Source organism: Cervus canadensis, chromosome 2 (genome assembly GCF_019320065.1).
Source record: "Cervus canadensis isolate Bull #8, Minnesota chromosome 2, ASM1932006v1, whole genome shotgun sequence".
Classification (NCBI taxonomy): Eukaryota; Metazoa; Chordata; class Mammalia; order Artiodactyla; family Cervidae; genus Cervus; species Cervus canadensis.
The window spans coordinates 17,610,007-17,728,210 of NC_057387.1; the positions used below are offsets into that span (position 1 = coordinate 17,610,007).

Sequence of the window (118,204 nt, forward strand, 5' to 3'; positions counted from 1 at the left end):
AAAATAAAAGATATGATGAATAATGTCACTTACAGACATACAAATGCTGAAAGACTTCATCACCAGAAGATCCACAACATAAGAAATGTTAAAGGAGTCCTTCAGGAAAAAGGAGACCCGCACCAGATAGAATTCTGGATGTATATAAAGGAATCAAAGACAAAATATGGTATCTGCATGGAAAATATATAAGAATTTTTCTTATCAAGAAAATCTCTTTAAAAATATGGGATAGTTTAAAGAAAAGTAATAACTTTGGATTTGGGGTTTATAATACCTGTGGAGTAAAATGCATGACAATGATAGCATAAAGGCAGGTAATGGAGAAATGTGAAGAGGTGTGATCACTTGAGGGCAAACTGTGGTAAGTTACAGATGTCTGCTCTAAAGCCTAAAGCAGTCACTGAAACAACAGAAGAGTTATGGCTAATAAGCCAAGGAAGGTTAGAGAATGGAACCATAGGTAAAACCATGTAAACTCTCTTATAGAAGAATTGTCCTTCTGGCACTCTACCCATATGCCTGTGTACAAGAATTACGACTGCAGTACTCTTTGTAATAATAAAAGCACAGAAGCAAATTAATTTCAAAGACTTGCTCCTGCTAAATTACTTCAGCCGTGCTCGACTCTTTTCACACCTATGGACCGTAGTCCGCTAAACTCCTCGGTCAATGGGATTCTGCAGGCAAGAGTACCGGAATGAGTTGTCTGCCATTCCCCAAGCCAGGGATCGAACCCGTGTCTCTTAATGTCTCTTGCAGTAGGCAGGCGGGTTCTTTACCACAAGCACCATCTGGGAAGCCCTCAAAAAAACCATACCTTCCCTGACTGGGAATCAAACCTGGGCCACAGCGGTGAAAGTGACAAATCCTAGTCCCCAGACCACCAGGGGACCCTACTGTAAACGGGGGTCAATAAATACTAGTACAAACAATAGATGAAACCTCACTGTTAAAAGGAACTCAGAGGGTAACGATGAGATGTTGACTCTCCTCTCTTTTCGCGAAATTCTGGATTCCAAATGACCTGTTTGCTCATGGGTTCTCTTGTGAGGATAAGATCAGCAGTGAACTTGACTTAGGTTCTCCTGTTGTGGACAAGACGTCGGCGACAAGAAGGGTAAAGAAGGCGAGGCCTTCCTCCATGTTTACGTAGAAAGGATGAATGAATAACCAGAAATAAGAGCGAACCCTTAAACTATATCCAAAAACATCATAGAGGTAGTCGTCCCTGGGTGGGCTCGAACCACCAACCTTTCGGTTAACAGCCGAACGCGCTAACCGATTGCGCCACAGAGACTTGAAGGGTGCTAGAGAGTAACTGGTCCTTCCATTCCGGGAGCAGCCACTCCCTTTCGCAGGACATCGGCTCCGGTTCCTAGCCTCAGACAACCGGAGAGGTGGAGTCGATGCAGCGTGTTCGTTCCCGCGGGGAAGCCTGGCGTCAGGCCAACTCGAAAGTAGAAGGGCAGCCGAGCTTCGCCGCCGCGCCTTGCTCCCCACCCGCAGCAGATGCAGCACCCCGGAGACGCCCCGAGCCTGAGCCGAGGGGGTGCCGAGGGGGTGCCGAGGGAAGCTGACCCCCGCCCCCACCCCCTCGGTGGGCTCTGTGACGGCTCCGCGTTTGCTCCGCGTTCGCTCGACCATAGGAGAAGGCAATGGCACCCCACTCCAGTACTCTTGCCTGGCAAATCCCATGGACGCGGGAGCCTCGTAGGCTGCAGTCCATGGGGTCGCTAAGAGTCAGACACGACTGAGCGACTTCACTTTCAGTTTTCAGTTTCATGCATTGGAGAAGGAAATGGCAACCCACTCCAGTGTTCTTGCCTGGAGACCCCTGGGGGAACCTGGTGGGCTGCCGTCTATGGGGTCGCCCAGAGTCGGACACGACTGAAGCGACTTAGCAGCAGCAGCAGCACTCGACCATCTTCGCCTCTGGGCAGCTCTTTAGTAGATGTGATCGGTTTGGCTGCAGCAAGAAAGAGATCAGGTCTAAAGAGGAAACGTGAAAAGGTGCGAGAGCAGCTGGCAAAAGCATGGATGAGACAACCCAGGAAGCCTGTGAGGCACAGGCCATATCCTGAGAGATGAAAATTGTTTTTATTAAGTAGCTGAATAGGGAGGCAGAACCAGAGAAGGGCATAAAGGAGAGAAAAGCATGAGCATGTGCGTCTAAGAATTAAACAGCAACAATAATGTGGATATGTTTATGTCAAAGAAATTACCTGCGGGCCTCTGGCGCATCGTGACTGTATAGTGGTTAGTGCTGTGTTGTGGCTTCATTACTGAGAGGGTAACAGGCAGGAAGGTCAGGGTCTCCACACGGAGGAAATAGGCTGCAAGTGTCAGACATTTTTTCTCTCTGCCTTAAGGGGCAGGAGGAAACAAATTAATGTTACATTTTTTCCCCCTTCTCCATACAAATTTAAAAAGAGGTTTCTCTTAAAATTCTGTGTTGCCATAATGACACCTGGTTCCACCTGAACTTAACCTTTCTCAAACCTTGAACTAACCAATGCATTTTTCTTATGGAAATGTTTGTCTTAAGCTATGTTAATGTACTATGTATTTACCCTAGACTCAGAACCGACTTGACAAACCAGTATGTCATACATTGTTCTCCTAATCTGTGTTAATGAAACTATATATTTGTATGGAAATCTATCTGTCTTCAAGATTCATGCCCATCGTTTTACGGCTCAGGATGACTCACCTGGTGCCATTCTCTGAGTTTTGAGACATTTCCTTTCTTAGCAGACTGCTAGTAGATATATACCATCCATCTAAAGACTGGCAGGGGGGGTACTCTTTCTGCCCACTTCTGATGTCTATGTCAGAAGCTTTCTCTATCTCTTTTATACTTTAATCAAACTTTATTACCCCAAAGCTCTGAGTGATCAAGCCTCGTCTCTGGGCCTGGATTGAGTTCTCCTCCTTCGGAGGCCAAGAATTCCGGTGTCTTTCGTGGTTCAGCAACAACCTTTCAATTACACTTGGTACAAATCCAAGTTACAGCAACTTGGTCAGAAGCGGTCAGAGAGCAGAGTTTACTCCTGGCCACACAGCGCAATGCCAGGAGAAGAGGAGTAAGTCCCATAGCGCACAAACCTGCCAGTGGCTGGTCAAAGCGAAACCAAGGATGATTGCTTGTCTCACTATTGAGCATGAAATGCCCTAAGGGTGAAATACCGCCTCTTAGGGAGACTTGTCTGAGCTTAGCCATTTTGCTGTTAAAGATGATTCAAATACTGGTGAGGGTTTTTACACTAAATGAGAACAAGTTTGTATAAAATGCAAAATAGTTGTCATGGTCTACACCAGCTTGTCTTCATTCTCCAGCCACTAATTTTGAACTATATAGTTCATGTAGAGTTAAAAGCACAAATCTTTAAAACACAGTTTGTGGAATTTTAGCAAACATAATTGTTAGGGGAAGCACACTGATTGAAACCTTCCACCCTGGCCAGGCACCACAGTAACCATTTGCATAAGTTGTTTTAGGACTGGAGGTCCTGGTAAGGAACATGGTACTAATAAGCCTCCCCCAACCAGAAGAGTCTGGGAAAGGTCAAAAGGAGACACCACAGGTCCGACCACCTCCCAGAATCCTTCTCTCTAGCATCCATCTTGGCTGAACAAGGCATGCACCACCAGGAAGGACTCTGAATCATTATGATTGGCTAAAGACAACCTGGAAAATAATCCCATCACCATAAAACCGAGACTGCGAGCTCCTGCTTCCCTTACTCTACTGCTCTCCACCCGGGTGCCCTTCCCAATAAAATCTTTTGCTTTGTCAGCACATGTGTCTTCTTGGACAATTCATTTCCGAGTGTTAGACAAGAGCCCAGTTTCGGGCCCTGGAAGGGGTCCTCCTTCCTGCAACATAATCATCACCCAGATCAAGTTATAGAAAATAGCCATCATCCCAGAAATGTCCTCTGAGCCCCTTTCCAGGCACTTGTTAACCAATCTCAGTTAGTTAATTGCTATTGTGAAGTCTATTGCAGAGGTTACTATTGCTACTGAAATTTAATTGAATGAATGTACATTTTTTTGTATCTGGCTTTTAAAATATTATTTTCATTAAGCATATCTGTATTATTGTGTACATGTGCGTGTGTGCTAAGTCAGTTCAGTCATGTCCAACTCTGTGACCCTATAGATTGTAGCCCAGGCTCCTCTGTCCATGGATTCTCCAGGCAAGAATACTGGAGTGGGTTGCCACGCCCTCCTCCAAATATTACTGTGTATACCACTTCTTACTTTTGGTACTATTGCATTGATTTTGGTGTTATTGTTATTGATGAATATTGTTGGTGTTTTGGTGAATATTCTGTACCAGTCTTTTTTGTGTACTTTTGCATTCACAGAAGTACTGCTACTGCTGGGTCATGGAGTAGCTGCAAATTTAACTTTATTAGAAACTGACAAACAGGGCCTTAGAATGGTTTCAAACCAGCAACTATGGTTGCAGTTGCTCCACATTCTTGTCAGCATTTGGTGTACTGATTCTTTTAAACATAACCATGCTGGAGGCTGTGTGATGATACCTTCTTATAGTATTAATGTGAAATTCCCTAATAAATAAAAATATCAAGAATACTGTCTTATAACTTTTTGTTATTAAGATGTCTTCCTTTATGATCCAGTAAGACATCAGCTTAGCCTTACCAGAAAGAAACCGGGTGGGAAAGTCCATCGCCACAGTGCAGGTAGATCCTCCCCAGACGTCTCTTGAGACAAGAGACCCAGACTCCGGGTGTTTGGAGCAGCAACAGGTGCAGATCAATGACTAGCACAGCACCAGCCTACCCACCTGGCCTCCCAGGTCTTTGCCATCTCCATGCACTTGTCAATTGAGCGAGAGCAGAATATATATTTTAAATATTCTCTTTCATTCAATTTATATTCATTTCCCTGAGTAACATGACTTTTCAATTCATCTCACTACCACAAATGCAAAATTATTATTAGGACCATAATCAGAAGTTAGGTATAAAAATCGATCCCAGAATACCAAAAGGATGATGATCTAGGCAACTTCTCCAGCTGCTCTTAATTCAACTTCCCATGGTCTCTGCCCTGCAGAGGGGATGTTTTCCTCTCTCCCATGGACACTCCAGCTGAAGACCTGTTGGAGCAAATGTTGCTTCCACTGTAGGGCAAGAGGAGAGCCAGGGAGAGGGGAGGGGGGGATGATGCAGACCAAGGATGCAGAGGCAACAGGTGGAGTACATGAGACAGCGCTGAGGCTGTGGGTCCATCCTTCTGGTGGGTGGGCTATGGGTTCTCCTGTGTGTGGGAGAGGGTATGGGGGTGCGTGGGAGAGATTTGGAGGGTATTCTCTTGAATTCCTTTGGGGAAAGCAGTTTAGAAGAATATCGAAGGGCAGGTGGAGGGGAGGGTTGTGACCCCCAAGTGAACCTAGAAGGGTCGGGGGCTGCACTGTGCCTACTACAGGTTTTGTGCCCCCTAGTTACCTTGCAAGAGAAATGCCATGATCTTGAAGGTGTTTTCCCAGAGGGTAAGCCTAGTCTGTTGTACTTGTGAAAGCTGATGGCTGTGATTTCCCCACCTGTGGGAAGGACATGGTGCTGTTGCAGGAAAGGGGACCCCTTCCAGGGCCCGAAACTGAGCTCTTGTCTAACACTCGGAAATGAATTGTCTGAGGAGACACATGTACTGACAAAGCAAGAGATTTTATTGGGTAAGGGAACCCAGGAGAACAGCTCTGTCACATGGCTTGCAGTCTTGGGTTTTATGGTGATGGGATTATTTTCCGGGTTGTCCTTAGTCAATCATTCTGACTCAGAGTCCTTCCTGGTGGTGCACGCCTTGTTCAGCCAAGATGGATGCCAGAGAGAAGGATTCTGGGAGGTGGTCAGGCAGGTGGTGTCTCCTTTTGACCTTTCTTGAACTCTTCTGTTTGGTGGAGGCTTATTAGCTCCCTGTTCCTTACCAGGACCTCCTGTCGTAAAACAACTCATGCAAATGGTTACTATGGTGCCTGGCCAGGGTAGGCGGTTTCAATCAGTGTGCTTCCCCTAACAGTGCTAGTGAGGGGTTTGAGTTGCTGCTCTCTCCTGATATCCCTTGGTTCATGGCAGATGACACCTCTTCCATAATGCCTCATTGTGCTTTGCTGACCCAGGGCAAGAGCCACACCACTCCGTGTACTCAACTGCCTGGGAATTAGGGTAAGCACCTGCATTTTCATGGCCCTCCTGTTTCATGACCAACGTGTATAGATGGGTCCTACTTCTTTTGCTAAGCCTCCTGACTGTGATGTCTGTGGGCACGCAGGTTCCCCACCCATTGGGCTTGGCACTTTCCTGGGGAGCCTCTGAGGGCTGGCTGGCAGGCACCAGCAAGAGAGAAGCCACACCTCAGGGGTTGTGGAAAAACATGGGAAATGTGGCCCAGAGTCCTCATACCTCTGGGGCCAAGTGCAGGTCAGGTGGGGGTGGTGGAGGCACCACTTCCAGGAACAAGGAGGCCAGAGGCTCTCCGGACCAAGGGGCGTTTTCCCTTCCAGGCCTAGCCAATTCTAAGGCCTCTCATATGACTTTCCCTTCTCCCTTTCCCTTCTCCACACCAGCTGTGTTCTTGGGGAGTGTAAGCCACGTCTCCCAACAAGCAGAAATCTCCCAACAAGTGAAATGTCCCAACACACCTCTAGAGCTTGGGGAAGGAGTTGGATCAATGTTTTCTAACAACAGGACAGAGAACTTGTGGCGGCTGTGTTAGGGGAAGCACACTGACTGAAACCGCCCACCCTGGCCAGGCACCATAGTAACCATTTGCATGAGTTGTTTTATGACAGGAGATCCTGATGAGGAATCCGGAACTAATAAGCCACCACCAATGGAAGAATTCGGGAAAGGTCAAAAGGAGACACTGCGTGTCCGTCCACTTCCCAGAATCCCTCTCGCCAGCATCCATCTTGGCTGAGTGATGCGAGTGCCACCAGGAAAGACTCTGAATTAGAATGATTGGCCAAAGACCACCCGGAAACTAATCCCATCACCATAAAACCCGAGACTGTGAGCCAGGTGGCAAAGCAGTTCTCCTGGGTTCCCTTACCTCCTGCTCTCCACCTGGGTGCCCTTCCCAATAAAATCTCTTGCTTTGTCAGCACATGAGTCTCCTTGGACAATTCATTTCCAAGTGTTAGACAAGAGCCCAGTTTTGGGCCCTGGAAGGGGTCCCCCTTCCTGCAACAGCTGGAGGCAACCTCTTGCTTTGTTGGTTCTCTTGGCTGATACGACGGCCCAGAATGATGCTCCTCCTTGAGGGGTTGGGCGGCACAGCCCAGGGGCTTGACCAGGCTGGTGTCTTTCCCACTGCTTCTTAGGGAACAGCAAGAAATCCTACAGGTCCATTCTTACAGAAGAGATGCCCTGTGGAGCCCAGACTGTGCACTAAACCGCTTTGGAATGATGATTCCATGGGTCATTCTTCCTTTAGTGAACCTTGGAGAGTGGAGAAATAATTGACGATGCTACGCCCTTCACTGGCAGTAAAAATTTCACTTTGTTCTGACTTGCCTCACTGTTCCCCTCCACTCCCTCACTCCAGCATAGAAGGTCACTGATGTTGCTTTCCTGGACAATTTTTTGTCCTTGGCTCCCTTATAATAGATATTTATTCTCAAATAACTTGTGAAGTTACACAAGAAAGTTATAGTAGAAAGGTATTCATATTAGCCTTTCCCAATACTGTAGCTTGAAATCACCCCAATGTTCATCATATGTGAAGTAGCTTTACGTTAGTGTAATGCTTATCATTAACACCAAAGTAAGAGAGAAATGCAAATACACACATATGTATACATATATGTATATGTGTATATATATATATATATATATATATATAAAACATAATGTTGGTTGATAATAGCTAGATAGAAAACTATACACGCATTCACTTGAACTTGAAGAAAGAACAAAGCCAAATTAGGTGATAGTTGACATTAGAATTGTTTAAAGTAGTAGGGGATGGGTGGGCATTATCTGGTAAGTGTATCAAAGGGCCACGCTTGAATGACAAAAAAAATTTGTCTGTTGTGATTCTGGTAATGATTACACATTGAAATATTCTAATAGCCGCCCTTTACTGTTTTGTGTATTTTGTTCTGTGAACACATTTTAATAATTTCCTTTTCGGATAAAAACTGTGTGTAGGACGTCAGAGAATCCAGCGAAGACAATGACTGAATTGGAGTATATTATAAATTCTTTATTTAAATTCTATTCCGTTTTGTGTAAAAAAGCCTTGCTGCTATTTGAAATATTTTTGCTGCTGCTGCTGCTGCTAAGTCGCTTCAGTCGTGTCCGACTCTGTGCGACCCCATAGACGGCAGCCCACCAGGCTCCCCAGTCCCTGGGATTCTCCAGGCAAGAACACTGGAGTGGGTTGACATTGCCTTCTCTGTGAAACAGTTCTACACACACACACACAAAGATTCTTGTCTGAGTACACAATTTCTTTCGTGGAAGCTACACACAAGACTCATTTAGAGTTTGAAACTGATCTTTAGATATTTTCTCGTAAATGGTGAGACCTGGATCAAGTCCAGAGTGCTTCAGCCTGAGCACCATTGGGTTGACTTCCGCTCTCCTGACCTTACTCCGTTTGGTGACTAAAGAGTCGTTGCAGGTACAAAGCAAAAGAAATACTGCCGTGACTCGGATTCGAACCGAGGTTGCTGCGGCCACAACGCAGAGTACTAACCACTATACGATCACGGCACGCCACTGTGCTGACAGCAAACTGCGTCTTTGCGCTCCTACATTTAAGTATAGCTGTTTCGTTGAACCACCGTCAAGTACTCCTGCGTTTCCGTCATGTCTTCCTTCCGTTATTCTCTTCCTCTTCTGATGTATTTTTCATCTCTTCCAGCCCGCGCCTCAAAACAGGTCTCCTGAGAAGTATCTTTGCTTTGACCTTGCCTCTCCTCCTCCCTACATTTCCGCATTTGACCGATTTTCCCCAACGCCTCCGTCCGGCTCACGCCCACCGACCGCAACCTAGCGGAGGGAGGGCAGTGCCAACGGCTCAGGAGGTCAGATGAAGGCGGAGAAAAGAACCGAAAGAACGACTACTGAGCCCACCGGGCGCTCAGCTTCCCTCGGGCCCTCCTCGGCTCAGGCCCGGGGCGTCTCCGGGGCGCTGCATGTGCAGCGGGTGGGGGGCCAGGCGCGGCAGGGACGTTCGGCGGGACATCTGCCTTCGGAATGCCCAACTTCCGGCTTCCCCACGGGTTCCTCCCGTTTTCATAGGCTTTGGATCGGGTACTGCGGTCCTGCTAAAGGCAGGGAGCTCCCCCTAGAGTGGAAAGCGCGCTTGCTTTCTGCCGGATGAAGTTGTGGGGGAGGTAGAAAACAGACTTAATGGTGCTGGAGTCTCTGTGGCGCAGTCGGCTAGCGCGTTCGGCTGTTAACCGAAAGGTTGGTGGTTGGAACCCACCTAAGGACGCTTTCGTCTCCTATTTTAGGACGTAATCTAAGGATTTGCGGTTATTTCTGTGTTGTACATTCTTTCTTGAAATCTTGGAACTAGGACTCCATTACCCTCCTTTTCATCTATGTCTTCTCAACAGGCTAACCTAAGGCATGATTATCGGTGATCCTCACATAAGAAGGTTGGCTCTGGAGAAAAACAGGTAGGTCACTTGAAAACCAGGATCGAAAGAATAGAGTTATTTCATCGTTGTCCTCCGGGTTCCTTTCAACGGTGAGGTTCCGTTCATTGTACCAGGTATTTATTAACCCCTTTACATATACCATTAAAATTAATTCCTCTCCATTGTGTAGTTCCCTGGTGGTCTAGTGGCTAGGATTCGGCGCTTTCGCCGCCGCGGCTCGGGTTCGATTCCCCGTCAGGGAAGGTGTGCTTTTTTGGTCTTGTTTTGTTTTTTGCGGCTTTGCAGGTGGCACTAGTAGTCAAGAACCCGCCTGCCTAAGCAGGAAACATAAGAGACGCGAGTTCCATCCTTGGGTCGGGAAGATCCTCCGGAGAAGGGCATGGCAACCCACTCTAGAATTCTTGCCTGAAGAATTCCATGGACAGAAGAACCTGGTGGGCCACAGTCCACAGAGGTGCAAAGAGTCGGACATTACTGAAGCGACTTAGCAGCACGAGTTTAAGTTTAAATTAAATATAAAGACGTTCCTTTTTCATAGCTTGGAATGTTGCCATTTTACTCATTTGGAGCTGTTATATAAAGGCATATTCTTTGTGCCACCTTTACCCACACATTTGATGTTTTTATATCAATTCCTGCAAAGGTGGAGAAAGCAGTGTAGCTCTGCTCTTGTTCAGTCACTAAGTCATGTCTGACTCTTTGCGACTCCATGGACTGCAGCACGCCAGGTTCCCTGTCCTTCACTATCTTCAGGAGTTTGCTCAAATTTATGTCCATTGAATCAGTCATACTATCTAGCCATCTCATCCTCTATTGCCCCCTTCTCCTGTCTTCAATCTTTCCCAGCATCAGGATCTTTGCCAATGAGTTGACTCTTCACATTAGGTAACCAAAGGATTGGACCTTCAGCTTTAGCATCTGTCCTTCAAATGAATATTCAGGATTGATTTGGTCTCCTTGCAGTCCAAGGCACTCTCAAGAGTCTTCTCCAATACCACAGTTCAAAAGCATCAATTTTTTGGTGCTTGGTCTTCTTTATGGTCCAACTCTCACATCAGTACTTGACTATTGGAAAAACCATAGCTTTGACTATATGGACCTTTATTATCTTTTAGGCTTTTAAATAGTTCAGCTGGAATTCCATCACCTCCACTAGCTTTGTTCTTGGTGATGCTTCCTAAGGCCCACTTGACTTCACACTCCAAGAAGTCTGGCTCTAGGTGAGTGACCACACCACTGTGGTTTTCCTGATCATTAAAACCTTTTTTGTATAGTTCTTCTGTGTTTTCTTGCCACCTCTTCTTATTTTCTTTTGCTTCTTCTGTTAGATCCTTACTGTTTCTGTCGTTTATCATGCCCATCCTTGCAAGAAATTTTCCCCTGATCTCTCCATTTTTCTTGAAGAGATCTCCAGTCTTTCCCATTCTATTTTTTTCTCCTATTTCTTTGCTTTGTTCACTTAAAAAGGCTTTCTTATCTCTCCTTGCTATTATCTGGAACTCTGCATTCAGATGGGTATATCTTTCCCTTTCTCCTTTGCCTTTTACTTCTCCTCAGCTATTTGTAAAGCCTCCTCAGACAACCATTTTGCCTTCTTGCACTTCTTTTTCTTTGGGATTCTCCTTTCTATAGGAGGCAGTTTTGGTCACTGCCTCCTATACAATGTGACAAACTCCTATCCATAGTTTTTCGGGCACTCTGTCTATCAGATCTAACCCCTTGAATCTATTCGTCACCTCTACTGTGTAATCATAAGGGATTTGATTTAGGTCATACCTGAATGGCCTAGTGATTTTCCCTATTTTCATCAAGTTAAGCCTGAATTTTGCAGTAAGGAGCTGATGATCTAAGCCACAGTCAGCTCTGTGCCTTGTTTATGCTGATTGTATAGAGCTTCTCCATCTTCAGCTGCAAAGAGTACAATCAGTCTAATTGCAGAATTGACCATTTGGTCATGTCCTTGAGTAGAGTCATCTCTTGTGTGGTTGGAAAAGGATCTTTGCTATGACCAGTATGTTCTCTTGATATAACGGTTAGCCTTTGCTCTGCTTTTTTAGTTTATTAAGGAACCTCCATTCTGTTCTCCTAAGTGGCTATACCAATTTACATTCCTACCAAGAATGTAGGAGGGGGCCCACTCCACTTATTATCACTCAATTCTAACCAAGGGTATCACTACAACAATACTAAACACAGTAGAACAATGGAACCATACAAAGATGACCAGGAACTTCAGCATACTGAAATTATGGATTTCTGGTACCATACCACTTTCTTGTGCCCACATATACAAATTAAAAAACACTTCTTACTTCCTCCTTCCCACATATTAATCAGGCATTTATTTTTTTCAGTGAAACAAAGCAAGCCTTAAACTACCTTGGAGGCCTCAGTTTAATGTCCCACTTGCCTCATCATTCCTCTACTTCCTCTCATTAGATTTTCATTTATTTGTGCCCTCCTGCAGCATTTCCTTTTTCAAACCCCTAGCCCCCTCTCTCAGGAACAGAGAATGGAGAACTGTATTATTGTTGACATTACAGACTTGTTCCCTGGATAGAAATCAACTCAAAGAAGAGCATTTTTTGGTCCATCCCAGGATTTTGTTTTTGTTTAAAAAAAGCTTAGAAAAGTAACACTTAAATATTTGCTTTTCTGACAAAGAGAAATTTGAAGTAACACTGCTGGCCTCTGGGTATTAAGCTGAATGGAAGCTTTTACATTCTCCATGGTGCTGAGGAGAAATAACAGTCAAAACTGGTTGGAAGGAGGCTTTTGAGTCCATAGACATGTCACTTCCACTAAAGGGAAGTAATGTTTCCACCACTCCATTTGTAGTTGGAATATGCAGAAGCTTTTATTCTGAAGGAGGTAAGGAGCAAGTTATGGGAGGGCGGTTGACTCAGTCTGGCCTTGAAGTCATTTAACTAACAGGTGTTCTCGTGAGCCCCCAAATTGTTCTGTGACATGGCTTCCTCAGTCATGTCTCCAATGTCTGAAACCTCCTGAGACCTCCAGAGCTAGAGTGGTTTGAAAGAGCAGAGGATGAAAGAAACACTAACCTAGGTTCTCATAAGCACATTCCAGAGTGTGGTGTGAAGACTTCCAGTCCCTTGGGCTATCAACTAAGTGGGTTTGGAGCATGAACCTACTTGGAATCAAAGCTTCCTATTGAGTCTTTTCAGGTAGATTCCCTACATGGTTGACTTTTGCTGTCATTTCAACAGTGATCTCATCCTCTTTGCCCTTATGATTGAAATCAAATAGCAAAAAGCCCTAATTAGTAGAGTATTGGTGGACATAAAAGAAATATTTTCATCCAAAGCTCTGGGAATTAAAGGTAAAATTTGCCTTCGAAGTAGTTTTCTTATGTTGGCAGAATTTAGTTCTTTGTAACTGTGTATCCTTGGAAGGCAGATTGGTGTGCTCTAAACCTGTTTCCACCTCTTGCTTAGTTCAGTGAGCTTAGGTCTAACTCCAGGGTTCCTTTGGGATCCAAGATGTCTTTATATTTCTTGTATTTTCAAACAGAACCTTTCTGAAAAGAGTACATCAGTGTCTTTCCAAAAAAGAGATGATTCTACCCAGTTTTTTTTCACATTGAGGCAACCGGTCCACTGTAGTGCCCCACCCTCTCCTGAATTCAGTGCTCCAAATTTAGACTATGTGATGTCCAAAATTCAACTGCATCATATACCAGGAGCAATATATCCAGAGAGAATTAAGACAGTGCTTCAGCGGAAGGAGAGCATAGGCTTCTGCTTGGGGCCTGTATTGCCTTTCCCTGGAAGCAAGGACCCAGGATTTTCACATCTGGATTAGCATCCCACATCTCAGTCAGGAGTCAGAATCTCAAATCTCCTGATTTGAAAACAGAATACCAGTTGAAAGTTTTCACCCCTTGAATCTGGGAGCTCCTGGATGCTTCCTGCAGGAGTTAGGGCACATGCACAGATCAGAGACGTGAGAGAGCTCTGTGCAAGCCAAGATCAGTGGGACTCCTCCCCTCCGGCACCCTTTATTCCCCTTCATTTCATTGCTCTGCCAGCTCGTTTCTCTTAAGCTTCAGTGTTTCTTTCTCACTTTCCCTCGGAAATGGGAGATCCCTCTGGATCTTGTTATTTTCCTTTGTTCGGTTTCATCAGATTTCAAGTCTAATAGTCTAACCAGGTCTTCATGTTTTAAACAGTTCCATAGCCAAGCCTGGAGGTCTCAGGGCATTTGGCTGTTTTAAAATGATAAATCTCTTATCCAAGTCAGCTCTTGATTACATGCTTGAATTGAACAAAAGACCAGCCATGAGGCCAGTGTGAACTATTCTCATCACTGGGCTACCACCTAGTGGAGGATCAAGGTCCAGAAAACACAGACTGCCATAGTGACTATACTTCTTTTGATTTTAGGTTCTTTATCCCCTTAGTTGGTTCTTGTTGCCCTAATGGCCCAGGAGCAAGTGACAAGAATGAAGACAGAAAACGAAATCTGGTGCAATGGGTCAGGGGACCTGCAGCCTCTACTGGACTGAGGTGCAGAGTCCACTCTGAGTCCAGCTCTTAGTCCTAATTGAAGACTACAAGACTTTCTCAGATCTTACCTTTCTCAAGACACATGCTGTGTTAATCATGTACCCCTAAATGTCATGGACTACACTGACATAGTCCAGATCTCCTTGTGTTTACCCCAGGCCGTTCCCTTCTGGGCTAGTCTTTGGAACAATTAGCAAGTGCATAGGCAGCGTTCTGGAGAAGGAAATGGCAACCCACTCCAGTATTCTTGCCTAGAGAATCCTGTGGACAGAGGAGCCTGGTAGGTTGCTGTCCATGGGGTCGCACTGAGTCAGACATGACTGAAGCAACTTAGCAGCAGCAGCAGGCAGCACTCAGGCCTGATGTCGACCCAGTGTTCCAGGGTCCATGCTTTCATGATCCCAGTCATACTCCCTTCTGGGTCTGGCCTTGGGGTTTGTAACAAGGAGATTATTCTTAAGAAAAACATGAAAGATAATCATTAACATAATTTCTTAATATATGCTGTTTTTCCAGATGCTATTTCTGTGGAATTTCTCAAGGCTGTGAAAGTACATTATTAGGAATTCCCACTACAGGTTCTTATAGGAAAGTATCTCAGATGGAAAGTAGGTAGAAACTGCTTTTGTGAAAGACTTTCACGTATCCTTTTATTTCAACATCTATGGAAGGGGAAGAAAAAACCCCATCAAGTGTGTCCCTGGATTCCTCTGGAATCCTGGCTGTAGAAGCTTGGTCACTAACCCAGGTTGGAGAGAAGTACAGTTGAATATGAACCACAAATCAAGATACCTCAGACTGGAGCCAGGACTGTTCAAGACCAGGACCTGACAGGGCCAAGCGCCATTGTTTCTTGGGCTGTTAAAGCATAGGTTCAGTAAGTGTTAAGTAAACTAAATATGTGAAAATCCTTTAGCAGTTCCAGGGTGGTTTTAGAGTAGAACAATGTTGCATACTGCCAGATTCTTAAAAAAGACATTCCCAAAATAGTTTTTAAAAATTTAACAAGATTATCTTAAAAAAAAAAAAAAGACTAAGCACCATTATTACAAGGCAGCCATCTACCTAACAACAGTGATTCAGACAACTCTGGAAAGCTCTTGACAATTATGCCCTACTTTTGAGGAGATAATTTACCACTTGCTCCCTTCACCCTCCCACCACAGGAAAGATTCTTCACTTTTTTGTGGAGTCAGAAGCATTTACAATGCTGGTAGGAATTTAAATTAGTGCATCCACTATGGAAAAAGTGTAGAGATTCCTTTAAAAATTAATAATAAAACAGCCATATGATCCAGCTATTCCATTAATGGGTCTTTACCTAGAAAATACAAAACCACTAATTGGAATAGATATATACACCCATATGTACATCACAGCATGATTTACAATAGTCAAAATATAGAAACAACCCAAGTGTCTATCAGATGAATGGATAAAGAAGATGTGGCATATATACACAACACAGTACGCCTCGGCCTTAAACAAAATCTGCCATTTGCTACAACATGGATGGACTTGAGGGTATTATGCTAAGTGAAATAAGCAAATAAATACAAATACTATGTGATTTCACTCATATATGGAATTTTTAAAATGTTTTAATGAATGAACAAACCAAATCATACAAAAACAAGCACATAGGTACAGAAAACAGAGTAATGGTTACCAGAGGGGAAGGAGGAGGAGGGAGAGGGAAGTGAGTAAAGTAATTTGTTATAAAATGTTCTAGCAGGACACAGAGAGCCAGGCTAGAACCAAGGAAACAGCTTCACTTTCTTGAAGGGTCTCTCCCAAGGTGAGTGGTTCCAGCACTCAGTTTAACCCAAGACCCCACAGCCCACTAAAGCAACTAAGCTGAGTCCACAGGGCAGCAGGTCTGAGCGGATACTAGCCTAGTCCTGTTCCTTCTAAAAACTCTAGGCCTGCCTGGCCTGGCCTATCAGAAGAGCAGAATAAATTTTCACCTGAAGCTTCTTATAGCCTACGGAGAACAGGGCAAAAGGACAAAATCTTCCCCTGGCCTTGGCGAACAGGTCCTGCAAAAGCTGGTTTTGAGGGACATGCCAAAGGAAGGGAGCAACAGTGGCCCAAAGAGTGATCCTGGGATGTCTGCAAGTTACTTTCAAATGGTGGAGTAAATCATGTATATGAAGAGAGAGTGAGAAAGCAAATGTGGGAAAATGTTAACTGTACACTTAGGTGAAGAATGAAAGTGAGAGGGTTAGCAGTGTCTGACTCTCTGCCACCCCATGAACTGTAGCCTGCCAGTCTCTTTTGTCCATAGAATTCTCCAGGCAAGAATTACTAGAGTGGGTAGCCATTCCCTTCTCCAGGGGAACTTCCCCACCCAGGGATCAAATCTAGGTCTCCCACATTGCAGGCAGATTCTTTACTGTCTGAGGCACCGGGGAAGTGAAGAATATATACTATTAATATACTTGTAAAATTGTATAGGTTTCAAACTTTTTTTTTTTCTTTTTCTTTTTAAAGGAGTAATTGGTGCTCAGTATTTCTTTTTAAAGGAGTAATTGGTGCTCGGGTCCCAAGTTCTCTTTAGATGGACACTCAAAGTGAGATTTCGGGTTTCTGAGATCAAGGGAGGAGTGGAGGTGAAGGGCTGGGCAGGCTGCTCCTCACATGCCCTCCCACCACTCTGGGAGGTGCCCTGGCCCTGCGGCCCAATCTCACTGACTTAAGGATTCAATGCAGAGATTTTACTGCATGGGGACACTGGGGTGCATCACACTTGTGGAAAATGAAAGTGTTAGTCGTGGACTGTAGCAGGCCAGGCCCTTCTGTCCTTGAAATTTTCCAGGTCAGAATACTGGAGTGGGTTGACCACTCCCGGCTCGAAGGTATCTTCCCGACCTAGGAATACGAACTGAGGTCTCCCGCATTGCCGGCAGATTCTTTACGGTCTGAGCCACAAGGAGCAAGGGAAAAGTCTGTACGCGGAGATGAAAGCAAAAGAGACACTTCGATTCCCTGACCGGGAATCGAACCCGGGCCGCGGCGGTGAAAGCGCCGAATCCTAGCCACTAGACCACCAGGGAACCACGTGCTGTATGCATCATAAATTTCAATAGGAAATCTGAAAAGAGTGTGCGGTGTCTCTCGCCCTCCTATTCTGAGTCCTGCACCCCGCTCCAAGGAATTGTACCCGAAGAACGTTCCTTCCCTGCTTTCTCCAAATGAGGAGCTCCACACCAAAAGCCGGACGCTCTGCGTGACAGTGGACGCGCCCGCGAGGTCCGCCTGACCCTCACGTCCCCACGACTTGCCCGGTTCGGGCGCACCTCACGACTGCCCTGGAGACGCGCCTTTTCCCGGCGAGCGCGCGTGGAGAGCAGGTCCCCGGGGCGGGGGCAGGAGAGGCGGGAGGGGAGCCGCGCGGGTGAGACCTCGGGATCCCCAAGGTCACAAAAGACTCCTGGCGGGTGCAGGAACCCGGAGGGCTGGATAAACGCTTGCAAACAAGGCTCCGCGCCCAGACCTGGATTCCGTGCGGTTTTCCCCCACGACCTGCTGCCCGGCAGTTCTCCCGCCTTGGATGACGCCATCTCCAGCTCCCTGGGCTCAGGCCTCTAGTTGTCCCAGACGCAGCGCTTTCCTCAGACCCACATCCAATTAGTCAGGACTTCGCGTTTGCTTCTCCGTCCATGTTTACTTCTGCCCACACAGTCCCAGTCCCTCCTTTTCGCGACTCTGGACTTGGGCAAACGACTCTCCCGAGAAAGGCGGTCCCTCTTTCCCCCTCCTCTGTCGGGGAAAGAACCACCGCTCCCTCGTCCAGTCTACGTGGAAGGGCAGCGCGCTGGACGGGACCGAAAGACCGCGAATCCGCTCCTCTGGCTGGACGTGAGAGGTGAAAACTAGGACCCGGATGGGAGGAAAGCAGGCGCATCTCATGTAACGTCCTGATCTAAAGCAGTTTTCAAGTCCGCCTCTTTGGGGACTCAGGCTCCAGCGCTGGTGAGGATGCTGCCGCGCGGTCGCACCCTCGACCGCATTCGGAGTCCCCGCGGAACCAGGCGGAGCCCCGCGGCCAGGGGGCCGGTGCGCACGCCGCCCGCGCCTCCCTCGGGGTCGGAGCCCTGAACCTCAGACCTGAAGGAAACGCGGTGACCGCCGCACTAAGAAAAGAAGAAACACCACTGCAGGAGAAAACGCACGTGCATCCCCAAGCGTGTTACCCTTTGCTTCTAAAGGAAACGAGAGGCAGACAGACACACAGACAACACTGCATTAAGTGTCTCAGCAAAAAGCAACTGCCTGCTGTGAGGCACGGAAACCCCTCCAGACGCCAGCTTTCTGGGAAAATTGCCTTGACCTCTGTCGTCCTAGGTTAAAATTCTTACTTCATGATCTGTTGAACTGCAAAATTATAAAAGGCGTTTCAGGCATTGTAAAAGGTAAAACAAAACTGTTTCTCAAGAAGAATCTCAAGTACAATGAGGGCAGAATGAACGACCTTGAGATCTGTCTGGGCCGAGCCTGGCTCCCCCGCGGCTTTATGCCGGGCCTGGTCTGCAAGCGAATTCAATACAGGCAGGAAAGAAAGTCTCGGCCTGCGTTGATGCTCGCTATTTTCAAACAGACAAAAGACCTGAGCCTTCAGCCTTTGCTGCTCTTCATGCTAAACGTGAAAGCGTGGTGAAAGTCTTGGACTTGAACTATATTGGACAACTAGAATAAGCCACAGCGGCAGGAACCTGAGAAACCCCGTTTGCCGCGGACGTCGGGGGAGAAGGACTGCAAGATCAGGAGCTCGGGAGCAGAGGGGAGGGCCGGGCCTCGGGTTCCCCGGTGAATTAGAAACACCGCTCATTTCCAAGAGCCAAGAGCACTGACTGACCGCCTGTCCGCAGCCGGGGAGGGGCGGCGTCTACACTGAAGGGCGTCCAGGTTGCTTGCGGCTCAGACGCGCCCATCACTCCCAGCTCCTGCGGCTTCTGGGAGATGGGGATTCAGTGGAGTGATCTCTGGTCTCTGGCGCTAGGCTGAGGAACTGGAGACTCAGTTGGACTTGGGAGCCCCAGGGACCTCACTTCGGGGGAGGTGAGGAACCCTAACCGGAAGGAAGGTCTCTCGGGAGCTGCAATCTACGTGCTTGAGAGATCGAAGGTGCTCCCAGGGTCCTTTTTCTTTAAAAATTTTTGGTGGGCCAGTCTTGGCGACAAGTTCATTCCTTGTAGCTGTCGTTAGGCGTTAGTACTCACGTGGTTTCCCTAGTGTGGTTGTTATCATGTTCACCTAACACGGGAAAGGTCCCCCGGGCAGAAACAGGTTCCTTTTTTTTTTTTTCTCCCTGAAACTTTCACCCCTGAACTCCCGTTCTTTTTTTAAAACGGGGCAAGTGGGGTGGGTTATGGCAGAACGTGTAGCTGCGTTTTTCTTTCCCCAAACCCAGGAGAAGTTCTCTTACTACCGTAAGCCAACTCAGCACTAGGAACCAGGCCTCCTTTCTTTGCTCTGAATAAGGTCTTTAGAGGCCAGGCCACAGACATTCCAAGGAGGACACAGGAGAAGGCTCGCCTTCAGGTTATCTTTCCATCTGAAAATCCCCACACCTTCTCTTCAGGGGCCTAAATCTCCTCTACACATTGACAGGGATCATGTCTCAGAAAACCAAGAAATGCATCCCTGTGAGGCAAACTTGGCTTTCTCTCACCCCAGCACACTTGTGAAACAATTTGATTTTCATGACAGAAAAATAGAGAACGAATTCAACTCTGCATGGGGCTCAAACCAAAGACACAAAGATGAAGAATTTCATGCTCCACAAATTGAGCTGGTTGGGGAGGAAAGGGAGTTGGTACGTGTGCTTTTAACCAGGAGAGGTTCCCTGGAGTCAGGTCAGGAAACAGGAAATAAATGGATATGCTCATCACCCACTGAGAACCAAGTCTGCCTCTGATTCATAAGGCAACTGAGGTTTGAAAGAGACCATCACATTGGCTCCCCCAGCACACAGCGCTACAGCTAGAGTAGGATGGAACCCACCTTGTGGCCTGGCCTCTGAGCAAAGCCGCATTCAGGCAGGGAGGGAGTGGTGAGGGGTGATGAGCAGTGAGGCAACGACTGGGAGCCTTGCACAGCTGCATTCAGCCCTGGGCTCTGAGAATCACCTGTTTTTCTGCTCTCTGCATCTCTGAAATCTAATCTTTCCTGGGGTAGATTGCCTGTTGTTGCTGTTCAGTTGCCCAGTTGTGTCTGACTTTTTGAGGTCCCATGGACTGCAGCACGCCAGGCCTCCCAATCCCTCACCATCTTCCGGAGTTTGCCCAAGTTCACGTTCATTGCATCGGTGATGCCATCCTGTGATCTTATCCTCTGACGCCCTCTTCTCCTTCTACCCTCAATCTTTCCCAGCATCAAGGACTTTTCCAATGAGTCTGTTGTTCGCATCAGAGGACCAAAATACCGGAGCTTCAGCTTCAGCATCAGTCCTTCCAACGAGTATTCAGGGTTGATTTACCTTCAGATTGGCTGGTTTGATCTCCTTGTTGTCCAGGGGATGCTCAGGATTCTTCTCTAGCACCACAGTTTGAAGGCATCAATTGTTTGGGATTCTGCCTTCTTTACGGTCCAGCTCTCACAATCGTACATGACCACTGGGAAGACCATAGCCTTGACTATATGGACCTTTGTCTGCAGTAATGTCTGTGCTTTTCAACACACTGTCTAGGTTTGTCACAACTTTCCTGCCAAGAAGCAACCGTTTTCTGATTCCATGATTTCAGGGTGTTTTTGTAGCACAATTGGTTAACTTGTTTGGCTGTTAACTGAATGGTTCGTGGTTTGAGTCCACCCAGGGATGCATCTTTCCTGCTATAGATTGCAGCTCTACTTTTCCCCTTCATGAATCACTGCCTTGTGGGGGTGAAGGGGCTTGCCATAAGTCAATGAAGCTATGTAGAGCCACCCAAGACAGACTGGTTATAGCGGAAAGTTCTGACAAAACATGATCCACTGGAGGAGGGAATGGCAAACCATCCCTTGTGAGAACCTCATGAACTATGTAAAAGACTGCCTATCTCCACTTTACTTAAGTCTGGAGTTTTATATTGTTCCTTCATTTGGAGCATGACCTCATTCTGCTAACACACTGTTTTTATTTCTCTACATCTGGTAGGGTGGTTATGTTCCTGGCCTTAGAGAAGTGGCCATTTGTAGGGGACTTCCATGGATCCCAGCAGCCTGCTACCCTCTCATCAGATTGATATGCTCTAGGGGTGCCCTGTATGTGGGCTGCATGGGTCCTTTTGTTGTGGCTGGCTGACCACAGTGCATGGTCTGGTAGGATTAGCTGGCTCCAGTCTCTTTGATTGCTAGGCCCTGCCTTGTTTGGGATCTGCAGCCACTGGTTAGCACGGCAGGGTCAAGAGGCAGCTGGCTGTGGAACCCCCAGGTGCTAGGGCTAGTACTGGCACACAGGTGGGCAAAGCCAGGTCCTGAGGTCTGGTCTGGCTGGAGGGCCCAGGAGTCCCAAAGTCAGACTGCTGGTAGGTGGGGCTAGATCCTGACAAAGGTGACTCTGAGGGGTCCAGACACTTAAATTGGCTGGCTAGTGGGTGGGGCTCGAGTCTAGTCAGTTCCAGGGCTGGTGAAAAAATAGGACAGTTTGAGAAAAGTAATAACCTTGGATTGTTGTTACTTGGATAGTTATAAACTTTGGTTTTTAACATATGCAAAGTTAAATGCAACAAAATAAATAAAGGCAGGAAGGGGAGAAATGTGAACTGGTATGACTTCACTTGAAGGTGGACTGTGGTAAGTTACAGATGGATGGCATAAAGCCTAAAGCAATTGCTGAAATAACAGGTTATAGCTAACAAGTCAACAGAGGCAAGAAAATTATATACATTGACTTATATACAAAACCACATATAATCTACGATAGAGCATTTGCTCTTCTGGCATTCTGTCCTATGGATGTGTATAAGAAAGATGACTGCAGCATTATTTGTAACAATACAAGCATGCATATGTGCTAAGTGGCTTTAGTCAAGTCTGACTCTTTGCGAGCCTAGGCTCCTTTGTCCATGGGATTTTCTGGCAAGAATACTGGAGTGGGTGACCTTGCCCTCCTCCAGGGGATATAGCCAACCCAGGGATCAAACTTGGGTTTCTTAGGCCTACCTGCTTTGGCAGGTGGATTCTTTACCCCTAGGGCCACCCAGGAAACCCATAATAAAATAGAACTAAGCTAATTCCAAAAGTATATGCAAAGGAGTAAATAAATATTATTACAAACAATGGAAGAAACTTCACGATTTATAGGAATTCACAGTTCAATGATGAGTCTAGTCTTTGAGAATTTCTCAATTGTGAGTAGCCTGTTTTCCTCCTGAACTCCTCTCGGAGGATCAGCGATGATCTGGGCTTAGGTTCTCCTGTGGTGCACAAAATACAAGGGACAGGAGAAATATAGTAGTGGAGGTTCCTGTCTTGGCCATTAAGGGAGGAGAGCTTCTGTAGAGAAGGCATGGCTACCAATCCTTTACATTCTATAGCGAGAAAGACTCATCCCTGGGAGGGACTTAGAACCACCAACCTTTTGGTTAAAAGCTGAATGCGCTAACTGATTGTGCCACAGAGACAATCAGAGGTCATATGTTCTCCTACCTCCCTGCTACCTCGTTCAGGTGGAGAGCAAGCACACCCTCTCCGCCTCACACTGAGCCACCCACCTTTCAGTTCAGTTCAGTTCAGTCACTCAGTCATGTCTGACTCTTTGCAACCCCATGAAATGCAGCACGCCAGGCCTCCCTGTCCATCACAAACTCCCGGAGTTTACTCAAACTCATGCCCATCGAGTCGGTGATGCCATCCAGCCATCTCATCCTCTGTCATCCCCTTCTCCTCCTGCCCCCAATCCCTCCCAGCATCAGGGTCTTTTCCAATGAGTCAACTCTTCACATGAGGTGGCCAAAGTATTAGAGTTTCAGCTTCAGCATCAGTCCTTCCAATGAACACCCAGGACTGATCTCCTTCAGGATAGACTGGTTGGATCTCCTTGCAGTCCAAGGGACTCTCAAGAGTCTTCTCCAACACCATAGTTCAAAAGCATCAATTTTTCAGTGCTCAGCTTTCTTCACAGTCCAACTCTCACATCCATACATGACCACTGGAAAAAACCATAGCCTTGACCAGACGGACCTTTGTTGGCAAAGTAATGTGTCTGCTTTTTAATATGCTGTCTAGGTTGGTCATAACTTTCCTTCCAAGGAATAAGCGTCTTTTAATTTCATGGCTGCAGTCACCATCTACAGTGATTTTGGAGCCCCCAAAAATAAAGTCAGCCACTGTTTCCACTGTCTCCCCATCTCTTTCCCATGAGGCGATGGGACCAGATGCCATGATCTTAGTTTTCTGAATGTTAACCTTTAAGCCAACTTTTTCATTCTCCTCTTTCACTTTCATCAAGAGGCTTTTTAGTTCCTCTTCACTTTCTGCCATAAGGGTGGTGTCATCTGCATATCTGAGGTGATTGATATTTCTCCTGGCAATCTTGATTCCAGCTTGTGCTTCTTCCAGCCCAGCGTTTCTCATGATGTACTCTGCATATAAGTTAACTAAGCAGGGTGACAATATACAGCCTTGACATACTCCTTTTCCTATTTGGAACCAGTCTGTTGTTCCATGTCCAGTTCTAACTGTTGCTTCCTGACCTGCATACAGGTTTCTCAAGAGGCAGGTCAGGTGGTCTGGTATTCCCATCTCTTGAAGAATTTTCCACAGTTTATTGTAATCCACACAGTTGAAGCCTTTGGCATAGTCAACATAGCAGAAATAGATGTTTTTCTGGAACTCTCTTGCTTTTTTGATGATCCAGCGGATATTGGCAATTTGACCTCTGGTTCCTCTGCCTTTTCTAAAACCAGCTTGAACGTCTGGAAGTTCTTGGTTCATGTATTGCTGAAGCCTGGCTTGGAGAATTTTGAGCATTATCTTACTAGCGTGTGAGATGAGTGCAATTGTGCTGTAGTTTGAGCATTCTTTGGGATTGCCTTTCTTAGGGATTGGAATGAAAACTGACCTTTTCCAGTCCTGTGGCCACTGCTGAGTTTTCCAAATTTGCTGGCGTATTGAGTGCAACACTTTCACAGCATCATCTTTCAGGATTTGAAATAGCTCAACTGGAATTCCATCACATCCACTAGCTTTGTTTGTAGTGATGCTTTCTAAGGCCCACTTGACTTCACATTCCAGGATGTCTGGCTCTAGGTGAGTGATCACACCAATATGATTATCTGGGTCGTGAAGATCACCCGCCTTTAGAAGGACGTTATATTGGCTTTAAAGCCTCGGAAAAACACGTGGGGAAGCCGTGAGTCATGTGATTCCAAAGCCCCACGCCTTGCTTCCCCTGCCGCACAGTTGCAGCACCCCAGAGACGCCCCGGGCCTGAGCTGAACTGCCAGTGGGCTCAGAGGTGGCTCTGGGTTTGCTCCGCCTTCACTCAACCAAGTTCGCCCCTGGGCAGCAATTTAGTAGATGTGGCCCTTCTGGGTGCAGAAGAATCTCTCTGGAAAGAGACCAGATCCAAAGAGGAAACATGAAAAGGAGTTAGAGCAGGTGAATGCAAGAATAAGACGACGAGACCTCCCAGGAAGCCTGTGAGGAGGCTTGCGCCAGATCCTGAGAGATAAAAATTGATTTTATTAAGTAGCAGAGTGCGGATGGAGAATCGGAGAAGAGCATGAAAGTGAGAAAAGTAAGAATTTCTGTAAGTGTGCACAAATAAAACAGCCAAGACAGTGTGAATATACTAGCCTTCAAAAACTTACAAAAAAATGCTGTGGCTGCCAGCTGGCCTGTGGCTCATCGTGACCATACGATGTTGTTAATACTACTGATGATTACAGCAGTCTTGGCTTAAATTCGATCTACAGCGAGGGGAGCAAGGCGTGGCGGAGACGCTGCCCTTCTGCCTTCGGAATTGCAGGACTCATGGCTTCCCCATGGGTTTTCCCCGTTTTCGGAGGCTTTAGAGCCGATATAACTGTCCTCCTAAAGGCCGGTGGCTCAGTATAAGCAGAGCTGTAGAGCTATCCAAAAATGACATTTCAGGAGAATCCACTAGTCACTAGAATTCAGTTATAAAATATAAGAACAAAATCTCTTGTATTTGAAATTTTAGAAACACTTCTACCACTCCTGTATCAAAGCATATTTGAAAATAAAAATTAGGAAATATTCTGAATCAAAACTGAAATACTACATATATACCGAAGATGAAGCTAAACCCGTCTTTAGATGATGATGGTCAACACCGAAATCAGATTGATTATATTCTTTGCAGCCAAAGATGGAGAAGCTCTATACAGTCAGCAAAAACAAGACTGGGAGCTGACTATGACTCAGATCATGAACTCCTTACTGCCAAATTCAGACTTAAATTGAAGAAAGTGGGGAAGACCTCTAGACCATTCAGGTATGACCTAAATCAAATCCCTTATGACTATACAGTGGAAGTGAGAAATAGATTTAAGGGTCTAGATCTGATAGACAGAATGCCTGATGAACTATGGATGGAGGTTCGTGACATTGTACAAAAGAAAGGAATCAAGACCATCCCTAAGAAAACGAAATGCAAAAAAGCAAAATGGCTGTCTGAGGAGGCCTTACAAATAGCTGTGAAAAGAAGGGAAGCAAAAAGCAAAGGAGAAAAGCAAAGACATACCCATTTGAATGCAGAGCAAGGAGAGAAAAGAAAGCCTTCCTCAGCCATCAATGCAAAGAAATAGAGGAAAACAATAGAATGGGAAAGACTAGAGCTCCCTTCAAGAAAATGAGAGATACCAAGGGAACATTTCATGCAAAGATGGGCTCAATAAAGGACAGAAATAGTATTGACCTAACAGAAGCAGAAGATAATAAAAAGAGGTGGCAAGAATACACAGAAGAACTGTACTAAAAAGATCTTCATGACCCAGATAATCACAATGGTGTGATCACTCACACTCACCTAGAGCCAGACATCCTGGAATGTGAAGTCAAGTGGGCCTTAGGAAGCATCACTACGAACAAAGCTAGTGGAGGTGATGGAATTCCAGTTGAGTTATTTCAAATCCTGAACATCCTGGAATGTGAAGTCAAGTGGGCCTTAGGAAGCATCACTACAAACAAAGCTAGTGGAGGTGATGGAATTCCAGTTGAGTTATTTCAAATCCTGAACATCCTGGAATGTGAAGTCAAGTGGGCCTTAGGAAGCATCACTACAAACAAAGCTAGTGGAGGTGATGGAATTCCAGTTGAGTTATTTCAAATCCTGAAAGATGATGCTGTGAAAGTGATGCACTCAATATGTCAGCAAATTTGGAAAATTCAGCAGTGGCCACAGGACTGGAAAAGGTCAGCTTTCATTCCAATCCCAAAGGAAGGCAATGCCAAAGAAAGTTCAAACTACTGCACAATTGCACTCATCTCACAAGCTAGCAAAGTAATGCTCAAAATTCTCCAAGCCAGGCTTCAGCTGTGAACTGTGAACTGTGAACTTCCAGATGTTCAAGCTGGTTTTAAAAAAGGCAGAGGAACCAGAGATCAAATTGCCAACATCTGCTGGATCATCAAAAAAGCAAGAGAGTTCCAGAAAAACATCTGCTTATGCTTTATTGACTATGCCAAAGCCTTTGACTGTGTGGATTACAATAAACTGTGGAAAATTCTTCAAGAGATGGGAATACCAGACCACCTGACCTGCCTCTTGAGGAACCTGTATGCAGGTCAGGAAGCAACAGTTAGAACTGGACATGGACCAACAGACTGGTTCCAAATAGGAAAAGGAGTATGTCAAGGCTGTATATTGTCACCCTGCTTAGTTAACTTATATGCAGAGTACATCATGAGAAACGCTGGGCTGGAGAAAGCACAAGCTGGAACCAAGATTGCTGGGAGAAATATGAATAACCTCAGACACCCAGATGACACCACTCTTATGGCAGAAAGTGAAGAAGAACTAAAGAACCTCTTGATGAAAGTGAAAGAGGAGAGTGAAAAAGTTGGCTTAAAGGTTAACATTCAGAAAACTAAGATCATGGCATTTGGTCCCACCACTTCATGGTGGATAGATGGGGAAACATTAGAAACAGTGGCTGACTTTATTTTGGGGGGCTCCAAAATCACTGCAGATTGTGATTGCAACCATGAAATTAAAAGACACTTACTCCTTGGAAGGGAAGTTATGACCAACCTAGACAGCATATTAAAAAGCAGAGACATTACTTTGCCAACAAAGGTCCATCTAGTCAAGCCTATGGTTTTTCCAGTAGTCATGTATGGATGTGAGAGTTGGACTATAAGGAAAGCTGAGCGTGGAAGAATTGATGCTTTTGAACTGTGGTGTTGGAGAAGACTCTTGAGAGTCCCTTGGACTGCAAGGAGATCCAACCAGTCTATCCTGAAGGAGATCAGTCCTGGGTGTTCATTGGAAGGACTGATGCTGAAGCTGAAACTCCAATACTTTGGCCACCTGATTCGAAGAGCTGACTCATTTGAAAAGACCCTGAAGCTGGGAAAGATTGAGGGCAGGAGGAGAAGGAGATGATAGAGGATGAGATGGTTGGATGGCATCACTGACTCGATGGACAAGGGTTTGGGTGGACTCCAGGAGTTGGTGATGGACAGGGAGGCCTGGCATGCTGCGATTCATGGGGTCGCAAAGAGTCGGACATGACTGAGCAACTGAACTGAACTGAACACAAACATAAATGCAAATTATGAAAATTAAGGCTGATTGCCGAAGAGATAAATCCTCATCTTACAGTTACTAAAAGAATAACAATAACAAAAGCAGATAGAAGTAGAAATTATCTAGAAAAGCAGGAATTTCAAAGTTAGAAATAAATACACAGAAGAGAAAATATAAATGGTTGACTTTGAAGAGACTATTAAAGCTGATAAAACTGTTAAGAGAGAAAAAGGAAGTCATTGCTACTAAACTTGTAGACATAAGGGAACAATAAGTGAATCTCTTAAACACAAATATTTTAGAGGAACTGAATAATTTGTCCCAATAATGATTTTGGGGGTGGAGGGGGTGAAATGAACTAGTCTACAAGCACTAAATTGTTTCAAGTAAGAATTTTAAAATCTCCCTGCAAAGAAAGCTCCAGACTAAAAAATGTTCATTAGAAGAAATGGCTCCTGAGCAAAGAAATTCCAAAAGAATTAAAAGATGCCACATTTTCTCCAATTTATTGTATGAGTTTAGACTAAAGCCAAACTCTCCAAAAAAGACAATGTAACAAACAGAAGTTATAGGACTGTCATTGCTGAATATAGCTGTAATTTGAAAATACTGAATCAAGTAATATGTTACAAAAGTATGTGAAAATAAAGAAAAATTTTAAAAGTACGTGGAAAGTGTTAAATACTGAATCAAAATAATATAGTAATAATGTATGTAAGAAGTAATCACTTAGTCGTGTCCATCTCTTTGGGATCCAATGGGACATATAGCCTCTCTGTTCATCGAACTCCCTAGGAAAGAACACTGGGACAGGAAGAAGGGAATAAGGAGTGCCTCCTGACCAGTAGATTGAACAGGCAAATTTTTTACCATTTGAATCACCAAGAAAGCTCATTGAATGCTATGACAAAATTGGTCTTATCTTGGAAAATAGTTGATGATCTTTAGAAAATAAATTAATTTAATTAGCCACATTAACTGTGTAGACGAGGAAAATAATAATTACTACACAGAATATGGGGTTCCAAAGTCACTGTGGACAGTGATAGCAAGCCACACAATTAAAAGACGCTTGCTCCTTGGAAGGAAAGCTATGACAAACCTAGACAGCATATTAAAAAGCAGACACATCAATTTAGTGACAAAGGTATAGTCAAAGCTTATGGTTTTTCCAGTAGTCATGCAGGGATGTGAGAGTTGGACCATAATGAAGGCTGAGCGCGAAGAAATGATACCTTCGAATTGTGGTGTTCGAGAAGACTCTTGAGAGCCCCTTGGACAGCAAGGAGGTCAAACCAGTCAATCCTACAGGAAATCAATCCTGAATATTCATTGGAAGGACTGATGCTGAAGTTGAAGGTCCAATACTTTGGGCACCTGATGCAAATAGCCAACTGGTTGGAAAAGACTCTGATGCTGGGAAAAATTGAAGGCAGGAGGAGAATTAGACAACATAGGATGAGATGGTTGAATGGCATCGCCGAATTCAATGGACATGAACTTAGGCAAACTCAGAGAGACAATGAACACGGAAGCCTGGCGTGCTGCAGTCCATGGGGTCGCAAAGAGTCGGACACGAATTAGCGACTGAACAACTATATATATAGTACTGTTGACACATATTTCCAGGTACAGGATATCCTTCCTGGAACACCGATGGGCTCACAGGACACTCAGAGGCCGAGGTGGCTGACGATGTTAAATTTATCACAGCGTCCGGCGCACAGACTCAGAGACCTCTCGCCACTACTGCGCAAGACCCCGTCATCGCATCCCCGGTCCTGTCCTCGCGGATTCCTCCCCTCAAGCTTTCCTCTACCTTGGGCCGCTGGCGCCTCCCGGGACACTGGCGGGGCGCGGGCGAGGCGGGGGCGGTGGTCGGCCGGGCCCGCAGCTGCTGTCTTAATTCTCGCTCCCTGGTGGGTTGTGGCCCATCCGTCAGCCCAAACTCCAGAGTGCGAATCAGCGACCTGATGGCTCTGGGTTGCTACGACCTTCTGGGAGAAAAACTGAAAACTAACAAGTCCAAATATTCTAAATCAAAGGCCCACAGAAATACTTACACATTGAAAGGTACGAACCCACCAGCGAGGTAGTTACTGCGCTGCCAGCCGCCAAATGCTGCTCCATATACCCAAACACCTCAGAGCTTTGCAAAGCCCCAGTTGAGTCGTCACCTTACAGTCTTCTGTTCAGAACCACCTCGAGGTTTTCAGTTCTCCTTTTCCTGCTCCTGGTGGCCGAAACCGCGTAGTATTCGGACCTGACTGTGCAGTAGGCAAAACAAGGAGGAAGTGTGAAAAGTATTTGGCCAGTATGCATTGGCCGGGAATTGAACCCGGGTCTCCCGCGTGGGAGGCGAGAATTCTACCACTGAACCACCAATGCTTGCCACAAGCAGTCATTTGACAGCTCTCCGGAAAGAATCTCCAGTGACCAAGGGCCTGGTGGTGGGGCAACAAAAGACTTCCCAAATAGGTGTTGTCTTTGGAAGACAGAACTCACAGACTGAAAGGCACTCAAAGCAAAGGCTTGCAAAAGAGAAAAACAATCAGGCAATAGCACGCAGTGGGGACCCCCAAATGAAAATATAGAAATATTGGTTTTGTTAGCTCACATTACAGCTCTGAGAAAGGCTCTTTCCAATCACAGAATAGACCCCTGAAGAAAAACATTGGAGATTCATCCAGATCCCTTGTTTATAACCCTAGACCTTCAACCTTAAATTTTAGCTTAAAGAGTCTATGCAATGGTCTTAAAGAGTCAGAGAAAATGGTCTAACTTGCCAGAATAGGCAAGTAAAAAAATATTTTTAATTAAAAATTTTATTTTTAAGACTTCAAAATATACAAGTTCAAAGGTTACTTTCCATTTACAGTTATTACTAAATATTGGCTATATTCATTATGTCATACAATACCTCCTTGAGCCTATCTTATACGTAATAGTCTGAACCTTCCACACTCCCAACCTTATGTTGCCCCCCCACTCACTGATAACCATTAGTTTGGTCTTTTTATCTTTTTGTTGTTGTTGTTATATTTACTAGTTTGTTGTGTTTTTTAGGTTCTGCCTATAAGTGATACCATACGGTATTTGTCTTTCTCTGAATGACTAATTTCACTCAGCTTAATGCCCTCCAAGTCCATCCATGGACTGCAAATGGCAAAATTTTGTTCTTTCTTATGGCTAAGTAGTATTCATTTGCCTCATTGTATCCTGAGTGACCTTGCACAGCCCAAATCTGAACATGCCTGGTGCCTAAAGCCACCCAGTATCCCCATATTCCTTCACTAAAATGTCTTATTACCTCTACAACATGTACTCTCCTTCTCCCCCTCCTTATCATCGAGATACCTCTTGCAATCTCCAAGTCCAGCGACAGTGAAGTAACTTGATGTTCCAGGAACTCTCCCCCTTTCAGGGACTTGCTTCTCTCCACAGGGAGGCCTTTCACAACTCCCTCTTCATTCTTCAAACTCATCCTCATTCTTCAGGTCTCAGTTCTGATTGCCGGAATTGAATATGTGATGTGTCCACTTTGTTTTTGACATTGTGTTCTAACATAATCACATTTTACCTGACTCTGTCTTCCAAAGACATATTTTCATAAGAAAAAGATTTATATTTCCCCCCAAAACCAAGACTAGGTATGTAAATAAAATATTTTCAAGAGATAGCACAGTGCCTAGTATAGTTTACAGTCTAGAGTTGTTAAACAAGGAAAGAGAGAGAGGGGAGCAAATAAAGGAAAGTTTCTCTCTTTCTGTCTCTCACACACACTAACAGATAAAGAAAAAATAAATTTAGCAAGACAGGCAGAATGATTAGTCTGCAAAGCACTGGAACTGCAGCATAACAACTGAAAAAGGTGGAGAATAAAATGATCAAAAATAGTTTTGCTTGAGTGTAATGTGGTAAAAAGATCTTGAGTGGATCTTCAGAGTTGAAAACAACTCAAGAGCTGGGAAGGAGAGGAGAAAGGTATGGTGTGGTGTGATGAAGAGAATAAACTTTGGTGTAAAAACTTCACTTATACTTTTGTGTAGGTCTCTGTAAGACACAAGAGTTTGAAAACTGGCCATTTTGATCCTTGGGCTTTTCTAAGGACTTAAAAGAGATGCTCAGGAGGAGAGAAACTCTGGGGCTCTGCAGTGATTGTGCATGGATTAGTGCTTGGCCTATACCAGGCTAATTGTTTAAAAAAAAAAGAAGAAGAAAAAAGGGATAATTTGAATATCAGACAAGGCAAAGGGCAAAAGAAATTTATGTTAGAAGAGTAGCAATCCAGCATCTACCCAGAATCAAATGCAATCATTCTTCTCTGCATGCCCTCCTTGAGTGACCAAAGAGGATGGGGCTAAAGGGAAATCTTGGAGCGAAATTTTCATTTATTCACCCTTTTGTAGGTCTCTCTCAAACACAAGAGCTTAAAAGCAAGGCCATTTGATTCTTGGCCTTTTTCAACAACTCAAGAGAGTATCTTATCTGGTTAATCATTAATTCTGAAGAGAATAGATTAAATTCACTTAGCTGTCCACTTGAATAAATTTTTGTTATAATTTATGTTACTGTTATTGAATCAGGAGAGGAGGATATTAAATTGCTTTAAAATTTTTTTTAAAAAAAGAAAGAAAGAAAAAGAGCCGTAGGAGAAGAGAGGCTTAATTGTCATTCAGATCTTCTGGAGTAACTCAGGCGCATCTCCAAATTTTGAGCCTCCCAAACTGTCTCTGGGTCCAGAATGCCTGTTTGGGGAAGAATTGGTGTTTGTCTCAAGAGTGAGGGGAAAGGGTTTGGAAGGCACAAAGCCATGGGAGGGCAAAGAAAATGCATCTTAAGTGAGGAAATGAAGTCCAGTATTTTGATTTGAATTTCACATCTTGATGGTGTTTCCTGACCTAAACCTCCTGTACAAACTTCTGTTCTGGGTGTGCTTTTGGGGCTTTGTTCTGCATTTCCAGTAAAGAGGCTTGTATAAACTGATTTTTTGAACTGGCTTTGCAACATTGTTCCTGTGACTCTTTCTAGTGATGCCGAGAACATGGGCTCAGAGGAAAGCACTGGTGGTTTAGTAGTAGAATTCTTGCTTCCCATCTAGGGGACTGGGGTTTGATTCCCGACTAATTCACAGCTTAAGATGCTGTGTTCCTTACCCTTTAAGGAACTGTCTTAGTTGGAAAAATTAGTTTTTGCAGCCCTCTGAAGCCATGAAGTGCTTCCAAACCGCTAATGCTGCAGACCCCTCCTGTTGGGAGTATGTCTTTGAAGCACCAAGTTTATCCACTGAAACCTCTGAGGTTTGGAATTTTTGAAACTGAAACTTCATATCCTTTTTCCTATCCCATTCTCGGACTACATCACACTATGGAGTTTCCTACCCAAGAAACTTAGTGTCGAGCCTAAGGTAACATAGATTTTTCTCCTATGCTATCTTCTGGAACTTTTATAATTTAGTATGTTCCTTTTCAGTCTATAACTATTTTGAGTTACATTTTGTGAAAAATGTAAGGTCTATGGAGATGCACTCAGAAATTGCAGAAGTGAGAGGAGGCAATTTTCTGCAGCTGTTGCTAGTGGCAAATAAGGTTATGGAACCGTGAGTGTTTAGACGTGGTAACTGGCAGCCATAATCTACTTTCTAGTCACCTTTTCAGTGCTCTTCAGTGGCAGTAAATATTCCACTTTTCTATGACCTGCCTCACTGCTCCTCTCCACTCTGGCATACTAAAATTTCTAGGATAGAAAGCCATTGGTCTTGCCTTCCTTGACAATTTCCTGTCCATTACTCCTTTTCTTTCAATGGACTTTTATGCTCATATCCACAAATAACTAGTAGAATGGCATTTATATGAGCCTTTCCCAAAAGCTGTAGTTTGAAATTATCCAAATGTCCATTATTTGTGACATAGTTTTATATTGGCATAATGCCAAAATTAAGGTGTGAGAAATTCAATAACATACATATATATCAAAAACATCACATTGCTTGTTAATAGCTAGATAGAAAAATTATATATTCATTCACATGAACTTGAAGAAAGAAGCCTCACCTGAATGAGCAGACATCAGAGTTGAGTATCAGAGGATGGATATGCATTACCTGGAAAGTATCAAGGGCCATGCTTGAATGATAAAAATTTTCTGTCTATCCTGGTGACAACTACACATTACAATATTAAAACAGCTGTCCATTAATGATACAAACATTTTGTTCTGTAAACACAATAATTTCCTTTCAGGATAAAAATGGGAGGTGGGATGTCAGAAAATCCTGAGTAGACCATGACCAGTTTGCAGTATACTGTAAACTCTAAAATCTGTTTTATTTTGTATTAAAAAAAAAAGCATGACTGATACTTGAAATATTTCCACCAAAAAACAAACAAAATCCCCATACAACTAGACAGTTTCTTTCGTGGAATATACATACAAGACTCATTTAGAGCTTGAACCTGGTCTATAGATATTTTCTCTTAAATGGCGAGACCTGGAGCACGTCCAGAGTTCTGTCACCTGGTGACCTCCGTTCTCCTGACCCTCCTCGTTTTGGCGGTCGGCGACCAGGCCAAGAGTTGTTTTGGTAGATACAATGCAAAACATAAACACTGCCGTGACTCGGATTCGAACCGAGGTTGCTGCGGCCACAACGCAGAGTACTAACCACTATACGATCACGGCGCGCCACTGTACGGCAGGCGAAGTGCGATATTGCTCTTTTAACTTTGACAAATCCGTTCCAATTACTGTGCTGCTTTGTTGTTGGATAATTGCAGGCACTCCTGATTCTCTCTCACATCTTCCCTCCGTTACGCCCTCTCAAGTCTGCTGCATTTTTCATTTCCCCTGCGTCCAGTCCTTGTCTCTGCACGGGCTTGCAGAAGTTATCTTTGCTTTGTCCTTGCCTCCCCGGCTTCATTCCCGCCTCTTTATATTTCTGTTTTGATCAACCGTTCTCAAGCCCTCTTTCTGGCTCCCTTGGCCGGCTGAACGCAGGGAGAAAGGGGGCAACGCCAGGGGCGCAGACGGTCGAATGAAGGCAGAGCAAATGGGGAGGCAGCCCTGAGCCCACCCGGGGTTCAGCTTCCCTGGGGCCCGCTCGGATCAGGCCCGGAGCGTCTCCGGGGCTCTGCCTCTGCGGCGAGTGTGGCGCCAGGCGCGGCGGGGACGCTCGGCTGCACTTCTGCTTTCGGAATCTCCCGACCCCAGGCTTCCCACAGGTTTCTCTGGTTTTCGGAGGCTTTGGAGCGGGTATGGCTCTTCGGAGAAGGGCGAGTGGCTCCTCCTAGAGAGGGAGGCTTGCTTGCTCTCTAAGGGAATGAGGTGGGGGAGGGGGAATGGGGCGGTAACGTCAGGTGTCTCTGTGGCGCAATCGGTTAGCGCGTTCGGCTGTTAACCGAAAGGTTGGTGGTTCGAGCCCACCCAGGGACGTTCCCTAACCTTTTTAGAACGAAAAGGGGTTGCGGTTATTTCTACCCTGTACATTCCCCTAAAGGTGCAGAAGCCCTCCATTACCCTTTTGTTCCCCGAATCTTATGCACAACAGGAGGAAATAAGCGAGGACATCACTGATCCCCACGGAAGAGCTCTGGAAGAAAACAGGTCACTTGGAACCCAGGATTCTTCATCTCATCGTTATCCTCTGGGTTCCTTTTAGCAATGAAGTTTCTCCCATTGTTTGTACTAGTATTTATTGAACCCTTCCCATCTAACTTTGAAATTCATTTGGCTTTATGCATTTTCTGTTACAATTAATAGGCATTCATCAATCTTGTGCACATGTCTATAGGACAGAGTTCTGGAAGAGTAACTGCTCTATCATAGTTTTGTATATGGTTTTGTATATGGTTCCATTCTCTCACCTTCGTCGGCCTATTAGCTATAACTGCGTTTTGTTATTTTAGCGATTGCTTGGAAATGGCAACCCACTTCAGTACCCTTGCCTGGAAAATCCCATGGATGGAGGAGCCTGGTAGGCTACAGTTCATGGGGTCGCAAAGAGTCAGAAACAACTGAGCGACTTCATTTTCATTTAGGTTTTACAACATACATCTGTAACTCACCACAGTCTGCCTTCAAGCCATGTCACACCTTTTTAAATTTCTCCCCTGCTGGCCTTATGCTATTGTCATGCATGTTTACTTTGCCTATGTTATAAACTCCACAATCTATCATTGTTACTTTTCTTTAAACTGCCACATGTTTTTAAAAAGGTTTAAACAGTAATGATAATACCAATAACAATAATAAATGTTGCATATTTCTCCCACAGATGCCATTTTTGTTGTTCATCAATTTGTGTACATCCTTATTTCCATCTAGTGTGAGTTTCCTTTTTCCTGGAGAACTCCTTTAACATTTCTTGTAGTGTGGTTCTGCTGGTGATGAAGTCTTTCAACATTTGTATGTCTGTAAAATTTTCATTTTTATCTCTCCAAGACTTTGGGGGGGTGGGGTGGGCGGGGAGAAGAAGTGTAGAATTCTACATAAACAGTTTCCCCCACCTCAATCCTTTAAAGATGTTATACCACCATCATCTTCTCTTTTTTTTTTTTCTAACTGTATATAGCAGAGTTTATTTTCCCATTTCTTGATTCCTTTCAAAAAGTTTTTATTTTTAAATTGGGGTATAGTTGCTTTACCACTATCTTCTTATATCCTCTGCTTCTGAGGAGAAATCTGATATAACCTTTTTGTTTTCTGGATGCATCTTCTCAGTATCCATGCTTCTTTTGAGATTCCTTCTTTTTCAGTGGATTTGAGCAGTTTAATTACAATGTATTAGGGTCCGTTTGGTTCCTTGGTTCAGTGGGCTTGTAATTTTAATTATGATTGGAATGTTTTCTGTCATTATTTCTTCAAAAATATTTCCTTTCATGAAATTTCCCCCCAGTGTTTTCAGGGACTCCAATTATATTAGACTTTCTAAAATTGCCCTACCCTTCACTTGTGCGTGCTATTAAAATTTTTTTTTGACTGTGGGAATTTCACTCTGGATATTTAAAAATTGATTGTGGCTTTGTGTTCCATAATCCTTTTTTTTTTCCCCCTGCAATGTCTCATCTGTTGTTAATTCTAGCTGGTGAATGTATCATCCCAGATATTTTATTTTTCATCTCTGAAATTTGGGTCTCATCTTTTGTCTATGTTCTACATCTCTCCTCAACTGGACTTATGTAACAGAGTCATAATAACTATTTTAATATCCTCTCTATAATTTAAAATCTGGTTCAGTTTGGATTGATTGATTATTTTCCTCCTTATGGGATATATTTTCCTGCTTCTTTGCATGCTTGGTATTCTTTGGATGCCAGACATTGTCAAAGTTTTGTTTTGGGGAAACTGGCTATTTTGGCATTCCTATGAATCTTGAGATTTATTCTGGTGGATAGTTAAGTGACTTGTAATTACTTTCATGTTTTTGGACCTTGCTTTTATGAATTTTAGGTAAGTCAGTCTAGAACTGAGTGTTCCCATGAGTGAGGCAAAATTCCTGAGGTCTCTAGCCAATGGTCGATGAATGTTGAGTAGCCCAATATGGCTGGTGAGAGTGAGTAAGATTTTCTGTCCTATGTGAGTACCAGACACAGTTCTATGATCTTTTCAGAATTTCTTTCCTTGGCATCATGCAATTTCTCTGGAAGTAGGCTCTGATCAGAACTCTGTTTACTATTTGAGGGAGATCTTTTTCATATGTCTGGATTCTCTCTTCCATCTCTCTCATCGCTGGATCTTTGTCCTATGAATTCCAGCTACTTTGCTTTCCACAGGCTCTTAGCTTTATCTTCACTATCAAGGACTTGGCCTCAGATCTTATTCCCCATGCCCAACTTGCAAGCTCTGAAATCAGTGAGCTGAACCAATGGTAGGGCTCACCTTGTTTGTTTCTCATCTCTCTGAAATTTCTCTTTTTATTGCCTATTTCCAGTGTCTGGAAAGCTAGTGTTTCATGTCTTTCTTTCTTTTTTTTTTCCCCCTTGGAAGCAGGGAAGAAGGGGAGGGTATTTCAAGCAAGAAGATAAATAAAATTTCTGTCACTCTACACTTGCCAGAAGGTGAAGGCATCTTTTTATGTTCCTAGTTGAGCTTCAGTAGGAGTTGTGTTTATTGATATTCCCGTGTATTGTTCCAATCTGATGAAAGATCTTTTTCTTGTCAGTATGACAAGATTTCTATGCATCTATCTGTTCCTCCAAAATGGGGAATGGTGCCCTCCTAAGCAAGAAATACAACAGAAGGATAGTTTGGCCATTACCCACAGACACCCTACTGCATATGTTCAGCAACTAAACCTCCAAGATGGTTAGAAAGTCTTCCAACAACTTCCAATTGTTTTTGTTGTAGTGATGCGCCCTGGGAAGCAAACTCACTCAGAAGGACAGCACGGATAGTGGAGTACAGTTTATTACACCGGTGGGTCTGAGGCAGAGATTCCTCTTTAGTGAGCTGTTGCTGCTGCTAAGTCGCTTCAGTCGTGTCTGACTCTGTGCGACCCCATTGACGGCAGCCCACCAGGCTCCCCCGTCCCTGGGATTCTCCAGGCAAGAACACTGGAGTGGGTTGCCATTTCCTTCTCCAATGCATGAAAGTGAAAAGTGAAAGTGAAGTTGCTCAGTTGTGTCCGACTCTTCGTGACCCCATGAACTGCAGCCCACCAGGCTCCCCCATCCCTGGGATTCTCCAGGCAAGAATACTGGAGTGGGTTGCCAGTTCCTACTCCTATGCATGAAAGTGAAAGTGAAGTCGCTCAGTCATGTCCGACTCGTAGCAGCCCCGTGGACTGCAGCCTATCAGGCTCCTCCGTCCATGGGATGACCCCTACCAATTTTTGTGACAACCTTTTATACCCAAAGCGTACATGCCTAAGCTCACAACCCCCAAATTCTCCAAAGCCCACTCTGGACAATGTTAGTAAGAGATACAATCAGGTTACAGCCATAAATTTACATTCTAAAGTCATCTGAAGATGCCGTTTAGCCTACATCAACAATGGGTATTATTAGGACTACAGATAGTGATTGATTACATAGTGGACATTGCATTCTTTTTGGCTCCGGGAAGTCTAGGTACAGGGTCAGCCTGGTCTGGTTTCCATGCACCAGAGAGGCCTGCTCTGTACTTTATCTCCATGGTCTCCCAAATATACAGTCCAAAGTTCCCCGAGTGTAAGATGGAGTTCCCTTTCTTTTTAAAATGGAGTCAGTCCAGTCAGGGCAACCTATTCCTTTCCTTCTTCATTTTCAGTAGTGACCTACATAATTGGGTCCAGAGAAGACTGACTAGAGTGACTTGAGATTGCTTCCTGCCACGTAGCTTACCGACTGGAGTTAGGGAAACCACTGGTCTCAGACACTTGCTCCTCTCGCCTTTCCTTTGTGAATTGCCTTTTTGCCCTCATTGTATGCACACTTTAATGACGGGGCTGCCTCCTATACCACGGTGAATTAGCAAACTGATAACTGTCTCCTTGTGATTCCTTGACAGTGTTTGACTATCTTTGAAAAACAAATTAGCCTACTTGAGACAAATCGTTAGAACCAAGAATCCTGCTGCTGATAATGCATCATGTGCAGACCTGAATACCAAGAATTATTGGTGCACCTTCCCTTGGTTCTTCTGTTGAATCTCATGAGCATAATTGGGCCCTTTGCCTTTATACACTAAATATGGTTCTTGGACAATCTGTGTGTGTGTGTGCGCGCGTACACGTGTGTATGCACATACATGGGTATTTTTCTTTGTCTGTCCCCCTCTGTCCCTCGTACTCTAGGCTGCCCCCAATTTCACCCATTTTTCTCTCCTTCTCTTCTGTTTTCTGGGAACTCTCATTAGAATGCCTTTCATCACTGAACACATATTAGAGGTTTACTAACTGCCAGGCCCTCCTCTGGGAGAGATGCTGCATGTTGAGCAAACCCAGGGCAAACCCCTACCCTGCTGAGCCCACATCTGGAGCGTAGCAGAAGCACAACAGCTTGGCCCTGTGTCCTTTCCAGTGTGGCCTCCCATTTCCCTCCTACGGCACTAACAGTGCAAAAGACAAGGAAAACCTAACAAAGAATAGGAAAGAGTGACTCACAGTCTAGAAGGCAGGTAGCAAGGAATACACCTGCCCCACACATAAATTTTTTTTTATTTTATAATAATTTTATTATTTGTTAATTAATTTATTTATTTTACTTTACAATGTTGTAGTGGTTTTGCCATACATTGACTTGAATCTACCATGCGTGTACATGTGTTCCCCATCCTGAACCCCCCCTCCCTCCTCCCTCCCCATCCCATCCCTCTGGGTCATCCCAGTGCACCAGCCCTGAGCACCCTATATCATGCATCGAACCTGGACTGGCGATTCGTTTCACATATGATAATTTACATGTTTCAATGCCATTCTCTCATATAAATTTTTTTAAAATAAATAACATTTGAGGGAAAGAAGTCTCCAGTGACAGCTCCTTAATTCCTGGAGCAGACACTGCATGCGTTTTACACTTCTTAAAAGTGACAGTGATGGCCATGCTCACCAACATCCCTTAAAGTACTGACACTTCCTCTTAATCTGTGACCATATGGACACTTTATAATCTATAAAAATAATGAGGTAGTTACCCCCAAAAAGGTAGGTGGAATAATGAACACAGTGGCTTCTAGAATTATGACTTAGTCTCCATTTATCATATGGTATATTATTCAGGCTTAGTCACTCAGCTGACTCTCTGTGGCCCCATGGACAGAGAAGCTATGAACTGGAGCCCACTAGGCCTCTCTTTCCATGAAATTTCCCAGGTAATAATACTGGAGCAGGTTGCCATTTCCTGCCGCAGGGGATCTTTCCGACCCAGGGATTGAACACTTATCACTTGTGTCTCCTGCTCTGGTAGGTGGTATTCTTTACTGCTAGTACCATGGGAAGCCCATGGTACATTTAATTTACTACGACACATATTTTAAAATTTTACAAAAAATATTTATAGGATTTAAGTTTGCTTATTGGACCAGTAAAACCAGTGTAGGAAAATCAGACAGTTCAGTGTCATTAGAATTTTGAAGAGAAAATAAATCCAAGACTTCTACAAACATTGAATAATACCTCTTTGCCACCAATATTTTCTTCATTATTAGAAAATCTGGAAGACAACATAAAACAGCTTTTAGACTGAAATTACTAAACAAGGGCTGCCCAGGTGGTGCTTAGTGGTAAAGAACCCACCTGCCAATGCAGGAGACATAAGAGATGCTGGTTCCATTCCTAGCTTGGACCCCCTTCTGGGCATGGCAACCCACTCCACTATTCTTACCTATAGAATCCCCATAGGATTGCAAACAGTCGGTTGCCAGCATGCACACACGTGATGCGTAAAAGGAGTCATCTTTAGAAGCATGACATGACAAGAACATTGTCTATGTCATTATATGTCAATTATTTAGAATTCTTAAAAGTCTTTAAAAGTAATTTTTCTTTTACCTAACACTGACGATCACAAATTTATCCAGAGCTAAACTTTTTTTTCTGAGCTAATTTTTTTTTTCCCCCTGAGTTCTGAGATCACCAAGAAAGGAAGTTCAAGGAAAAAGGAAAAAACCCAACCCATGAATTCCATCCACTGGGATCCTGGAACTAGAAGTTCAGTGACTACCCCACTTTGGAGAGAGACACAATGGATTATGTACTGCAAACCAGGTTGCTTCTCTTTGCTTGGACTCAGATTGGACCCGGGGCCAGGCCAAGGCCAGGATGAGACAATACTACATACTGTGATCCCAGGGCAGCCAGCCCTCTGACAGCACCAATGCAGACAATTGTGGGAAGCTCTTGAGAACTCTCCCTCTCCCTTTAATGCATTCCCCACCTGATCCCTTCATCCTCCCACCACAGGAAAGATCCCTCATCTTTCTGTCCAGTTGAAACACTTTATGCTCCCCACAGGACAAAAAGAGCCAGGCAAGAGACAAGGGGGCAGCTGCACTTCCCTGAAGGGTTTTTCAGCAGGTAGGTGGTTCTAGCGCTCATGCTGACCCAAGACCCCACTGCCCAGCAAGGCGACCAGGAGGAGTCCCAAGAGCAGGTGATTCTGGGGGGATGACAGCCTAGGAAAGTTCCTACAAGCACAGGGCAAGTCTGGCCTACACTTTGGGGAGAGCAGCATAAAACACCTCCTGAAGCTTCTCTGCAGCCTAAAAAGAACAGATTTCAGGTTCCTGAAGGGGCAAGCAGGAACTCTGTGCAAGGACAAAGCCTTCCCCTGACCTTGGAGGACAGGTCCTACAGAAGCTGGTTTTGAGGGAAAGGCCAAAGGAAAGGAGCAACAGAGGGCCAACCAGTGGTCTTGAGTTGAGATGTCTGCAAGTTACTCTCAAATGGTGGAGCAAATCGTGTAGATGGAGAGAGTGAGAAAGCAAACGCGGGAAAATGTTAACTGTGCTGTTGGGACAGAATATACGATATGAGGATTTCAAATTTTTTTGTATTTTAAAAGGTTTTATGTTTTTGTTTTCTTAACGAGTTTTTAGAACTCAAGTCCCAGGTTCTCTTTGAATGAAAACTCCATATGTGACACACTAGGTTTCTGAAATAAAGGAAGAAAAGACTGGAGGGTAGAAGTCCTGGTGGTCCATCACATTTCTCTTCCCCCACCTGAAGGGGTTCCTGGCCACAGGAATCCTGCACAGGGTCTTGCCTGTGCCTTGCAGCAAACCACCTCTCATCAGGAAGAGGAAGATTAAATGCAATTTAGAGCTTTCCTGACCTGGAATTGAAGCCAGACCACAGAGTAACAATGCCAAATTGTAGCTACCAGGCAACCAGACATTACCTTACTACCTCCTCCCTCTAATTTGGCTTTTCTAGTTGAAAACTGACAGTAAAGGTTAAATTTCTGAGAGTGGCAGAGCAGAAAAGGAGGTGAATCCCAGTGGCTCAGGGCTGCATGCAGCTGGGCAAGGCTCCAGCGCTTGTCTGCTCATCTCCCTTCACTCTCCCTCCTGGGCGATGCTCTGGGCTCTGAGGCCAGGCCAAAAGGTGACAGGCTGGGTCCCTCCTGATCTGGTTTTAGTGCTGTGTGCAGCAGAGCCAGGGTCATGCTCTCTTTCTGAATCTCAGTTTCCTTATGTTAGGCGTTCTCAGCAGGTGATGAGGGGATAGGTCTGCTTCCTGACCTCTCACCTGACTCCAGGGCTCTCCTGATAATGGCATGCGTAAGGACTCCTTTCTGGGCAATTCTAGAGCCTAAAATCCTTCATCTATGTGTCTTTGGGTTGAGCACTGGGTCGTTGACAGTCTCTTAAGTTCTGTCAGGCAAACCAAATTGTTCCACAGGTGTGCTGAGGTGGGGGAAAGCGAGTGAACATCACAGGGAAAAGCTTGGTTTTCAGAGACGAAATGCCTGTCAGCGTGTAGAAGAAATTTAGGCACCAGATGAGAAGGTGAGGGCATTTCCAAAGGAAAGCTAACCTGAAGTTGGCTTTGTGACCTCCTTGGACTTTCTATGGCCTGGTCTTCAAAGTGACTCAGAGCAGACAAAGGAGGTCTGGTTCCTAGTGCTGACTAGGCTTTTAGGTTATTAGGGAACTCCTCCTGTGTTTGCGGGTGGTGCATAAAACTGCAGCTGCACACGCTGCTATAATCCATCTCTCTAGCCCAGTTTTTCTTTTCTCTCTTGGTATGTGTATGTTGGGGGTGGTGGTGGTTTAGTCATCAAGTCGTGTCCTACTCTTGTGACCCCGTGGACTGTAGCCCGCCAGGCTCCTCTGTTCATGGGATTTTCCAGGGAAGAATACTAGAGTAGGTAGCCATTCCCTTCTCCAGGGGATCTTCCCCACCCAGGGATCGAACCCTGGTCTCCTGCATTGGAGGCAGATTCTTTATCGACTGGGGCGGGGCGGGTGGCGCCGGGGGGTGGGGTGGGGGCGGGGAGCGGTGGGAGGGTTTAAATGTGAATGTAAGCTTCAGGAAGAAAAAGCATGTAAACATACCGCTCCGTTTTGAACTGGGACCTTTTGCATGTTAGGCGAACGTGATAACCACTACACTACAGAAACCAGATAACTGTTGCTATCTAATGACACATCTCAAAAACTGTACCTCTTACCACGTCTGGCCAGAAGCATTTTTGAAAGGAAAAGGACTGTAGGGGCACAGGCGATCCCTCAGATGAGGAGACTGAAGCTCTGGCTTAGGTTCCTCGCCTTCCCCGAAGCGAGGTCCCTGGGTCCCCAACAGTCTAGCCTGGAGGTCCCGCACCCAAGGCAGGGTCTCCAGTTTCACAGCCCTGCATCGAGTGCAAGGGTCGCCACCGCTGGCTCCCCAGTTCCTAGAAGCCGCAGGAGCCGGGGCTTAGATGTGTTTGAACCCAGGTGACCCCTCAGCCCAGAAGTGTGGACGCTACTCCTCCCTGGCTGCGGACCCGGCGCCTCGGTGGCCCTCGGTGGTCAGTGCTGGGGCTCTCAGAAATGATCGATGCTTCAAATGCACCCGGAAACCCGAGGACCCGCGCTCCGCTCCGCTCCGATGCCCCTGACCCGCGCGCTCTTTCCTCGCAGCCCTTTAGCCGCAGTGCTTCTCACGCAAAGACCGCAGGAAACCCGGTTCCTCAGGTTCCGGCCGCTGTGGCTTATTCTAGTTGTCTACTGTAGTTCAAGTCCAAGACTTCCATCACGCTTTCACGTTTAGCAGGAAGCGCAGCAAAGGCTGACGGCTCCGGTGTTTTATCTGTTTGAAAATAGCAAGCTTCAACGCGGGCAGAGCTATTCTTCTCCGCCTGTACTGAGTTCGTTTGCAGACCAGGCCCCGTCTAAAGCCGCGGAGGAGCCAGGCTCGGTCCACGCAAATCTCACGGTGGTTCATTCCTCATCGGTTGAGGTTCTTCTTTAAGGAAAGCTTTGTTTTATCGCTTACAATGTCTAAAACTTCAAAAAAAATTAAAAAGAACTTTGTATTTTATATTGGAGTATAGCTCATTAAAAATGTGATAGTTTCAAGTGGACAGAGAAGGGACTCAGGTGTACATAAATGTGTATCCATTCTCCCCTAAGCTCTCCTCCCACCCCGGTATGATGTCTAAAACTTATTTGCCTTTTATAATTTTCCAGTTCAACGGATCATGGAGTGCGAATTTTAACCTAGAACCACAGAGAGGTAAAGGCAATTTCCCCCAGAAAGCAGGAGGGGTTTTCGCGTTCACCTCACAGGATAACGCCAGCGGGCAGAAAGCATTTCTTTTTGCTGAAAGGATTTAATGCTTTGTCGTCTGTGTGTCTCTCTGTCCCCGGTTTCCTTTCGAAGTAAATCTTCACAAGCTTGGGAATGCATATGCGTTTTCTCCCGCAGTGGTTTCTTTTCTTAGTGCGGCGGTCACAGCCGTTTCCTCCCTGTCTGAGGTTCAGGGGCTCCTACCCGGAGGAAGACGCGGGCGGTGTGCGCACCGGCCCCCAGGCCGCGGGGCTCCGCCTGGCTTCACGTGGACTCCGAGTGCGCTCGCGGGTGCAGCTGCGCGGCAGCACCCTCACCAGCGCTGGAGCCTGAGTCCCCAAAGAGGCGGACATGAAAATAGCTTTAGATCAGGACCTTTCATAACATTCCCCTGCTTTTCTCCCCTGCAGGACCTCCCACGTCCAGCCAGAGGAGCGGATTCACGGTCTTTCGGTTGCGTCCAGCGCGCTGCCATCCTACGTGGACAAGAGGAGGGGGCGGCAGTCCTTTCGCCGACAGAGCGGGGGCCCAGCGGGGGCCCGAGGGACCACCTTTCTCGGGAGAGTCGTTTGCCCAAGTCCAGAGTCGCGAAAAGGAGGGGCTGGGACTGTGTGGGCAGAAGTAAACATGGACGGAGAAGCAAACGCGAAGTCCTGACTAGTTGGATGTGGGTCTGAGGAAAGCGCTGCGTCTGGGACAACTGGAGGTCTGAGCCCAGGGAACTGGAGATGGCGTCATCCAAGGCGGGAGAACTGCCGGGCAGCAGGTCGTGGGGGAAGACCGCACGGAATCCAGGTCTGGGCGCGGAGCCTTGTTTGCAAGCGTTTATCCAGCCCTCCGGGTTCCTGCACCCGCCAGGAGTCTTTGTGACCTTGGGGATCCCGAGGTCTCACCCGCGCGGCTCCCCTCCCGCCTCTCCTGCCCCCGCCCCGGCGACCTGCTCTCCACGCGCGCTCGCCGGGAAAAGGCGCGTCTCCAGGGCAGTCGTGAGGTGCGCCCGAACCGGGCAAGTCGTGGGGACGTGAGGGTCAGGCGGACCTCGCGGGCGCGTCATACTGTCCCGCAGAGCGTCCGGCTTTTGGTGTGGAGCTCCTCATTTGGAGAAAGCAGGGAAGGAACGTTCTTCGGGTACAATTCCTTGGAGGGAAGTGCGGGACTCAGAACTCGAGGGCAAGAGACACCACACAGTCTTTTCAGGCTTCCTGTTATAACTTATGAGGACCGCAAGATGTAATTCCCTGGTGGTCTAGTGGCTAGGATTCGGCGCTTTCACCGCCGCGGCCCGGGTTCGATTCCCGGTCAGGGAAGGTTGCTTTACTTTTAGTTTTGGCTGCATGTCCGGCAATCTTCACTTCCTGCCCACAACTGTTACGTGCCCCACCGTCCAGTTGCAGTGGAGTCTCTGCATCAAATCCTTCAGCCAATGAGGTAGAATCCCAGGGTCCAGGGCATCTCCTAAGGGAGATGTGAGGAGCAGTCGGGACAGCCCCTTGCCTCCACTCCTCCCTTCGCCAGAAACCTAAAGCCTCACTTTCAGTGTCCATCTGAAGAGAACTTGGGACTTGAGTACCAACTGTGTTGTTATTGTTCAGTCGCTAAGACCAGTCTGACTCTGCCACCCCATGGACTGCAGCACACCAGCCTGTCCTGTACTGTCTCCTGGAATTTGCTCAAACTCATGTCCATTGAGTGGGTGATGCTATCTCATCATCTCACCCTCTGCTGCCCTTTTTTTTTTTTTTTTTTTTGCCTACAATCAGCATCAGGGTCTTTTCCAATAAGTCAGCTCTTTGCATCAGGTGGCCAGAGAATTGGAGTTTCAGCTTCAGCATCAGTCCTTCCAATGAATATTCAGGATTGATTTCTTTCAGGATTGACTGGTTTGATCTCCTTGCAGTCCAAGGGATTCTCAAGAGTCTTCTCTAGCACCAGAATTTGAAAACATCAGTTCTTTGGTGCTTAACCTTCTTCATGGTCCAACTCTCACATCCCTACATGACTACTGGAAAAACCTTAGCTGGACTACATGGACCTTTGTTAGCAAGGTGATGTCTTTGCTTTTTAATATGCTGTCTAGGTTGGTCATAGCTTTTCTTCAAAGGAGCATGCGTCTTAATTTCATGGCTGCATGAAACTGGCTGAGTACTAATTATTCCTTTAAAAAGCACACTGAAACTTATGAAAATTTGCAAGAAGAGTAACTGCATATATTCTTCATCTCAATGCACCAATTAACATTTTCCCACATTTGCTTTCTTACTCTCTCTCCGTATACATGACTTGCTCCACCATTTGAGAGGAACTTGCAGACATCCTAAGATCATTGGTTGGGCCGCTATTGCTCTTTTACTTTGGCATTTCCTGCTCAACCAGCTCCCATGGGACCTTGTCCTCCAAGACTCGGGGAAGGTTTTGTCCTGGCAAGGAGGCCCCTCTTGCCCCATTTTCTTCAGGCTGTAAGAAATTTCAGGCAGTATTTTATTCAGCTCTCTTTGGTAGGTGCAGGCCAGTGCTTGCAGGAACACCACTAGGCTGTCATCCCTGGCCCCCACAGCACGGCTGCCCACCAGCCTCCTCCCAATTCCCTTGGTGGGCGGTGGGGTCTTGGGCCAGACTGAGCACTAGAACCACCTACCTCAGGAGAGAGCCTTCAGGGAAGTGCAGCTGCTCCCTTGGCTTTTGCCAGGCTCTCTGTACCCTGCTAGGATATCATTTTACTTATTTTTTGGTTTATATTTTTTATGTGTACAGTATTATATTTTGACTTCTGTATACATTACAGCAAATTCACCATTAAATAGGTTTACTTTCCATCTCTGGCCATACAGTTGACTCCTCTTATTCACTCTTCCCTCCCCACTTCAGTCTTCCCTTCTGATAACCATTACCTGTTTGATAACCATTACCTGTTTATATGTTTGTTTTTGAATGGTTCAGATGGTTCATTTTAAAATTTAAAAAAATACTCCACATGTGGTGAAACTGCATGCTATTTGTCTTCCTTTGAATGACATGTCACTTAGCATAATACCCTCAAGTCTATCCATGTTGTAGCAAATGGTAAGATTTCATCTTTTTTTAAGGCTGAGAAATCACATGGCTTCCAAACCTCTAAGCACTCCCATAATGTGTGGTATGTCAGTATGAAATTCCTTCATTTCTGGTTTAAAGGTTTTGTTCTGTTCTCTGAATGTCCTATGTTCATGGATATGTGCCAGATAACTATAAAGGGTGATCAACATAGCACCTTCTATGTCTGTGGGCTGGATAAATAAACTACTAATGATAACAGTGCATGGAGTCCCTTGTGACTGTGTGGCAGGGTGAGATAGGAGGAGTAATATCAAGACAGTTATGTCTGGAACAAAACACAGTACAAAGTACCCACAGCACATAGCCATAGGAGAGGCTGGCAGGATGACAACCATGTTATTCCAGATGCTCCAAAAAGTAAATGGTGAGAATTAATTAAATGTGCAAGGACTTCATTAGGGAAAATACCTGTATGCAAGAAAATAGGAAGGTACTTAGGAATGATGAGAGATGCCTCGGGTCATGAAGCAAACCTGACTTAGTAAGGAAGAGAAGAGAAGGTGTCCAAGACTGCCTGCCATGAAGTTCATCAAAGTCATTGTGGAGTCACTGAGCCAAAGTCAGCCAATGAAGAGTCTTGTCTCTCCCAGGAGTGGGTCTGCCTTTGTATCCCCACTGCACTCAGCTATTGGCAGGGAGCAGCCCATGGGAGATGCAGCCTCAGAGATAGATTTTAAAGCATAGCTGGGACCTTCAGTCAATTAATCTCTGCATTAGGAAGGTCTATAAGGCCATCAGAACAACCAAACCCAGGACAGATGTAAGACTACACAAAAGTATTAGTGATTGGTAAGTACAGGGAACAGAAATAAGAACAATGGTAGAACTGTCTCCTCTCCTTCCAGTTTGGTGAAATACTGTCACTCCACCTTCTTTTGTTCTACCTTCAGTTTAAGCTATAAGTGGCAATAAGGAATTAGTGGACCCATGAGCCACAGATGTAATTACCTCTGTGCCGTGGGCTGATCTCATGAGAGAAATCATCTTGTTGACAGAATGTTGACTGAAACTATTATTTTTCCTCATTTTGTATTATTTTAAATTATGAAAAAATGATAAACACATTTACAGGAGACTTGGAAAATACAGAACAAAGTTACATATATTTCCACTATATATTACAATTATTTTAAAGTAGATAAATTAAGATTTTTAGTTGGAGTTTCAGTATCAAACTCTCAAAAATAGACAGAAAAGTAGAAGGATACAGTAGACCTGAAAATCACTATGAGCCAATTCAACAGAATTATGATTTATACAATTTTCACACAACAGCAGGATACAAATTCTATTCAAGTTCCCATAGACTATAAACTAGGAGCCATTGGAACATATCCAGGGACATAAAACAGGGTGTAAAAATTTCATGGTATAAAGGTATTGAAATCATACAGTCTGTCATAAATATGACATATATATTATATATATAATATATATATAAATTTTTTTTTTCTGGTTGTTCAGTCACTCAGTTGTGTCTGACTCTTTGTGACTCCATGGAGGGGTCTCCCTTTACTTCACCATCACCTAGAGCTTGCTGAAACTTTCATGTCCTTTGAGTCAGTGATGTCATCCAACCATCTCATCCTCTGTCACCCCCTTCTCCTCTTGTCCTCAGTCTTTTCCAGCATCAGGATCTTTTCCAGTGAGTTGGCTCTTTGCATCAGGTGGCCAAAGTATTGGAGTTTCAGCTTCAGCATCAGTCCTTCCAATGAATATTCATGACTGATCTCCTTTAGGATGGACGGGTTTGATCTTCTTGCAGTCCAAGGGACTCTCAAGAGTCTCCTCCAACACCACAGTTCAAAAGCATCAATTCTTCAGTATTCAGCTTTCCTTATGGCCCAGCTCTCACATCCATACATGACTACCGGAGAAACCATAGTTTTGACTAGATGGACCTTTGTTGGCAAAGTAAAGGCTTTGCTTTTTAATATGCTGTCTAGGTTTGTCATAGCTTTTCTATCAAGGAGAGTCTTTTAATTTCATGGCTGCAATCACCATCTGCAGTGATTTTGGTGTGTATATATATATATATATATATATATATATATAAAAAGAATTTATATTAGGATGTACACACTGCTATATTTAAAACGGATAGCCAACAAAAATCTATTGTATAGCACATGGAACTCTGCTCAGTGTTATATGAAGCCTATATGGGAAGGGGTTATGGGGGAGGAATGGATACATGTATATGTATGGCTGAGTCCTGTTGTTGTTAATTGGTTATACCCCAAAACAAAATAAAAAGTACAAAAAATATAGATTACATTCTTATAAAAAATAAAGCTTTAATTGAATGTAACAAAAAAGTTATGTTTTTCATTAAGCTTTTTTTTTTTAAATGAGTCTCAAATTCTGTGACAGATTTTTGGTCAAGTTGTTTTCATTAAAAATTACTGATTTTAAAAACTAATAACTTAAAACTGCCACACCCAAACATATGATCCACAAAACATTCTCCTTTCCTTCTAAAGGTTTTATGATACATTGTTATCATTAGCCAGTCTTTTACTATTAAATGGCCAACTGAGACAGTTCTGAGACTGTTCTTCCACCACTGATTAAGACTGGGGTGGCAGATTTGGGGGATAATATTCATTCAGCCTTCTGAGCTTTCTGGGCAGACTTGGTGACCTTACCAGCTCCACCTGCCTTCTTGTCCACTGCTTTGATGACACCCACAGTGACAGTCTGTCTTATGTCACACACAGCAAAACGGCCCAGGGGAGGATAGTCAGAGAAGCTCTCAACACACATGGGCTTGCCAGGAACCATATGAACAATGACAGCATCACCAGATTTCAAGAATTTAGGGCCATCTTGCAGCTTTTTCCCAGAATGGCAATCAATCTTCTTCAGCTCAGCAAACTTGTAAGCAATGTGAGCTGTTTGACAATCCAGCACAGGTGCATATCCAGCACTGATCTGGCCTGGATGGTTCAAAATAATCACCTCAGCTGTGAAGCCAGCTGCTTCCATTGGTGGGTCATTTTTGCTGTCACCAGTCACACTGCCACAACGAACATCTTTGACAGACATGTTCTTGACATTGAAGCCCACACTGTCCCCAGGAAGGGCTTCACTCAATGCTTCAAGGTGCATTTCTACAGACTTCACTTCAGTTGTTACATTGACTGCGAAATGCCAGGCTGGATGAAGCATAAGTTGGAATCAAGATTGCCGGGAGAAATATCAATAACCTCAGATATGCAGATGACACCACCCTTATGGCAGAAAGCAAAGAACTAAAGAGCCTCTTGAAAGCCAAAGAGGAGAGTAAAAAAACTGGCTTAAAACTCAACATTCAAAAACTTAAAGATTATGGCTTCTGGTCCCATCACTTCATGGCAGATAGATGGGGAAACAATGGAATGAGTGACAGACTTTCTTTTCTTGGGCTCCAAAATCACTACAGATGGTGACTACAGCCATGAAATTAAAAGATGCTTGCTCCTTGAAAGAAAAGCTATGACAAACCTAGACAGCATATTAAAAAGCAGAGACATTACTTTGCCAACAAAGGTCTGTCTAGTCAAAGCAATGGTTTTTCCAGTAGACGTGTATGGATGTGAGAGTTGGACCATAAAGAAGGCTGAGTGTCAAAGAATTGATGCTTCTGAAGCATGGTGTTGCAGAAAACGCTTGAGAGTCCCTTGGACTGCAAGGAGATCAAACCAGTCCATCCTAAAGGAAATCAGTCATGAATATTCATTGGAAGGACTGATGCTGAAGCTGAAACTCCAATACTTTGGCCACCTGATGCAAAGAGCCAATTAATTGGAAAAGATCGTGATACTGGAAAAGACTGAGGGCAAGAGAAGGGGGCGACAGAGGATGAGATGGTCAGATGGCATTACCAACTTAATGGACATGAGTTTGAGCAAGCTCCGGGAGTTGGTGATGGACAGGGAGGCCTGGCATGCTGCAGTCCAGAGGGTTGCAAAGAGTCAGACACGACTGAGTGACTGAACTGAACTGACATGTCATCTCATTAATATCAATTCATTCTTAGTTTGAAAAAGATCAAAATAAAATTTACTCTTCTATATATATTAACATATATTATTTATACCATTTTGAAAATTCAACAACTACTATTTCCAGGCTTGAGGCAACTCTGATCTTCATGATTCTGAGAAGCAGTTTCTGTCACTCTCTCGAATGGAGTTCACCTGGGTCTTGCTTATGGTCTTCATTATAAACATTCAGATTTTATCCTACTATATTTTCACATGCGATAGTTTTTTTTCTTTCCAAGCATGTAATGGGGCTCAAGGATCCCACAGGCCCACTCTCAATAGATTTAACTTTTCCCCTGCATTGGCCTTTCTGATCTAGTTCTCTGAAATAGATAACAGAGGAAATGTATTTTTCCTTTAATCTTTTCTTTGAATTTCAGGCCATTATGGGTTTTATTCTTTCCTGCACAAATTTTACTTTTTGTAGTCACTCAATAAATACATGTAAATAATTTTTAAATAATAATTTATTAATCTGATCCATTCATTTAAAGGTAATGTCTGATGCCTCCAAGTTTACACCCACAAGTGCTGTTGGATAGGACTGGAGAATCTGGAAAACACTCCTCTAGACCCTTCCGGTGTCGGGTCACAAGATGTCCTTACCAGAGCCAGAAGAGTGACTCTCAGTGTATAAATGAGGGGTGGTGAAGGACACATCTGAAGCTGACTGTGCAGTACCTGGGGAGGGAGAGACAGAGCTGCAATGAGGTCTGGAGGGATTTAGGGAACTCTCTTCAATGACTGCTCCCAACAGAAAATGACAATTTTTCCCCTCCTTATTCACATGCAACTGGAAGTGGGAAAGGTAGGTAGAGAAACAAGCGGGTATCCAGCTCACAGCCAGTAACCCTCTGGTTATCTGGGGAAGGGACTTACAAGTGAAATGTGAATTCCCCAGGGTGCTCCACTCCTAGAGCCTGTGAATCTAGGGACTTGCAGGTGGGACCTCATACGAAGCAACCTTATCTAGATTGGGCTGTGTGAGTCTGGGCAAGTTTTGTACTCTCCACTCTCTGTGATTCTGCAGCTGGGTATTGCTGCAGAAAGGAGGGATATGGAAGTAACCAAGTTTGGGTTTTGCCCTGTGTAAGTCTGAAAACTCCAGCTTGCTTTCCCTCAAGGCCCTTTTCTTGTTGTAGAGCTGAGGTATGGACTCTGGGTTCTATCCATGGAAGCCAAAGGTAGATACTATCTCTGGAAATAAAAACAAACCAGACAAGTCACACATTTGGGTAACAGATGCTTTCAAAGATATAGTTCCCTTCACCCACCAAAATTTTGGCAAAACCTGGGAGCCTCATGCACTGGGACAACAGTCTGATGTGGCTGAGTCACACCACTATGGGCCACACCCTCATGTCAATGGCTCCAGTTGTGGAACATAGTCTTTCCCCCTAACTGGCTGCTGCTGTGATGTTGTCAGGGGCCTGGTCACCATATTCCTGATCATGACAAGGGAGAACACTTGGGTAGAAAGTGTGGAAATACAGTCCATCTGCATGAGGGGGAGGAGGGTGGGAGGCAGCATCCAGAGCTTGTGGTAGTGACATGAAGGTGGGATGTGCTGCTCCCTCTGTTGAGGGCACCATGGAAGCCGTGGCCCTACCATCCGACAGTCGGGCCATGAGCCCTGGGGGCAGCACCAAGTAGTGCAGGGAGTTATAAGAACGGGCATCGCATTAGATAGCCCTGAGGATGAGAACAGCTTCCCAGGTGGTGCAGTGGTAAAGAAACTGCCTGCCAACGTAGGAGACGCAGGTGACGCAGGTTCAGGCCCTGGATCAGGAAGATCCCCTGGAGAAGGAAATTGCAAGCCACTATACAACATATTAAGAGAAGGAAATGGCAACCCACTCCAGGGTTCTTGCCTGGACAATCCCAGGGACGGGGGAGCCTGGTGGGCTGCTGTCTGTGGGGTCACACAGAGTCAGACATGACTGAAGCGACTTAGCAGCAGCAGCAGCATACAACATATTCAAAGGCAGAGACATTACTTTGCCAACAAAGGTCTGTCTAGTCAAAGCTATGGTTTTTCCAGTAGTCATGTATGGATGTGAGAGTTGGACCATAACTAAGGCTGAGTACTGAAGAACTGAGGCTTTTGAAATGTGGTGTTGGAGAAGACTCTTGAGAGTCCCTTGGACTGCAAGAAGATCAAACCAGTCCATCCTAAAGGAAATCAGTCCTGAATATTCATTGGAAGGACTGTTGCTGAAGCTGAAACTCCAATACTTTGGCCACCTGATGCAAAGAGCTGATTCACTGGAAAAGATCCTGATGCTGGGAAAGACTGAAGGCTAGAGGAGAAGGGGGCGACAGGATGAGATGGTTGGATGGCATCACTGACTCAATGGACATGAGTTTGAGTAGGCTCTGGGAGTTGGTGATGGACAGGGAAGCCTGGGGTGCTGCAGTCCACGGGGTCGCAAAGAGTCGGATGCCACTGAACTGAACTGAACTGAACCAGTATTCTTGCCTGGAGAATCCCATGGACAGAGGAGCCTGCCGGGCTACAGTCCATAGTGTCTCCAAGGAGTCGGACATGAATGAGTGACTGAGCATGAACGCAAGAAGGCGAGAACTAGTCCCACCCAGGGCAAGCCACTTAGTGTCTTCATTTATAAAGTAGGGACAAAAATGCCTGCCCTGCTTACCTCTCTGGGCTGACTGTGAGGAGGAGTAGGGGAGTGCACACCAATGTCTTTATAGCTGCACACCTATATGCCCTTGTGAGGCTCCCCAGATGTGGACAGAACCCGGAGGTTTTGGTGCCCTTTCTACCTTTTCCTTGGCCAGCATTGCTGAGCACGTATTCCAGCCTCTCCCGCAGACGGTCATTGATGAATACAGATTCCTCCAGGCGCTGGCGCAGGTTTTGGATCTCAATAAGATTCTTTTCCAGCAGGTCGGCCCCTGTTGCATACCACCAAGACAGGGAGAGGTAGGAAATGAGAAAGGTGGATCCCTCATGGGACCCTCTGCAAGATCCCTGCTCATATCCATACTCCTGTCAACGTCCTCTGCTCACCTCGGCACCTGGGAAGCACTAGGCAACTTTGTTTAAAGTGGTCCTAGGCTTTTAATCCCAACACAGCCTTCTGCTAGGGACTCCATGAGGCCTCCTCCCAGAGAGAAGCTGAGTATATCTGGGGGAGATGGACACGGGGCTGGTGGACAAGTGTGAGAAACCACTAAACTGCTCCAGGGAGGACTGGCCTAACGATGAGAAACTGCGTCCACCTCCTTTGGTGGAAATCCAGAGGGCCTCCCTCTCTACCTCAGACCTCTCTTACCCTATGATCCATGACTGCACAACTTTTAACATTCACCCAGTAAAAAAAACTAAGGTATATGCATACGAAATTAGATCAGGCTGTGAATCATGAGTGACATTGAATGTTTTCCTTGGGTTAAGAGTGACGGGAAGAGTCTGGGGAGGTATCAGGACCCGAAGGAGGAATGAGAGAAGGTAACAGTTTCAAGGATGGAAAAAGATGCACAAAGAGAAGGGTAAAATGATCAAAAATAGGCTTCACCAGGACATTGTGCTTAGGGCCAGGTTTTTCTCTGAGAATTTCAAATATTGTTTTGTTATACTGTGTGCATACTGAAACCAGGCTGCTTCCAAGCAGTTCCTCCACATGGGTGCACCCTTAGCCCCTGAGTGCCAGGAGGCCTGGCTCCAAACCCACAGGCAAAGAATGAGAAGCAGGACTGCCTTATAATTGTATACAAAGTGTATGTGTCTCCCTCTGTAGGTGTGTATAGAAATAGTCTTCCATTCTGCAATAACTCTTGATCTAAGAAGACTTACCTTCCCCTTGGAAGTCTGAACTTAGAACAGTCTAAAAAAATCTAGACCTAAAAGGTTACAGCACAGAGAAAAGGGAACACACAAATGTGAGGGAACTCATCCTCCTTATAGAGTGCCTCAGAATGCCCTTGCATTCTTTTATTCTCCTGCCCAGAGTGAGTCCCTAGGTAGTGGAAATGAGAGGCACATAGAAAGGATCAGTACTGAGATGGGGCTTCATTCTCTGGCTGACCCATGGGATACTGACCCTTCATCTTCTCACCCACTTCTGTGAGCCAGGGTTTCACTGAGGAACAAAATACCCTCTGGCCAGGAAAGGAATGTGTTGTTTCTGTAAATGGCTGTATTTCACCAACTGCTCCTTTGTTATTTTTACCAGAGGGCTTGGAGCTGGGCCGGTCCAAAGAGGAAGAGGAGGATAGGTTCCCGGATGCATTCATCTTCTGAGGCTTCATCTCTTCGCATGGGTGACTGCTGCCATGATGCCCAGCGTCTGGTGTCCCACTCTGCTCTGCGGTGCCACCCAAAGGATAGAAGGGCTGAGCAGATACAGCTTCTGAGTGGTTGCTGGGCAATGAAGCTGAATCAGCAGGCGTGGCTGGGCTGACATCTGTCCAGAAAGGAATATGAGTGAGAAACAAACGGGGAAGTCAGAAATGAAGTGTTTTAACAATCATTATACTGGGTTGAATAGTATCCTCCAAAAATTCATGTCTACCTGGAACCTAAGACTGTGACCTCATTTGAAAATAGAGTCTTTATACATTTAATTAGTTAAAAGGAGATGATACTGGATTAGGGTGGACCTTAAATCCAACATGACTGATGTCTATATAAGAAGAGGAGAGGAGACAGAGATAGGACATACACAGGGGAGAAGACCAGGTGACAATGGGGGCAGGGATTGGAGTGATGCATCTTCAAGGTTAAGGATGTTCCCCACAACCAGCAAGTCAAGAAGAGGCAAGAAAGAAGGGAGCATGGCTCTGCTGACTTGATTTCAGACTCCTGATTTTCAGAACTGTGAGAAAACAACTTATGTTGTTTTGAAACATCCAGTTTGTGATACTGTGTTACAACAGCCTGAGAAAATTGATAAAGCAATCCATGGAATGAAGACTTTAAGGTGAATAACAGTGATCGGTCAATTGCTTAGTATCAGCTAAGAACTCATTTCCCAAGGACTATCAATTTCACCCCAAGGTTACTGGCACTCCTGGCCTATGGTATCAAGAAGCAGTTGTGAGATATAATGTCTGAGGGTCACAGTGCACACAGAGGAAAAGTACAGGGGCCTCTCTCCTCGTTCCAAGATCCTCAAATGCTGGAATGATCCCAGAGAGGTACTTCAGAAATGTCTCCTCCAATTGTAGGAATCACTGCCAATCTTAGAAGTCATGAGAGTAAGCACTCTCAAACTGGTCTGTGAACGTGTGATCTTCTCACCCAACAGTCTATGCCCTTGCCACCAAACAGCTGCTGATCCTTCCTGAGCTTGTTCTATATTGGGATTGTTGGTAGAAGATAAGGAAGGGAAAATGGCCTTCACTTTTGGCTGATGAGCAGCAAACCTAGGCAGAGTGGCCTACTCCTGGTGGCTCCCACTGCTCCTGCCTGAGTTGACTCTGGACACCTTCTGAGGCTGAGGGGGTGTCACTTGCGAGGAAGGCAAGTGGTGATTTGCAATCCATCCAGAATGGCTCATGAGAATGTAAAAAGAATTCTTAAGTATAGCTCAGATTGTCAGGCTCCTATCCAATGAATGACTGGGGTACAATATTTTTACATAAGGGATTATAGAATCAAAAAAAAAAAATGGTATTGTACAGCTCAATGATGCTATGAGAACATTTATATCATGTTCTTTGCTGGTTCCCTTTAGACAAAAAACCCGGCTGGGTGACAGGGCCATAATTCAGAGAAAAGTTTAAGAGTCTTCTCCTTTCAAGGATTATTATCAAGGACCACAAAACAGTCAGGTTTCTTCTCTGAGCAGGGTCAGAGTGAGGTCTTATTTTCCTCAACCAAGCCAAATTCCTTTAGGGAATTGTTTACTTAAATCAGTATCCTTCCCTGACTTATACAATATCAGATGTAACTAACACTGCTGTGAAATGAAGAGTAAGGTAGACTATGTTAAGCCTTTAGTTCAAGGCATAACTTAAAGTAGAAACTCAATCAAAATGTGATTCCTGATCTTTTTCCTTTATATCCCCTCCCCAGAAAATCAGCTTACTCTCAGCCAAGGGCATACGAGGTTTCTAGTCAGTCAGCAACAGTGATCAGCATGTTCTTGTCCCATTCTTCCCTTGCCACACAACACGGGAAACATCCTACATTGTACATGGAAAGCAGCAGAGACAAGCCTTCTGGGAGAGGAATTAAGTCTCACAGTGATGCTGCCACACACCATTTGTGGCACTAGAAATTTTGGCCCCCAAAGAAGAAGTATTGATAAACCATTGCCCCTCTGAGAAAAATGATGACTTCAGGTGGGAAAAAGAAGGGTTTAGTCTCCTTCAGAAAAGACAGAGATAATAGAAAACAAGGCTGATACTTTCTGAGAGTGCCAAAAATGTGCCACATCTCAAATGTGGCCATTCTAACAAGTAGTGGCAGGAATTGCAGGTAAGGAGAAGGTATGTTTGCCCTTTATCTGCTGTCTCTCAGGGAAGCGTTGAGATGGAGCCAAATGCCTCTGGGCAACTGAGTTCGAGGATGCACAACAAATTCCCATCAGCCTCTTGGACAATGTCACATTCATAACAAGGGCAGCCTATTCATTTATAGTGGGCTTCCCTGCTAGTTAAGTGGTAAAGAATCCACCTGCAATGCAGGAGATGTAGGAGAGCCAGGTTCCATCCCCGAGTGGGGAAGATCCCCTCGAGAAGGAAATGGCAACCCACTCCAGTACTCTTGCCTAGGAAATCCCATGGACAGAGAAGCCTGGTGGGCTAGAATCCATGGGGTCACAAGAGTCGGACACGACTTAGTGACTAAATCACAACCAAAATCATTCATTTATAAATTCATGGGTGAAAGTATATGTGTATAGAGTCTTGTCTTCTTTGCAGAGGCTAGGCCTTTGTGCTGGGCATAGGGGAAGAAAGAGTGAAATGGGGAAAACACTGGCTCCAGAAGCCTAGAGAAAGAGGTGTGCACAGGGGTGACTCCCTCCTGGCTAGGTCCATGACTGCTCGGGCCGCAGTGCAGTGGGCACTCTGAGCTTTAGAGTCAGCCAGGATCACAGTCAATGTTACTCCAAGCTGGACTGTCTTCAGTAAGTTCCCTGACCTCACTGAGCCTCAGTGTCCTTAGCTGTGCTGTAAAATCAGGACACCACCACTAATTTAAAAGGATTGCTGTCCTGATTAAATGAGGCAGCATATATACAGTGATCAATAATACAAGCATACTAGATGCTCAATAAATATGAATTTTCTGTCTTCCCTTGACTGCTATAATTAAGAGGAGACACGCTGCTTTGCTTCTCATGTAAAATGAGAAACAGGAATAGTTCCAGGTCAAAATCCATTATGGCTTATTCATGCCTCATTAGAAAAGACCCTGATGCTGGGAAAGATTGAAGGCATGAGGAGAAGAGGAAGACAGAGGATGAGATGGTTGGATGGCATCACCAACTCAATGGACATGAGTTTGAGCAAGTTTCAGGAGATGTTGAAGGAGAGGTAAGGAAGCCTGGCGTGCTACAGATCATGGGGTTGCAAAGAGCTGGACACGACTGAGTGACTGAACAACAAAAACAACAACATGCCTAAAATATTCAGAAAAAATAAAAACAGATACATAGCCAGGGACTTCCTGGTCCCTGGTTGTTCACATCTGACTCTGTATGAGTCAGATGCTTTCCTTAGGAGGGAAAATAAAGGGAATGCTGAGCAGGAGAAAAATGAAGGCTTGATTTTAAACTTATTCTCTTCCTCCTACCCTTACCAAAGCTACCCAAGGGCCCTCTTTGGGGAATTCTGGGGAGTGGCATGATGGTGATAGATTCAGTCAGTCCCAGTAACTGATGGTTTAGAGAATATTACAGCTGAATTATCAGAATGATGGGTGGGATCTGTAAATTCACAGATGATAGAAAATATTTAGTGGTGAATAAAAATAGGACAAAGTAAAAAATATAAATGTAAAAATAAATAAATAAATAATAGAAAAAGATGGCTTCCCTGGATGCTCAGATGGTGAAGAATCTGCCTGCAATGCAGGAGACCTGGGTTCAATCCCTGGGTTGGGAAGATCCCCTGGAGAAGGGAATGCCTACATTCTTGCCTGGAGAATTCCATGGACAAAGGAGTCTGGTGGGCTACAATCCATGGGGTTCCAGAGTTGGACCCTACTGAACGACTAACACACACAAAATAGAAACTGTGGCTGTTTACCGAAAGGAGTTCAGGATCAGAGGTCCAATGTGAATGACACTCATGTCTGTGGTCTGAAAGGTGACATGACTGTGTTGCAGGTATGAGGGAGCATTTGTTCCCTTCCCTTCCCAACTCATGACCCCTCCCCTCAAATCCAGCACCATGTATGTGCCTGAGGGGGGTCTGGTGGCTGATGAAGTGTGGCACTAGGAATGGAGAAAAGCTATCTGACATCCCTGAAGCCTGTGCCTGGCACTGAATCCCTGACCTGTGCCCAATCAGGCATGTCACAGTAGGTCTGCAGGGCGTGGCTGCCAAGGTGCCTCCTCTTGGTCTAGACAAATAAGCAAGCGCCTAGAAACTGGAGGATCTCTGGGTACTTACTGGCCATGTCCACTGCAGGGCGCACTTTCTGTTCATTGAGCAGCAGGTAGGTGCTGCTAGGGGAGTAACGGGCGGTGGACGGGGCATGGCTGCTGGAGCAGGTCTGGGGCCAAGTCTGCAGCTGGGCATCCTGTTGGGTATGCAGGACTTCTGTCTTCTTATCCCTCTTTAGCCTCTCCCTTAAGATACTAGGAAGTAAGAAAGACAGAGGAAAAGTGAAAGTCACCCAAATATCACAGTTATACTGATCTGGGGGCTTAGAGGAGAGGACCCAGGAGTCAAGGAGATTGTTCCTTCAGAAAAGTCAAACAATCCATTCATATTTGGGGGTAGAGAGTTGGGAGGCAGGGAGAACAACAGTGTTCAGTGCCTTGGTCACAAACATCCTGAGAAAGAGAGAAGACCCGTCAGGCTCTTTAACACTTTGACAAGACACCCAGAGACCCATAAAAGTTCAACACACCCTGTGACATAATCCATTAAATAGTATTTGTGATGGCCCATTTAAAACTGGTTCCTGAGGCAATGCTCCCTGCTAGGTGTCTTGTAGTTTCCAGACCTCCTTGGGCTTCCCTGGTGGCTCAGTTGGGAAAAAACCTGTCTGCGATACGGGAGACCTGGGTTTGATTCCTGGGTTGGGGAGATCCCCTGGATGAAGGGAATGGCTACCCACTCCATTATTCTGGCCTGGAGAATTCCATGGATAGAGGAGCCTGGAGGGCTACGGTCCATGGGGGTCACAAAGGGTTGGACAGAGTCAGACATGACTGAGTGACTTCTACTTTCCCTAGTCATACATAATATAAATCTATGTCATATTTAAATATAAATCTTTTTTGTTTGAAAGAAATTTGTAGCCATTCAACATCTGCCAGCACTTGTTGGGTCACTCTTAAAGATTTCAGATATGATCTCACTCCAGCTTTTAAAGATCTAGGGGAGACCAGAGGTGATCCCTGGGAGGATGGGAGACTCCTAAGACTGGAGAGTTAGGCTAAATTACTACATTACTAAATGAGTGAATTAGGCTAAATTACTAAATTCTAATTACTAGTAAATTTAGTAGTAAATTACTAGTAAATTTAGTAAATTAAGTAGTAAATTACTAGTAAATTTAGTAAATTACTAATTCACTAAATGAGTGAATCTTGGAGCCAGAAGAATAATAAACTAAAAAAACAGGAAATGAGACCACCTTGTCACTAAGGACACACAATGGTTTGATGGTATAATCAGCTGTTTGGTTTTCATGGGGTGAGAGAGCTGCTGCTCCACTGATCTTCTGGCCCTTGCTCCGGATTCTTGACTAGATTTTATCTTTCACAGCCCCTGAAAATTTTGAGTTACCTGAGTCTCTGCAGCATCTGTTCTCTTTGATTCTTCTTATTTACACAGTCATCTGAAAACCAAATTGAGAAAAGGAGCAGTCATACTTTAAACAGCTCTCATTTACCAAATACAAGCACACACTGGGTTCTCTCTCCGGGGTCACAGACACATAGCTGCTTGATGCTCAAGTACAAGCTTCTCTGAATTTTCTCGGGAGACACTGGGTTGAGTGTTTAGACAGCATGTCTGGCAAACTTTCCCGAACCCACCTCAAAGATCATCAGTCACCTCTACTTGCTCTGCCCTGAGTTAGAGCAAAAAGTTGAAAATGTCTCTTTTCCCACAGATCATGGGGTACTTGTCCAGCTGGCCTCTCGATCATCCCAGCCAGAGCCTCCCAGTCCTGCCATGGGGCGGGTTCCCAGTCCCATGTCTATGGGTCCCATCAGTTTTCATGCAGAACCTGTCTCCGCAGAGGTGACAGCCACCCTGTCCCACCTCTGCATCTGCCATCAGGAGCCTGCACAATGGCCTCAAACCAGCTCTTACTATGTGCCCTCAGGTCTCTAGGCAATACTCTATATAACTGACTTCTGAAATAATAAATATTCCCACAAAAGGTACTTATACATATAGTGCCTAAACCATTCCCAGGGACTTCCCTGGCAGTCCAGTGGTTAAGATTTCACCTTCCAATGCAGAGGGTACATGTTCGATCCACGGTCAGGGAACTAAGATCCCGCATGCTACATGATCAAAAAACTGACACATTAAAAAAAAAAAAAACAGTCTAAACAGTTCCCAAATCAACACGATTCTCTTATCATTCTTTTCAAGTGCACTGATTAATATTGTTTATTTGATCCTAAGCACAATCATGCAAGAATTAGGGGCTTGTATTATTTGATCTAAATTTTTTAGGTGAGGAAACAGATATCAAAAGAAATATGAACATGTCCAGAACTAGTAATGAACACATATAGGCTAGAGCAGAAGTCTTTAGATTGCTAGTTTAGGACTCTTTTCAGAGCAACCAGCTGCCCCATTCCACCTCTCTTTCTACCAATTAGTTTCAGATACATGCTGTCACCCCCAGTGAGGCCTCCTGCTACAGCGGCCAAACTTCAGGAGACACAGAGTAGCTGGTAATCACCATGGCATCCCCAACCCCGTGTGCCTCTCTGTTGCTTCTCACCAGCCAGCCCCGGCTCTGCCATGGCCCCAAGATGGTGATTACAGAACAGGACACCAGATTGAAATGTCACTTGTGAATGAGTGCAGGTCTGGGAGTGTGAATGGGGGAGGGACTAAGGGCCCTCCTGAGCCCTGGGGCTGGCTTACCTGTGTTGAACTTGCTGGCGAGGCTCTCTGCCAGCTGGCTGCCCTTGGCCAGCTGCTCACGGAAATGCTGCTCCGTGTTATAGTCAATCTTCCTACTGCTGAGGAGCTCTTCAAAGATCTTCACTGTGTTCTGAATATGTTGGATGAGAAGGGAAGAGACAGCCCTCCCAATCCTTATCTTTTCCCGCAGGTGGGTCAACTCTCGAGCCTGATCCTGGATCAAGGAATATTTCCTAAAGTGGGAAGTGGTAAGGATAGAAAGGGGTGACTGATAGATTATAGTGCTTCAGCAGAAGGTGCTTTGAGAATTTCACCAATGGAGTCCCCATGCGGAACTCTAGCTAGTGTTTAGTGACTGGAATGTGGTAAAGGGAATGAAGGAAGGAAAGTAAGAGAGTGTCTCTGGGTAAAAGATTTCTTCTAAGATCATCTTTTCCCCTGCTCCCATACTTCTAAAAATGGTTTTCTTTTCTAGTTCCACTTTATCAATTAATTAATTATCTGGAGTACAATCACTTTACAATGCTGTGTTAGTTTCTGCTGTACAACAGGGTGAACCAGCTACGTGTATCATATGTCCCCTCCCTCCTGAACCTCCCCCCGCCCTTCTGGGTCATCACAGAGCACCGAGCTGAGCGGCCTGCGCTGGACAGCAGCTTCCCACTAGCACCCATTTTACACCTGGTGTAAATGCACATGTATATGCACATCCAGGCACATGCACCCAATTCGTCCCGCCCTCTTCTTCCCACTCTGGGTCTACATGTCTGTTTTCTACATCTGCATCTTTATTCCTGCCCTGAAAATAGGTTCATCTGTATCATTTTTCTAGATTCCACATACGTGTGTTAATATACAATATTTGTTTTTCTCTTTCTGACTTATTTTACTCTGTATGACAGACTCCAGATCCATCCATATCACTAAAAATGACCTAATGTCATTCCTTTATATGGCTGAGCAATATTCTACTGGATATATGTACCACATCTTTATCTATTCATCTGTCAGTGGACATTCAGGTTGCTTCCATGTCTTGGCTATTGTAAACAGTGCTGCAATGAACACTGGGGTACATGTGTCTTTTTGAGTTATGGTTTTCTCAGGGTATATGCCCAGTAGTGGGACTGCTGGGTCATATGGTAGTTTCATTTTTAGTTTTCTAAGGCACCTCCATACTGTTTCTCCATAGTGGTTGTATCAATTTACATTCCCACCAGTACTGTGAGAAGGTTTTCTTATCTCCACACCCTCTCCAGCATTCACTGTTTGTAGATTTTTTCATGATGGCCATTCTGACCAGCGTGAGGTAATACCTTATTATAGATTTGATTTACATTTCTCTAATAACGAGCAATGTTTAGTATCTTCTCATGTGTTTGTTGGCCATCTGTATGTCTTCTTTGGAGAAGTGTCTAATTAGGTCTTCTGCCCATTTTTCAACGACATCATCGTCATCACGGAACTGCCAATTGAAACAAGAGCAAGCTACTACTAAATGCAAATCAAAACTATAAGAAGGTATCACCTACACTGGTCAGAGTGGCCATCATGAAAAAAAATCTACAAACAGTAAGCTATTACTAGGGGCTTCTCTGGTGGTTCAGACAGTAAAGATTCCGCCTGCAATGTGGGAGACCTGGGTTTGATCCCTGGGTTGGGAAGATCCCCTGGAGAAGAGAATGGCTACCCACTCCAGTATTCTGGCCTGGAGAATTCCATGGACTATAAAGTCCATGAGGTCACAAAGAGTCAGACACGACTGAGCAGCTTTAACTTTCACTAAGCCACTACTATACATCTGTTAGAATGGTGACCATACAGAACACTGACAATCCTAAATGCTGGTGAGGATGTGAAGCAATAGATACTCTCATTTATAGCTGGTGGGAATGCAAAATGCTATTTACAGCTATTTTTGAAGATAGTTTGACAGTTTCTTACAAAATTAAACATATTCCTACATATGACCCAGTAACTGCATCTCTCAATGATTACCCAAATTAGATGAAAATTTATGTCCACATCAGTATCTGCACACAATGTTTACAGTAGCTTTATTCATAATTGAGAAAACTTGGAAGCAACCAAGATGTTCCTTAGTAGGTGAACAGATAAATAAACTGTGGTACATCCAGAAAATGGAATATTTTTTGGTTCTTAAAAGAAATGTGCAGTCAAGCTATTAAAAGACATGGAGGAATCTTAAGTGCATATTATTAAATGAAAGAAGCCAGTCTGAAAAAGCTAGATAGCATATGATCGCAACTATATGACATTCTGGAAAAGCCAAAACTGCAGCGACAGTAAAAAGACCAGTGTTTGCCAAGGATTAGAAAGCAGAGAAGGATGAGTAGGTGGAGCACGGAGTACTTTTAGGGCAGTGAACACTCATTCTATATGATACTGTAATGATGGATGCATGTCATTATACTTATGTCAAAACCCACAGAATGTACAAGACTAAGAATGAACCCGAACGTAAACTATTGACTTTGAGTGATAATGATTTTCATTGATTGCAACAAATATCAACAAATACACCACTCTGGTATAGGATGTTGATACTAGGGGAAGAGGCTATACATGCGCAGGGACAAAGATAGGTAGATGGGGACTCTTTGTACTTTCCGCTCAATTTTGCTCTGACCTTCCTGTTCTAAAAACAAAGTCTGCTTTTAAAAAAGAATGATTGTGAGAATATAAAAATTTTAAATGCACTTGACAAAGTGGGTGGAGGCTTTGTGAACTGAGAGCCCAGCATTTTGATATTATTTCTGCCAAAGTCTACTGTGCAATTGTGATCAAGCAACTATATCTTTGGGCCTTAGTGTTCTCAGTTCTAAAATAATTCTCAAGTTATTTTAGCTCTAACATTATTCTCTGGGTCAGTGAAATTTAAGTGTTACATATTAACAGATTCAATGGAGTATGAAGCAAAACCTGAACCACCTTCAAAGCTGATCCTCAACCACTAAGCAAGTTAGTGATGATTTAGTATTTCAATAACTAATGCTCACAGGTAATTATATAATAGATTAATTCTACACTAATGGAATGTCTTTGAAAAGTTTTAGGAAAATGGCCATTAAAGACAGACTGATAAATCTAGTGATCAGGCCATTATTTGGCAATTTTGTAAGCTTATTTTTGAAATTGAGCTAATTACACTGTAGTGCATACAGAAGTGGAAATATAAGATTGTACTCATGGAAGTTATATAATGTCATAAACTGATGGCACCTCAATAAAAAATAAGTTTAAAAAATTAAGCTTATACAAATTGCTATTCTAGAAACCAGGGATATGAGCTTCTGAAGAGAATGTAGAGGAGAGAATGAGGAGTAGAGATGGAGGAGCCTCTGTATAATTCCACCTCTTCAGCATTAATATGGGTCAACTTTTCACCATCAAAACATATGATGTAACAGGAGATTCTTATGTGTTCCCATCAATGCAGAAAAGAGACACCACTCACGTGACTGGAAGAGTTCCATGAAATCTCAAGTATCCATGAGATCATATATTTGGTGTATATATGTATTGCTAGGCTTCCCTGGTGGCTCAGTGGTAAAGAAACTGCCTACCAATGCAGGAGATGCAAGAGACTCAGGTTTGATCCCTGGGTCGGGACGATCCCCTGGAGAAGGAAATGGCAACCCACCCTGGTATTCTTGCCTGGGAAATCCCATGGACAGGAAAGCCTGGCAGGCTACAGTCCATGGGGTCGCAAAAGAGTCAGACACAACTTGGTGACTAAACAACAACAACATGCATTGTTAAATCGAATAAAACCAAATTTCTCTGAATAATATAAAGTAATTATAATAAAAATACTATAGACTTTTCTCTAAAGAATTTCCAGGCTGGTCTTAAGAGAAAGCCCTACAGTTAAGGTACATAGCTTGAATACAGACCCTGAAAGCTGCTATAATAGTCTCTGAAACAAAGAGTCTCTTACTCGCTGTGGGACATAGAGGAGAATCCGGCTTTCTCAGGCTGAGTCTTCTGCTCATTCACTCTCCTCTCAGAAGGTCCCTTCTTCTCTGAGGGCTGATGCATCCCAGGCTTCAGTTGGAGCATTTTCTCACAAAGAAACCTCTTCCTGCCTCCTTCAAAAGGAAAGAGAGAAGAAATGCATCTGGGTATCCACAATGACTAGCCTCTCCTCCACATCTACCTAGAGGAATCAAAACAAAATAATGGTTTAAAGAGGTTGGATTATAAGAAGGGTCCTCCAGGAGCATAAAAATCACAAGAGCAGAAGCTACAAGGAAGTAAACTATGAAACCTACAATGCGCTCCCTTGAAGAGTTCTTTATCAGCCACAAGAACCATGGTGATCCACTGGGATTGAGAAAAGATGCAGCAAGTAGGGGCAGATGCTGCTATGAGGAGGAAGAGGAGGGTTCAAAGAAATTTTAGCATTAAAAACAAGCAAACAATGAAGGAAACACATGAAAACAAGTGGGCTTTAAACTGGACTAGAGGACAAGTATTTTTGATTCTTACAGTTGAGATAAAGTTCCCTGGGAGTGTCCCCTCAGAAACCAGAAAGACTTTCTATCACCCCTAACTTCTGACAACTATGTAGGCAGAAACAAAGTTTGAGATGTCAGAGTTCAAATCTCAGTAACTGGGACTCAACAATAGCACCATGATAAGGACTCAGAGTATCTTGTGGCAAATTGTAATCATACATAGAATGTGGAGGTAGCTATAAAACCCCAGAAAGCCTTGCCTTCCGATGGCCTGCCACACTCAACACAAGGCTGTTTCTCTCTGGATGTCTCTATCAATAAAGACCACTTCTCTCACTAGCCAGTTTTAATATGTGTATTCTTTTGCTGTGTATTTAATATCTGTGTATTCAACCAATCACACTTGCCTCATAGCTCAGTTGGTAAAGAATCTGCCTGCAATGCAGGAGACCCTGGTTCGATTCCAGGGTTGGGAAATTCCACAAGCCATGTGATGTGGCCTAAATAAATGAATATTTTTAAAAAAGAAAACACCAAACAATAATATTTTCTCAACACCTTTTATTTTCTTGAAGATAGTTTCAATGAAAACAATTTTCGTGGCTTTTCTTAAATGAGTTTTTTAAGACTTCTAGTGATTCTTACCATTTCTCTTTGGGAACTCTCCAGATTTTGCTATTTAATATTCTTCTAAGAGCCTAGTAATCAAAAGCTGGAGTTTATGTTCTGACTAATAAATTTAGCATAATAATTTTTCATTACTAATAATCTTTTTATTCCATAATTATTAATATATCCCAAAGCAAAGCAATGTTGGATTTCTTTCCCTTGAAGTAGGGATACATGTAGGGGGTTTCATTTAACAAGAAATCAATTTTAACTTTCCAAACTACCACTCTCACCCAACTTTGCTATTTACAGATGATTGTTTTTGCTTTAGAAAAAAAAAATCTCTATAAACATTATACTACTAATGTCTGTTTTCAATTGAATTCTGGATCTACAAGTTACTTTCCACTTTATCACAGCCCTTAAAATATTTTATCTCCTTTAATATAATTAATGGATACCTTATGTTGGTGCTGATTTTAAAAATCTAACATATTTATTTATTTATTCTTTCACTTAGGTCTTAATAGAGTTGCCTGGGCTGCCAAAAAGCCTATTGAAAATGGCCCTTGACAGAACCCAGTAAGATCTAGGCCATAGCAATTTGACTTGAGATGGTACAAACCAGGCTGGTACAGGTGTATGACAATGTACAATGTGCTGCTTTTCATTAGGAATCACTAATATTCTAGCATCAACATTAGAGGGTATTCAATGTGCAAAGTAGATCAAAAGATAAGAAATTCTCATGGTCCTCACTTCACAGTTTAATTTACTCATCAGAAAGGAGAGTCATAGCTATGAAACGGAAAGTGAAGTTGCTCAGTCATGTCCGACTCTTAGTGACCCCATGGACTGTAGCCTACCAGGCTTCTCAGTCCATGAAATTTTCCAGGTAAGAGTACCGGAGTGGGTTGCCATTTCCTTCTCCAGGGGATCTTCCCAACCCAGGGGTCAATCCTGGGTCTCCTGCATTCCAGGCAGACGCTTTCCACCAGGGAAGCCCAGGAAATGGAAAATGGTGTTAAAACTTTTTTTACCACCACAGACTAACACCACCTAGCATCTGTGTGACAGTGGTTCATTATAAGCAACCTTGTTACTATTTTCTTTTTAGGGTAGGCAGTACTTACCTGTTTTTAAATTGATGTACAGTTGGCCACCTGATGCAAAGAGCAGACTCACTGGAAAAGACCTTGATGCTGGGAAAGACTGATGACAAAAGGAGGTGTGTGTTAGTAGCTCAGGTCATGTCTCACTCTTTGAGACCCTGTCAGGCTCCTCCGTCCATGGGATTCTCTAGGCAAGAATACTGGAGTGGGTTGCCATTTCCTTCTTCAGGGGATCTTCCCAACCCAGAGATCAAACCCGTGTCTCCTGCATTACAGTCGGACGCTTTTCAGTCATGTCTGACTCTTTGTGAGTCCATGGACTGTCAGCTCCTCAGGAGACAGTCCATGGAGTTCTTCAGGCAAGAGTACTGGAGTGGGTTGTCATTTCCTTCTCCAGGGGATCTTCCCGACCCAGGGATCGAACCCAAGTTTCCCGCATTGCAGGCAGACACTTTACCATCTGAGCCACAGGGAAGCCCACCATCTGAGCCAGGAGGTGGCAAAGGATGAGATGGTCAGACAGCATCACCAACTCAAAGGACATGAATTTGAGCAAACTCCAATAGATAGTGGAGGGCAGAGGAGCCCAGTATGCTGCAGTCCATGGGATCTCAGAGTCAGATACCACTTAGAGACTGAAAAACAACATTATAATAGGTTTTTTTTTTCATTACTATAGTTTTGAACAGTAATATTTATTTGATCTACTTACGTATTAAACCTATTCAATGTTCTTCAATCCATGTCCTTAATTTCCATGTTTCTCTTGGGATCACTTAGTGAAAGTTAAAGTGTCCCACTCTTTGGGATCCCATGGATTGAAGCCTTCCAGGCTCCTCTGTCCATGAAATGCTCCAGGCAAGAATACTTTAGTGGGGGACCATTCCCCTTCTCCAGGGGATCTGCCTGGCCCAGGGATTGAACCCAAGTCTCTTGCGTTGCAGGCAGATTATTTGCTGTCTGAACCACCAGGGAAACCTCTGGGATCATCTAACTTCTGCCCAAAAAACTACCTTCTGTATTTCCTCTAGTGAAGGTATGCTGCTGATCTGGAAAGGCCTTTATTTCACCTTCCCTTTGAAGGATATTTTGTCAGGGACTAAATTGTAGATTGGAAATTACAGTATTTTAGTTATTTAATAATGAATACAATGTGAAATTTTTTTCCTTTGGACATTTCTATGACGTTTCTGTTTGCCTTTGATTTTTGGCAGTTTCACAGCCATGTACCTAGACGTGGCTCTCATTTTTATCCTGTTTGGAGTTGGTAGAATTTCTTATACATTTGGCTTCCTAGCTCATTAGTTATTTTTTTCATTGACTGTTACATTTTATAAAATTGTTTTCAACCCACATTCCATCGCCTACCGTGTGGGACTTCGCCCTTTATAACATGATCTATGTTCTTTTTATTAAATTTATTTTTAATTGAAGGGTAATTGCTTTACAATATTGGTTTGATTTCTGCCATACATCAACACGAATTAGCCATAGGTGTGTGGCTTGAGCCTCCTTCCCACCTCCCACCCCTCGGTTGTTACAGAGCCCCAGTTTGAGTTCTAGTCACACAGCAAATTTCCATTGCCCATCTATTTTGTTTTTCCGGTAGTCAAGTATGGATGTGAGAGTTGGTCTATAAAGAAAGCTGAGTGTCCAAGAATTGATGCTTTTGAACTGTGGTGTTGGAGAAGACTCTTGAGAGTCCCTTGGACTGCAAGGAAATCCAACCAGTCCATCCTAAAGGAAATCAGTCCTGAATATTCATTGGAAGGACTGATCTTAGAGCTGAAACTCCAATACTTTGGCCACCTGATGCGAAGAACTGACTCATCTGAAAAGACCCTGGTGCTGGGAAAGATTGAAGGCAGGAGGAGAAGGGGATGACAGAAAATGAGATGGTTGGATGGCATCACCGACTCAATGGACATGAGTTTGAGTAAACTCCGGGAGTTGGTGATGGATAGGGAGGCCTGGTGTGCTGCAGTCCATCGGGTCGCAAAGAGCCCGACACGACTGAGCAACTGAACTGAACTGAACTCCCCATCCCTGACCCCAAGAGATTACCCAAAGTGCTGCTACTTTCCCCCCGCTGTTTAGCATCTGCGTTCTACCCAGCTTCTCAGCCTTTTGTTCCTTGCCAAGAATTGGCAAATGCCTTGAGGGGCAAAGGCAGAGAATTAGTTTCCTTCCAATGAGCCTCTCTCTAGAACTGGCTCTGTGTGTCCTGACTGCATTGGTAGTTTTCCAAAGACTTCAAATAGAATTCCTTTAAATCAGATTTTATCTACTTGTTTTCAGAGTGTGTGCTGGTTTGCTACAGATACTCCATTCATAACAGAAGAAAGAGGAAATCTACAAATTCCAGGTAAATTAAAATTTCCTACTTTGATTCCTTAAGAACAACAAAAAAGAAGGGGTCACTGATACATACTTGCATTTTTCTTATATTTGGGTAAGTCTGATTTGGCTCCTGCACTGCTGGTGGGTCGGGCTTCCCTAGTGGCTCAGTGGTAAAGAATCCCCCTGCAATGCAGGAGACTCAGGTTCAATCCCTGGATTGGGAAGATCCTCTGCAGAAGGGAAATGGCAACCCACTCCAGTATTCTTGCCTGGGAAATCCCATCGACAGAGGAGTTAGCAGGCTACAGTCCCTGGGGTTGCAAAAGAGTCAGACATTACTTAGCGACTAAACAACAAGTCTGGTTGTATACTAAAAGCACTTCCTGAAATCATGTGCAAAAGATTTTCTACCATGAGCTGAAAAATCACTATGCCTGCATAGAAGTCCAATAATTTGATAAAGTCTGATCCAGTTCGCTGCTGAGCTATCTGCACTTCAGTTAGATCACTATCAAACCTTACCAGTAACCAGTTTTCCAGATACTGGTCACTAATACGTGGGAGAAGGGGCCAACCAAACCATTAGACATCCTTAATTTATTCCAGGGAATGTTGAAAGTCAGCAGTGGTATAGTTAGAAGTGGGAATAAAAGGCTTAATAATAATAACAAAAATGACAGCTTTCTTGGAGCTTTACTGTGTGACCAGCACCGTTCCTCAGTGCTTTACTATGTAATAATTTATAAGTCCACATAACAACTCTGAAACATAGTGTAGGATTTTACCACCCTCTTGTTGCAGAGGAAAACAGTGAGGCAGTAAAAGGCCGAGCTAACCTTTTAAGGGTCCCACCACTAAGAGGATGAGACCCAGCACTCAGACCCAGGCAGAGCCCTTCTCCTTGGCCATCATGCTCAGTGAGAAGGCCTCACTAAGATTTGCATCTCTTCCTTCTTGTTCCACCTCCAAGATTTCAAGGAAAAAAAAGAAGATGGAAAGGAAGGCCTATGAAACATTTAGTACTAATTAACAAAATAAGAAAGAGAAGAAAGTTAATAAAAACCATTTGAAAGTGAAGTTGCTCAATTGTATCCGACTCTTTGCGACTCCATGAACTGTAGCCTACCAGGCTCCTCAGTCCATGGAATTTTCCAGGCAAGAGTACTGGAGTGGGTTGCCATTTCCTTCTTCAGGGGATCTTCCCAACCCAGGGATCAAACCTGGGTCTCTGACACTACAGGCAGACGCTTTACCATCTGAGCCACCAGGGAAGTTGTTAATCTACCCCAAAACAGACTCCATGGTCCCAGAGATGAAGTGATCATATCTCTCAACCAGAATGTTTATGGGTCTTGATTCTCCTGGTCTGAACAAGGGAGTTCCCTAGAGAGGCTCCTAGGAAAAAGGGTTAACAGTGTCTTTTATGTTCAAAGGGTAGAGGGGACAGCTGAGTACCTCTTCTTGACTTAGAGAAGAGGCAGTGCTCCTAAAGGGACAAGGAGGAGGGAGAATATCCCATAAAAAATGAGACAAATTCATGCCTTTCTAAGTTCATTAATGACATAACCCTTTCATATTTAGCCATATCCATGTACCTTTATTGGGGCTTCCCTAGTGGCTCAGTGGTAAAGAATCCACCTGCCAATGGGGGAGAGACAAGAGAGATAGGTTCCACTCCTGGGTCAGGATGATCCCCTGGAGAAGGAAATGGCAACCCACTCCAGTATTCTTGCCTTGAAAATTCTATGGACAGAGAAGCCTGGCAGGCTGCAGTCCATGGGGTCACACAGTCAGACACAACTGAGTGACTGAGCATGCACATGTACCTTTATCATTGAAAACTTAATGCTTTCTTTACAGTGATTCACATTTTTTTCTTACTCTACTTTTTTGTTTGTTAGGTCATTTAACACGTCTTTGTCTATTTTCAAGTCCTTGTGTAATAGTCCAGCATCAAGGCCGCCTGAGAGTTGTCTTTTTGTTGTTGTTCAGTCGCTGTCATGTCCAACTCTTTGAACCCCTTGGATTGCAGCATGCCAGGCTCCTCTGTCCTCCACTATCTCCCAGAGTTTGCGCAAATTCATGTCCATTAAATTGGTCATCCCTTTTTCTTTTGATTATATGTCACTTTTTGCTTCACTGTGCCTCCAGTAACTTATTAATATATGTGCCAAACAGTGTGTTTGACAGTGTAAAGACAGAAGTAAATATTTACTTTCTGGTATGAATATGCAAGAAGCAACAGTTAGAACCCTGTACAGAACAACTGATTGGTTCAAGATTGAGAAAGGTGTACGACAAGCCTGTTTATTATCACCCTGTTTATTTAATTTATACACAGAGCACATCATGCAAAATGCTGGGCTAAATGAGTCACAATCTGGAATCAAGATCACTGGGAGAAATATCAACAACCTCAGATATGCAGATGATACCACCCTAATGGCAGAAAGTGAAAAGGAATTAAAGAGCCTCTTGAAGAGGGTGAAGGAGGAGAGTGAAAAAGCTGGCTTAAAACTCAGTATTAAAAAAAACTAAGATCATGGCATCTGGTCCCATGGCAAATACAAGGAGAAAAGGTGGAACCAGTGACAGATTTCCTATTCTTGGGCTCTAAGATCACTGCAGATGGTGACTGAAGCCATGAAATTAGATGATTGTTTCTTGGCAGGAAAGCTATGACAAACCTAGACAGTGTATTAAAAAGCAAAGACATCTCTTTGCTGACAAAGTTCTGTATAGTCAAGGCTATGGTCTTTCTAGTAGTCATGTACAGATGTGAGAGTTGGACAATAAAGAAGGCTGAGTGCCAAAGAATTGATGCTTTCCAATTGTGATGTTGGAGAAGACTCCTGAGAGTCCCTTAGAAAGCAAGTAAATCAAACCAGTCAATCTTAAAGGAAATCAACCCTGAATACTCTGGAAGGAATGATGCTGAAGCTGAAGCTCTAATACTTTGGCTACCTGATGCAAAGAGTTGACTCATTGGAAAAGACCCTGATGCTGGGAAGGATTGAAGGCAGGAGAAGAGGGCAACAGAGGATAAGATGGTTGGATGGTGTCACTGATGGACATGAACCTTGGGCAAACTCTGAGAGGTGGTGAGGGACAGGGAAGCCCAGTGTGCTGCGTCCATGGGGTTGCAAAGTGCTGGATACCACTTGGCCACCGAACAACAACAACATGAACATACTCATTTTTCTATCAGGCCTCTAGTGTGGACGGCTCACTCAATCTAACATGTCTTTCTCGAGTTGGGCTGGTTTTGTTTAATTAATTAGATTCAGTTTTCCACTGGCTTCAAATGTTTTTAAGTAGGATCAGAAATTTTTTTTTAGCTGGGTTTGGGATCTTAATACTAGAATGATTCTAGACATTTTTAAAAATGCATTTCAGCCCAGAAACCAGCTTTTCTGAACCAGGAAAGATACATTTCTCCTTACAGCCTGGCTTTTTACTTTCTGGCTCACGGTGGAGTTCTTTTTGCTCTTCAGTTCTGTTGTCAGCTTTCTGGACTCTGTTGCTTCATCCTGCTGCTCTCCTGTTAATTTAATCTTTAGGGGATCCAAGGTATATGAATGTAAACTCACATTAAAAAGTTAATCATGAAAAAAAAAAAAAAGTTAATCATGAGTATTCATGAGGCTTAACATTATCAAAACAAACAACCCAGTCAAAAAATGGGCAGAAGAATAGATGTTTCTCCAGAGAAGACATACAGATGACCAAAAGGCACATGAACAGATGCTCAACATTGCTAATTATTCAGTTCAGTTCAGTCGCTCAGTCGTGTCTGACTCTTTGTGACCCCATGAAGAGCAGCACGCCAGGCCTCCCTGTCCATCACCAGCTCCCGGAGCTTGCTCAAACTCATGTCCATTGAGTCGGTGATGCCATCCAACCATCTCATCCTCTGTCGTCCCCTTCTCTTCCTGCCCTCAAGTCTTTCCCAGCATCAGGGTCTTTTCCAAAGAGATGGCCAAAGTATTGGAGTTTCAGCTTCATCATCAGCCTTCCAATGAACACCCAGGACTGATTTCCTTTAGGATGGACTGGTTGGATCTCCTTGCAGTCCAAGGGACTCTCAAGAGTCGTCTCCTACACCACAGTTCAAAAGCATCAATTCTTCAGTGCTCAGCTTTCTTCACAGTCCAACTCTCACATCCATACATGACCACTGGAAAAACCATAGCTTTGACTAGACGGACCTTTGTTGGCAAAGTAATGCCTCTGCTTTTTAATATGCTATCTAGGTTGGTCATAACTTCCCTTCCAAGGAGTAAGTATCTTTTAATTTCATGGCTGCAATCACCATCTGCTGTGATTTTGCAGCCCCCCAAAAATAAAGTCAGCCACTGCTTCCCCATCTATTTGCCATGAAGTGATGGGATCAGATACCATGATCTTAGTTTTCTGAATGTTAAGCTTTAAGCCAACTTTTTCACTCTCCTCTTTCACTTTCATCAAGAGGCTCTTTAGTTCTTCTTCACTCTCTGCCATAAGGGTGGTGTCATCTGCATATCTGAGGTGATTGATATTTCTCCCGGCAATCTTGATTCCAGCTTGTGCTTCTTCCAGCCCAGCGTTTCTCATGATGTACTCTGCATATAAGTTAACTAAGCAGGGTGACAATATACAGCCTTGATGTACTCCTTTTCCTATTTGGAACCAGTTTGTTGTTCCATGTCCAGTTCTAACTGTTGCTTCCTGACCTGCATACAGGTTTCTCAAGAGGCAGGTCAGGTGGTCTGGTATTCCCATCTCCTTCAGAATTTTCCACAGTTTATTTATATCTGGAGAAAAACATGGTCCAAAAGGATCCATGCACCCCAATGTTCATTGCAACACTGTTTTCAATAGCCAAGACATGGAAGCAACCTAAATGTCCTTTGACAGAGGAATGAATAAAGATGTGGTACATATATACAATGGAATATCACTCAGCCATTAAAAAAGAATGAAATGATGTCATTTGCAGCAATATGGGTGGACCTAGAGATTATCATACTGAATGAAGTAAGTCAGAAAGAGAAGGAGAACTATCATGACATCACTTATATGTAGAATCTAAAAAAGAAATGATACAAATGATCTTATTTACAAAACAGACTCACAAACTTAGGGAATGAACTTATGGTTGTCAGAGGGGAAGAATTTGGATAAGGGATAGTTAGGGAGTTTGGGATCAACATGTACACATTGCTGTATTTATGGATAACCAACAAAGTCCTACTGTATAGCAAAGGGAACTCTGCTCAGTGTTACGCGGCAGCCTGGATGGGAAGGGAGTTTGGGGAGAATGGATACATGTATATGTATGGCTGAGCCCCTCTGCTGTCCACCTGAAACTATCACAACATTTTTAATCGGCTATACTTCAATATAAAATAGTTTTTAAAATGCTATGAACATTCTTGCTACAACTTCTTTTTGTATGAACATGTGTATTTCTCTTGGAAGAATATCTAAATGAACTGTTTCTGCAATGTTAGGGAAATCAGAGGAAGTCTTGTTCAGGCTTCAAAGCAGGAGAGCAGGCCTCTGAATTTGCTTCTAACCTGCCTGGATTCTGTGCCTGTCTGCAAGCAAAGCAAATCAAGCGGTACTTCAGAGAAAAAAGGGGGTGAGTCTTGGAATCCTTGAGCCCCTGGAGGTCCGGCCACTTGCTCGGGGTTTAACGAAATCCTATGACTCACGAGGTGACACAAACAGCATTGTAAAAATGTTATAGTAAAACCAGAGCTACAATTTTCCATGTAAACTGATTACATCAGTTTGTGGCCTGGGATCATAAGCGGGAGCCCTGGAAACGGCAATTTGAAGTCTCATTTGGGGAGTGAATGCACTGCCCTTCTCCTAATTGGGACTCCAGATTGCTGTTACTCGGGACTTCCCAGCACACTGTTTAAGTCTGGATGTTGGTCGGCCCAATTTGGTGATGTATGTGCTATTACTCTTCTCTGTTGTTTCTATTTCTCTTTTAATGACTGCGTATTGAAATTAAGTTAAATAATCCTCTTCCAAATATTGAAATTGATTATTTCATCAACTTGTATGTAACAAGTGTTTTTTCTTATTAAGGAATCCTTTGAATCTGCAATGAAAATAAAACTTCCAGCAAAACATGGGAACAGAAGGATATTTATGTAAATTTATGTTTAAATGTATAAGTAATTGTCAAATCAAAGTGATTATAACATTTACATTCCCAGATGAGAATTCTGGTTTTGTCCACATCTTCACCAAGATTTGATATTTTCAGACTTTATAAGTTTAGCCATGCTACTGAGTGGAGAGGTATCTCAATGTAGTTTTAATATCTATGATATTGAACACTTTTTTTTATGTGCTTACTGGTCATTACTGTATCTTCCTCTCTCTGAAGTGTATTTAAGCTTTGGCCTGTTTTAAAAATGGGTGTTTCAGTTTTTAGTACTGAATTGTAGGAGTTCATTATATATTCTGGAGACAGTCTTTGTCATATCTTTTGTAACTATTTTTCTCCATTGTAACTTGCCTTTCTACTTACGTATGGTATATTTCATGAGATCACTTTTTAATGTTGTTTAAAAAGTTGTTTTTGCTATATGGATATATTATATCCATAATACAGCAAAGTTGTTATCATTGTATTTTTTTACCTATTTCTTTCTGTGTCATATTGAGAAAACCTTTGCTTACTATCAGGTCACAGAATATTCTCATGTATTTTCTTATAGAATGTTACAGTTTTAGTTCATATGGTTTGATCTATGGTCCAACTCAAAATAGTTTTTGTGTATATTGCAAAGTAAGGATTGCAGGCTTTTTCACTACATAGATATCCAGTTGTTTCAGCACTATTTATTAAAATGATATTCCTTTTCCCATTGAATTGCTCTAGTGTCCTTAAAAAAATAATTTGCCCATATGAGGTGGGTTTGTTTTAGGTATCTCAGTTCAGTTACATTTATCTATACATGTATGTGGCTTATTGCTTTGCCTCTGCCATACTATCTTGTTTGCAGTAAAAAACAGTTTGATAGTAAATCTTAAAGTCTTCCAGGTTTGACTTTTTCACACAGCTCAAGATATTTTGAAATGTGTATACTGAAGCAGCCACCATGCAAATCAAGATATACTGTCACTTAACTCCTCTCATTTAATTGCAGGACACACGCCTTCACATATTATAGCTGACCTATTAGCCAACAATCCTCTATTGCAGCCTCCAAAGAAAAATCTCTAGTTACCTCCAAAGGTGACTGAGAGACAAAGTATCTGTAACATTCAACAATGAATCTAGGTTTTTCTTGGAAAAAAAAAGTTTGTTTTCCTTATGAACAGGAATACAACGTTTGCTATGCAATTTTCTTTATTTTTGGCTGTGCTGGGTCTTTGTGGCTGTGAGGGTTTTTCTCTAGTTGTGGTGAATGGGGGCTACTCTCCAGTGGAGGTGTACGGGCTTCTCACTGTGGTGGCTTCTCTTGTTGCAGAGCATGAGCAGTAGGTCGGCCAGCTTCAGTAGTTGTGGCTCATGGGCTCTAGAGCACAGGCCCGATAGTTGTGGTGCACAAGCTTAGTTGCTCCCCAGCATGTGGGATCTTCCCAAATCAGGGATCGAACCAGTGTCTTCTGCATTGGCAGGTGGATTCTTTAACCACCGAGGCACCAGGGAAGCCCCTGAAATTTTCTATTCTTTGTAGGGAGAGTCCCTTGGAGGGTTTCTACCATAACTTACTAGGCTGATTGTTGAGTTTGGGGTTGCAAATTGAAGGCTGAAGTAGGATTTACTTTTATGGTATAGAAAAGATGATGGGAAGGTGCTGAGGAAAGTCTTAGGGAAGAGTAAGCTGGAACTAGAAAGCTGGTATCAGGTTCTTGCTTTGGTTGACAGATTTCATCGAATGAGGAGTTAGATCCTACCTATCCAAAGGGGGAAAAATATTGATGGAAAAAATAATATCAAAAGTCATTTTATTAGGCCTTGTCATTTATATATCATCTTTCCTTTTCATTTTTGTAAAATTGGCATAAAGAGGGGCCTCAAGTGTTTGTTACATAACTTCTGGAATGTGTCTCTCCATTTAAAACTACTAAAATTAAAATATTCATTGTGGACATCCTAGATTTTTCTTAGGTTCCACTAAGAGTGCATTTAAAGTAGGCCCAACCTAACGGACAAACCTACCTGGCTGAAGTGTTGTTTCTGGGTGTGTGTCATTAACAGTTGTTGCTTTCCCTAGTGTATTGTTTTTCGTAGATCCCGCACACCTGAAATCTGTCAAAACCCGCCATAAACCGTTTCCTTTGCTAAGAGATTATAAAGTACTCTTGCCCCAAGTAAGTGAACTTTACAAGTAGATGTGTCTGTTGCATCCTTGGAATTCATCCAAAGCCAAGGGGGAGAAGTTCAAGTGCTACGAGAGAAGTTCAAGTGCTGCCCATCCGGGGAGAAAAAGGGGAGGTGCTTACTCACTGGTGGCCGGGCCCAGGCTGTCTGCTTTGGCTCCAGCTGCTGACGAGGACTCCACCCACCTTCACCAGCGCCGGGAGAACCTGGTCCCTGCAGACGCCCAGGGTGCTTTTAGATGAGGAAATCACCGAGGATTTCTTTTCCCTTAACGTATTTCCACCCCTCCGTCCGTCTCAAGATCGTTTTTGGATCCTGACTGGACAGGACGTTAAAGGAGAGGCCACCCTTCTCCTACCGGTCTCTTCCTGCCCGGACGTTACTGCCCGTGGGGTCAGAACGAGGCGGGCAGCGGACGCTGGAGAACCCCAAAGTCGCCGCGTGCGCACGCGCGCACCTGCGCCTCGAAAGCTCCAGGCAATTTGACTCTACGGTGCCGGAAGCTTTTTGGCCAGCGCCGCCCGAGGTGTGGGGCTCCAGATCCTGAAAGAGTGGCTGCACTGAGGCAGCGGGGCCGTGGAGGACGGGCCTGGAAGAGGCAGATTTTGACCCGCGGAGCCAGAAAAGCTTCAGTTCAGTTCAGTCGTATCCGACTCTTTGCGACCCCATGAACCGTAGCACGCCAGGCCTCCCTGTCCATCGCCAACTCCCGGAGCTTGCTCAAACTCATGTCCATTGAGTCGGTGATGCCATCCAACCATCTCATCCTCTGTCGTCCCCTTCTCCTCCTGCCTTCAATCTTTCCCAGCACCAGGGTCTTTTCAAATGGGTCAGCTCTTCTTATCAGGTGGCCAAAGTACTGGAGTTTCAGCTTCAACATCAGTCCTTCCAATAAACACCCAGGACTGATCTCCTTTAGGATGGACTGTTTGGATCTCCTTGCAGTCCAAGGGACTCTCAAGAGTCTTCTCCAACACCACAGTTCAAAAGCATCAATTCTTTGGCACTCAGCCTTCTTTATGGTCCAACTCTCACATCCATACATGACTACTGGAAAAACCATAGCTTTGACTAGATGGACATTTGTTGGCAAAGTAATGTCTCTGCTTTTTAATATGCTGTCTAGGTTTGTCATAGCGTTTCTTTCAAGGAGCAAGCATCTTTTAATTTCATGGTTGCAGTCACCATCTGTAGTGATTTTGGAGCCCCCTAAAATAAAATCTGTCACTGTTTCCACTGTTTCCCCATCTATTTGCCATGAAGTGATGGGACCAGATGCCATAATCTTAGTTTTCTGAATGTTGAGTTTTAAGCCAACTTTTTCACTCTCCTCTTTCATCAAGAGGCTCTTCAGTTCTTCTTCGCTTTCTGCTATAAGGTTAGTGTCATCTGCATATCTGAGGTTATTGATATTTCTCCCAGCAAGCTTGATTCCAGTTTGTGCTTCATTGTGCTTCCAGCCCAGCATTTCGCATGATGTACTCTGCATATAAGTTAAATAAGCAAGCACGGTGACAATATACAGCCTTGACCTATTCCTTTCCTGATTTGGAACCAGTCTCTTGTTCCATGTCCCATTCAAACTGTTGCTTCTTGACCTGCATCCAGGTTTCTCAGGAGGCAGGTCAGGTGGTCTGGTACTCCCATCTCTTGAAGAATTTTCCACAGTTTGTTGTGATCCCCACAGTCAAAGGCTTTGGCATAGTCAATAAAGCAGAAGTAGATGTTTTTTCTGGAACTCTCCTGCTTTTTAGATGATCCAATGGATGTTGGCAATTTGACCTCTGGTTCCTCTGCCTTTTCTAAATCCATCTTGAACGTCTGGAAGTTCACGGTTCAGATACTGTTGAAGCCTGGCTTGGAGAATTTTGAGCATTACTTTACTAGTGTGTGAGATGAGTGCAACTGTGCAGTAGTTTGAACTTTCTTGGGCATTGCCTTTCTTTGGGATTGGAATGAAAACTGACCTTTTCCAGTCCTGTGGCCACTGCTGAGCTTTCCAAATTTGCTGGCATATTGAGTGCAGCACTTTCACAGCATCATCTCTAAGGATTTGAAATAGCTCAACTGCAATTCCATCACCTCCACTAGCTTTGTTTGTAGTGATGCTTCCTAAGGACCACTTGACTTCTCATTCCAGGATGTCTGGCTCTAGGTGAGTGATCACACCAATGTGATTATCTGAGTTGTGAAGATCTTTTTTGTATAGTTCTTCTGTGTATTCTTGCCACCTCTTCTTAATATCTTCTGCTTCTGTTAGGTCCATACTGTTTCTGTCCTTTATTGTGCTTATCTTTGCATGAAATGTTTCCTTGGTATCTCTAATTTTCTTGAAGAGATCTCTAGTCTTTCCCATTCTATTGTTTTTCTCTATTTCCTTGCACTGATCACTGAGGAAGCCTTTCTCATCTCTCCTTGCTATTCTTTGGAACTCTGCATTCAAATAGGTATATCTTTCCTTTTCTCCTTTGCCGTCTGATTTTTTTCTTTTCATAGCTGTTTGTAAGGCGTCCTCAGACAACCATTTTGCCTTTTTGCATTTCTTTTTCTTGGGGATGGTCTTGATCACTGCCTCCTGTACAATGTCATGAACCTCCATCCATAGTTCTTCAGGCACTCTGTCTATTGGATCTAATCCACTGAATCTATTTCCCACTTCCACTGTATAGTCATAAGGGATTTGATTTAGGTCATACCTGAGTGGTCTAGTGGTTTTCCCTAGTTTCTTCAATTTAAGTCTGAATTTAGCAATAAAGAGTTCATGATCTGAGCCACAGTCATCTCCTGGTCTTGTTTTTGTTGACTGTAGAGCTTCTCCATCTTTGGCTGAAAAGAATGTAGTCAATCTGATTTTGGTATTGACCATCTGGTGATGTCCATGTGTAAAGTCTTCTCTTGTGTTGTTGGAAGAGGGTGTTTGCTATGACCAGTGCATTCTCTTGCCAAGACTCTGTTAGCCTTTGCCCTGCTTCATTCTGTACTCCAAGGCTAAATTTGCCCATTACTCCAGGTGTTTCTTGACTTCCTACTTTTGCATTCCAGTCCCCTATAATGAAAAGGACATCTTTTTTGGCTGTTAGTTCTAGAAGGTCTTGTAGGTCTTCACAGAATCATTCAACTTCAGCTTCTTCACCATTACTGGTCAGAGCATAGACTTGGATTACTGTGATGTTGAATGGTTTGCCTTGGAAACAAACAGAAAGCATTCTGTTGTTTTTGAGATTGCATCCAAGAACTGCATTTTGGACTCTTTTGTTGACTATGATGGCTACTCCATTTCTTCTAAGGGATTCCTGCCCACAGTAGTAGATATAATGGTCATCTGAGTTAAATTCACCCATTCCAGTCCATTTTAGTTCACTGATTCCTAAAATGTCGATGTTCACTCTTGTCATCTCCTGTTTGACCACTTCCAATTTTCCTTGAATCACGGACCTAACATTCCAGGTTCCTATGCAATATTGCTCTTTACAGCATCGGACTTTACTTCCATCACCAGTCACATCCATAACTGGGTGCTGTTTTTGCTTTGGTTCCATCTCTTCATTCTTTCTGGAGTTAGATCCACTGATCTCCAGTAGCATATTGGGCATCTACCGACCTGGGGAGTTCATCTTTCAGTGTCCTATCTTTTTGCCTTTTCATACTGTTCATGGGGTTCTCAAGGCAAGAATATTGAAGTGGTTTGCCATTCTCTTCTCCAGTGGACCATGTTTTGTCAGAACTCTCAACCATGACCTGTCCATCTTGGGTGGCCCTATGTGGCATGGCTCATAGTTTCATTGAGTTAGACAAGGCTGTGGTCCATGTGACCAGATTGGTTAGTTTTCTGTGATTGTGGTTTTCAGTCTATCTGCCCTCTGTTGGAGAAGGATAAGAGGCTTATGGAAGCCTCTTGATGGGAGAGACTGACTGAGGGGGAAACGGGGTCTTATTCTGATGGCCAGGGCTATGCTCAGTAAATCTTTAATCCAATTTTCTGTTGAAGGGTGGGGCCTCCCAGTTATCTGACCTGAGGCCAAACTGTGGTGGAGGTACTGAAGATAATAGTGACCTCCTTCAAAAGGTCCCATGGATGCACTACTACATTCAGTGCCCCCAGCCCTGCAGCAGGCCACCACTATCCCACGCCTCCGCCAGAGACTCCTGGACACTCACGGGCAAGTTTGGGTCAGTCTCTTGTGGGGTCACTGCTCCTTTCTCCGGGGTCCTGGTGCGCACAAGGTTCTTTTTGTGCCCTCCCAGAGTCTGCTTCCCCAGTCCTGTGTAAGTTCTGCAGGCTCTGTGGTGGGTTAATGGCGACCTCCTCCAGGAGGGCTTATGCCATACCCAGGTCTACTGCACCCAGAGCCCCTGCCCCTGCAGCTGTCCACTGCTGACCCGTACCTCCTCAGGAGACACCCAAACACAGTTCTATCTCAATCTCTATTGGGTCTCTGGGTCCTGGTGCGCACAAGGTATGTTTGAGCCCTCTAAGAGTCTCTGGCGGGTATGGGGTTTGATTCTAAAGGTGATTTTGCCCTGCCTACCATCTTGCTGGGGCTTCTCCTTTGCCCTTTGGATGACAAGAGGGAAGGAACCAATTTCATGTTGCAGCTAAGCAGTTTTATAGCTTACACAGTCCTGTCTGTGCAAGTCTTCTATCTTGTAGGTTAGGTAGGATATAATTCTAATCCAGGAAAGAAATCAGAATCAGAATTAATATTAGAAGAAAGAGGGGGGAAAGACAGAATCAAGATAGAAATAGTGAAGAGATAAATTTTGGAGTTGGTTGTCTGAGGCTTTAAAAAATTTTTTTCCTGAAAGAGTAATGGTCAGTGTTATGATCATTATAATAATAGTATGTGTCTGCTTTTTGAGGTTGTTGTTCAGTTGTTCAGTCATGTCTGATTCTTTGCAACCCCATGGACTGTAGCAGGCCAGGCTTCTCCGTCCTTCATTATCTCCCTGAGTTTGCTCAAACTCGCGTCCAATGAGTCAGTGATGCCATCCAACCATCTCATCTTCTGTTGCCCCACCTTTCCTCTTGCCCTCAATCTTTCCCAGCATCAGGATCTTTTCCAGTGAGTCAGCTCTTTGCATCAGGTGGCCAAAATATTGGAGCTTCAGCTTCAGCATCAGTCCTTCCAAAGAATATTCAGGGTTGATTTCCTTTAGGATTGACTGGTTTGATCTCCTTGCAGTCCAGAGAACTCTCAAGAGTCTTTTCTGAAATTAATAGGCTTTGATTTATTAGTTGTATGAGGAGTAGATGATTTTGTTTTTATTTCTTTAATTTTTAAAATTATTTATTTATTTTTGGCCATACCAACTGGCATGTTGGGTCTTAGTTCCCTGATCAGAAGTCTAACCCACAGCCCCTGCACTGGAAGCATGGAGTTTTAAACTCTGGACCACCAGGGAAATCCTAAGAGTAGACTATTTAAAAGAAATATTGATCATTAAAATATTAGCATTGTGATCTTTTAGTGAAGTTCAGATAGTGTAGAGGTTGCTTTCTTCAGCTGTCCCTGGGGAAATTAAACGGACGAAAGTAACCTGGGGAGCTCCTCACATGTCAGGATTTAGGACTTTTTGGAAAGACAGGAGCTGTGACCTGTAATCATGCTTCTTCTGCTGAGAAGTCAAGCTAGTTCCAGGCTGAGTCATAAACAAGGAAAACAATCATTACCTTGACCTTGAAGAGCTTTGGGTGCCCTCTGCCCAACACCCAAGACACACGTATGCTCTGGCCGACATGTTTTCAATTACCACCTACATCAACTAGATCTACATTTGTTCTCACATCTCTTTCTAAACTACAAACCTATACTTCCAACTCACAACTCCTAATTCACAAGTCGATGCCTCCTATGTGTCTCAGAGTCACATATGTTAAAACTCAACACACCAGCGAGTTCCCTGTCAGCATCACACACCACCCTCTGCCTCAACACTATGGTCAGACTGAGGTACAGCATGTTACATATGTCCTATGTTTCAACTGATCACTAAAACAATGCCCAGACCTCTTCCCATCCCTGCCCAGTACATTTACCCTCACCGCCATCCAGCCTGTTGCCCATACTAGATCTTGCTATCCTTTTTGGATAAACTCTCTCATCCCCCCAGCACAGAAGTTTATTTCTAGTATAATTAAAAAACAGTGCTTAAATTTATTGGATTCTCTACAGACTCACTTCTGCTTCATTACTATACCCTTTCTCTATCACCCCTTACCTCCATTAGTGTAAGCAGATCAAAAAATGCCCTCCCTACAGCTAGTCTATTCAATCCCTTTGCCACACTGCGTTGATTGACCATTCCATGGCATAAATCTGGACATTCCACATCAACCAAGACAGTAGCAAGCAAGAGTACTCCCTCCTCACTTGATCATTAGGGCCCTGGAGACTGTGGGAGGTGCTGGGAAAAGAACTGCAATAGATTAGCCTCTGGAGATAGTGGGTTCTGGGCCTATGTTGACTTTGAAATATTTACATATTAGAGAAGCACACGTCTCTGACAGGGCTTGGAAATTAGGAAGCAAGGATAAAAATGAGTCACTGTGCTGGTACACCTGACCTTCCGGTTTTTCGATTTCACTGAGTCAGTTTCCTCGCAGCAGGAGTAAAGACCACCAAAAGGCCCCTGTAAGAAGTTCTCTAGAGGAAACATTCTGAAACTTGGTCTTACATGAATTCTCAGGGGTCAAGATTCAGAGGTTGTCCTAGGAGCACAGAGGTCTTCCTACAGCGGTAATTTTAGGTTCCCTAGGGGAGAATTTTTATCCTTTGGGGGAGCGGGGTCCCACATACAGTTCTTTTCCATCCCAGACCAAGCTCCAGAAACAGTAGGCTGCTTAATATGTTGGAATCTGTGTGATCACTGATTCCAGGGGTGGACAGGTGGCTCCATTTCTTTGAAAAATCCTGGTAGATGAAGTCCCAGGGCCTGCTGGGGTTGTGGGAGAATGAGTCTCATGAAGTATTGGATGTGTTACGACCTATAGAAGAACACCTTAAACTAAGAAGACTAGTGCTTCAGTAGGAAGAATCTTATCTCCCACATGAGTGACCCAGGTTTGATTGCAGACCAAAACAATTTTTCTTTTTTTTCCACCACAGTGGCTTCATTTACTACCTCTATTAAGTCTTTATTGCAAAGGCAATTCTCATCTGTGCAAAGATACAACAGGCAGGGGCAACACAGTTGGCTGAGGAAAGGGAGGGAAAGAATAAATGGGCAGTGTTTTGGGAAAGAAATGACTGAACACTGTGCCCTGGGACTGGGATAGGGGTATCATCATGGAAAGATTAGTGTCTGGTGTGAGTTACACAACTGCTCCTATGGGGTGCATCTTCCAAGGCAGGAAATTAGTTCTTGTGTGTTGCTGGGACATGTAACATTTAGAGCTAAAATCCTTGCCAAACTCCTGTGTATCACCTCTGACACCATGACATCACCTACTACCAAATGAGTGGCCTAGAATATGAAGAATACTTTTACTGTGTATTCTGTCTTTGGAAGCTAGCTTTGGAAGAAGATCAGAAGACTTCTATCCCTTGTCATGCCTATAATAATCTGATTTTCTCTTGTCATGGTGTATGTAAATGTACCCCTAAGAGATTTCAGGAATATAGAGGAGGTCTCATCCTATCCTTTAGGTTGCCATTGCATAAACTTTTCTTGAACATCATATATATTACATTGGACCAGAAAGATGAGGAGTCTGGTCAATAAAGACATTTCTCTCAACAGGTCATTGCACAGGTCATGGCTCAGTTGGTAAAGAATCTGTCTGCAATGCGGGAGACCTGTGTTCAGTTCCTGGGTTCGGAAGATCCCCTGGAGAAGGGAACAGGTACCCACTACAGTATTCTGGCCTGGAAAATTCTGTGGACAGAGGAGCCTGGCAGGCTACAGTCCATGGAATCGCAAAGAGTCGGACACAACTGAGGGACTTTCATACAGGTCACCACAACATCTCAAATGGTTACAATTGTACATTAATTTTTGGAACCTACTATCTGAGAAGTCAATTGTTCATTTTGAATGCTAATTATTTACCTTTTCTAACAGTCTGTCAGACAATTACAGATAACAGAGGAGTATTCAGGACTTCTGGCTAATTAGGGGGGTAGAACAAATACAGAACAAAGCTGTTTAGAATGAGAGAGAAACTGAAGCGTGGGAGAAGCTCTAGAAAGTGTTAAAGCCAGTCCAAACCCAATCACCTTTCATTGCCAACCACTCAATCAATGGCAAAACTCCCTGATTTACTACATGGCCACTCCTCACAGATGAGTCTATATCAAGTGATAATGTGGACAGTTCATCTGCCAAAACAGAGAACATGTCCACCTTATTTCTAATCTGTCTAAATCTGCCAGCTCAGAAGGCTGAAAGTGCATCATCAATCTTGGTGTTCTGAAAAGACACAATCAAGAAGGAAGAAGGGCTTAAAAAAAAAAAAGAAGGAAGAAGGGATAATGTTTGAAGTTCAGTGGACCGGTGGAAGACGGTGTTGTGTCGCTGTGTCCTGCGCTCAGTCGTGTCTGACTCTTTGCAACCCTTTGGACTGTAGCCCTCCAGGCTCCTCTGTATATGGAATTTTCCAGGCAAGAATACTGGAGTGGGTTGCCATTCCTTCTCTAGGGGATCTTCCCAACCCAGGGATCGAACTCACATCTCCTGCATTGCAGGTGTATTCTTTAAGACTATTCTGGTCCAAATACCTTCTGCTGTTGGTCCAGTGATAAGGCATTTGGCATCAGAGAAGCCACATAAATGACCATTTGATTCACTATGGTAGGCAGAGACAAAAGAGCAGCTGAAAGCTGGGCAAGAGCAGGCAAAGAGTTTGGCACCACCATCCATCCATTCATCTGCATGCCAGAGACAGTGTCATCCTGGATTGTTTTTTTTTTTCCTTTTTCCCTACAGTCTCCCCTGACTCTGTGGCCAGGCTTATATCACAAAATGGCTTAGGCCAAAAATGGCTTCTTTTATGTCAAGAAAGCTATGCCTGGTTTTCTTTCTCCAGGGACCTCCCTACCCTATGTGCTTACTCTGTGAAGTTTTTGCAACAGATATTGGTTCCTGGGACATGAAGTTTAAAAGCCAGCATGGCCCCACTGTATCTTGTTGCTTTACACCTCACTCCAGCTGTCCTGGAGTAGAAAGTGAGGGGCAGAGAACCAAGATAATATATCTTGGGTGACAGTGCTGACTGCTGCAAGGACTATTCCCACAGAAGAATGATGCCTGAGGTTGGCTTGCAAGGAAGCTGTAGTTCTTATCTTTTATCTTTCTGAGTAGACTGATGCCATGTGTGGCCTATGAACGTCTTAGGATTCTGAATGTTTAGTTGCAGCTAAGAACTAGCTAAGAAGGACTGATTCCGAAGCTGAAGCTCCAATACTTTGGCCACCTGATGCAAAGAGCGAGTCATTAGAAAAATCCCTGATACGGGGAAAGATTGAAGGCAGGAGGAGAAGGGGACAACAGAGGACAAAGATGGTTGGATGGCATCACCAACTCAGCGGACATGAGTTTGAGCAAGCTCCAGGAGATGGTGAAGGACAGGGAAGGCTGGCGTGCTGCAGTCCATGGGGTCTCAAAGATTCGGACATGACTGAGCCACTGAACAACAGCTTTCCTGGTGGCTCAGCAGTAAAGAATCTGCCTATCATGCAGGAGACACAGGTTCAATCTCTGGGTCTGGAAGATCCCCTGGAGAAAGAAATGGCAACCCGCTCCAGTATTTTTGCCTGGGAAAGTCCACGGACAGAGGAGCCTAGGGAGCTACAGTCCATAGGGTCACAAGAGTCGGACATGACTTAGCAGCTAAACCACTACCACTACCAAGAAAACTCCCTAAATGAGCAAAACTCTTCCAAATTTTCAATGAGGTATAATAGACATACAACATTATATTAGTTTCAGGTGTCCAATATAATGACTCAATATTTGCATATGTTGCATTACGATCACTGCAATGTCTAGTTAACATTAATCACATAACTTTTTTCTTGTGATGAGAGCTTTTAAGATTTACTCTCTTAGCGACTTTCAAATATGCAATACAATACAATTAACTATAGTTGCCATGAAAGTGAAAGTTGCTCAGTCACGTCCAACTCTTTGCGAGCCAGGCCAGAATTCTCCAAGCCAGAATACTGGAGTGGGTAGCCTTTCCCTTCTCCAGGGGATCTTCCAGAACCCACATCTCCTGCATTGCAGGTGGATTCTTTACCAGCTGAGCCACAGGGACAGCCCAAGAATACTGGAGTGGGTAGCCTATCCCTTCTCCAGTGGATCTTCCCAACCCAGGAATTGAACTGGGGTCTCCTGCACTGCAGGTGGGTTCTTTACCAACTGAGCTATGAGGGAAGCCTCATAGTTGCCATACTGTACATTATATCCCTATGACATGTTTTATAATTGGAAGTCTGTGCCTTTTGACCTCCTTCACCCATTCTGTTCACCCCTCACTACCCACCGCTGGTGACCACCAATCTGTTCTCTGTAACTATAAGCCCCCCTTTTTTTCTTTTCAGATTTTATGTAAAAACCCAAACAAACTTTTTGGCCAACCCAATACATAGAAATGAGATCACGTGGTATTTGTCTTTCTCTATCAGAATTATTTCACTTAGCATAATGTCCACAAGGTCCATCCATGTTGTTGCAAATGGCAAGATTTCATATCTTTTTATGGCTGAATAATATTCCTCTGTGTATGTGTGCATGCTGAATTTTCTTTATCCATTAATTTGTTGATGGACAGTTATAGTTTCCACATCCTAGCTACTATAAATAATGCTGCAGTGAACATGGGAATGAATGTAGTTTTTTGAGTTAGTTTTTCAGATTTTTCACCTGTTTCATGAACAATATAGACATCATTGCTTTACAGTCTCTATGATAACTCCAATACCTCTAATATTTCAAGGGTTAGTTTCTAAAAGGCTATCTTAGGACCCAAGAAACCTAATCTCTGGCATTTCTACCTATCATAAAGCCTGTTTAGTAAGTCATGCATTATTTAACATTGCATCTAGAAATGGTTATTACCATAATTTCCTATTTGGATGGTTATCTCATTTCCTGCTTCAAAATACCTAGAAAGTATGGCTTAGGACCACATTCTCAATTTTTAGGTGAAAAGTAGTCTTTGAAGACATCAAACACAATAAAATACTCCCTTAAATGACAGTGAAGTATATGGATTGGGAACCAGGAAAGGAAGAGTGTTCTCTTAGGAGGTAGCAAAATTGATAGAGGAGTTGAAATTATGCCACCTACCCCTTATGTCCTACATAGGAGAGAAGTTCTTGCCTCATCTAACCAGTAGATGGAGCTACCAAAATGAAAAGTAAATTTTGGTCTGGTTCAATTCTTTTCTGACCCAGGTGCTCCTGAAAATTTGAAAACATTTCACTCTTCTTTTTTGTGTTTCAATATGAATAGTTTCTTTTGATTTGTCATTAAGTCCACTTTTAAGTCAAAATCTTTCAATATTGGCAGTTTCATATGGCTCAACATAATAGATTAACCTAATGGAAAAAGTTCAAATTTGCTTATACACTGCTTTATACACATGTATATATATATATTTCAAACTTTTTCCAATTTACATCCATTGACACAGTGTAAAAGTATCCTTTTTCTTTCATTCTTTCCAACTTGATATCATCAATAATTTTTACAAACGTGAAGAGGAGGTTGTGGGAACTCTTATTTCATAGCTGGTCAGTCAGAAGCACAGGTGAAGTCAGGGGCAGTCTTGTGGGACTGAGCCCTGACCATGTGGGGTCTACACTTTGAGTAGTTAGTATCAGAATTGCTCACCACGGCGGTGGGGGGCGGAATTCATATGTCTGGTATCAGAAGTGTCGTGAGTAGAGGAAATAATTTTTTTCTTTTAGTATGTATGAAGGAAAAAGCACCCTTAAACTCACTTACCTTAGGGAAGAAGGAGAGTGCCACAAATCTGATGCTGGAAATGGCCTTTCCCCTTGTGAGTTTTCTGAACTGAACAAACTACCATCTGTTTGAGCTAGGATAACATATTCCTAACCAAAACAGGGAGAATGATGTAATCCCAGGAAGTCCTTGAACTCCTAGACCTCTAATCTTATCTATTTCATTTGGTTTCATAGTTCATATTTCTTGAGACTGTAGGGACAGAACTGAAGGCTGGGCCGTGTTTGGGGCAGTGATGTCTCTATGGTTGAACTAAGGCTTGGATCTAGAAGTGAGATCTAGTGGATTGAGTGTAAAGGGGAAGAATATGGTTGTAACTAAGAACCACCTCAATCCTCCCTGAGTTAGCACTTGTCATCCTCTTACTTAAACTGCTCCTAAGAATTTTTTTACAGATGTAAATTCTCCTAATGCCTCTTGTGAGCAACATGACATATATTGATCATTAAATATTAGAGCCTACTCTCTGCCTTAGTTAAAATGATTGCTCTTTTTTTACATGAATTCAAACTTACATCCTCAAATTTTGGAAATTATAGATGCTTACTAGAAAAAAAGTATTTCATCCTTCCAGGTTTTGGATCTCTTTCATTCCTCTTCTGTAACAATACTTATTCCCCCATATTTTCCTGTCAGTGAAACACATTCACTCATTTTTCAAAGCAGCAGCTGTTTTGCTAGAAAGCAGGAATTGTAAGGGATGAAGAAGGTACTGTCATAATCTACTGATGAGAATGTAGAGGAAATAAAACTGCCTGGTTTTGAATCCTGCCTCTACTTTTTATAACCTTGGTCAAGTTACCAAATTACTCTCTGGCTAGTTTTGTTTATAAAATGGACAGAACAGTGTGTCTACTCATAGTTTACAGTGAGGATTAAATGATAAAATACATATCAAGCATGTTTTCCTGGCATATGATAAGCACTCTACAGTTAAATGAAATGATGATGATAACAAGACAACCTAACAATCTTTCCAAAGTTGGAGAAACGGGGGAAGGTACATTTTGTACATTTTCTTTGGCAGAGCAATGCTGATTCTAGGAATGCACCTTTGGAAATAGCAAGTTGACTATTTAAAGATAAGATTATTCATTGCAGTGCTGGTCATAACAGTAAAACATTAGAAATAACCTTCATGAAGAGACATTAGTGAAATAAAGTATGGTACAGCTACACAATGGAAGACTTTGGAGACAAAATAGTATAATAGTTTGGAATACAGACTTTGAGAGTAAATTGGAGTGAGCTGAGGCTTCTCCCATCTCTCCCAGAACATCTTGAGTCATTCCTAGACCTTTCTTTCTTGCTTTTCATTCTATCAGTCAGCTATAGCTCCATAATAATTTCAAAACCTCAGTGGCATAAAACAGTAAGCATTTATTTCTCACTGGAAGTTTGAAGGGCAGATGGAGCATCTCTACTTCAGGGCTAGGATAGCTCCACCTCACAACAGAGCCAGTTAGCCAGAATATGTTCTTATCATGACAATCACAGAAGTATAAGAGGATGAGAGACAATATGTGATGCTTCCTAAGGCCTAGGTTCAGAATGAACACAAGTCTGTTTCCATCCACATTTCATTGGTCACTGAAAATCACATGGCTCGAGCCAAAGCCAAGGGTCAGAGAAATACCTCAAGCCTCTCATGAAGCTGTAGAGATGGAGTAGATTCGGGGAGCGAGAAGAAATTGGAGCCAGTAATTTAATCTACAACATTATTTGTCGTCATTTTAAATTGTCTGTCAGTAAGATTGCTACCCAAGTCTCTCTTTGTACTAGTTGAATTCATCCTTGTTTCTGTTTAGTTTACTTTCTCTCATAACAGAATACCTAAAAATTTCTTTGTATTTTTGCAACTCTGACTCAGGAACCAGCTCAATTTGGTGGCATAAGGGCTTCCCATCTGGACTCTGAAACTCCATCTGAGGGATATTTCCACCCATATATATGAGTATTTTTCTTCTCTATAGTACTCACATTAAACATTGAACTTCCTTGGATTCAGCCAAGATAAATATCCCAAATTCATATTGTCTTTTATGGGATGGCTTTTTTAAAAACCAAAATAGGATAGTAATCCTGCATGTTTTTCCAGGGGTACAGAGGCTGGTTTGCACAGATGAGTAACTCTTCACATGCCTCATCGACACTGATATAGATTCAAATAATCAGGTTTTGAAGGCATTAGCCAGGCTTTGAACCATTTTTTTTTTTTTTTAAATGGAGATTTGCCACAGTCTAGCCCCAAGAAACAGAATTGGGGGAGGAAGAATATAATCAGAAGAGAATGTCAAAACTTTAGCCCTTCCCTTGGATTCTGTAAATTCCATAGACCCAAAATCCAGAGTGTCAAAGTGGGGGAAATGAGCCTAGAAGTATGAAAATGAGATCATGCTTCAAGAATTAGGGATGCACTTCCCAGAAAAGGAACATGATGAAAAGCAGTTTCCTTCCTGTTTTCTAATCTTGACTCCAGAACCCCAAACAGAAACTCTTCAATGTCTTGTGTGTTACAGATTTCACTGCTCCTGTCAGATTGGAGATGTGGCTCATGATAGTTCTGATCCTTGGGGGTAAGTTGGGTTTAAAGGGGGTAACTAGAAGGCTCTGGCTGTGGGGACTCAGGACTTTTTGTCTTCCTTTGGTATTCTAGGCTAGAACTCATGAGTATGGAGACAAGTGTTTCTGTGCTTCCATGGTTTATTTGTGTCTATTGTATCAAAAAACTGGGGAGGGAAACTCTGAGGTAACAATAAGCCTGGAAGCAGAGTGTCAAAATAAAGCTGCAGCAATAACCATCTGTTGGCTGTTCATTATCACCAGTACCCGATTTTGGAAAAGTGGGTAGAGAGAAACTCAAGAGACCTAAATTGGTCCCTCAGAGTCCACGTTAATTCTGTCTCCTCAATTCTCCCTTCCTTGCCATCTCCCACTGATCGACTGATGTCTCTGCTCTTTGTCTCTTCCAGCTCCAGTTGCTGAGCAAGTGGGTGAGTAACTCAGCGTCCTTTCCTGTCACAGAATGGGTCCCCCTGTTCTAAAGAAGACAGCAGGGGGAGAGGACAGAAAGGAGATTTATAAACGATGTAAAATTCCCTATATTGAAAGTATGATTGTGACTAAATCCTGGTTTTTAAGGTTGCTCTGTAAAATTTTCTGAATGCACCCTGATCTCTTGATTAAATGCCTAAAAAAAAAAATGTATATAATAACAAGAAAGGACCAAAATTGCAAAAGCATAGATGTAGCTCTGCTGTGTTTTCCAATACCCCCCACACCATTCCCCTTTAGACAAAAACTATTTATTTTTTCTTCTCCTCAGAGAGAACCGAACAGGTACTGAAGGTTTCAAAGTGTAGAGTTTGAACCTAGATTCCCAACACAGATGTTAATTAAAGCCTGAGGTTAACCTTCAGTGATAGAACACTACAGAAGATAGGAGAATCAGCTCCAGTCAGTTTGCCCTAGTTTAAAACCATGCTTCATGCTTACCAACGAGACCTAAATTAGTCAATTATTTCTCAGGAACCCCAAATCTCCAATAGCCAGATGCAGATTTAATAATATGAATAGAACTCTCTGCTGCAGGATCTGGATACTCTTCATGGTTAGCTTTTATAGTTTTCTACTTGCTTATTTTTCAATCTGAGTATTGATACTGGATTTTTTTTTTTCCATCGTGCTAGCCACATCTTGCCAGTTGCTCAGACTTCCCTTTTATTCCACTTGATCTTCTTCTTTCTCTTAATCCCCAAGCAGACCCCACAAAGGCAGTGATCACCTTGAAGCCTCCATGGGTCAGAGTATTCCGAGAAGAAAATGTAACCTTACTGTGTGAGGGACCCCATCTGCCTGGGGACACCTCCACACAGTGGTTTCTCAACGGCACAGCCATTAAGACCCTGACCCCCAGATACAGTATTAATGGAGCTACATTCAATGACAGTGGTGAATACAAGTGCCAGACAGGTCTCTCAATGCCAAGTGACCCTGTACAGCTAGAAATCCACAGTGGTAAGTATGGCATGGAACGGGAGGGCTAGAAATCACAAGGTCTTCAACTGTGTTTTCTCCTTCCTGGATGCCGTGTGTGTGTGTGTGTGTGTGTGTGTGTGTGTGTACCGGTTTATCTGAGTATGTGTCTCAGCTCTATGTGTCTACCAGGTAAAAGTCAAGATACTCAAAATATAACATTAGGGTTCTTAAATTGTGCCCCAACAACACCTCAACTAAGGCAGCTCTTAGGGTCTAAGTTTTAATCTAGATACCCTACTAAGATTTTATTTTTCAAAATTATTTAGTCCTGTTGAAAAAAGTTATACCTGCGCACATAGTAAATAATAATTCAGGGAAATAAACAATCACATTTCCTTCCCACCCAAACCCCATATCCTACAGTTACCTTCCACAAAAATGAAACTGTTAGTATATATACATTTGTTTTTAAAAGTGGTTGATAGAATACTCCATATACTATCTTACACCTTACTTTTATCATTTAAAATACTTTGGCAGTCTGTTTATATCAATAGAAATCTACTTCCAACTTTTATAATTAACTAAACCATTATATTAGTAAACTTCTACTGTGTTTCCATTCCTTTGCCTTTACAATCAATGTCTGCAGTAAACATCTTTATACACATAGTCTGGAGCACATTTCACAGTATATTGGTAATATAATATTCTGGACATGAAATTACTGTGAGACTTTGAGAATTAAGCCAAGGAAATGTTGAGAATGTCAGAGCAAATGCTAGGTGTTCCTTATGTGTCTCTTAAGACTCTGAGACTCAGTTCCTATGTGAGAGAGGTAAGGGACGCTGACAGAACTGTTTTAACATGAGCTTTTGTATAATTCAAGCAGAAGCAGAAACATTTCATAGTTCAAATAACAAAAGATGAGCTAGGGCTGGGAAGGGGCCATTTTCTTTGCTTCTGCACAGAATCTTGAACTTCAAGTACTGATGACCTATTGAGAAAAAGTACCTTTTATGTTATTTGTTACAGTATACTATATATTTTTTACATTATATTTTGGGCTTCCCTGATATCTCACTTGGTAAAGAATCCGACTGCAATGCGGGAGACCTGGGTTCCATCCCTGGGTTGGGAAGATCCCTTGTAGAAGGGAAAGGCTACCCACTCCAGTATTCTAGCCTGGAGAATTCCATGGACTGTATAGTTCAGGGGGGTCACAAAGAATCAGACACGACTGAGTGACTTTATATATATTATATACATTATATTTTAATGTAAAACTTTTATTGAAGTATATCATGTGTGCTTGCAAGCTAAGTCGCTTCAGCTCAGTTCAGTTCAGTTCAGTTCAGTCGCTCAGTCGTGTCCGACTCTGTGACCCCATGAATCGCAGCACGCCAGGCCTCCCTGTCCATCACCAACTCCCGGAGTTTACTCAAACTCATGTCCATCGAGTCGGTGATGCCATCCAGCCATCTCATCCTCTGTCGTCCCCTTCTCCTCCTGCCCCCAGTCCCTCCCAGCATCAGGGTCTTTTCCAATGAGTCAGCTCTTCGCATGAGGTGGCCAAAGTACTGGAGTTTCAGCTTCATCATCAGTCCTTCCAATGAACACCCAGGACTGACCTCCTTTAGGATGGACTGGTTGGATCTCCTTGCTTCAGTCATGTCCAACTCTTTGTGACCCTATTGATCATAGCCTGAACATTTCCAGAATCACAGAAATTCCCTCTTGCCGATTTCTTGTCACTACCCTCAACACTGACTTCTAATACTGTGTATGTGCTCAGTTGCTCAGTCCAACGTTTTTATACATATCTTTTACTGCTGTTTTAGTTGCTAAGTTGTGTCTGATTCATGTGCTTCTTTGTATATTCTGGATATATTAGGTAGCATTTTGGTCAAAATTTGTGTTAAATCTGGTATCAGTTCTTTGATGTGTGTTGAAAATTGCTTTGTGGCCTAGTATGTGCTCATTTTTTAATCACTGTTGCATGTGTCTTTGCACAGGATGTGAATTTTCTTTTTTTAAGGTACATCATTCTATAAATCCTGAAATCAAGTCTATTAATTGTATCATTCAAGTATTTATATTTTTATTAGTAGTTTTGGCAGTTTCTGATGGAAGCATGTTAAAATTTCCCATTGTGTGTGTGGATGCAGAAAGCAAAGGTTTCTGTGTGTTTGGGCAGTGCAGTCTTTGAGTACCTTTTGGCTGGGAATGAAAATAAGGGAAGAAAGAATGTTCATTCTATTAGAAACACTACGGCAGCATCCTGGACTGTAAAAACCATACACCATATTGCACAGAATACCTGCCTTCCATTCTTAGATAAGTTCTGGAGGGAGGAAAAGTACTATTATCTCTTCTCCTCTTTCGTCCTTTAAGAACCTCATCCTCATTTAGCCAAGCCAACTGCCCCAAGATGATAAAATAAAGTAGGCCTTTTGGGGTATGTATGGAGATGTACATCAAAAGGGAGGGCCCATTTGATTTGGAGTTTGTTTTTACCAGCTATGTCACTGATTTGCACATATGTGAGTATTCCTATCAATTTAGAAGCATATATATATGTATATATACACACACACTTAGATATGCTTGCCATTCTGTGTGTTTGTCTTAGTATGTGTGATACCATTAACAAATTAGTCAGGAGTCAGAATGTATTAGTTTTTTATTGCTGTGTAACAAATTGCCATAAATTTAGCAGCCTAAAACAACATACATTTATTATCTTTCCATGGGTCAGGAGTCTTGGCACAGCTTGGTTGGTGTTCTGCTGAGGCTGCAGTCAGGGTGTTGACTGGGTTATGTTCCTCCCAGCAGCTCTTCTAACCTCCCATGATCATTGGCAGGATTCAGCTCCTTGTGGTTTGTAGGATGAGGTCCCCGCCATTTTACTTGCTGTCAGCTGGAGGCCAGTCTCATTTCCTGAAGAACCCCTTCTTTGTGGCCCTCACACAGGCCCTCTCACAACATGTCAGCTCACTTCTTCAAGGTTGGCAGGAGTCTCCTGTAGTCCAGTCAGCTAAGACAACCTCATATAATGTAACATCATCATAGGAGTGGCAATTCAGAACCTTTGCCATATTCTGTTGGCTGGAAGTAAGTCATAGGTTCCAGGCACATGCAAGAGTGTGACTCATTGGGGGCATTTTAAAATGCTGCCTACCACTTAGAGTAAGCTGTTTTTGTTCCAACCAACTTCTGAGATCTGGAAAGAAAAAGTAAGAAGGGGCTGCCCGTAAAGATTACTTTTCTTCCTAGCAAAGCTAAAGATATTTGAGGAACAGGAGACAGACCTTAAATTCAACAGAGTTCTAAAGTTGGAATGTTACAAAGTGAAAAAAGATAAACCCACAGGGTCCAGCTTTGGCTTTCTTGTACCTCTGCCACCATATACACACATTTTGTGCCCACATTTTCCAGATTGGCTACTACTCCAGGTCTCTAGCAGAGTCTTCACAGAAGGGGACCCTCTGGTCTTGAGGTGTCATGGATGGAAGAATATGCTGGTGTACAAAATGCTTTTCTACAAAGATGGCAAGCCCTTTAGGTTTTCTCATCAGGATTCTGAAATCACCATTCCGAAAACCAACCTGAGTCACAATGGCATCTATCACTGCTCAGGCGAGATAAGGCGTCTCTACACATCAGCAGGAGTATCGATCACTGTAAAAGGTACTATGTCTAAATAGTCATAGAGCTATTAGTTATAAGAACCAGAAGAACCATCATAAATTATCACTTCAGTTTGCAAGTGAAGAAACTGAACTCCAGAGAGGTAAACTGCCTTATGAAGGCCACACAATGACCAGTGGCTGGGCTGGGAGCAGAACTGAGGTCTTCTGGGTCCCTGTCCATTGCTCTTTCCAATATACAGTGCCCCATCACTAATTCCAGGAGCTAATGTCAAGGCCATGCCATAGTGAGAATCTACTTCACCCATTTTATTTTAGTTGCAAAGAACAGAGATGCACTCAAGATAGGTAGGAAGATTATTAGAAAATAACTCAATGAAACCATAAAAATTCCATAGTGAGGAAGACATTAGGATGTGGTTATACTTTCCATCTATCTCCCAGGGACCACGTGGCCTCTCTGGTTCCACTTCCCTCTGAACATCTGCTAATTAAGTAGTTCCCTCTGTCCCAGTTTGCATGTGGCTCTTGATATAACTCTTTCATGGCCTTTATCTTAGTACTCATAACCACTAGCAACTTCTGTGTGTCTGAAAAATAGTTCATCCCTATGGAAAAAAAATTATTGTCCCAGATTATCTCTTTCTCTCTTTTTGACTGCATCACACAAATTAAGGGATCTTACTTCCCTGACCAGGATCAAACCCTGCCCCCACTGCAGTGGAAGCACTGAGTCCTAACCACTGGATCTTCAGAGAATTCCCCGCCAGATTATCTTTTAAGCCAGAAACACAAGTAATGAGTCACTGAACTGGCTGGAGGATGGGGTGTCAGTATCCACTCCCAGTTAAACATTACCAGAGGGGTCATACAATAAATGACATGGCTGTTTAGTGACGCATAAACTATGTAGAGGTATTCTCCCCAGAAGAATATGGTCAAGCTGGTAACTGCAAGTATGTCTATGAGGAAATCCTAAGAATACCTCTCTGCTGGAAGTGGGGAAACTGTCTTATAGATGTATTCTCTAGGGGCAGGTTTCCCGAAAGGGGTGGGAGTATATCTTCTGTTAAAAAACAAAAAAAAGAACCTATCAACTTTTTCTTCAGAGCTATTTCCAGCCCCAGTGCTGAGAACATCTTTCTCATCCCCTCACCAAGAGGGGTATCTGGTCAACCTGAGCTGTGAAACAAAGCTGCCCTCACAGAAGTCTGGTCTGCAGCTTTACTTCTCCTTCTATGTGGGAAACAAGACCCTAATGAGCAGGACCACATCCTCTGAATACCAGACATTCATTGCTCAAAAAGAAGACCCTGGGCTATACTGGTGTGAAGCTGCCACAGAAGACGGGAATTTTACCAAGCGCAGCCCTGAGCTGGAGCTTCCAGTGCTTGGTGAGTAGGAACGAGGGGAACTGACAGGTACACAAGGAGACACACCCTTCCCTCCTCTGGGACTGAGGTTTCATGATACCTTTTTCAAAGCCCACCCAGGAAAAAACCATGAACAGGTCTTTGCACTCTTGATTCAAAACTTCACTGTTCTCCTCATAAACTTCCTTAAATTTCCTTTCCTTTCTCTTTCTTCTCTTTCCTTCCTCCATTTATTTCCTCCCTTCTTTTCCTTTCTGTGTATTTTCTCCTGCCTTCTCTCTATCCCTCTTCGGTCTGTCTTCCTCCTTTCTTCCCTCCCTCTTTCACCAATAATCTAATAAAAAATATACTGAATTCTTCCTATCTACTTTATAGGTATGGGGATATAAAGACACTGGGATAGAGTTTTTTACTTCAGAGAGCTCACATGGTAGATTGGTGAGACGGGGGTTTTGTGGATTGCACATGAATACCTACCTGCCCAAGTGTCTACGTATGGCTGAGGTAGAGGGAATATGAACTCCAGAACAAAGACTCTTTGGGGAAAAATGTTTATCTTCAAACTAAATTCTAATCTTTAAATGGCACAGGTAGCAGTTGTTGCTGAACCTAGGAAGTAAGTGCACTGGCAAGGCCCTGGCAGTTAGGCTCTTACAAGGAGCACACCCCCTGTCCATAACCATAGAGCCCAGCTCCAGCTACCATCAGCTGCTTCCTGCCCCCCAAACCCCCAGTGTCTCCCTCAGGCACAGACATAGCAGGTCTCAGCCAACCTTCTCTTCCAAACATAACAGCCAGACCCCTCTGGTTTCTAAATAGCATTTATCCTCTGTCGTTTTCTTTTACAGGCCTCCAGTCAACAACCCCTGTCTGGTTTCATTTTCTTTTCTATCTGGCAGTGGGGATAATGTTTTTGGTGGACAGTGTTTTATGTATTGTAATACATAAGGAACTACAAAGAAAGAAAATGTGGAATTTAGAAATCTATTTGGACTCTCTGGACTCTGGTCATGGGAAGAAGGTACCTCCTACCTTCAAAAATATAGATAATTAAAAGAAAGCGGAAACGTCAGAAACAAGAACAACAACTGCAAGAAAGGAAACACCAGGAGAAGCCCTGAGAGGGTGGACTGTGGCAGTCATGCCGTGGGTGCTCAAACCCCTTCCCTTCCTCTCTGTGTAAGCACGGGGCACAAACATCCAAACATCGACAGACATGAGAACTGTGACTCCCATGGTACCTAACTCTTAAATAAAGCAAATAAATGAGGTTGACTTCAATGGAAATAAACTTGGAAACTTGGTAACAAGGGTGATTTGAAGTGAGACTTACTCTAAGGAAGTTTTTTTAAACTTGGAAGTCAAGTCTAACCTGATTATCCTATTAAAATAATAAATTATTGTTATAAAATTATTATTTATGAGCAAGAATTTATTTACAGAGACAGGGTGGAAAAGTAAGTGTGTGTACATGTAAGAGATTAAGATAGAGAACGAGAGGGGGAGGATATGAGGGAGACAAGAGGGAACAGTATAAACAAAAAAAGGAAGAACTGTAACCCACCAATGAATCTGGGTGACTGGGAATGAGAGTCCATACTTCTTGGTGGTCTGGGTGGTCCCTTGATGACTTTTCTGTATTGCATACACCTCAAAGAGATACAAAGAAGTAACTCATGATGAAAAATGGGCGTATCACTTTTGCCCTTTCCTTTGAGGTTTTCTCACAACCTCTCTGAGATCAGAGACTTGTGACTTGAAGCAGATGGAAGAGCACCATAGCCCCCTGCTTCCTTAGTCTGTGGACAATGAGAATGTCCTTCTCCCCTTCATCTTAAGAAAAAAAGTACAGCAATTGTCATCTCAAAAGAAATATAACTCCAACAGTTGTATTAAAAGAAATGGTCATAGATCATCATAGGAGCCTTATTGATTACCCATATTTGGTCTTACGGACTGTGGAAACAGAAATTAGAATTGCAGGGAATTAGTTCCATAGGAAAGAGGCCCAAAGGCCCTCTCTGGAGAGACTGTCTGTAGAAGACGCCAGCCTGAGGAATTGGGAATTGAAGCAGGAAGTGACAGTCACACTCAAAGGAGACAGATATTCTACCCTCACTAGGTGATGGGAATTTCAGGAATAGGGCTCCCTGGGGATGGAAAGTTGGGAGCAGACATGGATACAGACCTGGTGGAAATTGTAATGAAGCCAATCATCTTTAACATATCTGGAAGAACTTCCTTCTTCCCCATGCTTTTCTTTTGTGCTTTCTATCAAGAGTTTTCCATGCTTGTGTCTTTGCCACAGTATTTCCTCATATGTACTTTAGTATACTTTAAAAATAGATCTGATTCAGTTATTTTCTTGATTGAACAATCTGTACCTCCATGTACCCTCATTTCTAGTGTATAGCTGGACCAGAAATAGGCTCTGGGATCCTCAAATGGAGACACACCTGCCTGGTCCCCAAGCCTTGGTGCTGGGTCTGGTCAAGGTCTGATACCACCTCCCCCTTTCTCCAGGTGGGTGTACAGCCCTACAGTTTCCCTACAGGGGTTGAGTGCTGTCTCCCTAGCGCTTGCCCTATCTCTCTAAGGGCTCACTCCTCTTTATTTTTATTCCATCCAGTGTGGAAACCCACAGAAATCACTGGATCCTACTGGAGAGAGAGGTCCAAAGGACCCAGATCCCTTCTTTGTTCACCATCCTCCACCTTTGGTTAAAGCCTCTGTATGTGGGGACCAGGCAACCATGGGAAGGAAAGTGAAAGATTCTCTAGGTCTGCTCTACAGACAAATCAACAGGCACTCACAGGGAAATTTGACCTCATGGTCTCATATTTTGAATCACTAAATCCAATTTGTTTCAGACACAAAGACAAATACACTGATCAACTTGAATCTTCACACCAGTTTTCAGTTTGCAGGGAGAGGCACAGCTGAAAAAAGTCAAGAGGTGGTTGCTGACTCCAGCCTCGGGAGCACGCATGATCACTGGGAAGGAGCCATTCTGCTTCCTGTGGTTTGCATGCCACCATGCCAGTCTCATGCCCCTCTGTACACTCTAGATGTTTCCCGCAGGCAGTTCTCCAAAATGCCTCTGATTCTTAAAGGCTCCTCTGCTGTGTGAATTAGCATCCAGGGACAGCCAAAAGTGCTTTTGTAAAAGCTAACAGCTTTTACTTACTGGAGGATATGGGGAGTATGTTTTACCAATCCCCTTCAGAAAGTGCATTGAAAACCAAGTTTAGGCTCCAGATCATGTGCAACAAATTCATTTGGCCACTGTCTTGTCAACTAATAATAACTTAATGCATGGATACATGTTCAAGATTTATAATCAGATGTATCTTTGTAAACAAAGTAATTTTACTTAAATCTTTCAGAACTTAATATCATCAGTACAAATCAAAGTCTTACATGTTTTTAACCCAATGCTTTTTTCAGAATAGCTAAGACTATTTATTGAACATTTAGTATCACATTATCTATTTGTAATAATTTTTTGTTTGTTTTTGAATATATACACAAATCCAAAATGTACAAAAATCTCCTTCCATCTCAGACTCTGAGTCCTTTGTCTTAGTCTGTTTGTGCTATTATAAAAGAATATCATAGGCTGGGTCGCTTGTAGACAGCAGAATTTATTTCTCATAGATCAGGAGGCTGGGAAATCCAAGATCAAGGTACTGACAGATTTGGTGTCTGGTAAGAGCCCAAATCCTGATCTACAGATGACTATCTTCTTTCTGTGTCCTCATATGCAGACGGGTGAGGGAGCTGTCTGGGGTCTCTTTTATAAGGGCACTAATAACCACCCATGAGGACTCCACCATCATGACTCAATCACCCCTCACCCACGGCCCCACCTCCTCATATCATCCATCGCGTTGGGAATTAGATTTCAACATATGAATTTGGGAAGAAACATGAACACTCAGTCCATAGCACCTTCTAATGTCCTTTCCAAAGATAATTACTATTGGTTGTTTTCTGTCATCTCAGAGATTTTTATGCTTTCATAGGCAAATGAAAGAAGGCATCCTTTCCTCTATCTCCCTTTGTAAACAAATGTTAGCATAATATACACACCATTGAACCTGGCCTTTTTCAAATAACTTATTAGGAGCAGCACTTGTTCCAGAGCTCCTTGGAGGGTCCGTCAAAGCCTACATTGCAATCTGATTTCTTCTTCTGCCCAATCCTATGTCCTCATTCTTCCTTTCATAAGGGTTCATCCCTAATAATAATCTTGTACCCCAAACACTGTCTCAGCCTTTGCTTCCAGAAAGTCCAACCTGAGCAGTTTGTAAGTTGCTACAACAATTGTAAAGCCTCTGGAGTCTCATAAGACATTTGAATAACATGTTTAGGGACACACTTCTCGTAAAAGAGAACAAAACATTAAAAATAATTGCACCACACCTCCATTTTGGACAGGAGAATAAGCTTGATATTCCTGTGAATGTTCTTGGTTTAACACCTTCTCAAATTGAATTTTTTTTTTTTCAAATTGAATTTTTTGAGCTGTCTTACGATGCAAAAATGTTGTCTCTCCCTCTAGCTGTAAGCAAGAGAATATTTTCATTTTTTTTCTGATTATACTTTTATGAGTTACACAGGCTTGCATTTTAAAGTCAGGGTTTAGAATTTCACTAGTTAACATTAGATACAAAATGCAAGCCTGGGGGCTTCCCTGGTGGAGCAGTGGATAAGAATCCTCCTGCCAATGCAGGGGACATGGGTTCGATCCCTGGTCGTGGGTTCTACATGCTGCGGAGCAACTAAACCCCAGTGCCACGATTATTGAGCTTGTGCTCTAGAGCCCAGGAGCCACAACTAATGAGCTAACGGGCTGCAACAACTCAAACCTGTGCACCTAGGGCCTGTGCCCTGCAACAAGAAAAGCCACCACAATGAGAAGCTCTCGCACTGTATGGAAGAGTAGCCCCTACTCACCAGAACTAGAGAAAGCCCTCGCAAAGCAACGAAGACCCAGCGCAGCCAAAAATAAAGTAAATTAATTAAAAAGAAATGTAAGCCTAATTTTATTTGCAGAATCAAGAAATGGTTCAATATGATTTTATTCGATACTGGTAAAGCAAGCACCGAACAGCGTTTCATCCGCCAGTCACCACCACTCCCTACTGTCATCCACATGATTGCTTCACTCAGGGTATAGGTGTCCTCGAAGGTCGTACCAACTCATGGGGATATACAAAGATGTCCTAACAGGTACCTTGGCAGTGACAGTTTAAGAGACTCATCCCCTAATCATCCATTTCCAAACGCACCCTTTCATTACATTTGTGCAGCCTAAGAGCATGCCTGCTGTAAATGCTGACGCTGGTCCAACCTTTTCCGGCTCCTCTTTTCCACTCATCCTTCTCCCAGTTTACAAAAGAAAGGCGTATCTCTCACCCATCCCAAATCATGATACACTACCCCAGGGATTAAAAAAAAATCTCAACGTGTACTAAAGAAACAAAGGAACTATTATACAAACCACAGGTAATTTTCATCTTTCTCTGTCTTGTACTTATGGGTGTTAGGTGCCAAGTCAGGTATTCAAAACCACTGCTAGCCCATGCTGAGATATTTTGAATCCTAGTATACTGTAGAGAGGTAGGGCAAATATCACAACAATTTTTATTCAAAGACCTTGCTTCCTTGCAGTATTATTAAAAAAAAAAAAAAAAAAGCTTGGCTCTGAGGCAAAGGTCCTCTGAGAGCAAGGCAAAGAAAATGTAAGTAAGAAATATTTGATAACAACCTTGTGCATGCTTAGTCGCTCAGTTGTGTCTGACTCTGCGACCCCATGGACTGTAACCCACTAGGCTCCTCTGTCCACAGAGTTTTCCAGGCAAGAATACTGGAGTGGGTTGCCATTTCCTACCCAAGGGGATCTTCCCAAACTCAGAGATGAAACCCAAATCTCTTGCATCTCCTGCACTGGCAGATGAATTCTTTACTACCTGATAACAATTACAAATTATCTCATCTAGGACAACAAACATGCACAGCCTGTACCTAATCTATTCATCTATGAATTAGGCTGTGTTAGAATCTATAACATAACCTGGGGGTTCAAACAACTCCAAAATCCCAGCACCTTACACCAATAAAGTTCCATTGTTCATATTTACTCTAGGGTCAACTGAGAGGGAGGGAGAAGGCTATTTGTGCCAGAATGAAAAAGAGTTCTGCAACATCTCAAACCAGGAATTAAACGCTCTAGCCCAGAAGTTACAACCAACACTTCAACTTCCAATGCTTGGGTCAGAACTTTGTGTTACAACCAACCACAAAGAGGATGTGAAATCCTAAAGTAAGCGAAAACAAGGAGCTGGAAATATTGTGACAACAGCAGAAATGCAATCACAGAGCATTTAAGCTATGCCAAAAGCACGCTGGGAAATACCAACTAATTTCAAAAGAGCCATGTCTTCCTGCATCATCTCCATTCTCAGTAAAGGGAAGGGGTTGATCTTCATTCATCATGACTCAGTCTTGTTTCTTAGTTGAATAGTCGGCATGATTTAAAAAATTTGGAAAGTCTTTTACTTCTAACAGATTCAACATTATATCTCCAAGTAAAATAAGTGTGTAGTACGTCCCGAGTCGTGTCCAACTCTGCGACCCCATGGACTATAGCCCGCCACGTTCCTCTGTCTATGGGATTCTCCAGGCAAGAATACTGGAGTGGGCTGCCCTGCCCTTCTCCAGGAGACCTTCCCAACCCAGGGATCGAACCCTGGTCTCCTGCATTGCAGGTGGATTCTTTACCACTGAGCCATTGGAGAAGTTAAAGGCAAATTGGTATTTTATATCTTCCTGAGTAATTGAGAAGAGATTGTTTCATTAATTTTTACTATTAAAATAAAAATAGCAGTGCTGTAACAGAGCAGGAAGAGCACAGCCCTTAGCAGTAGCACTGCTGTGCCTCATCACTCTGCACCCTGTTACTAGGCAACAGGTCTTGCTCAGCCATTGCTCAGCGCCTCAGTGGGTCCTGCCCACAAGCAACCAGCTGTCAGTGAGGGACAGTGAGTTGTCCTGCTAAGCTATTGGTCAGCACTGCACTAGGCCCTGCCCACTGGTAACTGTCAATGAGGGACCACTGGGGAAGTGATTCAGTCAAGGGTCCATGGTGTGATGGTCATCAGGTAGAGAGTAAGGTAAGAGGCAGATGCAGGCCTTCTCCTGCAGGCCCTCCAGTTTACCCAGCCTTGGACCAGCAGATGAGCTGGAGGGCCCAGGGAGCAGACTGGGGACTGCGTCCTGCAGGGCTCCAGAGCCCTCACTAAGGCCCTCCACTAGCCATGGCCCAGGACTTGAGAAGCAGTGAACCTCTCCCCCATCCCTGTCTCATGACCCACTAGCAGTGGCTGTCTATGAGTCACAGTCTGTGAGACCTGGTCTCCCCATTTGGACGGCCTGAGGAGACTGAGGGCCACTTGGGTTGGATGCCTGGCTCCCTCAGGGATGACAGCTGGGCAGGGCATGGGAACCTGGCCCTGAAGGAGCCAACTGAGATCTGCCTCCTCTTAGCCAGGACTGGGACCTTGGAGGGTAAAAGTTGTGCCTTGGGACTTTGCCCTTTCTTGTCAGGACAGAGAATAACATTCATCTGGCAGAGATTTATAGGAACATCATTATCTGACCATGACCTGACCTTGAGAACAAAGGATCTGACACCCAGAAGTCTGCAACAGCTAACCATGCCCATCCCTCACCTTTTGATTTTAAAGGGACGTGCTGACAGCTTTCAGTAACTTTGGGTTCTTAGGGCATGAGCCACCCGTTTGCTTGTATGAATCTGTAATAAACCCTTCTCTGTTCCAGACTCATGTTTAGTATTGATGGGCCTCACTGTGCAGGGGGCACAAGGATGTGCGATTTCAGTAACAATTTATGGTGACTGGGGCAGGACGTCTGTGCCCATGGCAGGCTGACCCTGGCCAGGGGCATCCCCTTCTCAAGTACCCAGCAGCTGCTGGAGTTCATTTTGCTCTGGGGAAATGGAAGGGACTCTCCCTTATAGGCGCCAGCTGCCCCAAGGCACATGGCTGTTTGGAGCAAAGAAACATCCAGAGCTATGGTCCACATTTGGTGTCACCTTGAGTAAGTCACTCAAGCTTGCACAAGCTAGGAATTCTGTCCACTCCATTTGGGCTACTTCCTTTGCAGAAAGTGAGCCATTTTGGGTCTGTTCTCTTTTGAGAGCTAGGCTACTCTGGAGACCTCTGGTAGTGGAAAAGGAATTTCAGACTCACCTTCTCTAATTATCTGTCTGTGTGACTGTAGCTTCTTTGTTGTTTGTGTTTTTGTGTGTATCATTGTGGGGTGGACCACTCTGGTTTGTCCTTCTGTGCGTGGGACCACGTTTGTTATTTGCATGTTGTATGTTTGTGAATCAGGATTTCCACTGGCTAGTTGAGACGTCTTTGAATAATAGAGCTAGCATGTGATGACACCAGGTATCCTTCCCTACTGAGCTGGGTTTCGCCTGTGGTGGAACATTGGTTGGAATATTCTGTTTGCAATGGGTGGAAGTCTCATTTTTTTGGTGCTAGGGAACTGTGAATCTTAGAGACCATTTTGCACTGCATTTGTTTGTTTGGTATTTGATAACACCTGGTATTTGATAATAATCAGAGCTCTATTCCATCTTATAGTCCCCCCCTAGGGTTAAAAAAAAAAATTTTTTTTTTACACTTCATGGCCACTATATTCTTTAGACTCGGGGTGGGGGGCGGGGTTGCGGAATTGGTCAAGATGAAACTTTTTAAATTCCAAAACTGGCCCTTTTTTGTATATGCAGTTGGAGAAAGCTGGCTTGATGAGATACTTTTTCAGAATTCTGACACTGAGAAAACAAAAAATACTTCTAGGAGAAAGCATGACATTAACTAAGTAAAGTTAACTTATTCCTACTGTTATTTCTGGTTTTGTGTTTGTCAGGTGGATTGCCATGACACATGTAGTCATGATTTCCTGGCTTTCAATTTGCATGTTGTTTGCTATCAATAAGAGGAATCTTGGTTTGAAAAAGTTGAGGAAGTCATTGAACTTCACCCCTTTGTTTTTGTCCTGCAGGGATTACATTTTTTTGTGTGTGTTTGTGTTTCTTTAGTGTGTAAGTGTGCCGGCTATGGGAAACTCAAATTTGTTTCCTGAATACAGCTTGTTCAGCTGCATTCTCCAGAACTGGACCATTTTTTGGTTATAATACTTCTGAGTTAATTTGTAAATGATCTCTATTTAACTGACTCAAAAGTAAGCACTTCTGTAAATTTGTAAATTAAATACTTCCTAATATTTAGAAACTTGGCCAAAATGAATTTCAAATCATCATGATCTGGGAATGATATTCAGTACTGAATTGATACCTGGTATTGAAGCTAGCTTAAGTTTGTTGTCTTGCTAAACGTAACACTACTATGTACCTACATTTATTAGAGGTCAAATAAGACAGTAATAACAACAGACTGGTTCCAAATAGGAAAAGGAGTACATCAAGGCTGTATATTGTCACCCTGCTTATTTACCTTATATGCAGAGTACATCATGAGAAACGCTGGGCTGGAAGAAGCACAAGCTGGAATCAAAACTGCTGGGAGAAATATCAATAGATACGGAGATGACACCACCCTTATGGCAGAAAGTGAAGAGGAACTAAAAAGCCTCTTGATGAAAGTGAAAGAGGAGAGTGAAAAAGTTGGCTTAAAGCTTAACATTCAGAAAACTAAGATCATGGCATCTGGTCCCATCACCTCATGGGAAATAGATGGGGAGACAGTGGAAACAGTGACAGACTTTATTTTTTGGGCTCCAAAATCACTGCAGATGGTGACTGCAGCCATGAAATTAAAAAGACGCTTACTCCTTGGAAGGAAAGTTATGACCAACCTAGATAGCATATTAAAAAAGCAGACACATTACTTTGCCAACAAAGGTCCATCTAGTCAAGGCTATGGTTTTTCCAGTGGTCATGTATGGATGTGAGAGTTGGACTGTGAAGAAAGCTGAGCGCCGAAAAATTGATGCTTTTGAACTGTGGTGTTGGAGAAGACTCTTGAGAGTCCCTTGGACTGCAAGGAGATCCAACCAGTCCATCCTGAAGGAGATCAGTCCTGGGTGTTCATTGGAAGGACTGATGCTGAAGCTGAAACTCCAGTACTTTGGCCACCTCATGCGAAGAGTTGACTCACTGGAAAAGACCCTGATGCTGGAGGGATGGGGGCAGGAGGAGAAGGGAACGACAGAGGATGAGATGGCTGGATGGCATCACTGAAGTTGATGGGCATGAGTCTGAGTAAACTCTGGGAGTTGGTGATGGAAAGGGAGGCCTGGCGTGCTGAGATTCATAGGGTTGCAAAGAGTCGGACATGACTGAGCGACTGAACTGAAGACAGTAAAGAAACTGCCTGCAATGTGGGTTTGATCCCTGGGTTGGGAAGATCCCCTGGAGGAGGGCATGGAAACCCACTCCAGTGTTCTTTTCCTGGAGGGCTACAGTCCATAAGTTTCCAATCAGAAAATGCTGGTATGACAAACAGTTCACAATTACTTGCCTCTTGGTTTTCGCTAAAAATTAAGGTGTTTAAGAGTTGAGGATTCTAAAAAAAAAAAAAAGTTGAGGATTCTGATCTAAATTTGTAATTAAAGCTACTAAAAATAAAGGAAAAAATTATCAGTATATAATAGGAGAGTAGGATATATGTGCTGAGTAAAAACACATGAGGAGTTTTATGCATGGTCAGACTGAAATTAGATTAAACTTAGGTAAATGGATTTTGCTAATATATGTGGATAACTTGCAAAAAAAAAATGGAGAAATACTATACTATCACTTTAAACTGAAAAAAAATCAGACTGTAAAATCTTTACATATAACACACAAATGTAATTATGCTAAAATGTGCATAGAAAAATGACAGGAGGGAAATTCTCCACATTTTAATGCTGTCTTTCTTTGAGTGGTGAATGATTCTGTTTTCTTCTTTCACATTTTCTGCATTTATAATATTTATAATAGAAAAAAGGCAAATATTGGACCAGGAATCAATCTTGCAGTGACTAACAGCATGGCATGTTTGGAATTGCAAACTTGACATCAGATGCTGGTCTTTTTACTTTAGAAGGGCAGTCATTCCTAAGGCTTAGATCAATTTCCTAAGGAGATCACCATCAGCTTCAGCATTACACTTCAGTGGTTTCCTCCTGACATACGATTTTGAGATGTGCTTCCTTGTCAGAAAATAGTGGCCTATCTTCTACCAGTTAAGGGTTTCTCCTTTGTTTCCAGAATAAGAACTGCTTCAGAAACTTATACTTCTGGGAAGTTTCCACGCAGCCAGCTCTAGATAAAAATGCTATAACCTAAAGGAGATTTAGTCCCCCAAGATGAGATAATGCCAATATGTATTTTCAGAGGAGGTTCCTTTGAACCTATAGTTATGAGCATTTCAGGTTTCCTCCCAAACCTTCAACTACTAAGCAAAGACTCACATTGGGAGGAGCAACTTGAAGGAAATTGGGTCCGAAGATTGCTAGTGAAGACATAGGTGATGGCAGTATTAACTAACCTCACTGCCTTTATCCTTTAGTCATCCATTTATTAAGTATTTATTGAGTACCAGATCTTGTGCCATAATTTACATAACCTTTAGACTTTATTTATATCGTCTTACAGTGACCAATGATCTCATTTGACCAAGTGACCAAGTATTTTGAAACTATTTGAATTAGTTTCATTTTGTGTGTTGAATTACACAGGAAGTATTTTCAAATGAATGATAAGCCTTCTAAGATTATACTGTATGGGTAAATGTTACTCTATGTCCTGGTATAATCTACCAGCCATAATTCTGGTTGAATCACAGCAACGTGATTAAGCTTCTTTGTCAACACATTGTGATCAGATCTTTACCCTTGCCTTTTTAAGTCTTTAATAGCCAGTTAAGTGGATGCTTTGCAAAAGTGCTAAATCTTCAAGAAGATTCATAGGAAGGACTTTTAAACAAACATAGGTCAGATATATCACTGAATTTGGTAAAAAAATTTATATCAAACTTGTAGGGAAAGCAAACCTTCCCTTTTCACTGGCAGCCATGATGAGCCCTAAGGCTGTCTGCAGCAGAGTCAGCAGAGTGACAAGACAATCTTACAGTGACACTTACCCTGGAAAGGAAAGGGGATTTTGACTGTGCTATATGTCGGTATTCAGGAATAAACAGTGAAAGAGGAACTGTTAGCTGCTTAATTAAGACAGTTATGCAGTACTAGCTTCAGAAAAATCTGGTTTTCATAAAACACAATGAAAACCTAAACTCAGTATTGCTTACTTTGCCTTCTGAAATAGCACAGCTCTATTGGCAGCATGAAGGTCAAGGAAAAAAGGCAGAAAACTCAGGGGCGAACTGTGACTCCTTTAGAGAAAAACAGGAACAACCCTGCATTATCAAATACCACTTTTGCCAGGGCCTTTGTGACATGCATTGTTCTTGCCCAAGTTCTGGCATCTTATCATTTTAAGAAGCATAACAAAAGGATTGGTTACTGGTGGACTGTACGTAAACTGGTGTATATGGTTATAATGTTTATGGATTTTGTCTGTAATATTACTGATTTGGATCTGTATTCTCCAGATATGCAGGAGCAGTTCCCCTCAATTTACTCTGACCTACAGCAGTTTGGTAAATTATACTTCTGTGAGTCTGACTATCTGGACGCAAGTTTCCCCAAGAGTGTCAGGTCCAAAATGTTTTATCAGGCTTATTCTCCTTAAATGCTTATACAAGATTCGAATTAAGGAATTGGAAACACAGGAATATGTCCAACTTGGTATCCATTCCCCAAATCAAGGTAGGACTATGCTGCACTTCAGCAGGAAGCAGCTAGACCATTTGTCACTCCATTCCCTCTAAGACTTGGGGAAGGATGAAATGGAACTGGAGGTTGAAACAAGCCAATCTAAAAACTGAGTTCCTCTGCCCAGTTTAAACATATCCACGTGTTACCCTCAAGATTAAGGATTATCAAAGAAAAGGGAGGAATTCCAAGAGCAGGATGAGCACAGCCCTTAGCAGTAGCACCTCATTACTGTGCACCCTGTTAATAGGCAACAAATCTTGTTCAGCCATTGCTCAGTGCCTCAAGCATGGGCCCTGCCCATAAGCAACCAGCTGTCAATGAGGGACAGTTAGTTGTCCTGCTAAGCTATTGGTCAGCACTGCACTGTGCCCTGCCCATCGGTAACTGTCAATGAAGGACCACTGGGGAAGTGATTCAGTCAAGGGTCCATGGTGTGATGGTCATCAGGTAGAGAGTAAGGTAAGAGGCAGATGCAGGCCTTCTCCTGGAGGCCCTCCAGTTTACCCAGCCTTGGACCAGCAGATGAGCTGGAGGGCCCAGGGAGCAGACTGGGGACAGTGTCCTGCATGGCTCCAGAGCCCTCACTAAGGCCCTCCACTAGCCATGGCCCAGAACTTGAGAAGCAGTGAACCTCTGCCCCATCCCTGTCTCTCTGACCCACTAGCAGTGGCTGTCTATGAGTCACAGTCTGTGAGACCTGGTCTCCCCATTTGGACGGCCTGAGGAGACTGAGGGCCACTTGGGTTGGATGCCTGGCTCCCTCAGGGATGACAGCTGGGCAGGGCATGGGAACCTGGCCCTGAAGGAGCCAACTGAGATCTGCCTCCTCTTAGCCAGGACTGAGACCTTGGAGGGTAAAAGCTGTGCCTTGGGACTTTGCCCTTTCTTGTCAGGACAGAGAATAACATTCATCTGGCAGAGATTTACAGGAACATCATTAGCTGACCATGACCTGACCTTGAGAACAAAGGATCTGACACCCAGAAGTCTGCAACAGCTAACCATGCCCATCCCTCACCTTTTGATTTTAAAGGGACGTGCTGACAGCTTTCAGTAACTTTGGGTTCTTAGGGCATGAGCCACCCGTTTGCTTGTATGAATCTGTAATAAACCCTTCTCTGTTCCAGACTCATGTTTAGTATTGATGGGCCTCACAGTGCATGGGGCACACGGATGTGCAATTTCGGTCACAGTACTAGATACTGTAAATCCCTATTCATATTTTCACTTGGTTGCAAATCTGCAATCATTTCTGTTTCTAACTGGTGTTAGTAGATTCCACTGTAAAACTGCTACACTAACGGTCATTAAAACTTTTTTTAGCTCCACACTTACCTGCTAGAACCGGCTACTGGAAGGACAGACCAAAGCGGTAGCTCTGGGACTGACGCGGAGGAGTCTTCGTGCTCCGACGGTATCCCTCGGCAGACCGCTGGCGCCATCCTGTGATCTCTTATGCACATCGCGACCGTAGCTCGCCAGAGACTGGGGCCAGGGCTCGGGGATGCGGCGGCGCAGAGGCTGGCAGGGTGCACGCGTTCTGCAACCTCTCCCCAAAGTCCCAAGACAAATATTTGCTTCCCCAGAGTCAGCCAGTGCAAAAAATCAGCTCTGGTCGGGTCGGCGGACAGGGACGGCCTTGTCCCGCTCTCTGGCCCAGCGGCGGCGGCGCCAACCCCCGGCCGCCTGTTGCGATTGCGCTCTCGGCCGCCGTCTGGCGCTGGGGTTGCCAGGGGGCGCGGGGCACGCGAGAGTTTGCTGGCGGCCGCGGCCTCGGCTGAAACCTGGTCCAGGGTTCACCGGAAGGGGAGGAGCGCTAGCCGTCTGGGCGAGACCTAAAGAAAAAGGCGGCTGGCTTCGGCGGCGGCAGCAGGGAGGGAGCAGGTGGAGAGTACGAGGCGGCTGTCCAGTGGAGCACTGATGACTTCCCTGCTGGTTCCGTCACCATCAAGAGCCAGGAAGGGACCCTCGGCCGGGAGAGTGTGCAGGCTGCTGGGCAGGGAGCCCCTAGGCTCTTCACAGGCTGCTCTCAAATACTTTTGGGAACTGTGGAGCTTCTCCCGCAAGGGTCCAAGGCCTGTCTTTTCCGGAAGACGTTTCCGGGACTGAGAACAAGGCCCCAGAGCGGACTGAGGCAGCTGGCTGGGAGAGAGGAGGGAGGTTGGGTTTTTTTTTCCTTCGCTTTCGGTCTCAGCAGGGACAACACCCAGGGCCAGTTGGATTTACGAAGGCTTCATAGCCCTTGGGCCCTTATCTTATATTCCCCAGGGCTAGACCTAAGCACTGTTATGGAGCTGAACAGGCAACCAGGTGTGGAGAAGAGTAGTTGTTTCTCACCTTCCAGCCTGTAGGGAGGGCCCTAAACTCATTTGGGGATCACGGGAGCTTCTGCTAGAGTCCAGGCCCGCTTCAGAACACACAGGAGGTTCCTAGTCTGAGAAGGAATCTATGTACCAAAATATACATACCATTTTAATACTTCTGTATCGAATGTTGCTGATAGTTGTGTACATTTTCTTTCAAACTTAAGTTTATTAAAGGAGTAACTTTAAATTTTCTTTCAAAGAACCAGATTATGGTTTTAATTAATTGTTTTGGGGGAGTGGGGAAGTCTGTTCCATTGATTTCTATCCTAATTTATTTTTTCTGCTTTCCTCGGGTTTATTCCTTTATTAACTTTTAATAGCTTTTAATTCATTGTTTTTAATAGTTCTTATTTTCTCATAAATGCATTTTAAAGCTCTGAATTTTCCTCTGACCTCTTCATATAGGTTTTAATATGTAATGTTCACTTTATTTCTAAGGAATATATAATTTTTATTTTGATATCTTCTTTAACTATGTGCTTTTCCCCAACAGTATAGATCAAGGATCGTATTTTTAGTTATTTCATTGCATTATGATTAGTAAATATATCTTGTATGGCTTCAGTTTTTTCAGCACTTGTTGAGTTTTCATTTGTCATCTAACACATGGTCAGTTTCTAATCAGTTTTGCATGTGAATTTCAATATAATGTACTCGGATAAAAATGGTGCAGGTGTAGTACACTTATGATTGATCTTGTTAACTATGCTCTTCAAATCCTCTGTATCTTCAAATAAGTTTTTGTTGACTTAGTCTTAATTCCTGAGAAAGATATATCTATACTAACATAATTAACACTTGATTGTTGACTTATTTTAAATCTTTGTGTATGCACTCGTGAGGATATGCATGTGTGTGTACCTGTGTTAGATGCAAACAGTTTTTTTACATTGTATAATTTAAAAGCTTTGTCCTCCCCACCCCCCAACACACACAATTAGCAAATGGGTTTCATATTCAACTGGAAGTTTTCTTCCTACAGTCACCTTTCAAGTGCAAACGAACAGTTCTTGTTGTTGTTCTTGTTGTTCAGTTGCTAAGTCCTGTCTGACTCTTTGCAACCCCATGAACTGCAGCATGCCAGACTTCTCTATCCTTCACTATCTCCCAGAATTTGCTCAAACTCTTTTCCATTGAATCAGTGATGCCATACAACCACTGCATCCTCTGTCGCCCCCTTCTCTTCCTGCCCTCAATCTTTCCCAGCATCAGGGTCTTTTCCAGTGAGTCGGCTCTTCACATCAGGTGGCCAAAGTACTGAAACTTCACCTTTAGCATCAGTCCTTCCAGTGAATATTCAGGGTTTATTTCCTTTAGGATTGACTGGTTTGATCACTGCTTAATGGATTTCTGTTTTTCTGAATATTAAATATTTAGTACTAAATTTTTAGTACTTTATAAGTCAACTTTTATACATATACATTTTGTATGTACAGGTGTATTTAAACTTACACTTTTCTAACTTCTAGAATAATAATCTATATCCTCCTCCTGAGTATAACGTAAATATTAGTTAGCTTGTTTTATTTCTCTTCATTCTCACCCCCCACCATGTCAATATTGTCTGGAATTTGAAGTCCAGATTTCCTTTTTAATTTTTAGGATCTAGACCAAAAGAATCTATATTCGAGGTCACTAATGGTTTTGAACTCTTGTTTTTTTAAAATAGTAGATA

The 118,204-nt window shown here is 43.6% G+C and overlaps 3 protein-coding genes and 8 non-coding genes across 13 annotated transcripts; 4 read left to right on the forward strand and 7 right to left on the reverse strand.

Annotated features, from left to right (window-relative positions):
- Positions 1-1,226: 1,226 nt before the first annotated feature.
- On the reverse strand, positions 1,227-1,300 carry TRNAN-GUU. The gene has a single exon. It is a non-coding gene; the product is annotated as a tRNA-Asn (tRNA).
- A 7,381-nt stretch (positions 1,301-8,681) lies between these two features.
- TRNAH-GUG lies at positions 8,682-8,753 on the reverse strand. The gene has a single exon. It is a non-coding gene; the product is annotated as a tRNA-His (tRNA).
- Positions 8,754-9,406: 653 nt separating this feature from the next.
- TRNAN-GUU lies at positions 9,407-9,480 on the forward strand. The gene has a single exon. It is a non-coding gene; the product is annotated as a tRNA-Asn (tRNA).
- Positions 9,481-17,159: 7,679 nt separating this feature from the next.
- Positions 17,160-17,231, reverse strand: TRNAE-UUC. Its single transcript has one exon. It is a non-coding gene; the product is annotated as a tRNA-Glu (tRNA).
- Positions 17,232-30,191: 12,960 nt separating this feature from the next.
- TRNAG-CCC lies at positions 30,192-30,262 on the reverse strand. The gene has a single exon. It is a non-coding gene; the product is annotated as a tRNA-Gly (tRNA).
- A 4,221-nt stretch (positions 30,263-34,483) lies between these two features.
- On the reverse strand, positions 34,484-34,555 carry TRNAH-GUG. Its single transcript has one exon. It is a non-coding gene; the product is annotated as a tRNA-His (tRNA).
- A 676-nt stretch (positions 34,556-35,231) lies between these two features.
- Positions 35,232-35,305, forward strand: TRNAN-GUU. The gene has a single exon. It is a non-coding gene; the product is annotated as a tRNA-Asn (tRNA).
- A 10,992-nt stretch (positions 35,306-46,297) lies between these two features.
- On the forward strand, positions 46,298-46,369 carry TRNAE-UUC. Its single transcript has one exon. It is a non-coding gene; the product is annotated as a tRNA-Glu (tRNA).
- A 4,087-nt stretch (positions 46,370-50,456) lies between these two features.
- Positions 50,457-51,404, reverse strand: LOC122427224 (elongation factor 1-alpha 1-like). Its single transcript, XM_043446528.1, has one exon. It carries the CDS (start codon positions 51,324-51,326, stop codon positions 50,760-50,762), a length of 567 nt encoding a protein of 188 aa, XP_043302463.1. The 5' UTR covers positions 51,327-51,404; the 3' UTR covers positions 50,457-50,759.
- A 1,228-nt stretch (positions 51,405-52,632) lies between these two features.
- On the reverse strand, positions 52,633-117,077 carry LOC122433916 (myomegalin). Of its 3 annotated transcripts, XM_043456984.1 has the most exons (9): positions 115,499-117,077; positions 102,849-102,934; positions 67,401-67,551; positions 63,440-63,672; positions 62,117-62,168; positions 60,770-60,957; positions 56,377-56,610; positions 54,968-55,099; positions 52,633-52,864 (listed from the first exon to the last, which is right to left on the reverse strand). In XM_043456984.1, exons 1-9 carry the CDS (start codon positions 115,624-115,626, stop codon positions 52,773-52,775), a joined length of 1,296 nt encoding a protein of 431 aa, XP_043312919.1. In that variant the 5' UTR covers positions 115,627-117,077; the 3' UTR covers positions 52,633-52,772. The 3 variants fall into 3 exon arrangements, with proteins under 3 accessions (XP_043312919.1, XP_043312930.1, XP_043312937.1); XM_043456995.1 differs by lacking the exon at positions 102,849-102,934 and having other exon boundaries at positions 115,499-117,069; XM_043457002.1 differs by lacking the exons at positions 102,849-102,934; positions 115,499-117,077 and adding an exon at positions 80,440-80,743.
- Positions 94,772-102,701, forward strand: FCGR1A (Fc fragment of IgG receptor Ia). The gene is given in 7 exon segments (XM_043457015.1): positions 94,772-94,859; positions 95,256-95,276; positions 96,046-96,300; positions 99,700-99,951; positions 101,021-101,305; positions 102,133-102,331; positions 102,333-102,701. Coding segments are annotated over 7 exon segments (1,116 nt in total). The 5' UTR covers positions 94,772-94,828; the 3' UTR covers positions 102,406-102,701.
- Positions 117,078-118,204: the final 1,127 nt, after the last annotated feature.

Bases quoted from the DNA above. Each gene is read 5' to 3' on its own strand.
- LOC122427224 (XM_043446528.1), bottom strand. From the start codon at position 51,326: ATGCTTCATCCAGCCTGGCATTTCGCAGTCAATGTAACAACTGAAGTG.
- LOC122433916 (XM_043456984.1), bottom strand. From the start codon at position 115,626: ATGTGCATAAGAGATCACAGGATGGCGCCAGCGGTCTGCCGAGGGATA. The intron at 102,935-115,498 runs GTAAGTGTGGAG...TATCTCTTTGAG, and splicing joins CCAGTAGCCGGTTCTAGCAG to GTGTATGCAATACAGAAAAG. The intron at 63,673-67,400 runs GTAAGAGACTCT...TTCCCACTTTAG, and splicing joins TCCTCTATGTCCCACAGCGA to GAAATATTCCTTGATCCAGG.